The sequence below is a fragment of the Dermacentor silvarum genome, chromosome 3 (assembly GCF_013339745.2).
Source record: "Dermacentor silvarum isolate Dsil-2018 chromosome 3, BIME_Dsil_1.4, whole genome shotgun sequence".
NCBI classification, from domain to species: domain Eukaryota; kingdom Metazoa; phylum Arthropoda; class Arachnida; order Ixodida; family Ixodidae; genus Dermacentor; species Dermacentor silvarum.
In genome coordinates, this window is record NC_051156.1 from 202,620,193 (window position 1) to 202,764,371 (window position 144,179).

At 47.2% G+C, this 144,179-nt stretch overlaps 2 protein-coding genes, 1 long non-coding RNA gene and 1 other non-coding gene across 4 annotated transcripts in view; 2 read left to right on the forward strand and 2 right to left on the reverse strand.

Moving 5' to 3' along the window:
- Window positions 1–4,275, forward strand: part of LOC119445162 (uncharacterized) — an 11,177-nt gene extending 6,902 nt beyond the window's left edge. Inside the window, exons 8-9 of the mRNA XM_037709486.2 lie at window positions 309–368; window positions 2,868–4,275. Coding sequence (XP_037565414.2) covers window positions 309–368; window positions 2,868–3,793 — 986 coding nt within the window. The 3' untranslated portion in view covers window positions 3,794–4,275. The remainder of the gene's footprint in view (window positions 1–308; window positions 369–2,867) is intronic.
- A 1,000-nt stretch (window positions 4,276–5,275) lies between these two features.
- Window positions 5,276–85,928, reverse strand: LOC119444178 (neprilysin-1-like). The gene is made up of 24 exons (XM_037708625.2): window positions 85,883–85,928; window positions 62,536–62,724; window positions 55,319–55,443; window positions 54,354–54,475; window positions 50,668–50,712; window positions 49,096–49,203; window positions 48,830–48,910; window positions 47,348–47,395; window positions 45,886–46,059; window positions 33,662–33,757; window positions 32,093–32,298; window positions 30,399–30,569; window positions 27,203–27,286; window positions 26,607–26,734; window positions 19,015–19,345; window positions 18,188–18,265; window positions 12,503–12,609; window positions 11,579–11,637; window positions 11,328–11,379; window positions 10,460–10,661; window positions 9,688–9,753; window positions 9,471–9,575; window positions 8,486–8,562; window positions 5,276–5,408 (listed from the first exon to the last, which is right to left on the reverse strand). The coding sequence occupies exons 2-24, from the start codon at window positions 62,722–62,724 to the stop codon at window positions 5,300–5,302; spliced, it is 2,763 nt and encodes a 920-aa protein (XP_037564553.2). The 5' UTR covers window positions 85,883–85,928; the 3' UTR covers window positions 5,276–5,299.
- Trnar-ucg (transfer RNA arginine (anticodon UCG)) lies at window positions 48,979–49,051 on the reverse strand. Its single transcript has one exon. It is a non-coding gene; the product is annotated as a tRNA-Arg (tRNA).
- An 8,257-nt stretch (window positions 85,929–94,185) lies between the features above and the next one.
- LOC119444179 (uncharacterized) lies at window positions 94,186–107,838 on the forward strand. The gene is made up of 4 exons (XR_005190499.2): window positions 94,186–94,328; window positions 99,664–99,744; window positions 106,336–106,470; window positions 107,561–107,838. It is a non-coding gene; the product is annotated as an uncharacterized LOC119444179 (long non-coding RNA).
- Window positions 107,839–144,179: the final 36,341 nt, after the last annotated feature.

Here is a 144,179-nt window from a genome sequence, read left to right on the forward strand (position 1 = left end):
CATCATACCTTGCTATAATTTGTACCAACCTTAATCCACCCTAATCCACTTTAATCCACGTTCATTCATCTTCACTCACTTTGCTTCACCTTAATTCACTTTACTCCACCTTAAGTCACCTTACTATTAACTTGTTCTAACTTTAATTCTGTATTGCTACTAACGTCATACAAGACGCTGATGACGTCAGTTATGATGATGATGATGATATTTCGTACCATTCGTTGCCTACAACGCCAGCTTTTCTGCCTCATGGGACACATAACGCATTCGCATTAATAAAGTCCACCATGTGTCCTCTCTTTCAGCTAGCCCTCAGGAAGAAGTCTTGAGAGACCTCGACGACTCGGACTACGCTGTCCCCAACTGTAAGCAAACCCACGCAGCTGAGCGTCCGTACAGTCCGAAAAAAAAAAAAAAAGCTTGGACCCTTTGGGGCTTATCTTGTCCTACATACGATAATCGTCATCTGCCTTGCTTACGCTTCCTTTCTCGAAAACTCTGCTCTCGCTACTTTCCTGTCGAGATTGCGATGTCACGCTGATAACACGGATGCCGTTCGTGATCTGGAAGCATCGGGCGCTTATCGGTAAAGAAAGGAAATGCGGGCAAGATAACGGTTATTGTTGTGCAACAAGATAAGCCCCAAAAGCTGCAAAGTGTAGAGTGTATGCGCCAACCCATACATTTTACTATGTCATGAGCGTGGACAAGGCAGATCTTTCCTAAACTCATTCTAATCGAATTCTGGGTTATTACGTGCCAAACTCACGATTTGATTATGAGGCACGACGTAGTGGGAAACTCTGGACTCCGAGTCTTTAACGTGCCCGCGATGCACGGGACACGGGCGTTTTTGCCTTTCGCCCCAACTCATTTTGTTAACTTGCCTCTATAGGTATATACGCAGGCGACGGCATGCCTGGATATTCACGCAGAGTTAGTGTCAGCATACAAACATTCAGGTACAGACTTTACATAGATATAGCTAGCAGCTTTAAAAATGATTTTTTTTTCTCTTCTACTTTTTTCAGACCAAAGCTTTCTTTGTCTATCCCCCGTGGTTTGGCGTGGGTATATTCTTCTCGCCGTTTAGACGACGGAGTGGCCGAGCTAGCCGAGACCTACCTTGCGCCGGTGACCATCTCTATTTTAACGCGACAGCGTTTAGGGCCCCCTGTCGCAGAAAATCCGGCGTCGGCGTGGATGTCGGCGTCCGAGGCGGAGAAAATCATCCCCAACCACCCCTACCGCGCAGGCCCCCCCGCGTGGCGCAAGGTGTTAGCGAAGGAGAAAATCATTCCGAACCACCCCGATCGCGCAGGCCCTCCAAAAATTGAATTTGTCACAGATAAAATCCGTCAGAAAAATGGTAAAGTACAACTTAACCACAACCTACAGACATGGTGGCGTCGGAGTGTAATTTGAATGTACGAGAAAACAGAATTCTGTTACGAGGAAACTCAAAACACAAACCCCTTTTCCAGCATTTCTACCATACCAACACTGTGCGCTCGGGTAGTTTACTTGCGAAAATGCTATCCAGATGGCGCTCGCATCCACGGCAGGTCAAATTGGGACTTCGTCTGCCTAATGCGTTTTGGACACGCGCCCGCGTCGGGGCAATAGCAAACAATGAAAAAAAAAAAAGGTGCTCAGCTAGGCCTTCACATTTTAATATAAGACGACTTATATTGCCCCTGGAAGAACGCCTTCTCAGCAATGCATTTATGTTTAAAAGTGAAGCCGACTTTAAGAGGATCGGCTTAAGCTTGGACTTTGTAAGCTGGCTTTCCCACGTTCGGTGTTCCGGTGAAGCCCACTGAAAGAAAAATGCGATGCGAACGAGGCCCGACAACGCTATCGCGTTCCATTCTTAAAGGCGAAGCTTAAGCGTCCTCCAATTTTTTTTCTATGAAATGATATAAGGATACAACAAACAGTACCGAAATATTCATTTAACCTATAGGTTACAACGAGTGCGATAGATCTGTCTTGTTATTTGGTGGTAGGCCGCGCCTGGTCGTAATCGGGATTCTTAAATTGTGGTGGCCGTTTCCATGACTACTTTTCATCAATTGATGGTGAAAAGTAAACGCTTCAAAATTAGTGGCGAAAGGTGACATGCTGGCTAAAGACCCTACGTAAGCACTTGCTGAAAAAAAAAAGCGATTACTCACAGGCGACACATAAAGGATGGACACAGGCGTTGAAGTGCTACTTTTAATTGGACCGTCTGTCGATTCTGAACCGCTCAACAAGACGATGTCCCAAACTAAAAAAGAAATTTTTTCTACCAAGCATGTCCTCTCGTCACCACGACAAAATTTTCTGCGCTGAAGGTTGAACCCGTTTTGCTGTAGGAATATGTCAGTATGACGACAGAAGCTGCTGTCGGTGCGACAAAATCAACTCTGCTCTCACGAAGAAACGTTCGATCGCTCTACAGAAAGTAATATTTCGCTACATTTTCTGGCGTACAAAATTTTCTGTTACTACGACAATAATTCCTGTTACGATTACCATCAACGTGTCAGAAATTAAGACAAACTTGTGTTTTTACGACGAAAGAGTTGGCTGCGGGGTTTGTCAGCTGGAATCGTCATTTACGCGCTGTGAGCAGGTTACACGTGGTTCGAGGCAGTTTCCAGCACAGCGTGAGGTACGTTGACAAAATGGCTGCTCCAAATGCTGGACAGCCTATGTGAAACTTAGAATAAGAAAGCGGTAGTTGGTACGGCTTAGTAAGCCGGATACAGAACGAGGGGACCTTGCGTGTGTCCGATCTTATTGCTGACATTTGTAACTGAGAGGGGCAACGCAGTATCGCTGACCTAACTGCGGATCGCATGTTGGCCCACATACAGTGGTGTTCCTCACGGAGCGGTCCAGGCGTCGCCGGCTCCGGACGCCCGTGGTGGTCCTGAGACGACACCCGCCGCCGATAGCGTCGCCGTCGCCTTCGCCGCCGACTCGGCGCTGGAACCGCACGCGATCCTACCGACCTCGGCGGCGCTCCGCGAACACGACCACAACGACGACGCGCCGACGGCGCACCAAGCTCACGCGCAAGCCCGTGTTTCAATGGCGCTCCAAGGTACTCGTGACTCCTGCGTCGACGACCGAGACCGACAGGACCGGGCCGTCGGCGATCGAGGACGAGGCCGCGACGTCGCCGCCTCCTTCACTGGAGGAGGCGACCTCTGGAGAAGGCAGGAATGGAGACGACAATGCCCTCTTTCCGGGCGTTGACGGCGACGTCGAAGACGAGCTTGGTGCCAGCGGCGGCTCACAGGAAACCACCTCCCGCAGGCGAGGCGGACTCTTGGGCACTCACTCGGCCTTGGGAGACGCCGCCGGAAACGACACTTCTTTGGCCGGCAACAACACCGAGGTCGCCGACGTTGCTGGACCCGTAGAGTACAGCACCACGGACAACACTACCACGTGGCTGAACGACTCGGCTGGCGCTGGTGCGGAAGTGTCACAGGATTCGTCGCTCGAATCGTCTGCTGGGGATTACGAGGATGACCACACCGGCGCAGGCGGAGAGGAGACCATTTCTTCAAACGCCTTGTTGAACGATGAGGAGGAGGCAGTAGCAAAGGATGTTGACCACCTGGGTCGAAATGAGTCGTCGTATTCTGTCCTGGTCGACGAAGGGACAAGCAGCGGCGCTCTTACGACGGACACGACGACGACGTTGAGCGGGAGCGTGACAACGCAGAAATCTGACGGCGTGGTGCTGGGAGGAATCGTTAACGGCACCGATACGGGGGACTATTACGACTGACTGTGTTGAGAGAGAGCTTTCTTTATTTCGCGGGCTTCTTGACCATCGTCTGTTGACGTAGTGTGTGCCGTTATGACGAATCATTCATCAGATGTATATTCATGTTACCTTCATTAAACGTTTTTCTTTCCTTGTAATTACGTTCAAGTCTATACACAAGACCCAGCAATTTCATCAGTTTTGTGGAGCTTGCAAACGTGACCTCCATGTATATACCCAAGTGAACTAGATGACCATTCGACTTATGAGCAGTCGCAAGGATTCACGTGAAACGTCTTTCATTTCGCTTCGCGCAGGGGCTCGCTTGCTAAAAACGCACGTAACGCTACATGTACGCAACAATGTAACGAAAACGTATATATTGTCGCTTAAATCTTTGCAACTGTACGTATACACAAGCGCCTTACTTTCGTAACGTTGTGTAGATGAAAGAAGTCATTACTCGATCACGCAAGTGTAGCGTGCACAGATGGCGCCGTTGAGGCGTCACCCATTATGCAATCGGAGCTAAATTTAGCCTCTCGCTTAACGTTCAAAGAGCCGTAGCTCGCAGTAAGTTTGTCTATCCGAGCAGGAGTGGTGGCATTTGAGAGAGCTCACAATGTCATAGCGGGTATAATTTATCGAACCCCTTATGACCCCTCACGAACCTGTACGCGTCAGGACAATGTGCAGTTCATTGCAGGAATTTGATGGTTGATCGGCTACGTCGGCCCTGCGTTCGACACGTAGGGTCGAGAAATGGCGTGAATAGGTTTTGGCAGCGAGACAGAATGATGCCCACAATTGGCGCTGTCACCTTTGATCACGGCTGGCCCGCTTCGAATAGCGCGCGAGCATGGCGGCCCCACTAGCTGTATCAATAGTTAAGCATGTAAACTTTGTAATGAGGGAATAAATGTCACTTGTGTATTTCGTTACGTGATTTCTGTACCCTATAGTGCCCATACAGCCTTTAGCAGCACGCACAAGACATTGTGGCTGCGTCCCCGATACAGCCAATCAGATTTTTTTGACGATGTCTGTTCGCGTGGTGTTCTCGGCAGGCAAAACGTGGCCAAGTATTTAGAAGCTTGATATTTTTGTCTGCACTATGGCCGCTCGTTGACAAACATGCAGCTTGTATGCTGGTGGCGCTGTATGCAGCCGTGCGAGGCCCCCGCATGCATGGAAACAAATGCTAGCTTCTAGAAAAGGCTAAATGAAATGTAGAAGTTGCTGTGCAAGCTGTTTGATATTTGGTGAAGTCATCACGGGCATAAAGGCTTTACGTTCGTTTCATGTCATTTGCTATTGGTCCGACTTCACACCGATAATTCACGAGGTCGTGTCTTGCTCCGTCTAGCATTGGTGCCTTGTTTTGCAGTAACCTGCGTGGTGCAACTGAACTCGGACGATGTCATTCGTACGCTTATTACAAGATACACGATTTATATCGCTATAGTTCTACCGGGCCTTGAAACAGGAGGGCGTGCGTTCTTTTTTTTTTCTTTTATTTCCTTTTTTTTACTGGAACCTCCAGAACTTGCACTTGACGTGCGGGTTCATCGGCGTCCCCCGAAGGCACCGGAAGGCGTCGCCAAAGCCATCGCTGTTCGCCAAAGGGATGTTCACTCTGCAAGAGAACAGTGTGAACGTCTTCAACGTGCTCGCTGCCGAGCAATTACGTGATCATTACCGCTGAAGAAGCCATTGTTATGACTATCATGCTATTCTATAAGACGCTATTTATATAGTGAGCGTAGAGCAGTGCCTCTACTTCTCTGTGCGGGAACGCCCCGACGTGTCCCTATCGCGCCGAACGCTGTATGTGCGAGTGAAAGGGCGCGAGGGGCGCGTCTTTCACGGGGAGTGAACGCACGGCGGAGAACAAACGCGCGTTCTGCGCCGTGCTCGCTTAAGGGCGCAGAAGTAGGCGTCTCTTTTCTCCTTTACAATCACCATATATGTAGAGCAAACGCGCCTTCTTCGGACGCGCGAGAGGCCGTGGGGGAGGGGGAGGGAAGGGAGGCGACGTTTAGCTGCGGCACCAAGTGCCTATTTATATCAGAGGCTCCAGCAACAGTCACCAACGCCGCACGCATTTTGAGCTAACGCGGGCAAAACGCCGATGGCGTCGACAACAGTTCTGCGTGTTGTTGCTACCAAAGCCGCTCACCTTCGTATGACATTGCTGTGTTGCTATCGCATTCATTGCTTCGCCCTTAGGGCGAAACTGTGACATTTTTTTGGTATAGACAGTTCATTGGATTGTAAACTCGTACGCAGTATAGCAAACCATTTTTTTTTTTCGCGAGAGCTACAATTGGCCGCATTCTCACCGTTTCACTGTGGCCGGTGGCCGCACCGTGAGCTGAGCCGTTGCCTAGCAACCGCCGCAGCTGGCAGTGCCGCTCGCCGGGCTGCGTATACGGAAAACATATCCCACGCAGAAGGGGGGGCGCAGACCTGCACACCTATTGGCTCTCGCCGCAGGCCACTTCCGCTAGCATGGCGGCGCCCAGCGCAACGTTGGCTTCCGAGACTTGAGGTTTGGTTTACGCGAAGCGAGCGTCCGCTCTTGCGCAAGCGGATACTGCTCTCGTTTGCGCCCCGGTGCTATAGTGAACTAGTACCACAGTTGTGTTGCAGGCGTTCGCCGCTTGCATCTGGCATGACGTCAGAGGAGGAGCTGGTGAAACCGCGTTGCAACAGAGGAGAAGCCGGCGTTGCATCGTATGTATAGATGGGGCGGCTCGGTGGGATTCGTCGGCAGATATGGAAAATGAATCGGAGAGACTGAAAGAAGCCAGGCTTCGTCGTTGGAACGAAACTAAGAGGAGGCAGCGAGCCGAGGAGACGGACGAAGAACGAGCCGCACGCCTAGAGAAGCGTCGCAAGTACGAAGCGGCCAGTACGAGTGGATTCAGATGATCGAGGATAGCACCCGAAACGTGTTCAAGTCACTGGACGACAACCCCTTATCCTCCCGCCTCACCGACCATCGGGCCGTCTTTGTGACAATTGAGAAACAACAAGATGAAGAATTTCAAAATAAATGCGTTACACTTTAAAAATGTCTAGTCTTTAATGTAAACATAACTTAACGAGAGGTAACAACCAACCCTAAACACTCAGACGTACGAAGCTAAACGATAAAGGTGTAACCGTAGAGAGAACCAAGCTAAACAATAAGATTAACCGTGCCTCTCGCTACGCACACCCATGCATAACTGAGTTAAGCCGCAGCCAATTTTTTTCTGACAAACTGCCGGTCCGATCCCGCTGAAATTTCGGGAAGTGGAATTTCGGGGTGAATTTCGTTTTAGTATAGTATAAATTTTTGGGTGAGTCATATGATACGACAGCTTCAGTGCAACATAGAAGAAAGTTGGTGCTGGTTGAACATCCTGAATGGGCTGCGCCAAAACGACTAGGACAAAAAGCGGGAAAGAAAGCAGCTAGTGCTATCGTGCCTTTCATGCTTTTTGTCCTAGTCGTTTTGGCGCAGCCCATGCAAGACAGAAGAAAGTGTAAGGACAACGCACCGTGCGGTCATCGTATTTATGTTTTTGTCAGTGTTACGCTAACGCTATGATGTCCTACAGCCACGAATTTCGTTTAATGGGATTTTTGGATTCAGCACCTAGCTGATTCGCTCAGAAGAAATCACAGATGTGCATGTCTGCTGCGATGCGGAGCCTAAAAAGCAGTATTATTAGAAAAAGAAGGCGGAGCATTGATTGCGATAGCAAACTATTAGACAGCTATACGCACTCAGTTTAGTACTTTTATCAGCTGTATAAACAGCTGTAAACTTTCGCTTACTAACTAAATTAACAAGCACGGTGTCACGCGCGCACAGGCAAACATGAACACATCTCACTCGATGACCGTTGACACTCGCTGTCAGAACGCACCCGTGAAGGAGAGCGGCAGCAGCGGCGAACTAATTCCCCTTCGTGCTACCTCTCGGTTCAACGTGAACAAGGCGCGCGAGAACACAGCGCACACGAAGGCATCAGCGATATCGGGTCGGCTAGCCTTCTAAACCCACCGGAGATTACCTCCAAGACAGGCCGCGCTTAGCCGCTGCCGGAGTAGAAGCGGTGACGCGTGCTACTTCCTAGCGCGCACACACTTCCCGCCTTCCTCTCTTGCGCGTGCGAGAAGACGCAGGCGCGCGAAGCCACCATCCTTCTCGCTTCACCCTCTCATGCTTTCCCTCGAACCTACAGCACACGGCGCGCGGCCGCGATCTTATAGCAGTTGGACTTTTAACGGAACCTCACGGCGACGCCGACTGCGACGGCGGAAATTCCCCTGGGATGTCCATATAATTGCTATTGCAATAAAATGAGCGCACCATCAGTCATTTACAGCGAAAGACGGTGCCCACTGCGTTTCGCGTTAACAGTTGCAGATGGCGCCACCTTTCTGTTGCTGAGAAAATCTTGTATCACCACAGACGACGCCTACTTTTCATTTATTCTTTAGGGAACAGGGAAGTGCTACGCCAAAGCGTGGTATGGTATGTATGGTATGGTAAAAAAGGTGGCAAAAAAAAGAGAAAGAAATTACGGTGGAATGCTGGCTCAGTGGGTAATTTGAGTGCAGAATATTTGAGGTTTTAGCAATAAGGATCATTTACACGATGTTTCATTATTTACGCGACATGTAACAAATGCTTAGACATCGGTGATGTGTGATTACCGGTGGTGTGTGAGTGCAACGGTTGAGGTCTTCACATGGCGCTGCGCGTAGCCTTCGTTGGAATTCTCGCAGAAGCCCTGCAGACAACAGTAAAAAAAAAATAATAATAAAAAAAACAATTACACAGTATTCACAAGTGCTTACGCTAGAACTATTTTTTATTGCGAATAGGGCGCAGTTGCAAACAACTGCTCGTGTTCCTTTCGTTTATTTCGCATTTAGGTGAGCACTGCCGAGGAAGCGGGTGCTCGCCCTGTTTTCGAAGAAATTAAAATTCTTTCCAGCGAACGAGCAAATAAATCGCGAAATCATCGAGGTGTTTCACGTAAGAAAACTCGGAGACACGCGCGTCAGCCAGCCATCAATGTCACAAAGAAATTGCCTACTTATGAGTGTGCTTGTATAAATGCACGTAATCAGCTTTCATGGTTAATGTAGTTCTCTGCTGTTTGCGTAGCTTTAATAAAAAGTGTGTAGAACAATGCCGTGATTGTCTTTATTTTTATTCGTTTCTGTTACTTATTGTGGTCGATACATGTATAAGACGACCCTTCGGTTTTTTTTTCTCAAGTTCATTTTTTGCATGGATCCGTGACTAGCCACTGGCTAATGATCCAAACATTACTGTCTCTATAATATGTACATCTATAATAGACAATTGATTTCTTCTTCTATTCGCAGCACCTGTCGCACGAGTTATTAACTATATATCGTTCGTCGTTTTACTTTACTGTTACCATCTCCAGCCACGCCGCCGGATTTTCCGCTTCATGAGCCATATAATGCTTTCGCACTAATAAGTATAATCTGCCCAGTCTGCAGCAGCAGCAGCAGTTGCGGACAGAGTGCTCTACGGCAGCAGTCAATAGAATCGCTGTTTGTAGTCGACTGCTTCAAGCAGCGGCCCGTGCCGGATATGGTTTGCCAGAGTACACGTCGGCCCTATAGGCTGCCTTGCATTCCTGGTCGTCGTCGTCGTGCTCACCATGGCGTACGAAGTGTAGAAGAGCTGCTGCGCGGTGACGTTGGGCAGGTTGGCGAGCACGAAGTTCCCCTTGATGCCCCGCTCCTTGAGGTGCCGGGTGTACATCTGGCCGGGGCCGGAGACGTGCGAGCGAGGTTCTTTAGAAAAGTAGCACCGCGCTCTGCGCGTCCCCGTCTCCCCTTCCCTCGTGCCACACTGCGCGGCGGCCTATACTCACATTGCTCAGGAAGGCCACGGCGGCGTTGTCGCGCACGTTGGACTCGGCGGTCAGCGTGCCGTATTGCTGCGGGAGCAGTTTCGAACACAAACGCGTCGTCAGTTTCCGCTGGGCGGTGTGACATATTCAGGGGGCGGCATTCGCAAAGCTTTTCGTTCGTAAGAACTTGCACGTCATTGGCAGGTAGCCTTCGTCAACAACAACAACAACAACAACAACAACAACAACAACAACAACAACAACAACAACAACAACAACAACAACAACAACAACAACAACAACAATAATAATAATAATAATAATAATAATAATAATAATAATAATAATAATAATAATAATAATAATAATAATCACTATAAACGGGGCCGAATTCACAAATGTTTGTTTTCCTGACATCGTTTGATCATTGACCACCCGCTTTCGCTTCTATATTTCGCTCTCCCCATGGGCCGGCGGCTGTTCTTGCGAACTATTTTAGCGTCCTAAATGCCTTCCGAATATGGGCCTGTGCTTCGTGAATATGTACCTGGGATTTCTGTAAGACGCCTTTTGCTCAAGCAGCTTGATTCAACACGTGCCCGTATATTCACCAAGAATTCCGTGCGTCAGAGCGCTTCATATACGAACGGGTGCCCGGCTGATCGTGGTAACCACAGAACATAATCCCGACTGCGACCGGCCATTTCAAGGTGGGCATTTCAGCCTGTGCGCAAGGAGATATGCAGCGACGCGGCGATGGCTGTCCGGCGATGCCGTGCAGAAAGCAACTCACGGAGCTGACGAAGAGCCCGCTGAGCGAGGCGTTGTACTGCTGCGCCAGGCAAAGGCTGAAGTTGGTGTACGAGTCGCGAGTCTCGGAGCCCCACCAGTCGTGCACGGCGCCGCTCTGGACGTCGAAGAGCGAGCCCAGGCCCGTCACTGCCGACATCAGTTGCTGGGCCAGGCCGGCCAGCACGCGCGGGATGTACAGGGGCCTGCAGCACAGTATATACAGCCCACACGCACGGCAGGATGGTTATTGTACAGGCTGTCTGCTATTGTACAGACCCTCTGCACTTACCGGGACAAGCACACCAGCTTCGTGCCGGTAGTTACGATAAATCTGCTGTCGCAAGTCTTTGTTAGCAGCGAGATAAAAAAAAATAATAATAATAAAAAAAAGCGCTGGTCATAACTGGGATTGCTAACGGCGCAAAATTTTGTGAAACTGTCCCGAATTTTACGAGAACCAACCGTGTCCCAGCTTGATCCTGTCTGAACGAAGATTTGCCTCGCATTCAGGTCGGGCAAGACTCGTAGATGAATCTCACCTCATAATTAAGCGCCGTTGTGCTACAAGCAAATTGAACAAGGTGCCGCTTAGAAAAAAAATAGAAAAATTAACTTTGGCGTGATTGTTCTTTTCGTCTATTTAGGCAATGTTCCAGTGGAGAGTGTATTCGTAAAGAGTTTGTCGAGAGACGACCGAATCGATTAAGTGGCGAAAATATAATGGCGGGACTTAAGGTCAAAGTTAACTCGTGAAATATTTTTTTTACTCGTGCGTGAATATGACGAGTTCCACGATCACCTATAAAGATCGCGAAACAACAGTATTGCAGACAACAGAAACAGAAAAATGGCGGTGATTCTCGTCTTACGTCTCGGCGTTGTCAAAGCCCATCGGTTCGGCGAACATGGCCATCGGGATGTCTGCAGGCAACAATGCAGCAGCCTTGTGAGCGAGTAATTATTCCTATAGTAGTACATGCAAATTGACTCTCTTTCAGGGCACGCGTTATATGCAAACACGAGGCGTTCCCGGCGGAGGCTCCTTCATCCTCCTTGCCTTTCCTACTCTTTCATTTGCGTCGCATCGGTGCCTACACGTGTCTACCTCTCTTGTACTTACAAAGCGTGTTGTTCTGCGGGTCATAGGTCACGTGGACATCGAACACCGACCCGAACCATCTGGAAATAAAGAGAGACAAGAAAATGCGTCAGCTGAACCGCAGAGCTACTCCGCTGTAATGACCTGCATAACGTGACGATTGCTTTTGCGAGTTTCTCATCGCTTCTTATCAACCCTCCACCAACGACCTGCCGATCCTGGTGATAACGTAAGCGGAGCGCCGCTTGGGCAACTGATCAAACGATAAAATGAAGAGAAAGCGCTTATTGAACGTTTGCATTATCACGGTCGTATAATCAGTTCAACAGATTAGGTATACAGGGATTTCAGCCATAAGCTGGCAACGAATCTGCACAGTTCCCGCCGGCGCCGTTTTGACGCTAAAGTTCTCACGGCACCTGGGTTGAGTGCTTTACCGGTGTACAGCTTCTGGATACTTATGTGTGGCTAACTTTCTTTTTTTTTCTCCTTCATTATATCTGTGTCTGGGAACAGGTTGGCAGGACAACCGTCCAGAGGCTGATTTCCTTTCACTGCCGTGCTCGAGTCATCCAAGAAACAACAACACAACATCGGCAACCCCAACAACAACATCGGCAACCCCAACAACAACAACAACAACAACAACAACAACAACAACAACAACAACAACAACAACAACAACAACAACAACAACAACAACAACAACAACAACAACAACAACAACAACAACAACAACAACAAAGTGGCATTCCTCAGCCCCATGGTTGTCATTCGAAATCCTAAACGTTGCAGTATCGGAACCCTTTGCTATGTTTCATAGCCTTATGTTTCGTAACCTTAGGTTATGTTTCATAACCTTAGCGCTGTTTCATAATGGAACTTGGTTAAAAACCGGGTCTGCTAATTACGGTGGCTATCGGTATTCGTGTCAAGACCACTCACGCCGCCTGCTTAGGATTGAAGAGCAGGCGCCTGAAGCGCTGGTCGACGTGTGCAGACTTGGCGCTCATCAGGCTGCGTAGCAAGTTTCCCACGGGCACGTCGCGAACCTGTTCGGGCAGACGACAAATACATTGTTCAAGGGACACTATAAAGCAAACACTTAAATCAGTTTCGGACAGATTTCGCGGTAGCATGTTAATTATTAGAAAATAAAGTTAATATCAACGTTGTCAAGAGTTCGACTGAATACGGTCTGGTCATGTAAAATTGTTAAAAATGAAGCAGGTCAGTGAACAAGGTTAACATAAAATAAAATGACGTTTCGGAATCAGTACGGATCTCGAAATGTCATTTTATTGTTATTTTTACCGCGGTCAGTGACCTGTTTCATTCGCAAGAATAACAGCGTTCTGTTGTTTAAATTAAGCGCCGAAACCTTATGTCGAAACGTGAGCGTGACGTCATGAATTTCGAAGTATTTTTCTTTTCCGCATTTCGGTGATTCATGCTCTGTAATTTTTTAACTTGACAGGGTCTGCGTTTGGGTCTCTCTTTTTTAATAGGGTGCAGTCAACATTTACCGGTAAGGAAACTTCGCTAAGCCTAAGCAGACACTGTCGGAATGAATGACGTCACGGTGAGACGGCGCGGGAATTTCGAGTCGGCGTTGCCACCCCATTTCCATTCCTGCGTCCTTTCTGGCTTACGAAGCCTGTATATACTCTCACGTGAACAGTGACTGTTTTGATATTGTTGAAGGGAGATTTAGTGATACATCTCAAATAATGTTTCTCTTTAATGTACCTTTTAGTCGTCAGTTAATTTTCGTTCAGCTAAACTAAGCATGACATACGTATTCGTATAATAGTCAATTGGCACATCTCTGGTCGCTATCAGTGTCATCAAAAACACACTTAGAGGTCACTTATGCGCTCTCTAGCTCATATAGGTGCGCGTACTATACGAGTTGAGACGACGTTACAAGTAAAATTGTGGTGAATGTGCCTGCACAGATCATTTAGCCATAGGTCGACTACCGACTTTCCTATTAAAACACACCAGAAATGCAGAAACAGTCTCATTTGCCAACTGTTCCTAGTTAAATAAATTTATTTTGAATTTAAGACGGAGTTTATACCGGGTGTTCAAAATTGAGCTTTACGAAATTTTTAAAAATCACCCGTGGCAGGTAGCAGAATTCTTACCGTTGAGTTGGGTTATTCGATGAGGAGGACATTAGTAGCACGATAAATCGAAACACATTGTCAACTAATTAACAAAAACGGGCTAATGAAGTTCTTAGTTAATTAATTTACGGCACGTATTGCAATTTACGAATTGTAGGCGTTGAGTTTGCAAGACGCGTCCACTTGAAATGGTTTTCCAGGATGACACCAGTTTCGAGATATTATTTCCCAAAGTGTGGGACGGAATACATTGGCGTTCCAGATACTTTTGTGCTCTAATGTATGAAACAGCATTTTGGTAAAAAAAAAAACTATGTGGAACAACAGTGCATTTTTAGGGCGAGCTTGATGGCGCATATCTCCAAACTGGTGTCATTCTGGAAATTCGTTCCTGACAAGAAAATACGCCTGACAAGCTCACCGGCGACAATTCGTAAATTGCAATATATGTCGTAAAGTAATTGAGTAGGAAGTTCATTAGTGAATTTTGTTAATTAGTTGAATATGTGTTTCGATTTCTCATGTTACTAATGTCTGCCTCATCGAATAACCCAGCTCAATGACGAGAATTATGCTACCTGTCACGAGCGATTTGTAAAAATTCCGTAAAAGTTCAAAATGAACACATTGTATATTCCTACGGCTGGAAGGATAAATTTGGGGCCCTATAACGTAAATCTATCCCAATCTGTTTTTGTTCCAATTTCCTGACGTCAAATTTACGTAACCGCCGACGCAAGCATCACGCAGTCACCCGCAGCCTTGTTTGAACAGTCCAATGAACCACTCTCCTCGTTTATAGGAGGTCAGTTACGTTTGCTTTCAAAGCGAATAGCAATGACTACCTTGACAGATTTTAATGCGAAAGCACTGTATGCCCCATTACGCGAAAATCCGTCGTATAGTCGGCGGCGTGACCGAATGATGGTACCAAAAATGGCCCACGGCGCAAGGAGTAAAAACACAAAAATATGCTCGGGTTGACGTCACATTTCTCAGGGAGGTTCCCGTAAACAAAGTAAACTAATGGCTTTGAAAAGAAAATTGTGCACTCTTTGGTCTGCGTGGGAATCGAAACCGGGCCACCGGGGTCAACCTTCCCCGAAGCCACGGCGGCTCCGCGGTTCTGGTTGACTAAAGGTGTGCCTAGTGGTTTCGTCATTGTACACGTGACGGCGCAGCCAATGGGGAGGAGGTGGCGCCACGTCATGAGAGTATTTGTCCTTACTGAGGCACAGTTAGAACGCAGGCGAGAGCTTCCGCGGAGAAGGCACGCGCGGGGAAAAAAGAGATAAAAAAAAGCATTTCACCAACGGGACTATATTCATTTCGCATTCCCCACACGTAAACAATCTTAAGTGTATCTGGCGAATTTTTTTCTTATACAATGGGCAGAAAAGAGGTGTGAAGAGCACGCAGAAGTAGAGAGGGTTTCGGTGGGTCGAGATAGAGGCAGGGTAAAGTAGATAACCGGATAGGAGGTATAGCGCCGGCGTCGGCGATTGGCCCGCTTCTTCTTGTTTAGATTTCGGTGGCTAGTAAACAATCGCGGCATTGTGCAACGGAAAGGTAAAAATGCAGCTAAAATGGATCATCAGCGAATAAGAGTTGGCAAAGCGATGTCGTGTACCTGGCTCAAAAACGCTCGATAACGTTATAATGCCGCAGGAGAATTTGTATTATACGCAAATCCATTCTCCCTGGCAGATCCGGGTAGCCAGTGCCAGGGCGATCGGCGGGCAGCCATGTTCTATTCATTTCAGAACGGGGGTACTCTCCGGCTATTCCGAGTTTTGTTCGGCATATTAATGCATCTTTAATGCGTAGACGTCCCCTTTGACGTGGTGAGATTTCACGGTTTTGTGACGTCGCGTGACAGACACGCGAAGTGGACTCTAGCCCGGAAACTTTTGACTAATAGCGTAGGGCTGATGGCGGAAAACGCGTAGAATCGGAAATAACCATTTTTCTTTGTTTGATCTCATCATGCATAATCAGTGTGCACACGTCGTATCAGATTAGGAGCTTTCGTGGTTTTCCTGACGCAGTGTGACAACCAAGCGAAGTGGGGACTACACGAATAATTTTTTTGACCAATTGCAAAGGGCTGATTGCAGAAATGGAACAGAAAAGTGTGGAATAGATTTACATTATAACGTTGAATTATCGAACGGTGAAAATATTTAGAAAATTTGCTGAACATGCCATAATTTCCAGGTTCCGGTATTATAAAATCTGATTTCATTGTAGTTAGAGTTGTAAACATATTGCTTTACTTAAGGTTTCTTTTTTAATTTCTCGCAATCTCCGTACAGAATTTATGGCCTAAAATAACGAATAAATATATCACCGTTTCGCCATAAGGACGAATAGATGAATGCGATAGCAACATGTTGGAATATTACACGAAGTGTGAGGCTCGTAGCTGTAGTGGCAGTATGAATTGAACGTAAGCTGACTGCGCAAAAACGAGCTGTCGTGCTAGGGTTCCTCAGTTTGAATCCCGCCATCGGGCAATTTCAGATATTTTTATTAATTAAAGCCAACGCCTTTCTTACCGAGTTTACTATGACTTCTCGGTATCGGGTGTATCAAACCTCTTTCCGGGGCCGATCACTGAGGTTGCGCCAAGGAGGTTTAAAAAAGGTAGCGCATAACCGCGCCAATAAAATTGCATCATTTTCAAGTTTGAGCTCTGTTACTGTTTCGCACTTTTGATATTTATATCCGAGAAGATTTAAGATAAAAGGCATGCGCGCTCTTGGGGTTTTCGTTTCATGGCATTTGTTTGTGGGCTGCCATTCTCAAAATTCTGAGGAACAATTTTGGCAAGAATGTAGGACCTGGTATGACCAACTTTAGTGACAGAATAGTGTGGCAATATACCCCGCATTTACCGCATGTCATCCAGCATGGCATGGCATATAGCATACACTATATAGGAGGCTATGCATACACATACCTAAATACTGTATACGGAACCTCGTGGTGACGCCAACAGCAAATATTGTCTTAGTGTCCATACGATTTTATCGAAAAAAAATAAGGAACGATGAAGATATATTTATTGCACACAGAACTGTTCTACATAAAGGAGGAAGACATATAAAACGTCCACGCTACGTCAGTTTGATTGTGGTTGTAGCCAATCGTTTCGGCAGGGCCACGAGAAGCCACTTTGTGTAACCTACATAGTTTCTCAAGTTACCTACGTAGATTATTTTAAAGGATATTTTTAAAAATCTTAATACCTCGCAAAAAGGCTTACGCAACGTAATGCAATTGTACATTTCGCACGAACCTTTTATCGCATTTACACTTCAGAACGCAGTTTCACGCGAAAGGCGAAGCATCGATTGCGATAGCAAATTTGTAGACATGTAGCTTTACGAAGTAAGGATGGTATTTGTAAGGGCCGTGTAAACTTGTAAACATTCGCTTAAAAATTCGAGAACGCTTAAAGGGGCCAAGACACCAAATTCTTGAGCTTAACTTATGCATGTATGTTAAACCTTAAAGTGCCCCACAGCAAGCTGGCAAAAGTTGAGTGCATTCGGTGCAGAAAATAATTTGTATTTGAATTTTTAAATGTCGCAGTTGAACTGTAAAGCAGTCTGGCGACACACAGTGGCTGACGAAATAGACACCCCCACAAACGGCTCCCTCGGGTAACAGAAGCCGGTATCGAAGTCCATGCTTTTGTATACTGCACGCACCGGAAGTGATTGCAGGAGCTCGAAATACGCCATGGCTGCCATGCGTCGCTTCGTTTTTGCATGTGCGTTTCGGGGCATCTCTGTGGTTTACTACTGCTTTTCATCGCGCAAGTGAAGGAATTGCATGCACAATTAAGCGGCGACGCCGTTCCTACGCCGCTGGGTGCTAGAGCTTGTGGAGAAAGACCTCCGACGTGGTCTCGAACTGTTTCAAAGCAGCTAGACGACACAGAGGTGACCTCCGTGCTGCCTCTCGATTCAACGCGACGACAACGGCAGAAATGCGCCTGGACAGTCCATACAAATGTTATCGCACGCACGCACGCACGCACGCACACATACAAACACACACGCAGACACGCAGACACGCACACACACACACACACACACACACACACACACACACACACACACACACACACACACACACACACACACACACACACACACACACACACACACACACACACACACACACACACACACACACACACACACACACACACACACACACACACACACACACACACACACACACACACACACACACACACACACACACACGCACGCACGCACGCACGCACGCACGCACGCACGCACGCACGCACGCACGCACGCACGCACGCACGCACGCACCACGCACCACACACACACACACACACACACACACACACACACACACGCGCGCACACACGCACACGCACGCAGACACGCAGACACGCACACGCACACGTGCGCGCACACACACACTACTGCTAATAGTCGAGACACAGAATACTTGCCGACTCGTAGAACACGTTTCGCTCCTCCTCACTCATCACCCAGGCAGGGAAGAACTCGACGAAGTCGAGGCGCTTCAACTGCGGGAAAGACAACATTTCCTCAACTGAGAACCGATGTCACGGAGCACCATACAAACAGGCCGTCACCTTCGTATACACAAACAATTTACGGTATGTCCCTTTCAAAGCTTTACGACGTCGGCCTATCTGTTCACTAGGCTCACTCGCTTTCACCTGCACGTGCTATACGCACGTGGGAAGCCGCTAGGAACAAAAATTTACGCTATTTCGTGCTACGCGGAGAAGCTGATATAAATTTATGCTCCGGCTCACCAACAGCGTACAGGGCAGTGAAATATTAATTAGCCAACCAGGAGGAGGGGGAGGGCAGGGCCACCACCACATTGACGGACCATCGCCGATGGCACTTGAGCAAAGTTGTGTGGATACGGGCGCAGGGACCCGCATTCATCGAGTGCGCTTCGTATGCTAGGGAGTTTCGTAGAACAGGCACCGATCAATCGTGAAAGTGACCTCAGTATGAGCGAACGTAACCGGTCGACGACAGCCATTTCTAACAGAATAGGGGCCGAATTTGCTAAGCTTACAGTTCGCCGCAAAATGTGTTTGCGATTGACAGGCCACCTTATCATATTATTTGTCAGATATCACCACTGAGTGGCATCTGCTCTTATACGAACTATTCTAGCGTAGGGAATATATTTTGCGAACACCGGCCTAGATCTAACCGACGGACAGCCTTGCGAGTTCGCCGCAAGGACTCCGTGCCCAGCAAAAAGAAATGTATTCCGTGCATGCACTCAAACCTTGTCCAGCGCCCTGGGCGCGTCCTTGGAGTTGAGCCAGGCAACGTCCTCAAGGGAGGCGGCCAGCAGGTCCTTCATCTTGCTGAGCGAGGCGCGCAGCTGCAGCACGTTGTGTTCCTTGACGAAGACGTCGTGGTACATGCCGAGGAAGGCGAACGGCATCGCGTCCTCGGCGGCGCGCAGGCAGAGGCGCCAGCGCGGAAGCTGGTCCGGTGTGCGGCCAGTCAGCAACCTGCCCAGGAGACCGGCCACCGCACCCTCGCTGTTCGGTGGTAGCAGTGGCGAGAACACCAGCAACGCCTTGAGGCCCAAGTAGTTCACGATGGTGCGCCTGTGCAGACAAGGGGACGCACCACCGTTCCCGTTGGCGAACAACGGTTGTCAACTATCGCGTGCAAAGCGCGCCTATACCGACTAGACAATCGCAGCGGAGAACACAGACTCTGGCATCGCGCTTCACCGCCTGACACGCTGAGACGGCCCTGACACTCCCTACGACGCTTGAACTAAAAGCACAAGGGTACGTTACAGAACTTGGTAGCTCGGATAGTTGGCTCATGATTCACCACGGCGCTCAAAGTCGGGCGACGTGTAGAGATATCAGTAGCCATGGATTAGCCAAGTGAGTTTTGCAGAAACCCGCAAGGTGGATGAAGATTCACGAAAGCCAAGTTGACAATCGCTTGAAAGTAACGCGAAGTTAGAAACCCGGCGTTTGAGTGACCTCTGTAGTCTTCGTCCTTCGTAATGTACGGTCATCGGTCAGGAGAACAATAAAAAACTGTCGTAGTTTCACCCGAAAGGCGAAGCATCAATTGCGATAGCAAATTAGTAGAGAGCTATACGGAGTAAGGATAGTAGTTTTATCAGCTGTATAAACTTGTATATGCAGCAGCACCAGCAACGCGCAGAACTGTTGTCGACGCCGTCGGCGTTTTGGCCGCGTTCGCACCGAACTGCGCGTGGCGTTTTTATATAAATACGCATTTGTGCCGCGCTACTATATAAATACGCATTTGGTGCCGCAGCTAAACGTCGCCTCCCCCTCCCTCTCTCCCTCCCGTCCCCCACAGTCTTTCGCGCGACGGAAAAGTCGCGTTTGCTCTCTATATATGGAAAGGAGGAAAGAGACGCTTAATTCTGCAGCCCTTCAGAGAGCACGGCGCAGAACGTGCGTTTGTTCTCCGCCGTGCGTTCGCTCCCCGTGAAAGCGCGCGTCCCTCGCGCCTTTTCACTCGCACATACAGCGTCCGGAGCGCGGCGAAGATTTCATCGCGTTGACGTCATACGGAACCTCACGGCGACGGCGATGACGACGGCGACGCCGACGGCAGAAATCCGCTTTGGAGTGTCCATATAATTGCTATCGCAATAAAAACGTGGGCAGCTTGCACCAGTGGTGCAAGGCTAGAGTAGACAGCGGAGCTGGTGATCGACCTAGCTTCTTCCGCGTTTTACTAGACTTGGCTAAGTTTTGTCAGGATATGCTAAGTGCTGCTAGGCACGGTATTCCGAATCGGCTCGCCGCCGACGCGCAGATTTTCGCTTGGGCGCGCGACGCGCTTTAAGATGAGCGGCTTCTTCTTCGGGTGTCCGGATGTTCTTTGGTCGTCCCATGCCAAGGGTACGTGTTCGGCGCGAACGCGGAGATACGAGGATACGCGAACGGCGTCGGCAGCAGCTCTGCGCGTTGCCTCGCTGGTGCTGCTACAATTTCTTTCTCTCTCTCTCGCTCTCATTTTCTCTTTCTCTCTCCCGAGCATAGCACGCCACGCGCATGCTCTCCTTCCCTCTCCTTAACGTCCCATGTCAAGGCAACATGTGCAAGGCACGGAGAGGAGGCGATGCACACGCCGCTCCGCGAGGTAGTTGCTAGGCAACCCAGGTAGCTCATCACTCAGCGATGTCCTTTTCGGTCGACGAGCACGGTTTTATGGATAGCATAAACAGCTTCGCTGTTAAAAGCGCTTCGTACTACCTAACGCAAGAATGACAACGTAATAGTGATTGCCGATAGCGGCTGGTTGACCTTTATTTTATTGTATTTTGTATTACCGATAGACGGTACATGTGTTTTTCTCAGCGTAAATTAGATAAAAGTTTTGTTCTAGGTATACAACTGCTTGCACCGCATAATCCGTTTTGCAAAATAGTTAGATTTAAAATATATATATGGAGAATATTCCACGTAGGCAACGTGAGAAACTATCTAGGCTATACAATGTGGTTTCTCGTGGCCCTGCCGAACAATTGGCTCGAATGACGGTATAAATGACGTATGTCCAGAACTGTCTTTCTGCTTTATATAAATGCGTCCATTTACATGAATCATCTTGTTTTAATGCGTACGCATTCTGTGGCGAGTACCCGAGCAAAATCTGTCCATCACGCGAAATGTGTAATGCCTTGTATCTGCACAAAAATGCGTAAATTGCGAAGTTGAGACATTTATTCGTTAGAATAGGATAAATGTACCCGATCCGTAGCTTTATCATCATCATCAGCCTATATTTGTGTCCACTGCAGCACGAAGGGCTCTCCCTGCGATCTCCAATTACCCCTGCCTTGCGCTAGCTGATTCCAACTTGCGCCTGCAAATTTCCTAACTTCATCACCCCACCTAGTTTTCTGCCGTCCACGACTGCGCTTCCGTTCTCTTGGTATCCATTCTGTAACTCTAATGGTACACCGGTTATCCATCCTGCCCAGCTATATTATTGCGATAGCAATTATATGGACACTTCAACCGGATTTCTACCGTCGGCGTCGCTGTCGTCGTAGCCGTGAGGTTCCGTATAGACTCCAAGGGCGATAAAATCGTCGCCGCGCGCCGTATGCGCGAGTGAAAGCGCGTGGGGGACGCGCGCTATCACGGAGAGCCAACGCACGACAGAAAGCAAACGCGACCGTCGCGCGAAAGGACGGGTAGGGAGGCGGGGCGACGCTGTGCTACGGCACCAAATGCGTATCTTGCAACCGAGCGCAAGGGGAACTGGCAACGCAATCTCCCACGCGAAAGCAAAAAAGCGGGAAGGCAGCGCGGGAGGGAGTGGAGGGGGGGAAGCAGCTTTTACTCTGCCAACAAATACGCTTGCACTGGCTGTGGTGGCGGTCGCCCGCACCGTCTCTTATCTCCACATGGCTCTGACCTTTGTATGCGCTGTGCATTCGCCGCTCAGTTTCCGTTGCAGCGATAGACCGCACGATTCTGCGCCCGCTGCAGCAGATGCGCTTGCTGCCAGCGTTTTGACAGTCGTAGTCTGCGGTCATTCAGTGTGATCTATTCATGTTTGCTTGTGCGCGATGACACCACGCTTGTCAACTCAGTTAGAAAGCGAATGTGTCCAAGTTTATGCAGCCGATAAAACTACTATCCCTACTCCGAATAGCTCTCTACCAATTTGCTATCGCAATTGATGCTTCGCCTTTCGGGCGAAACTGCGACATTTTTAGATTGCTTTTTTAAACGCGAAGCATTTCTTGGCGGACATTTGCAACTTTTACAGTATCTATCTATCTATCTATCTATCTATCTATCTATCTATCTATCTATCTATCTATCTATCTATCTATCTATCTATCTATCTATCTATCTATCTATCTATCTATCTATCTATCTATCTATCTATCTATCTATCTATCTATCTATCTATCTATCTATCTATCTATCTATCTATCTATCTATCTATCTATCCAGCCGCCTACGTCTTGGTGTTCTCATGGTCGTATCGTTAACTTGGTATTTACCAAAATTGGCATACTATTACAAGAGTGTATTACGAACATAAATGATAGGTCATGACATGAATATCATGATATGTGTGTCATGTAGGTCATGAAACAGCTGCACACGTCTGTGGCTCTCATGGTCGTTTCGTTAATTTGGTAGGTACCAAAATTGGCATACTATGACAAGAGTGTACGGCGAACATAAGTGATAGGTCATGACATAAATGACCTACATGACTACATGACATGCCTGTCATGTAGGTCATAAAACAGCCGCCTAAAATGACAATGACCCATCGAAAAAATATTAACACTCAAAAATCATTGTAATGGCTTCAGACGTGGGTACTAAGTGAAGGAAACACTAAAGGATGGTGGTAGAAGCCATAGTCATGAGCATGACTCCGCAAAAATGACAGTTACTCAGCAAAAAAGATTAACACTCAAGAACCAATTAAGTGGGTTCTGACGTGGGTACAAAGTGAAGGAAACACTAAAGGATGATGGTAGAAATCGTAGTCATGAGCATGACTCAGCAGAAATGACAATGACTCCACGAAAAAAGATTAACACTCAAAAACCAATGGAATGGGTTCGGATGTGGTACTAAGTGAAAGAAAAGGCTAAATGTCAATGGTTGAAGTCATAATCATGAGAATGGCTAATGCTCTCGCCTTAAGGTCTCCCTAGGCGTTGCTAAATTGACTCCTGAGTCAATTTAGACCGAGTCAATCTAAATTGACTCCTAAATGGACTACTCATGACGTGAATGTCAGGATATGCGTGTCATGTAGATCATGAAGAAGCCGCCTATATATGTCTTGGTGCTCTCGTCGTTTCGTTAACTTGGTAGGCTCCCCGCACACTGCTTCGCATAACATCGATTCCCACAGGGCGTGGGATCTGCCGGCTTTTTTTTTAGCCTAGCTTGGTTATTAAAATTAAATTATGGTGCTTCACATCCAAAATCAACTGACAGTTTATAACAGGGTCCATAGCGAGCGGGCTCCGAGCTAGTTTTTACCAGCTGGGGCTCTTTGCCGCGTACGTAAATCCCGAGTTGACGAGGGTTCTTGCATTGCGACTTTACATAGAAATGAGGTTTCCACGGTACAGAATCGCACCCATCACCCTGTGCTAAACAGCAGGACACCGCGGTTAGTGAAACACCGCGTCGGGTCTTCAATACGACGGCGTAGTGACTTTTGCACGAGTTTGTGAACTACTGATCTCCGCTAGTGCATTACAACAGTTGGTACGTTTTCGTTTCAAAAAAATTGTCGCAGTTTCACCCGAAAGGCGAAGCATCAATTGCGATAGCAAATTAGTAGAGAGCTATACGGAGTAAGGATTGTAGCTTTATCAGCTGTATAAACTTGGACATGCAGCAGCACCAGCAACACGCAGAACTGTTGTCGACGCCGTCGGCGTTTTGCCCGCGTTCGCACTGAACGCGCGCGGCGTTTTTATATAAATACGCATTTGGTGCCGCAGCTAAACGTCGCCTCCCCTCTCTCTCTCCATCCCGTCCCCCCACAGCCTTTTGCGCGACGGAAAAAGTCGCGTTTGCTCTCTATATATGGAAAGGACGAAAGAGACGCTTAATTCTGCAGCCATTCAGGGAGCACGGCCGGATTGGCTGCAGCTGGACGGCAGCACGCAGCCATCGCCTTGGACGAGCGACGTCCCCGGCCTGCGCTTCCTGCGGGGAGCCGGAAACCACGGAGCACCTCCTGCTGGCCTGCCCGGCGTACCTCCAACAGCGGGGCCCACTCCTGCAGGAGTTCCGCCGCCTAGGCCTCCCCTCTGGCGAAGAGGAAGATCTCCTCTTCCCCGGCCGACATCACCTTTCTGCACTTCGAGGCGTCGTGGAGTACCTTGACTCGTCAGGGCTCTCCGCGCGCTCTAAGACCAGATTTCTGCAACAGACGGATGGCCTCGCGGCCTCCCAACCCACCCCAGACCTGACAGGTCCGAAACAACACCCCTGCGGTCTAAGCTGCACTCTAAGGCCTACCATCTCGGACTGATACGTGCCGCGCCACAGCCTGCCGGTTTGCCTCGCCCAGCCATGGTGACGACTTCACCCTATCCCCTTTCTCTCCCACTTTCCCCTCCCTGTTGGCGCTGAGCCGTGCTCCCTCATGGGCTGCAGAAGATAGTGTCAACCTTTCACTTTCCACACGAACCACTTACTACTACACGGCGCAGAACGCGCGTTTGCTCTTCGACGTGCGTTCGCTCCGCGTGAAAGCGCGCGTCCCTCGCACCCTTTCACTCGCACATACAGCGTTCGGAGCGCGGCGACGATTTCATCGCCGTTGACGTCATACGGAACCTCACAGCGATGGCGACGGCGACGACGACGACGACGGCGACGCCGACGGCAGAAATCCGCTTTGGAGTGTCCATATAATTGCTATCGCAATAAAATCTGCATCGACTTCATCCACTTCGCGCTTTATTTGCCCTCCGTGCTGGCCGTACGCATAAAAAAGTCGCAGTTTCGCCCGAAAGGCGACGTATCAATTGCGATAGCAAATTAGTAGAGAGCTATACGGAGTAAGGATAGTAGTTTTATCGGCTGCATAAACTTGGACACAATCGCTTACTAACTGAATTAACAAGCACGCTGCCAGCGCGCACAAGCAAACATGAATAGATGACACTCGATGACCGCAGACAACCGCTGTCAAAACGCTGGCGTGAGCAAGCGCGGCTGCAGCAGCGAGCGAGGGCTCGTGCCGTCTATCGCTGTCATGGAAACTGAGCGGCGAAAGCACAGCGCATACAAAGGTAAGAGCCGTGTTCAGATCGCTTTCAAGATACGGTGCGCGCGACCACCCTCAGCCGCGCAAAGTACGCAGTTGCTGGCAGAATAGAAGCCGCACGCCCTCCCTCCCACGCTGCCTTCCCGCTTTCCTCCTTTCGCGTGTGAGATAGAGTCGCCAATTCCCTTTGCGCCCGGTCGCAAGATACGCAGTTGGGGCCGCAGCACAACGTCGCCCCCTCCCTCCCTCCCATCCCCCCACGGCCTTTCGCGTCGCGTTTGCTCTCCGCCGTGCGTGCGTTCGCTCTCCGTGAAAGCGCGCGTCCCTCGCGCACGGCGACGATTTTATCGCCCTTGGACTTTATACGGAACCTCACGGAGACGGTGACGCCGACGGCAGAAATACGCTTGGAGTATTCATATAGCTTCTATTGCAATAAAACAAATTAACCCAATACAGATGACAGCGACACCACAGGGCATTGCTCTTTATCTGTATTGTCCACTCTGTCGCTGCATTGCTAATTGAAGGCCGTGCAATTAAACATCAGCAAGTCCGAAACGTCTAAGCTTTCGCCACATTACAACACGGTAAACGTCGGTCACTTATGTGTGTGAGCACCAAAGATGCGGATTACTTTTCAGAGGTCACGTGCACATGAAATCCTGTACTGTCGACACACACGGAAGAAAGGTTAATCGAAGTGTCCCTGTCTCGCTTGCGCTGAACCTTTTTTTAATTGATATTTGCGTCAATCTCCATCATCTATTATTTTCTAAATTCTTGATTTCATAATCTAGTCTCCCGCTCCTCACTACCGCCTTCTTGCTCGCACAGTAATACTTTCTGCTCTCATCTATGACCGCGGGATGATTCACGTGTGCTCAATGCAGCGAGGCAGCTAGGCATATGGTGCCCGCGGCCACAACTCTTTTAACTTCTACCATTCCACAGAATCAATCAATCAATCAGTCGATTGATCAATCAATCAATTATTCAATCTATCCTCGTCAAATCATCTATGCATGTGGCTCGGCGTACGAGGGAACGTGAATACATCTCAAATAGCTATAGAGACGCGGAAGACCTTACCTCTGGCGTCCCTCGAGGATTTCGGCGAGCTTCTTGATGAAGGGCATGCTGCGCACGACGATTACTTGGCTGCGGTGCACGGGTCGCACTTTCTCCATGGTGTGGTTCAGGAAGTGCAGCCAGTGGAACTGAGGCGCAAGAAGCGAGTGCGTTCAGAATGCGTGCACTGCCAGCAAGTCGCCCGCAGTCTTAATCTTGCATTATTTTGCAGAGAATTCGCCAAGTGTAACGGTTGATAGCAAAATATCTTTCGTATAGTATATACAATGTGTCACCCCTCAATGTCTTCGAAACTGCCGTCGTCTCAATCACGTTTAGTTGTACACACCAGTCAAGCTCTCAACGAAATAGCTTCATTAGTGAAATGCGAAAGGTGCATGCTTCCCTAAGAAAGAACGAAAGAAAGAAAGAAAGAAAGAAAGGAAGGAAGAAAGAGAGAAGAAAGAAAGAAAGAAAGAAAGAAAGAAAGAAAGAAAGAAAGAAAGAAAGAAAGAAAACTAATTCCTTACCGCGAATGTTGATAGCTACTACGAACACTACGGTTCGCGTTAGTTATTTCTTCCAGCTGAGAATAGTCAACAAAGTGTGGAAGGTACCTTGCTGCAGCGCGGGAGGTCAGCGACGGATATTTTGACGTATTGTCGCACCTTCTCCTCCGTCTGAACGGTCGGTCCCATTGCCTGCAAACGTTCGCAAAATTGAAATTACCAGCAGCGCAGAGCCTGTGCAGAGAAGGGACGAAGCTTCACATTCAACATGGGTTCAATTGTTCCTATTCGCGTATGGTAACCGCCATTTAGATATACTATTTTCTCTCTCTCTCTCTCTTTCCCGTACATAAATACACAGATGAGCGAAGAAATAAAGTTAGAGCGGCGCAATATGCACTGGTGAATTCAATAGCAGCAGGCGATGACCCTAACCGTACCGTTCGTTCAGTTGCGTGTATGTTCTTTCTGGTGTCTTAGGGCCTTAGCAGGTCACTTAAACTGCTTTAATGAGGTAATCGATTTCCGTCAGACATGTTGTGAACGAATATACGTGCTTATGTCCTGTCACCTGGCTACACGAAGTCTAATACAGCTTATAAGTAATTAAAGAAATGAATGTTCTTTGGTCTATATTGTGGTGCACAGGACTTGCGAACCAATTGCTTACGGAAAATCTATAAACACTCGTCGACAAAGACTACATGACCATAAGTCTACAGACCTCTCACGGTCTGTCCAAATATTGTGACGTAGTAGTGACAATATTTCCGATACACGCAGGCGCGTCCTGCGCTGAGCGACAACACTTGTTGGACGGTGAAAAGCGGTCACCCGAGAAAGATAAACAAGTATATATATATATATATATATATATATATATATATATATATATATTTCTGTGAGAGACATCCGATATCGCTATCCACCACGAACCCACTCCCTCTTCGCTCCTCTTGATCACTTGGATATGTCAACAATATAGGCAATAAGGGCGGCTCGCATCGTCACAGGCCAGTAAGAATACAGCACACATAACGATAAGGCGGACCGAGGGGCTCAATTTAAATTTTGGTTAGGCAAAACTGGCATGAAGGCAACAGACAATGAAGCGAACGAAAGCATAGGAGAAATTACCTGTGGTTTTAATTAAAATGTAGAAATGGTATAAGTTAAATGAGTTGAAAGTGGACGAAAAGTCTCGCCCGATGGGCGAAGCATTGACAGCGATTACAAGGTTTAGCATTTCGCTTGTTTTTCGCGGACGGTGTTCGAACTATACGCGGGTGCGCGAATATTTCTGGCACCCTTAAAAGCTTTAACACGCCGTGTGTAGTATATGTAGGGCTTGTAGTGGCATCGCACAGGCGCCACTACGCTGCCCGTAATAGAGCGGCGCCATTACCTTCATTACTTTGAGGCTTTCAGATTTCAGACGCGTGCAATGCTCTACGGAGACCGCTATTCTGCCATTCACTTTCTCAGGTATTTTGGAATATGTAGGAGATTTGACACTTGTTAGCTGTAGCGCCGCTCATGAGCATGGCGGCGGACGTCCTTTTAATCGCGCAGGAGTCACGTATAGTACGCGAACTTGGTACGCTGGAAAACAGGCCAATAAGCCCTGGTATATGCTACCATTAGCTTGCTTTCAGTATTGTATAAAATATTCACCAAGATAATTTCCAATAGAATCAGGGCAACACTTGACTTCAGTCAGCCAAGGGAACAGGCTGGCTTCAGGAAGGGATATTCTACGATAAATCATATCCATGTCATCAATCAGGTAATCGAGAAATATGCGGAGTACAATAAACTGGTAATCAATGCTTTCGTAGATTAAGAAAATGCATTTGATTCAGTAGCGATACCAGCAGTCATAGAGGCATTGCAAAATCAAGGAGTACAGGTATACCTGAATATCTTGGCAAACTTATACAAAGATTCCACAGCTACCTTGATTCTACACAAGAAAAGTAGAAATTTACTTATCAAGAAAGGGGTCAGGCAAGGAGACAATATCTCCAATGCTTAGAAGAAGTATACAAGCTCTTAGACTGGGAAGGCTTACGAGTGAGGATCAACGGCGAATAACTCACTAACCTTCGGTTTGCAGATGACATTGTCCTATTCAGCAACAATGGGGATGAATTACAACAAATGATTGAGGACCTTAACCGAGAAAGTGTAAGAGTGGGATTGAAGATTAATATGCAGAAGACAAAGGTAATGTTCAATAGCCTGGCAAGGAAACAAGAATTCACGATCGCCAGTCAGCCTCTACAGTCCGTAAAGGAGTACATTTATCAAGGTCGATTACTCACAGGGCACCCTGATCCTGAGAAGGAAATTTACAGAAGAATAGAATTGGGTTGGAGTGCATACGGCAGGCATTGCCAAATCCTGACTGGGAGCTTACCACTGTCGTTGAAAAGAAAAGAGTACAATCATTGTGTTCTACCGGTGCTAACATATGGGGCAGAAACTTGGAGGTTAACAAAGAAACTCGAGAACAAGTTAAGGACCGCACAAAGAGCGATGGAACGAAAATTGCTAGGCCTAACGTTAAGAGACAGGAAGAGAGCGGTGTGGATCAGAGAGCAAACGGGGATAGCCGACATTATGATTGACATTAAGAGGGGAAAATGGAGCTGGGCAAGCCATATAATGCGTAGGATGGATAACCGGTGGACCATTAGAGTTACAGAATGGATACCAAGAGCTAGAAGAGAAGCGCAGTCGAGGACGGCAGAAAACTAGGTGAAGTGATGAAGTTAGGAAATTTGCAGGCGCAAGTTGGTATCAGCTAGGGCAAGACAGGGGTAATTGGAGATCGCAAGGTCCCGTCTTCGTCCTGCAGTGGACATAAGTATAGGCTGGTGATGATGATGATGATATGCTACCTAACGGCATCAAGAAGTGGCCCTCGCTCACCGCTTCAGACAAGAAACGCCGCGAGTGCTTGATTTTGTGATCGCAGCATGTGATTTACACCAACAGCGCGAACGTAAAACTTAAACACCAGAGAAGGGAAGGGTCAAACACGGTGTCCCAAGTTTTACGTTCGCGCTGTTAGCCTAAATATGCCCCACCAACCCAAACCTGCACCCAACATGCAATCTTAATTGCGACAGCACTCTGGGCATCTTGCGCCTACGGTCATGCCTTGGCTAATGCATCGCGATTTACCCATTCTACAAGACCAACTAGGCCGAATTATTTCCCTCTTTTAGTGATCGCAGCGCTCGTTCATTCACGGACCACACAGGCTTGCGTAACACACGCGGAAGGAATTCGCGAGCACCTGCGATATCTCGTCCTCGAGGCCCAACACGGCCGAGCCGAGCAGGTCGCTGAGCGCCGGGTTCTGGAGTTTGTCGAAGGCCTTGCGCGTCACCGTCTCGTACTCCATCAGCTCGCGCTCCGAGTGCAGAAAGTAGCCGCGCCGGAACACCTCGCGCGAGGGCTCGTCCAGCTGCGCAAGTGAGACGAAGAGGCTAGTGAGAATGTGCTACTGCAGCACTTATCACTGCAAAATAGATTACAGCCTTAAAAGTGAATAAGAGCGTAAACTTTGTTCATAGCTCACACACTTACAGGTAAAACGTGTGTAAGGGTGTGATTTATAGACAGAATTAAAACCTTTTCACTTTTAAGGGTGTAAATTATTTTACAGTGTATCGTATGCGATATACGATGACTGGAAGATCGCTGCAAGTGCGGAATGACTGTTTGGTGCGCGATGTCTTCTCGCTCGAGCCGCAGGACGACGAGTACGTTGGAAAGGGCGTTGACATGGAGGCCTCACTTAATTTGTGCGCGTTAAACAATTTTGAAGTTAAGCAGAACCGAAAACGCGGTAGCTGCACCGCTGCTTTCGAAGCAACAGTTCCGAGATAACAAAGTCTGCTTGCTCTCAATATGGCAAGCGAAGCCGGCGCTTCCATTGAAAAGCATGTTTCTCGCAAAGAAAAGAAAAATAATAGTTCTAGACGTTGCTCACGTTCAGCAATGGACTGTAAAGGCCTTCGAGCTTGGCAACCAAACTTGTATCAGGACAAGTATCCTCCTCCCCAGGGGGTTTTGTTCTGGGACTACTGCGCTGCAGACCATGTAGTCAGTATACACCTGTCACCTCGCACTTTTGGTATGTGCGAGGTGATTTCTTTGCACTGGCAAGCCCACGCAACGACCTACACAGGCGTACGGTCAGTCGCACCGTTAGCCGCAAGGAGCCACCCAATGGTCAGTAGCAACATGCGTTTTTCACTGTGAGAGGCTGTCCAAATGATCGACAGCATTTGTGATTATTATGGAATGGTGCTGAAATTGTCGAAGGCTAAGACGTGTCCCCAAACCCACGCTTTATTCTAAGTGCGCTGGGGACTCTATACACCCGTCGCCTAAACGTCTTCGTGCGTAAGTGCCTTGTCTTCGTTTTTAACAGCGAAGCTGTTTAAGCCGGCCGTAATTTGTGGTGCGTAGCAAGAAACTACCAAGAAAGAAAAGAAGGTAAACTTTCTTGCCGAGGCGGGATTCGAGCCCGCGTACCCCCGGTCCCAAAGCGAGCGTCGTAACCACTAGGCTATACAGCGACGCCTGCAGAGCATGCATTAATGAGAACCATATGATTGCGTTCGAGCGTCGTCGCCTTCGTGCACAGCTGGCGCGTTCGTACACTCGTGCTCTGCGAGGTGAAGAGGTTTTGCGCGCTATGAGAGCGAGATAGAGAGACATTCATTGAGCGGGTCTCCTGGAACGCGGTGTCGGCATTGGAACGTCGGTGTCGTTGTTGCAAGCTGCGCTGTGCAACGCGCAGTGACGGCTGTAAGTCCGAGGTGCGCGAAAAGAAATTATCATCATCATGAGTAATAAGATGAAAAGTTCGCGCGCACTTCCGGAAAATGCTGGGCTACGATCGCCCAGCTTCGCTGTTTCAAGCGTTGAGCGGCCGAGTGCAAGGTTTTTTTCTTTTCTTTTTTTCTCGTGGTTACGCACCGTGATGATAAACTTGGACGGGTTGTCGGGGTCTCGGTCTACGTCGACCGTGGTGAGTGGGAAGACGCCAAGCCGCGAGCCCAGGGCGGCGGCCACGCGTTCGATGAGCGAGTCGTTGAAGTCGATCTTGACCGTGGGCCACTCTGTCAGGTGCAGCGTCTGCAGCACCTCGCGCAGGGGCCCCAGACCGCGGTCGTTCAGCCGGTCTGCACGTGCGACATCCAGCATGTCGCAGCCATGCCTCTACGGTCAGTTCAGTTTAGTTGCAGTACTGCATTTCTACTTTGAAATCTCCGGCAGCTCCGGGGCTAAGTGCAAACGAGAATGATAGACTAGTTTAGTTCCTGAGCCTTGTGTCGCACTCTACGTTTTATTACGCAAAACGATACAAAGTCGCATAGGTGGGGGCACAAGGCCGAGGCGAAATGGGTGTGTGAAAATGGGTGTATATGCTTTCTTCCGCTTTATGTTTTTACTCTCTAGGTACATAGTGTATGTTGCTAGAGTTGATATAATAACTGCGAAATTAGATGCAATTAAAATTACCCTTTGTAAAGTTTTGAGGGGGGGGGGGGGACGGGTGCCTGAGTTACACTTCTACTGCACGGGCCCAAGACTAGCGATCGATACAGGTAAGGGGCCGGATATATGTGCAGTATTTTTTAAATGTTCTGAAATAAAATAAAACACACAATAAACGTTCAAGGAATAAAACTGAAGGGGGGGGGGGGGGCTCACCTACCCAGAACTACGCACTGGATTGTAAGGGATGCCGTTATGGAGGGCTGCGGATTAATGGGGACCGGTTTGGGTTCTTTAATGTGCACCTAAATCTACACACATGGCCTTTTTTTTTGCATTGGGCTCCCAACAGCCAACCGAGCATCGAAACCACGACCTCGCGCTCAGTAACAAAACGTCATAGCCACTAAGGTACAGCGACGGGTGGCTCAAAGAATGTGCACGACACGCTGCCACAGAACGAACACCTGCTAGCGGATTCGTCAATCTAAGGGACCTAACTGGTCGCGTATAGTGACCTAGAGCACTGCACGGGCCTATTTTTTCAGCCCGGGCCCGGCCCGGGCCCGTTTTTACGTTGGGCGGCCCGCCCGAGCCCGATCAAAACTTTTATGGCGAGACCCGGGCCCGGCCCGGGCCCGGAAATAATCTACGTTACCCGCCCGGCCTGGCCCGTCACCCCTTTACCTTAGGCCCGAGCCCGGCCCGAGCCCGACTCGAAACCGGCCTGAACCCGGCCCGAGACCGAAAAATAATGTTTTTCAGAGTTGAGACGCCGAGAATAACCCGCTGCACGTTACATGCACACCACCAGAAAGCCCGAGCCCGGCCCGGGACCGCGTCAAAAAGCACACGCCGTGCCCGAGCCCGGCCCGAGCCCGTGAAAAAACTGTTCTACCCGGCCCGGCCCGACCCACGGGCCGGGCTGGGCCCGGGCTATCGGGTAAGCCCGAGCCCGTGCAGTGCTCTATAGTGACCTGCCCAAAGACATCTGGCGCAATGCCTCCCATGACAGTCACGTGGTATACCGCGGGGGTCTGTGCTTACCTACTTCCATGCAGGCGTTCCTCAGCAGGATGGCCTTCACGTGGCTGGAAAGGAAGTTGAAGGCCAACGGCATGGACAGCACCTTCCGCAATTCGGCTGGAATGGAGGGCACGAGGCGCGAACAACGATCCTCTTTAGGACGCCTCGAGAGGTCCCAATCGGTGTGAGCAGACACGGTAGACATTCTCGCATAAAATGAAAATGTCGCCAAGATACCCATTGCAAGCTTTCCTCGCACACTTTTTGATTGCGCATGACCAACATAAGGTGCCTCGGCGTTGACCAAAACCGGAATATAGGCACGCGCTAATCTATTCCGAAATGGCTTAACGAATCCTTAATGTGGTCACTATGTATCGAGCACGAAGCAAAGAAAGACGGACGTTGCATGATCGCCTTTATCGAGGAGCAGAGACTTATTGGCTCGTGTGTAGCGGAAGTCAAGCGTCTTCCAGAATTAAACCCCTCCGGTCTCCGAAATCCGTAAATGCTTCCTTCTTTATAAAAGCTCACTTGTTAATAACAAAAATCATAGATGTAGTATATAAACACGTATTTTCTTTAGGCGTATGTACACTGCCGGAAGCTGGTAGTCTGCTAAGTAGCGACCATGGCGACGCAGAAGGAAAAAAGAAGAGTGAATAATGAATCTGACTTTATTGAGCGAACTTGAACCTATAAAGAAAAAATACCAGTTTCGCCATAAGGGCAAAGCAATGAATCCGATAGCAACATCTTAGAATATTACACGAAGTGTAAGACTCGTAGCTGCAGTGGCAGTATAAATTGAAGTAAACGTAAGCTGACAAGAAAAATTATAACAGAAATTCTGAGAATTGTTGACTAATGCGCAAGCATTCTTTGGCTCGGCTGTTGCCTAGCTTTTGCTTTTGTTTCCCAAATTTCAGTTGGCCCACACCCAAACTTCAAGTTGCCCCACGCACAAATTTCTGTTGGCTCACCCCATATTTAAAATTGACCCACTCCAAAATTCCAAGTTGGCCCACCCCAAGTTTAACTTGGCCAACCTCGAATTTCAGTTGACCCACCACCAAATTTCAAATTGGCCTACCCCGAAATTTCGAGTTGGCCCACCTCCAAATTTTAGTTGGCCCACCCCTACTATAAGCTTCCCCACTCATTTTCTATGGAGTCCTATGTATTTCTATGGGTAACGTGTCACCCTCTTCCGGTTACGGACACGATTTTGCGAACCAAATTGCCAGGGTATTCGCCAAAGAAAGCTTATGCATTAATTTTTTTGTTTCATTTGTTTCTTATCGCCTATAAAGCTACCAATGCCCTACAGTCACACTATTATAACGATGAAATATATTCCCAAATTACGCGTTTTTGTCCACATACAAGGCATTACGAGTGCGCGTAATGCCTTGTTTTGTCCACATAAAAGGCATTACGAGATCGACGGTGGAGCGCGGTGCGATCCCGTCGAGCAGCGCGCGGCAGCAGACAACGAAAAGCGAGCCGTTCAGTTCAGGCACCATTTTGTAGCAGGCGGTTACGATAAGAATAAAATTGGGTTAGAGTGCATACGGCAGGCATTGCCAAATCCTGACTGGGAGCTTACTACTGACGTTGAAAAGAAAAGCTGTACAATCATTGCATTCTAGCGGTGCTAACATATGGGGCAGAAACTTGGAGGGTAACAAAGGAGCTCGAGAACAAGTTAAGGACCGCACAAAGAGCGATGGAACGAAAAATGTTAGGACTAACGTTAAGAGAGAGGAAGAGATTGGTGTGGATCAGAGAACATAGGGGATAGCCGATATTCTAGTTGACATTAAGCGGAAGAAATGGAGCTGGGCAGTCCATGTAATGCGTAGGATGGATGACCGATGGTCCATTCAAGTTACAGAATGGATACCAAGAGAAGGAAAGCGCAGTCGAGGTCGGCAGCAAACCAGATGGGATGATGAAGTTAGGAAATACGCTAGCGCAAGACAGGGGTAATTGGAGATCGCAGAGAGAGGCCTTCGTCCTAGAGTGGACATAAAATATAGGCTGATGATGATGATGACGACGACTCACGCTTGGGCTGTCGCAGATTGCATCGCTGCTCTGTCCTCGCCCGGCCTCACGATCACGAGACCAACCCGGTACGTCCATAGCGCACACAGAACCCATAGCAACTGCCAGAGATGGTCAACCCAGTGCGCCTCCGCCTACCCTCGTCCTCCGCGACGCTTCGCTCCCTTTCTACTTTCCCGTAGGGAGCCTACATGCAACGCCGTTTTAGGGTGGTGACAACACCAAAATTTTGACTGCTATTTACCGCCAAATTTGGTGGGAAGCCATTTTTGTCCCGTCTTTCTGCCTTTTTTTTGTCACGCACTGATGTACTCATGTTGGCACGTGATCTATTAATTTCTTTTAGTTTTCCGCCAGCGTGCACAAGAAACCTGCATACATCTTTAATATACTAGTTGCCTTTTCCTTTCATTTGAACACATCAAACTTATTTTTCTATTGCATGTCGTGTGACACATATAAAGCAAGTAGTTACAAGGCACGATGGCGTGCTCGTGGTAGGATTATCTCACGCCAAGAAAGTGAGCTGCATTAAGCATTGTCGTTGCCTTCCAGTTGCACATAATATATAAAGGGTGCTTTTCGAAGTGTGCTGTAATAAAGACTGTCCTTACTAATCTGTTTAACTAAAACGTAGACGTGCCATGTACGGCGCTCAGAGGCGCCGTTTGTCTCTGGCTGCTGAGGCCAAAGTTTATTAAAAGAAGTTAATTAATTTCACGTCACCAAGGGTTGCGGGAAGTGCGGTCTGTCGGCTGATCTTTCGCCATTTTTGTCCCCACAAATAACCCGCCAATTTAGCTGGCGGCGGCAAGTACCCTTACAAAGGCTGTTACCACCCTAAAACGGCGTTGCATGTAGGCACCCTACTTTCCCGCTTGGCTCAACGCCACCTAGACTTTCCTCAAGGTGGCATTGCTTTACCGAGCGCATATTGCTACACATGAAAAAAGCGACGCCGCGAACATGCACAGCGAACACCGCAGCGTCGAAGCACAAACGGAAAGGGCGTGAACGCTACATTGCTCTCGACGGTGAGACGCCTGGGGGGTATTCTGTAAGAATCCACGTAGTGGAGTATTCACTACGGCTGTCCCCAGTGGCTGCCGCTTCACGAGCGCGAAGGACACTGGCTGGCACCTTCGCGCTCGTGAGACCTGCGCCAATGGCGACAGCCAAAGTGGGCAGTCCACTAGGTGAACTCTTACAAAATACCCCCCCCCCCCTCCTTGTGTGGCACAGGGGGCGGGGGGCTATTAAAGAATGAGAAATATATAATATATGATCCGGTGGTTTCATTTATTTAGTGACCACAGGGACTATGGCCTTATGGTCACTACTGTACACCGCCATAGGCTGTACGGCAAAGGTTGGCACGATCTTCATAAACAGTCACCAACGCCGCGCGCGTTCGGCGCGAACGCGGGCAAAACGCCGACGGCGTCGACAACAGTTCTGCGCGTTGCTGGTGCTGCTGCATGTCCAAGGCTGAGCTCTCTACTAATTTGCTATCGCAGATGCTTCGCCTTTCGGGTGAAACTGCGACAATGTAGCAAATATATGGACACTCAAAAGCCTAGGTTCCGCGTCAATGGAGATGAATCGTCGATGATAAGTGGTTCTTGAGGAAAGGGAAAGGTTGGCATCTTCTGCAGTTTAGCGCCAATGAAATCAACGCTGTATGTGCGAATGAAAGGGCGCGAGGGACGCGCGCTTTCACGGGGAGTGAACGCACGGCGGAGAACAAACGCGCGTCTGCGCTGTGCTCCCTTAAGGGCTGCAGAAGTAGGCTTCTTTCCTCCTCTACAATCACCATATATGCAGAGCAAACGTGCCTTCTTCCGACTAATTTAGCTGCGGCACCAAGTGCCTATTTATATCAGCTCCGGCAACAGTCATCGTAATTCTGCGTGTTGCCGGTGCTGCTGCATGTCCAAGTGGATAACTTGATAAAGCTGCTATCATTACTCCGTATAGCTCTCTTCAAATTTGCTATCGCAATTGATGCTTCGCCTTTCAGGTGAAACTGCGACAACTTTTTTTCTATTGCCGGACGCGACCATCGAAGAGTGAGCCCTTAGCAGTTTCGCTGGAACTTCGCTGTAACAAATTATATTTCCAAACGAACTATTACGCTTTCGCATTCCCACACTTATGCAGTCAGAAGTGCTGTATCTACCGAGTGTGACCTGAACCTATCTTTGGAGCCAATCGGTGCGGCAAGGCCGCTGCATACCACTCTGTATAACGCACATAGTTTCTCAAGGTACCCATGTAGATTATTTTTCTATACATTTTTAAATGTTAGTAGTTTGCAAATAAAGCTTATGCGGCGCACTGCAGTTGCACACCGAAGATAAACCTTTTATCTAATTTATGCTTGAAGAAAACATGTATCGTCTATCGGTAATACAAAAAAGTCGCAGTTTCGCCCGAAAGGCGAATCATCAAATGCGATAGCAAATTAGTAGACAGCTATACGAGCTGTATGCTTATAAGAAGTATTCAAGCTCTTAGACTGGGAAGGCTTAGGACAGAGGATCAATGGCGAATATCTCAGCAACCTTCTGTTTGTCGTATTCAGTAACAATGGGGACGAATTACAACAAATGATTGAGGACCTTAAGTGAGAAAGTGTAAGAGTGGGGTTGAAGGTTAATATGCAGAAGACAAAGATAATGTTCAATAGCCTGGCAAGGGAACAAGAATTCAGGATAGCCAGTCAGCCTCTAGAGTCTGTAAGGGAGTACGTTTATCTAGGTCAATTACTCACAGGGGACCCCGATCATGAGAATTAATTTTACAGAAGAATAAAATTGGGTTGAAGTGCATAGGGCAGGCATTGACAAATCTGACTGGGAGCTTAACATTGTCATTGAAGTGAAAAGTGCACAATCATTGCATTCTACCGGTGCTAACATATGGGGCAGGAGGTTAATACAGCAGCTCCAGAACAAGTTAATGACCTCACAAGGCGATGGAACAGAAAAATGTCACAGTTCCGCCCTAAGGGCGAAGCAATGAATGCGATAGCAACACAGCAATGTCATACGAAGTAAGGTGAGCGGCTTTGGTAGCAATATGAATTGTAGTAAACATGAGCTGATTAAGTAAGCAGGTGTGCTGCGGCGTAAGTAGACCGACATGAAGAGAGACTCGATGACCACGAGAAGGCGCGTGTGAAACGGTGGTGTTGATGAGAAGCGCTTCCCGTGGGCAGCGCGTGTGAAGGGACACACCTGTAGTGCTGCACTGCCGATCCGGGCAGCATTGCATGTGTAGCGTGCGTTGGGAAATGTGGCCAGACTATTACTAACTGAATGAACAAGCGTGGTGTGAGCGCGCATAAACAAACATGAATAGATCACACTGAATGACTGCAGACAACGACAGTCAAAACGCTGGCAGCGAGCACATACGCCGCAGCGGGCGAAGGTACGTGCGGTCTATCGCTTCAACGGAAACTGAGCGGCGAATGCACGGCGCATAAAGGTCAGAGCCGTGTGGAGATAAGAGACGGTGCGGACGAGCGACGAGCGCGGTTGTTGGCAGAGTAGAAGTGCGCCCCCCCCCCCCCCCCCCCCGCGCTGCCTCCGGCGCTGGCTTCCCGCTTCCTTGCTTGCGCGTGGGTGATTGAGTGCGTTCGCTCTCCGTGATAGCGCGCGTCCCCGCACGCTTCCGCTAGGGCATACGGCGCGCGGTGAAGATTTTATCTATAGGGAACCTCACGGCGACGGCGACGGCGATGGCAGAAATCCGGTTGAAGTGTCCATATAATTGCTATCGCAATAAAAATGGTAGGCCTAACGTTGAGAGACGGGAAGAGAGCGCTATGGACCAGAGAGCAAACGGGGATAGCCGATATTCTAATTGACATTAAGAAAAAAAATGGAGCTGAGCAGGCCATGTAATGAGCAGTATGGATAACCGGTGGACCATTAGAGTTACAGAATGGATACCAAGAGAAGGCAAGCGCAGTCGAGGGCGGCAGTAAACTAGGTGAGGTGATGAAGTTAGGAAATTTGCAAGCGCAAGTTGGAATCAGCTAGCGCAAGACAGGGGTAATTGGAGATCGAAGGGGGAGGCCTTCGTCCTGCAGTGGACATAAATATAGGCTGATGATGATGATAGGAAGTATAGGATAGTAGCTTTATCGGCCGTATATACTTAAACATTCGCTTACTAACTAAATTAACGAACGTGGAATCACGCTCGCACGGGCAAACATACACACTCGATGGCCTAGGACACACGCTGTCAAAACGCTCGCGTGAGGAAGCGCGGCAGCAGGAGCGAGCGAAGTGACTTTCACGCTGCCTATCGTTTCAATACAAACTGAGCGGCGAGAACACAGCACCCACGCAGCTATGAGCCGTCGGCGCACCTAGAAAGTTCCCATAGCAGATGGCGTTCAAGACCCGCGCAGCCGCGCGCCCGGCCGCACCATACGCACTAGCGGCCGGAGTAGAGCCCACATCCCTCTCCCCCCCCCTGGTACCTTGCGCGCGACAGGAGACGGCGCGCTTCCTCTCCGCTTTCCTCCCTCGCGCGCGCGCCTGACTAAGCCGTCAACGTTGGTTCACCACTGCACGCTTTCACTCGCACATACAGCCTAGGGCGCGCGGCGACGATGTTACCGCCCTTGGACTTTATACGGAACATAACGGCCACGGTGGCGGAAAAATGCGCCTGGAGTGTACATATAATTGATATCGCGATAAAATTTACCGACGGTTACGATACTCCCTAACACGAAATTTGAGCGGAGCTCTGCACGTGTTTTCATTTCGCGATATTCTGGCTAGCGCGGACAACCTGTCTCGTGGGGCACATTGTAAACGGATCGAAGTGTGGCACAATTGCCTCGCTAAACGGGAGATCGCGAGAGGCAGCGCGTGGGCGACGCGTGGGCGCGATTCACAGCAGCCTCCGCAGACAAACCTCCGATCATGCAACGCTTTGTTTCCATAAATTGTATCGGTAGACGCGCTCGCCGCATGTCATTGGTGAACAGACGACGGCGCTAGGGAGCCTACATGCAACGATGCATGTAGGCGCCCTAGACGGTGCGCTGCTCAGGCGCCATCTCGTAGCGGCCGCCGCCGTAGAGCTCGTCTTGTGCGGCACTACGCTTTTCTTTTCATGCTTTCGCCATACCCTCCTCCTCCGTTTTTCTCCTCACGCTGTCTTCGCTATCGCCGTCTTTCATCCCCCGCTGCGCCCCGCGTTCGCTTTTCATTCTTCGCTGTGGTCGTTCGCTCGGTTACGCCGAGAGACGCCAACGCTAAACGCAGGAAAGGACGTTTATAACACTACATGCTGTGAACGATATTGGCGAGCGTAATAGGCTGTTGTTGACTCTAATCTCACTGTTGAAGTTTTCTTCTACAAAAAACAAGTAAGCTGTAGTGACCGGCGTCCGTACCGTTTGACGCGGCCTGTAAATAAGTAAATAAATAAATAAATAAATAAATAAATAAATAAATAAATAAATAAATAAATAAATAAAAGATTACTGGCTCTCCCGTAATCGGGCGTAGATGTAAGTATATTTTCTTATTTTATTTTTGATTTGTCAGATATTGCCGGCTGCCTTTTGGAAGCCATGGCAGGAGTGGGTACATAGATTTCATAAAGAATAAACATACAATACAATCGTTCAAGCCGACGAAATTGATAACAATAGTATTGCATAAAGATACTGAGAAAGCAGCTATGGCTGAATGAGAACAGGAGGCGAGCACAAGAAAAAAAGAAAAGAAGCACACAAACATTAGTACTGCACAAAACTCGTACTCTGATGAAATGGTATTTTTTTTCAGAGAAAATACCACGGCACAATAGCACTGAAAAAAAAAAAAAAGGCGTGAGAACATTTATCTGCTTATAGGCATAAACCATGACGCGGACGAGCTATTCACAATGAAGGTAACAAACAATACCCCCGACGTTAATTGAAATCATCTAAATAAACATAAGGAAAAGGTAAACAAACAATAGCTATTCAGAAACTGATACCATCGGTACAGGGTTAGCTTCACTGAACCTTTCCGCGAACACAAGCAAACTGGATAAGTAACAGAGAAGTGTCTAGAGAATAGACAATAGTGACTCACATACGATGCAGGCTATATGCCAAAAGAAAGAGAGAGAGAGAGTACAATCAAGATCATTGCCGATAAATATTACAAATAAGGTGTTATGGCAGATGTGAAGGCATCGGCTGAAGATAACCCAACTGCGTCACATGGAAGCGCGTTCCATTCTGCTATGGTTCGAGGAAAAAAGGAAAAACGATATGCGTTTGTTTTCACTCGTGGTATTAGAATAGTTTTGCTGTGTTTCCATCTCGTTGGCCTTGCGCTGTTATACTGCATGTAACTGATAATTTCCATCTTTGTTCTACCGTTTACAATGTTAAAGAGCATTGGCAGTCGGTGTAATTTCCTGCGTGATTCTAAAGGTAGACCGCTTAATTGCCTAAGGTTAGTAACCGACACATGCCTACCTTAGGCATTGAAGATGAATATCAGCGCTTTTTTTCTGGACACGTACAATGCAATTTATATCAACTTTGGTGTGCGGATCCCAAACGACGTCTGCGTATTCCAATGACGGTCTAACTAATGTCGTGTATGCCACAAGCTTACTTTTAGGAGTGCAATCTGTTATACGATTTCTTAGCATGCAAAGTTTCTTCAAAGCCAATGAAACTACGTATTTCGCATGATTGCTCCAAGTTAGCGTAGAGTTTATGTATAATCCCAAATATTTAAATTGGTCTACCGCAATTAGTGGAACATTGTTGATAGTATAGGTGCGGACGCGCGGCCTCTTTTGCGTTTAACTCTCATCTGAACACATTTGGAAACGTTTCGTCGGATTTGCCAGATTAAGCACCAGTTGTTAATTGCTGTTAAGAAGTTGTTTAGTATTTATTGGTCATCATCTGACTCAATGTTCATATATACAACACAATCGTCGGCAAATAAACGACCAGGCACTGGAGAGTTAAGTTGTAAATCATTGATTTCAATTAAGAAACGTTGTGGCCCTAGCACCGATCCCTGGGGAACGCCTGAGAGAACGGATACAAATTCCGAGTTCAAGTTGCCTATATGAACAAATTGCTTGCGCTGTGTAAATTACGTGTCGAGCCACTGTACAATTTGATGGTTGTCTAGGATGCATCGAACCTTGAACATGAAATTGGCGTGCGACATACGGTCGAAAGCTTTCTCAAAATCAAGGAAAATCATATTAACTTGTCCACCCTTGTCTAGTATTACCATTAGATAATTTGTAGTGTGAATGAGTTGTGTCGTATTTGATAAGCCGCGCCGAAACCCATGCTGAGAGCTTGAAAAAAAGTTGTCCTCTAAGAAAGAAGAAAGGTGCTTGAAAACAAAGTGCTCCAAGACTTTTTTGCAACTGCACAGCAATGAGACCGGTCTATAGATGATTACCTTCAGTTTGTCACCCAATTTATAAAGTCGCACCACTTTGGCTGTTTTCCATTCCAATGGTATTTCCGCTTTCCTTAAGCTTTCTTTGAAAGTTATATACAGATACTTCGCACACCATTCAGTGTATCTACGCAGAAATACGTTTGGTATACCATCCGGACCGATAGCTTTCTTGGTGTCTAATTCAAGTAGAGCCGAAAAAAATGCCCCTTTCGTTTATGTCGATATCCGGGATAGCAAAACTGGTTTTCTGAAAAGATGTAGGCGGAGTGGTGGCACTTAGACACACAGACGAAAAGTAGTCATTAAATGCATCGGCTATACGGTTACTATCATTAGTGACAGCGTCGTCTAGTTTCAATTTGCTAATAGTATCGTTTTTCCTCGTTAGGTGCAACCAGACCTTTTTCGGGTCGCTCATAATAAAATTGTGCATTTCAACATTAAAAAAATTGAACTTGGATAGCTTTATTTTTGTGCGCAATTCATCGCGCAGCAGCTGCAGTGAAACCGCACCTCGGTTAGCGGCCGCGCGTGATAGGCGTTTGAACACGGCATTTTAATTGTATTATCTCACGCGAGATCCAAGGATTCTGACGGTTGTGCTTTTTTTTTTTTTTTGTCTAGTGGGAACATATTTCCTAATGATTTCATTCACAGTATATTCCTGAAGTGGATCCACAAGTCACGACAGCCGAACTTCCGGCAGCACGCTTATGCTCAAAAATATCAAAGTCTTGTTCCAGAAGGTGAAGTATGCTCTCATCTTGAGCGCAATTAAAGTCGGGAAACTTTTTAATGACTTTTTCGCTCTTAGGCTCGCAAGACCCGCATATGGCCAGTAAAAGAAGACGATGTCGGGATCTGATATTCCAGGGAAATACATGCCATAGCTTACGTCACTAATTTTGTCTGAAACAAACAAAAAGAAAGATAAAGGAGTGTGCTAGAAGTAGCTGTTACTCGTGTGGGCTGATCCACAAGCTGCTTTAGACGAAACGAAAAAGCAATATCAAGCATCAACTCAGAATGCTGACAAGACGACGAAGCATTCAATAGATCCCAGTTTAATTTTTGGCAGGTTGAAATCACCGCACAGTATGAGATTAGCATGGCGTTTACAGTGTTCATGCATGAAGTCATGCAGTGCTTCCAGGACTGAAATGGGTACCATACGGCGTCTCTTGCTGCCTGTGGTGCCGCCGCCTTCAACCGCGTTTCTTCTTGTAAACAGTCCAACGCGTTCAGCGTCTGGCGCCACTTTTTCTTCTTGTCGCATCGAAGTGGTCGGCTGCAAATTGGCGGCCGGAGCTTCGCCCACTCATCATCATTCACCCCGTGGATATGCTGTGATTTTTTGTAACAAGTTTGGGGAGTAACTAGGCGTATGTAATGCGGCCCTGTACAAAGCGTTGGGGGTCAAAGACCGCATTTTGTTCAGTTTTGACTGGTTGCCCGGATGATCTCGTTTTGTTCTCACAACTTGCCGGTACGGCGGCTAGCCGCCGTATTGCCGGCGTGTGCTCGTTTTGAGTGCTGTTGCGAAGTGCGATGGTCCGAGTGGCCACGAAGGTTCCATGTCTGATGACATGCCAGGTACCGGGAGACGGAGAGGTCCCCCAGAGGGATCAGAAAATCATTTTATATACAAATGTACATTATTTTACGCGAAGGGCTCCATCATTCTTGGAGCCGTCTACATGGTAACGCCTTTACATGTTCGAGCGTTTACATCTCCGAGCGTCTACACAACACTCAAACGGCGCTTTTTACCAGTTCACTTCCTCCTCTTACTCGTCGAGGGATTTCACTGTGGTTCTTCTCGGCCATCCGCAGTCGTCGACGAATCGCAAAATCCCGCCCATCATATGGCGCCGTTCCACCGGGCTCCGCCTCCAATCTTGCTCGATCGCCCCCGCATACCAAGCAGCGGGTGGCACCTTGGGAACCAAACGTCAAAGCTGTTCCCACGAAAATGCTTGACGTTGGCACCTTAGAAGAATTAGTTATGTCTCCGTGACGGTCAGCTTGTCAATCAGGAGAGTGGCTTTTGCGGAAGCTACCGCCGAGCCCCGTCGTAGTACGGGCGGGTGCCGGTTCTTCACAGGAACTTGCATGTAGGCTCCCTAACAGGAACACACCAAGAGCGACATTGCCGTTTTAGCGACGCAAGAGGTCGATCGCAGGCTGGTGTCTAAATGCTCGTCCATTAGTATCACGTGACGGCGACGCTCCCCGGCCTCGAGAAACGATGAAGCGTGAGCAGCGCTCAACAGCTTCACGCCTGTCGGTGAGGCATCCTTTGTCGCGAAGAACCGCCAGGCACAACAGTGCCCGGATAACGGCTCTGGATTTTGGATCAAGGTCACTCGAAGGTCGACGACAATGGGAGCTAAAAGCATTTCATGCTTAGTAGTGTGGTTTATTCCGGAACTGCACAGCGGGTTAGGAGGGAGGTCGTATATAGGGAGGATTCTCGATTAACTTTGACCACCTGGATTTTTTTTTTTTTTTTACTATGCTCGCAATGCACCGCACACGAGCATTTTTGCAATCCGCCCCCGCCGGAATGGGGCTGCCGCGTCCCGGACTGACTGTAAAAATGGCATTGACAGCTACACTACATCACAAGTTGGACGCGATTTTCCGCGTGCTCGAATCAGCGTGCACTACCGTGCACGGGAGTACTGTCTCGCGGTCAATGCGTACCACGCACGATGTCGTCGAGCTTTTTCTCGACGTAGTCGATGATGCTGGACTGGTAGGAGACTTTCTGGGCGCCCCGAGGCACAGGGTGTTCCTCGGCCCAGGTGGCGCACGTGTACTCGTAGAAGTTGTCGCACGGGCTCAGCACCGGGTCCACCAGGCCCGCCAGCCTCTCCCCTGCTCGCGTTGACGTCACAGGGACAAGAGCGCTACGTCAGACCACTAACTGTGTGCCTTCTGAGCGAGTGCGCATCAAGAACGACCACTTCACTCCTACACTTGTCGTTTTTTATTGCCGGAAAGGATAATCAATCAATCAATCAATCAATCAATCAATCAAATCGATTTTATGTCCTTTTCAGTGAGAAATAATGACACGCATTACTTAATCTGGCTTAAGTACTCGTTTAAAACACCCTCTCACCTAGCGGAAAACATGACTTAAGAAAGGAATAAAAATCTCCTTTTGACGTCCACTGCATTGCGCCATAGATATGATGTAACCTGTTGCGAATTTAGGTTGTCTTTGTGCAAAAGTGGTTTACAGGTTGGGTTAAATGCGATGGAGTCCTTTTTTAGTAACCGATAACAGTTAACATGGTCCAAACGTTGAAGTGTATCACGTCACGGCGAGCTGCTTGGGAATGTTAACATCGTCATTCTTTCAGCAGCCACGGATAGTTTGAATCGGGCGAAATGGAAATTTACATTGCAGGTTTCACGCGTTTTGCGTTTTGTTACGACAAATGTTTTCAGGGTGCAATTTTTGTTAATATATTCTTAATATATTTGAATACGTACAATACAAAGTCCCAAATAATCAGACTCGTTCAATATGAATTTTTCCGTAAAACGCAACTTCATTATTGAGATGGGGTCAGTAATTAAATGATGATGTAGTAATTAATGATGATGCAGCTATGCATTTCATGTCTGCTTCGTGGTCGAATTTTTTTTACCCCTGTTCAGCTGCAGCAGTACAAGTATAACCAGAGTCCTTTGGTAAGTATCAAAAGACTCTGGTATAACGTTGCAACAATTGCAACCAGTGACCGAAAAAGTGTCAGTGCATCACTTAGGGAAAAACGATCCCGCAATTTTATTGCCACGTTAACAACAGGCATCTCGTTCATCAGCTTATTCTTTCTCCTCCGTATCAGTGCTGCCAATGAGGGCTGTTTGTATCGGACAACCGGAAGCCATGTCTAGAGCCATTCATTGGGAAGGGTTATCTTATTAAGCGAGGACTGGTGTTCCGCTGTAAAACAGCTGCGTGTCGCGAGGAACAAGGATCCAGTATTGAATTAAGGCGTCAGTGTACTACATGAACAGTACCATATTTATGATAGAAAGATTATTTACTTTTTGTTTTTGCCTGAATACTGTATGCATGTGTTGCACAAAAAAAAAAAAGGGGGGGGGGGGGAAGTTTAATGCATGACGCTCAAGTGGAGAAACACTTTACCTTCTTTGATGCAGCTATCCGTGGTGCAGACATAGTCCCTGCTAAATCCTGCAGGCCGTCGGAAGAATGTAACAAGAAGGAATAAGACACAATACGCTTAATTGGTACCTTCCTAGGCAAAGGTATCGCGACACTCATTATCTAATTTTTTAATGCCGCGCGGATTGTTTGGTGAAAAGAAGAGTACGTAACACAGCGACACAAGATCAAGCACGAGTTAAGGTCGTGGGCTTACGCACAGTTAGAAGCTCAATAGATGGCGCGACGTCTCTCGTTGCTTGCTGCGCTCTAGTGGACCGGGAATCAACAGCCGTGATGCTGCTAAAATTTCCTCATCAAATTGTTGTTACTGCAACTTAAAACCGGTTTGCGAGTAAACTACGTGTAGACCTTACATAAACAGCAAAAGAAAATACGGATTTATGCACTCTAGCTGAGTCTTCCCAAGATGTCGTGCCAATCAAAGAGGCCTTTTTTTTTTTGTTTTGTTTTGTTTAGTAAAGGGGCTGGAGTGGAGATGAGAGCTACAAAGTGAAGACGGACCGCCGCCACCTTACCATAGGCACGAGCACCGCGGGCAGGAGGCAACGTTAGCAAATAGCGGAGAATATACGAAGCGCTCACTTTACTCCCCGTGCTATCTAAGATGGTTAATTTTGATATACAGGTATTGTTTGACGTCTTTCCTTCTGTTACTGGTTTGAGAAGAAAGCCTAATCTAAAACTTTAAGACATAATAGTACACAGCCAAAGGAAATATTTTAGCCAGTAAATACGAGCCTTAATTTTCCAATTAGCCTATCATTTATAATAGGTGACCAAAAGCAAGTGAGCTGTGAGCGGATTTCAGCTGTCGCGGCTCTCTATCAGAGCAGAAGCATAGGCAAACTCTGACTTCACCTGTTCTGGTAAGAAAAAGCGGGGTCTGCCCCTCCAGCAACATTTCTTTTTAAGACTTCCTTGGTGCCAATCGTTTATGCAGAAATGTCAGAGCGAGACATCAAGATGTCTTGGTGGCGTTGCGATCACACTATTCCTTGCGAAGAAATGAACTGTCAAGATAGCCGACTGCTGTCTTGATTTCGTCTGAATAATTATCCCTTGTTCACAAATATGCAGCTTGTCTACATATGAAAAGTGACAAACATATACTACGGTGCTTAATATAAATGGAAAGAAACGAGTAATATACTGCGCCGCAGGGCCCAGCGGAAATTAAAAAGCGCGCCCCTTGTGTAGTTATAAAGCGCTTGTGTAGATGGCGCCACGTGCCTGTTAGAATTCCTTTTCAGATGGTTTGGGAGGTTGCCCGTGCTTGAAACCCTTGCCGAGCTTCAATACTGGCATTTAAAGTCAAATTACAAGCAATGTGCAAATGAATGTAGCAATACGGTTAGGAATTAGGGTGACCTTTGTAAAACGTCCGCTTCGACAGCAGCGAGATCAAAATCAAGCATGAAAGTTCATGCAGGTCTTACTTACCCCGAGGAGCGATACTGTTGTTGAAATACGCAGCTCCGAGCACTCCGTGAGACTTCTGCGCGTGTGGCTGGTTAACAACCGCTGAAAAAAAAATTAATTAGAACTAAAAAAAAAAAGAAAAAGAAATCTGAAAAAAAAAAAAAAATAAACGTCCGCGACAGGACTCGAACCTGCAATCTTCTGATCCGAAGTCAGACGCCTTATCCATTAGGCCACGCGGACAGACATTCATGAGCTTTCTAATTGAGATATATAAACAGTGATACCTATTGGCACGCCTTGCGATGGTTCAGCGATGTTTTCAATCGCTTCCGTTGCCCGTTGCGTCATGCCAGAGCCCGGCATCCGGGTCGAGTGTGCTGACGTCGGGTGCACTAGAAGGGTATTAAAGAAAGAATACACGCTTAGGCGCAGCTTGCGGGCAGATTTGCATGGCGAGGCAGAGGTAAAACATCACTGCAGAAATGTCAGCCAAAATTTGGAGTATTCCATGCTTTGCCTGTAGAACCATTAAGTTAATTGGTGAACTGAGTAACTTGTTCCGCTGGTTACGCGTTGGTTGAAACGCAATGGGACACTACGGCTGTTGCGATATGAATGACGTTACACTTGTCTGCAGCGCATCACGCAGCGGACCCGAATGTTGGCGAGCAGCTCATGAGGGACAAGCGTGGTGTATACCTGTGAGAGAATTAAACTATGACCAGGTATAAAAGAAAACAAAGCATATTACTGCTGCTCAATGAAAACTCGCAAACATCGAGTGACATATTCCCAAATGAGTCGCACCGCCCTGGCTCTGTAATGAAAACTGTGCTCTCATACGTTATGTATAAGCACGTGAAATGAGGAAAAAAAAAAAAAGGATAAAGAAAAGCAAACTACTCGCACTTTGCAGTGGTATTGGACGAATAAGCTTGTTCGTACACAAAGAGGTTAGGTGGCAAATCGCGCCGCCTACGTTGAAGGCAGCACGCAGGCACTTGGGAGCAAGGCGCGCACGTGATACGAAGGCGCGGCATTTTGAATTTGTATACTAGCGGCAGTGGCTTTTCATGTGTACTTACCGTGTTTTTCCGAGAATTAGAAGGTCGCGCGTTTACGTGAGTGACCGATCCTGACTATCTTTATTTCTTTTTTGATGGAAGAAAGACATTTGAAGCTTGAACTGCACCCAGAAATACTTTCTGAGAGGTTTGAACATCCATAAATTTGCTACATCTGCATTAATTTTTATTGGGCTCGCCTCGAAAACCTGGAATGAGCGACTAGCACGAAAGCATGCCTTTATAGCACCACATTTTTGCACTGTTGAAAAAAACACCTCTGAATTAGCATGCTAACCATGTGGAATTATATGACAGCCTGAAAGACAGTCACTAATACAGAGCTGACGACTGCAATTATTGCAGCTGATTGGATGCAGCCGCGTGAGTTTCTTGAAGTGTTCACACCTTTTTGGAAACTTCCGTCTACAGAGCGCTGCCGCCCGAGTCATAGATGGCGACTCGCCGACACGTTTTTTTTTTTTTTTTTTCCGGACGTTTTCATATGACGTCAAAATGAGGCATTCTCTTGATTACACGTTAGAATTTTGGAACTTGGAATTGGTATGCCACGAAATCAGGACAGCAGGCTACAAAAGAAGTTTGAGAGAACACGTGTTAAACAACTAGGTTATTTCTACGCGTAAAACTGTGGCGGCAAATTCATCGCAGTCATGAACATGCAACGTATACGGCGTATGCAAAAGCGGACTGGGTCGTGTAGGGCATCCAATAATCAATTAGTGTACAATTTTTTTCGATTATAAGCGTGTTAGCGAGGTGCATTCTTACCCGCCATCGTCGCGTTCTTTTGCATGAACTTGCTCAAGCTGGATGCTATAAAACAAAGCAGAAAAAGCACACAAGACACAAATTATATGCGTCACTGTCGATGCAGCTGTGGGCTAACAAAATTTTACGTGTAGACACGTACACTTTTCGGGGCGAAAACTCTTCATTCAAGGCAAAGATACGGCGCGTTAAAACAGGGGAAATGACTTTTTCTGCAAATATGGCAAACACCCTTTTTTTTTGTCAGTGATGGCAAGTGTGATCGCTACGTTACGTGCCACTGTATAGCTGAAGAAAAGGCTTAGCCATGCGCATGCGCCTATAGACGTTAAAGAAGACGTGCTAACTCCTAATGTCCGTGCCAGCCTTCGAGACGCTATATACTTCGAGGTTTCGCACACACTTAGCACTGAGTGACGGTTGTGAGTGCCGCTGGCTTTCATTTCCATTTTCGTTATTATTTATATATTTCAATTAAATGTAATAATTAACTTCCCCTATGCTATCTCCGGATTGATTGTTTATTACTTCTTATGGGTGACGCAGGTGTCACAGAGAAGCGGACACTATGGTCTTATTTATTACGCAGGCACAGCCGTAACGTTTAATGCTGTCAGCGTCCGTCTTATACTGTTTCTCAGAACTGCGCTGTGTTTGGACTGGTAGCCGAGAACACCAGTATAAGATTTGATTGATTCTGGGGTTTTACGTGCCAAAACCAGTTCTGATTATGAGGCACGCCGTAGTGGAGGGCTCCGGATTAATTTTGACCACCTGGGATTCTTTAACGTGCACTGCAACGCAAGCACAAGGCGTTTTTGCATTTCGCCTCCATCGAAATGCTGCCGCCGCGGCCGAGATTCGATCCCACGACCTCGTGCTCTGCAGCGCAACGCCTTAGCTGACTGAGCCACCATGGCGGGTACACCAGTATAAGCCAGCCAGTCCTTGGTCCAGCGTATTTCAGTATTTTACGAAATATTCTGCTCCAAAGATATCTCCCGCTATAAATTATTCATTATTTCTCTTCGTCTTTCTTTTCTCCTCGTGCAGAACAGGCGGAAAAAAAAAAAATCTTCAATCTGAAGCGTCCTGACGCTGACAAAGATACCAGCCACTAATAAGTACGCAACTGTCCCGTCCCGTCGCACCAGCAGCGTCCCTCACACCCAACGTCAGTAACCAACGAGAACAAAAGGTTGCGGAACAGGACGAGGCTTCAGCGAGCCCCATGCAAGTGCCGAGTGCCGCGTCAAACAACAACCGCGCCATGATATAGCAGACGACGCTCGCACGCTTTGCGCGAAGGTAGGGTGCCCTACGCGTAGGCCGCGAAGGTAGACCGCAGCGCTGCGATACCATGGAATCAGAGATTGACGCGCGCACGAATCCAGCCGGCGCGCGCCAATCTCGGAGACTATGCGTCTGCTCACAGGCGAGGCCTCCGAGATTTTGAGACTGCTCAACGTCTTTTTTTTTTTTCGGTTAAGCTTTAGTTCAGCGCAGCCCCGCGAACAACAAATAGGGCGTCGCAACAACTATGCACCGAGGTTGAGAAAGTCGCACCACGAGAACGACGTGCAAAAAGAGGCAGCGATGCGACAAGGCTGCGAGAAGAGAAGCTTTCGTTCTCAGAGGCCAGAGGTACACCACCATACCAGGGGCGAAAGAACAGCCAGCGCCCCTACATAGATTTGTGCTTGACATTTTTTCCTACAGCCGTATCTGTTTGCGCCATTATAAAGATTACAGCAAACAAAAATGAAATCGATTCTTAAGTTATTACGTTTTTGATACAATGCAGCGGTTATACGCAGCTTAGTTTTTACACCTCACGGAGAAGGGAGTTGTAACGTAGATGATGGTTAAACAGTGCGTCATGGTTGGTCTATTAACGCACTAATCCATATTTCCCAGAAAGTCCAGGAATATACCAGAGAGGTGAATGATATATGGTAATAGTATATTTGTTATGTGTGACATAGGCCTTATGTGTGACATAGCTTTAATGTAGCTAAATGCGTTTATCAAACGGAATAAGGGGTTCGTTAATTTCTAATTGAGAGATCTGGAGGAAGTAGTGTTCGGCATCTGTAACATAACACCAAGGATATTTGGTACTTATGATAGGGATGAATACGTGTAGAATTGTTAGTTGCTCTTGACATAGTGTAAATATGGGGCTGTCTGTTCATTCAGTAACCGTTAGCCGTACTTTATTTAAGTCAGCTAAGCTGTCTTAACATTCAATCACCGCAGGGCGAGCATAATCAGGGGAAGCGAGAGTCTCGCTTTATTGTTAGAAACATACAAATGATGTCAACTAATACTGAAGTCACGGAAAGCGTAGGGTTGTTTAATTGCATCACAGAGTTCCACTTAAAAATATACTAGAAGGAGGCGCTGGTGCCCATGAGAGATACAAACATGGTGGTGCAGCCAGCGGGGAAACAATGGTTATAGCACATGTATTTGCCTAAACTTCGTCTTTCTAATTTCAATCGGCTTTGTGGCTTTGCAAATTTGTTATTTCCACGGAGGAAGGAAACCCAGGAGAGGCCCCGGCCAGCACGGACGTATTGGAGAAAGTGCGGCGGAAGTCACGGGCTGTTTTTCGCAAAGGAGCACTGGGACGGGTACCCCAAATGTCAACGTTGCCATAGCAACCACGCTCCTGAAGCTTTCGCTGCTGCTCTCGGTCTCTGAAAAGTATGATAAGATTTGTCCGCCGGTGTCTTTCTCGCAGCGCGTTTTGTTCGCGAGGAAAGTTGACTTTGGAGTGTGGTGTGTAAGCTTGAAAGTTGTGTTTAAGGTATGTGAGTGTGAGTATCAGCCAGCAACAGATATACTCAAGCAATCACGGCGCAGGTCTTCGTCGTCTTCTTCAACGTGCCACGGAAAAACAAAGGAGCACGTCTGCTTCACTAAAACTGCTACAGAAGTTTCGTAGGCTTTGTCTTGACGTGCGTCAGCAGCCCACACTTCCGGCGGCTCGTAACCATGCAAGTTCAAAGTTCGCGCCCATCTGCTCTGGCGAGCTGCAGAACCCCTGATTGCAGGCGCAGAGGGAGATGGCACATCAACATGGCTGCACTTCCGGCTTCAAAAACGTGACATCAGGGCCTCTCCTGTTTTGTTTCTTTCCTCCATGGTTATAGTTCCAACAAAATATTGGTTTATAAATGCGACAATTCGCAGTAATTATGCGTATGTGTAGGGTATATTACTGTCTTCCGTGCTTATGGAAGCAGCCCTGCTTCGAAATTTAGTGCAATAAAGACAGATGAAGCCCCAAGAACTTGCGAAGCCACTAGCACGAAGACAAATCCATGTACTAACCATCTTTCCCCAAGATGACTGAACGATCCCAGTGCCAGAGTTCATAGCTTTTTCTAGAAAGCTATGACCTGTATGCTTTACAAGCACCCCTCTGTTTTCCTTGACATCGTTGCCTGTTGGCTTAATTTCCACTCATCGTAACCTTACACACGCTAAATGCGGGGTAAGTTATTCGGGGCGTACGTAGTTGGTATCTGATTAAAGTCATATTTGCCGCAAATAGGACAAGCTCAAAAGGGAGGACACGTGCCGCCCGTGTCGTCGTCTACGGGTCTTCCATATTGCGTGCGTCTTAATTGCGGCAAATGTTATGGCGTTCTAAATGCAGGGTCCGGGGTTGCACTCACTTCTGTTGGCGATGATGACGCAGGCGACGCCGAGCAGCGCGAGGAAGGCCACCGAGAGCACCACGACGCTCGACTTGATCATCACCTGCTGAAGGCCCGTCTGGTGGGCCAGGTTGTGGGTGCTGCGACGATCGTCGACACGACGAGCGTCGACACAACGAATCGTTAAATAATGCTCCGACGTAGCAGACCACGGCGTGAGTGACTGAGGCTGTATAGCAGTCAAGCAGGGCACCCGAGGTGCTGTGCACCATTCGGTATACTGGCGGGCCAAATACTGCGACAGCTGCCATCGCTACGCAGTAAACAGACACTAAATAGTATTATCATAGCTCTGGAATGCCAAATTGGACCGTCTTGCCGCGAGCTCCTGCTTGGTAAGCCAGCAAAAAGACGCAAAACCAAGAGGCGGATGGCGACGCGGCCTTGAAGTTCTCGCACAATCTAGCTTACCATGATGCTATGTAGTTTAACGACGTTTGCTGGTGCCCAATTCAATATTGATTGCTAAATATGGACTATATGTTGCATTCTAAAAGAGCCATAGACTGAACACAGTAATTTTCGCTTACTTCTTGCTGCGCCAAGGGTGCCCAAGTACGAAGAAATTCTTCGAAATGCATGACCTCACATTGACGTACCAGCGTAGCGGTTTCGCTACGCTGGTACTTTGCCAGTCGAGACTAAATTATTCTTTCTCTCTAATGCCCCTTTTAAACGAGCGTGTACTTATGAACACACTGCTGTACCATGCCCAAAGGAAAGCTTCAGAGCAAAAATTAAAAAAAAATATATAAGCAAGTGAAGTACCTCAATCGCGCCTCATTCATTGTCGTCGTTTGAGCCCACTTATGCCTGCAGTAAAGGTTTATTGCTGCCTTGCGTGATCTTCGAAGCGCTATAAGAACCGACCAATCAAAGGGCGCTTGCAATCAAAGGGCGCTTGCGTGTGCAACGGCGCTCACCTCGCGTTCGAGACGGTGGTCTCGTGCGTGACGGTGGCGCCTTCGCTGCTGCTTGGAGGCCCGTACACCGGAACTCTCTGGAAGACTGGAGGCTGGACCTGTGGCGCCGCGCCGCTGTAGGGCACCTGAGCGCAAAACGGTATAGAAGTACGTGAAAACATTTGGAGGACGCTTAAGCTTCGCCATTAGGAGTGGAACGTGACAGCATTCAAAGATCCCCGACTGCTTGTCAGGCTTCCCGGCCAACTGCAGCTTTCTTTTTTCTCCACCTTCGCTTCCGCGCGCCGCTGCAGAGGAGGCGAGCGCCATCTGGATGGTGTTTTTGCTAGGAACGGATCCGGGTGCACCGCTGGATGAATGGTAGAAATGCTAGAAAAGGGGTTTGTGTTCGAGTTTCCGCATAATAGAATGATGTTTTCTCGTATATTCAAACTACAGTCCGACATTACCATGTCTGTATAGGTTATGGTTAAGTCGTACTTTACGATTTTTCTGACGCACTTTACTTTGATAAATTCAATTAGTTCACTAACGCCTCTGCGCGACGCGGAGGGCCTGCGTGGTCGGGTGGTTCGGGATTATTTTCTCGGCCGCGGACGCCGATGCCGACACCGATGCCGACGCCGGATTTTCGGCGACACAGGCCCCCTAACGCTATCGGGTTAAGGTATGTCACCACCTTTGAAAAGGCGTTTTTCAAGAAAAATATACATTTTCTCTTTTTTAGATTTCGAGAATTCCCAAACATTCAAAAATGTTCTGCCGAAAGAATTATGTTTTTATCTTATTTAGTTCAAAAGTTATAGCCAACTTACTAACAGCTGGTGAACGGTTCTGAAACCGAAACGAATGTGGTGTGGCAACAGAAACTGATAACTCAGCGGAAATCAGAGGCGTATATTGAGATTTTTCTGTTATGTTTCAGTTTGATACGTAAAAGATTATTCAAAGACAATTTCTAAGGCTTCCTTTTTTTAAAAGCATCGCTTTAAATTTCCGTAAGGGGGATGCCTGACGCTATATACAAGCGTTAAAAGTGCGTCTCTGTTGTTCACGTTGCGCGCGCTTTTGCTGCTGCTCTGAATGCTACCGGGATCGTCGTTTTTATAGCTATTATTTTTAGTAGCAACAGTAATAACATAGGCTGAACATTTTTATAGGACGGCATGGCCAAGGTCAAGATAAAGGCGATTGAAACAAAAGTTTCAATCAAAACTTTCGAAAAAATAGAAAACATTCGAAAAAAGATTCAAACGATAGTGATGTCGGTTTATGCTGACCTTTGTACGCATTTAAAGAAGTGCCTGCACGGAAAATCCCAAAATGTAACGAGAGTTTCAACGCTATGATTTGGCAACGGGTTCTCAAAGACGCCCGCGTGAGCCTGCCCATCCTCCTTTTTGGTTTATATGATGCTGTGTGCCACTTAAACGATGGCAACAGAAGCACAACAAATATTTTGAGGGAAGCAGGCATTGAACCTGGTCATCACACGTTTGTAGCATGTTGAACTAGTGACCAGTACTGTGTGAAGAAGGCCCAGCATCAATCAACGGGTGAGGCAAAATATATCCGCAAGAAAATATGGGCTGCAATAAAAGCCAAAACAGAGCTCGTGGCAGCTAAGAAGGGTCCTTGCTATGAACCTAGTGGATTTTAACTTTCTAGGGCGTGATGATCTTGTTGGTGCAAGGATTGGAAAACTCAGAACTTGTTTTTCTCAAAACTTGATTTCTTGCACTTTCCTGTTGCGCAAACAGTTGTAACTTCAAAATCATTAAATAGTTTTAAACGAAACTTTGTACGCTCGTTCCTTTATTACTAGCCTGTGCAATCAACTAGGATTAATGAAAACGAATGATAAGTTTTGATGTAATCATGTTTTATTCCACGCAATGCGGACAAAAATGACACACTTTTTTGTTTTCTTTGGTATTTTTACTATATCTTGATTCCCAATCATCGGATGGCAAAGATCCTAGTTAGTTGCACAGTCTGGTTAATTGGCTACCTCTGTGCCAAAAAGTTTACAATACCTGCACTCCATTCGCTAGTTATGAATGTTCGCGTAACAGCCAAGTTTTGGCAATATTTTGTCAATAACAAATGCCAGTATAATTTTTTTCACTCTTTTGTGCTTTTGAATATCCTTTAAAATGGTCCTTTATACGGTCAATGTGAAATAAAAATTTAATGGCCAAAACTAAAAAAAAATTTGAAAAAGGTGGTGACATAGCTGCATCGTGCACTGGCGCTGCGTCGCCGATCGCGAATGTCGATAACCAACTGGCGGATCGAAAACGTCATGTTCTCAAACCACGATCGCACTGACACAGTAGCTATAGTCGGAGAAAATGCATACCAAACACACCACTACCTAACTCAGAGGTAATTCGTAGAAATGCGTCAACGAATTAGGTTCGCTCATTTCTGTGACGTTGCGGCGTACGCGACCTTATTTCAATATCGGCGTCCCTCGGGAACTATGTTCTGACACGCAGGAGGCCCGGAGTGTAAAAGGTGCAGTGCGGTTTTGCGAGCAGAGCTTGTACTGAATTAATAGGCTGTCACCCGATAAACCGAGCATTGGGTTGCTTGAAAATTTGAGTCTTCAGCCATGGCCTCTGACGCCGTGACCAGATAACGCACCCAAAGGCAGCATTCCGAAGGTATCCTTACACAAACAGAGAGGGACAAAGAGGACGAGAAGATAAAGAAGGGAAATCCAGAGTATGTACTTACCTCTCGCTAAACAGTGGTGGAAGCAAAACAGAACTGGGCTTTAAAATCAGGTTACAAGAGCGACCCACTAGTTCTAGAACGTTCCTACATTCGAGACTCTCCGTATCGGCTCAGGAAAATAAAGCGGGATTAAAGGGCTTTACAGGAGAATGCACGGTAACGGCTGCCTCTCGGCTTAACTGATCATCCCGTTTCACTCATCATTGTCATCAAGGATATTTGCATGCCTACTGCATGACGAAGGCTCACCCAACGATCTGTCGTTACACTTGTATTCCGTCAATATATTCCATCCCATCCCTGCAAAATTTCAAACTTTAATCACACTGCTATAGTTCCTTCTGAATATATATCCCAGTGCGTGTATTTTAATTAAAAAAAAAGAATCTTTCTCTCTCTCTGATGTCCTCGACTGCGTTTCCGCTTTCTTTGGCACCCATTATGTGCCATTGTAGACCACCGGCTACCTGCCGTACGCATTAGATAGCTTGCCCAGCTCCATTCCTTCCTCTTACATTGTGCTAGGATATCGGCTACCCCAGTTTGTTCTTGATCATTTTTTTTTCGTTCGTCGACTTCGTTGAATACTCCTTGAAATTTCTTGAACGACCTCGTATTACATGTAATTAGTCCGAGAAATACGTAGCACATCCTCTCACCGGAGGATGCTGCTGCGATTGTGTTTAGTATAGCACATGCCTCCGGGCCCTTGTGTTTCAAGGGCTCTGCTTAGGCAGTAGTGTCTTGTGTCAATTTTAGCATCCGACGCGTTTTATATATTGGAACATTTATTCGCAATGCATATTTAATGTTCATAGCAGACTGTCATTAGTGATTGCCATAAGTCGTATTACATGTAAATTTTACGCACTTTACAGCGACTATTTTTAGGCCCCTTACAGCCACGTCGTATCCACCATTCGTAATTCATCGCTCCAATTCGAACTAGTAAACGCTGGCTTGGCGCTCTTTGGCCATATTTGGCCCTTGCGGCACAAAACACTACATTCATCATCACATTTCTTGAGCGAAAACTTTGTGACCAGGCAGATTCAACGCCGACGAGGTGTGTATAGTGGTGCTTGTCAATCAAGTCATCGTCGTAGAAACCTCTGAAGGACGACGGCTTATCCCAGCGATATCAAAAAGCGGTTACCGAGCGTCAGCAGATTCCATATCATATATGCCTGCAAGTTTCCTAATTTTAACCCATGGCGCCACCAAAATGTTGACCGTTTTCGAGTGCCTTTCCAAGTTGTCTTGGCACCCAATCTGTAACGTTAAAGGGACACTAACGAAAAATGTTAAGTCGAGCTAGATGGAAAGATTACGCTTCCATAATAACAAATTCGTCATTCGTAACGAAAACGGAGCTTTTGTAAGCGAAATAATGGCGAAAGTGGGAAATCGCAATGGCGCCACCTGCTGTGGACTATGGTACCTCTCAGATGTGACGCCAGCGCTATAGCTGATTCACAGAGAGAGGCTGCTATGTCCAGTCACTGCTGGCCGCAAGGCGTTCTCCGTTTACAACTGCCGAGGCGGAGACAACGCTCGCCCTCTCCGGCCACAGAAGGCTCAAGTGACCGCATCCAGTAACCTGAATCCAAGCAGAGCCGCACAGCGACTCGTACAAGCAGAACGCCAGCAGCAGCCAAGGTGTCGCTCTATATCGTGTACTTATAGCTGATAAAATGTTTCCAGAAGACGTAACAGTGGCATAGAGGGAGGTCATGAGGAGATTACGTCAGATCCTGAGTTCTGGCGCGAGCGGTTAAAATTGAGTAACAGCAGCGGGTCTTCGGCGGCAATTTTCTATGCACCAAAATGATATATACCCGCGCGCCTTGGTGGCGTAGTGGAATTGGCGTTGCGCGTCTAAGCCCGAGGACGTGGGATCAAATCCCGGCCGGCGGGGCGGCCGCATATCGATGGGGGCGAAATGCAAAATTCCCCTGCAGCTTGCATTGGGTGCACGTTAAAGGGTGTGGTCGAAATTAATCTGGAGTCCCCCACTAAGGCGTGCCTCATAATCGTTTTCGCACGCAAAGCCCAAGAAATCATTTTAATTAAAATTCCATATTTTATTTTATTTATTTTTCAATACTGTTAGCCCTTCCGGGCTGTTACAGGGTGGGAAGGGTACATTCAATATTGGAACAAATATTGGGTACTTCGAATATTGGAACAAAGAAGGCGATTATTGACTTCTAGACTAATACTCTGTCGATCTAGATCGTCTAAACATTTTCCTTTAGTGTCCCTTTAATATAGTACCGGTCATCGGCTCTACGAATTTCACGACCGGCTCACCTACACTTTTTGACCTCAAGTAGAGCATCGGCTACGAGCGCTTAACGTTCTCTAATCCATGCTACCACGTATTGTCGCTTAACGTTATGCAGATGTTCTTCTGTTCCATCGCTCGTTGAGCGGTTCTTATATAGCTTATTCTTAATATTTGTTAACCTCCATGTGTAACCTTTAGTCTATGAGTATACGCGCAGGCACTTGAGGGTGGTTTGCTAAACTCATCTGCCCAGCTCGATCTTTAGCTTTTGAGAAGAATTGAGAATCCCGAGCTGGAGAAGCCTGAGCGAGCCTCACCTTTGTTTCTTTGTTGTCTTCCAAGCTTCGACCCGTCCGTATACGTGTACAAAACAATAACTCGCAGATTTCCGTATTGATGCATTTGCCATAGTTAAGGCGACAGATGTATGCGACATGCTATGCAAGATGTATGCGACATCCTAGCGACGGCAACATGCGACAGCGGCGAGCGTGAAGTTTGACCGTTGCTTGTAACGTTGCCAGTCTTAGACCGACCGGAAATTTTCGCTCGTCGCCCGGAAGGGCACGCGGCATGCTATACCGCTGGTTACCGTGACTGCGTACCAACCTGGCAACGCCGAGGTCGCCCGCACTCCGCTGCTTCGTAAATAAATGGCAAAGACAGCCCTCCATTTAGTCCATTTTTGTTATATTCCATTTTACTTTTACAATTTGGCACTAATACTGTATAATGCTGCACGTTTCATTATTCTTTTCTTTATTTATATATTGTCACCCACTCCCCTCTGCAATGCCCCGCGATTGAGGGTATCGAACATAAAAAAATAAATAAGTCTCATCTTACGCTGAGAACAACGTATAAGCGATGTTTTGTCGTCGTTGGCCAGACTAATTGCTTTTTTTGACGCTGTTAGGCCTAACCAAACCAGCGACCAAGCCACGAAAAAACGCTTTCATTTCGAGCTATACCAAGTGGCACCGCAGCGTTGGAAATGCTATGGGAGCCTTTATAAGCACACACGCTTGCTATAGCGCCACCCTGCATGGAGTGGCGTGCACCCTAGGAATTACTCATTGCATGTTAATTACAGGGAGATCATTTTTAAGCTTTATAATGTTTTAAATAGCCTGTTGCAGATCACATAGTTCTAGTCCTTGAGCTGCATTATTCAGAGGCAGACATTACTACTTGCATGATAAATCGAAACCCATATGTAACGAATTAACAACTATCCACTAATTGTCTTTTGAATTAATGATTTTACGGCAGATACTGCAATTTGCGAATTGTAGCCGGTGAGTTTACAAGGCGCATCTACTTGGAATGAATTTCCAGAATGACGTCAGTTTAGAGATATGGGCCATAAAACTTGCCGTAAAAATGCACTGTTGTTCCACTTCTTTACAATACGCTCTTTTATGCATTGAAGCACAAAAGTAACTGGAACGCCCATGTATTTCGTTCCCCACTTTGGGAGATAATATCGCGAAACTGGTGCCATCCTGTAAATTAATTTCAAGCGAATACATCTTGCAACTCACGAGCGACAATTCGTAAATTGCAATATGTGCCGTAATGTAATTAATTAGGAAGTTAATTAGTGATTGTTTGTCGATTAGTTAAATGTGTTTCGATTTCTCGTGCTAGTATTGTCCGCTTCTTCGAATAATCCGGTTCAAGGACAAGAATTATGCTATCTCCCACAGGCGATAAAAAAAAAATTCCATAAAACGTAAAACTTATCACACTGCACGTTTCAGTCTAAGTCGGCAATGATGGAGGTATAGTGCATGCCATGCAACATTGATTGACCTTTGCAAATAAAGTCGAACCTCGGAATAACGAAGTTAACTGTACTTGCAGAGAAAAACTTCGTTATATCGCGAATTTCGTTAATTCAATGGCACTAAGAACGGGAAATAAAAATAATTCGTTACATCGCGAATTTCGTTAAATCGAGGTTCGTTATATCGAGGTTTCACTGTATTGACGGGAGTACGCGTTTATTCGGACAACAATGGAAGTCACGATGTCGCCTGCATGCGACGCGGCAGCGCGACAGGGTCCGCAAGCGGCCGCGTCGCTTGGATATCGCGTGCCATATCGCGTGTTGACATATTTGGTACTCGATTTACTCGTGGATGGCCTTTCGGGTTACCGCGCGAGCAGCGCATGCGCTTACCTGGTCGGGGATCTTCTGGGGGACGTGCTCTGGTGCGGGAGAGGTGCTGCCGCGGCGGCAGGGCGCGATGCTGGCCGTAGACGCGGAGCTGCTGCCGCCGGCACCTCGCACCATGCGGCGCTGGCCGTGCTTGCTCTCCTTGCTCGTGCTAGGCCGGGCCCCCGGGGCACCGGGCCTCACCGGGGGCATCTGCGGCGAAAAAACAAAAAAAAAACCGATAGCTGTGAAAAGCACGCGGCACTCCTGACTTAGTGTACTCAGCAAAGGAGTGACTCCGCTTTTACGAAGTCTGCAAATTAATACAGTTTAAGTTCATTCGTACCGGAAACGTGGACGTGGACGCATAATCGGACGCTTTATCCAACCACAACGCGTTTAGACACGTTTTAATGTTGTATATGTTGTCGATGAAAAAAAAAAAAGCTGCATGAGAATGACTGCGTTGCTGGCGACATTTCACACCAGTGACTAAATAGCACATGGTTAGCTCCTGCAATATTAGGTAGCGTCCGCTCTTGTTAAACTCTAGACCGTCAGGTTGCGCCACCGAACCAGTCGCTCGGTGACTATTTGTCATCACCCCATTTCAAAGGGGATGCAACAAGTCATCATCATCGTCATCATCATCTCGAAGGTCAATGGAAAAACTACGACTCCGGTAAAACTCCCCAAGTTTAGCATACGGAACAGCCTTGCGTATACGCAAGTCAGTTGTACATGGATGGTGCGCATGCGTAGAACGTTACTTCAACGTTACTAGTGGCGTGCGCACGCAAGTGACACAACTTTCAGTGCAGGAGAGATACCGCTGCCGTAGAGCGCGACAGAGCATTTGAAAATGTTCTAATCTTCGTTGGCGACACGGATGATGGCGACGACTCCACATGGTAATTAAAGAGGGATAACACATCGGCCTCCGGTTCAAACAGGATAATTAGTATATCATGGAAGAGATAGTCTGTCCTTATGAGTGGTATCGATCTGTATATTACTGTACCCTCTGGGCGAAAGCCGAGAGAGTCGCAACCTGCGCGACGGTTGTGTCGACCACTCGCCGGACGAATTCACTACACGCAGCTGGTCGTCACTTCCTGCCGAAAATGTCTGATTGCATGTCATATCGGAGGCCTCACAATCCCAAGCGAGGTGCTTCGCGGTTGGTCTCTCCACCTTTTAAAGATGGATTTAGATTTTCTACAGATTGTCGAGAGACTACTTGTATACACATCTGCCTTAGTATAGCCTTGTGCTTTCTTTGGCTGCAATAGAGTCTACTCATGGTCTACAGACAGACTATTTCCTCCTTCAGATTTGCGAACAGCTTGTTTGTATAGAATGTTCATTGACACTAGTGAACAAAATGTTTGAGGCAGTAAGCCAGCAGATTTTCTATAGACAATATATAGACTCCACAAAAATTAAGCAGATCCCACGCACTCTAGAAATCGGTGGAGGTGAAGCTTGTTTCTTTTTGTAGATGCTTGTATTAATGCTAAATGTGGAGACGTCTTGGGATGTTACACATTAGTGCAATACTACGTTTCGTTGACTCTATGTCGATGACATGCATGCGATGACATTGCTTCCGTGGAAACAACACACGAGAATTAATTAGGTTGATTTCTTCATTCCTTGAACGAAGGTAATGATTGTCACTGCTTCACATTACAGCATATCCATACACGCCACAGCTTCAATCGCACTATCAGTACCGAGGCGCTGTTAGACTCGCAGTGCAGATAGTATTGCACTGTTAGACTCGCAGTGCAGATAGTATTGCATTGTTTTTTGCACAGATCAGCGATTTCAATACTTCGACATTTCTGTTATGCATGGCCATTATTGAAGCTCTACACATGCTGAACATCCATTCGTCTCCTTCTTTAATAAACGCCCTTTCTTTTTCAGAAGGTGCGTGGAAAATGCTTTTGGCATTCTTGCCTAAAGGTGGCCCATCTATCAAAAGACGATAGACCGGAGTCCAAAAAACGTTGACAATGTGATTAAGGCCACACGCGTGCAGCACAATTTCTTGTTCCTTGAATGCAACGGATGCGATCACTACTGCCCTCCTGAATGTGCTGACTCTGAGGACACCTTTGGGAATCTTCGTGAAGGAGTATGGAGGCAAGACAACGCAGCCACTGGGATGCTTCCGATACAAGGCGCAAGGGCGCGTAAGAGCTCGCAAAGAGCAGCTGTTGTGCGCTCTGTCTTTATTGATTTCTTTTTCGATGAAGGACAGGTACCATGGCAGTGGAACCAGCCAGGAATTCAGTGAGATTTTTGCCACTAAGTGCCTATTCCTTCATTTCATTTTACTTTTTACTGGCCTAAATCGTGAAACGCTAACCATGTGCTTTATTTTTATGCAGTTTCTAGTAACCCTAGCATTTGTCATTTGTGCAAGTTCGTGCACAAGTTTCCTTTACGCATCCCCTCCGTCTTTCTTTTTTTATTCTTTTATTGGCCTATTGCTGTACATTTTATCTACCTAATAAAATCATGCATAGTTATTTGCACCTAGGAAATGAAGTGAACTTGATGTGCTGCCTTTTTCCTACCCGACATGTTTTTCACACATTTTATGTACAACTGGACCTCGGGTAGCATAGGCTGTGTTCGTTCTTGTTGAGTGGTTGTGGCGCACACCCACAGGGGGGATTGGACATGAATCGGGTAGTTATAATCGGTGTATAAAAACAAGGGAATTATTTGTTAAGACAGCACAAGAAAACGTTGTGACTGTGCTCTTCCTTTTTTTTTTTAATTCTGGAGTTTAACGTGCTGACACCACTTTCATTATGAGGCACGTCGTAGTAAGGAACTGTAGAATACTTTTAAACACCTGAAGTTCTTCAAAGTGCACCCAGTGCACTGTTTACAGGCGTTTTTCCATTTGAAGCCCATCGAAATGCAGCAGCTGCTGCCCTCTTCCTTTCGCATTGCAATCCGAGAATGAGACTGCCACCGTTTCTTTCACATTTGTAACTGCAGATATTTGTACACATGCTTTGTGTTTGTTCTCCTGTTGTGTTTTTTCCTCTCTTTTATGCATGCCATTTGTGTAAGCAGTACATGCTGTGGACATCTTTGACTATTTGTTTTGCTCTTACCACATAGTTCATTGAACTGCACATAGGGAAACTGCGTTGTCAATCTGTTCCTAAGCAGCTTTTACGTGACTATCCTTTTTCTTCTGTGGAGATGAAATAAGGATTGATATAAATTGCACTCAGTTGTGCGAAAGCGTGGTTAATATAAACATGAGGGAACTGCTTCATTGAAGCAGTTTGCATTCATGGAAAGACAACCAGTACAGTAAAGTATTTAAATTTATTATTTTGATCAAGAAATGTGTGCAATTGCATAGAGAATGTTGTGCTTAGACATGGCGCACCAACCATCCTCATAACAGACGAAGGCACCATATTCACAGCTGCGCTTTTAAATAATGCCCTGATGCTCAGTGGCACAACTCATCGAAAGACAACAGCCCACCATCCACAAACAAATGGACTAACAGAGCGCCTGAACAAAACACTCGACATGCTTTCCATGTACGTGAATATAGAGCACAAAGATTGGGACGAGATTCTGCCTTTATCACTTTTGCTTATAACACGGCTAAACAAGAAGCTGCACGGATGACTCCATTAAGCCTTGTCCACGGACGCGAAGTAAGCACGATGCTCGATGCAATGCTACCACAGGACCCTGACGACACTGACACGGATGCCGATGACACGGACTCTGTTCAGTGTTCACGTATAATATATTAAAGGCCAACTGGAAAGAAACTTTGGGCCGCGTAATATTCCTAGTAAAATTCCAGTTATGCAAGGAGAACCCTGCAATATTTGATGTTTGAAATACGAGCGAAAGCGTCATGAAAAGCTATAGCTAAAATATCAGTTTTTGACACTGAAACAGAAAAAAAAAAAGGACGAAAGCTTGCACTCTGCCGTGCAAGGCTTAAGACACAGCAAAGCTGGCCGATTTGAGGGCGTTTTCTTGGCTGTAGCAATTATGCCACTCTCGTACAACGGCAAGCTTCGCTTCTCGAATCGCCGCTTCTTCTTCGGGAGTACGTACTATCTTTTGTACGTCCCATGGATGCATCTGCCACACACCGGCTTACAAAGCCGTTGCTCGCTGTTAGCGCATGCGCAGTACGCAGGCGGTAGGTTGCGCCAGGTGTTCTAGCAGCCGCGGCGTTGCTGGTTGCCATGGCTACTGCATGACTGGCTTTCTGTGAATCACCATACTTTTTACGGCTAGCTTAAACAGCTTCGCTGTTAATACTTGGAAGGGGATCCAACCTCCAGTTGAAGTTGATTAAAGACTGCCTTCCTGGGCGAGTTGGGGGTGAATAGGGGCGCAGTCACTCATCGCATGAGGGGAGTAGAAAGAGAGTTGGACTGAATTTTTTTTTTACTGTACAATCTTGCATCAAATAAATGCATTAAAAGGAAAATAAAAATCTGAATTTCTTGAGTAATTATTGACGACAGCGAATTGCTATATGAACACGGAGTGTTCATATAGCAAATTGCATTAGAACGCGCCAAGTGCCTCAACGCGAGGAAATGCTTAACCATGTTATATTTCAGATGCGGTGTGCTGGGACTTGCATCATAGCGACACCACCAGGTGCATCTGCTTAGGTGCTGTTTAAAGGCTGCTATAAAAAACTAAGCAGTTGCACACTCTGCAGTAGTATATACTAGTAATTTATAATATGTTTAGTCAAAGTGAATTTTATTGTCCTCCAATTTAAAGATTCTACATGCTGCCATCGCGTGTCAGCTTAATCATCTTAAGTCCTTTCGTGAAGATATTTGGCTGCTGTTTTTAGCAGGACTAGCTCCATGGCTTCTCGCAGACGTTCTGGGCATCGCCTCAACTTACACGCTATAATCTGGCCAAAACATTCGGCCTCGTCAGGTTGTTTTGTGACTATTGATGGTAGTGAATCAATTTCATTTTCGTATGGTTTCCTGCGCTTTCGGGTACTGCCCTCGGGCTGCCTAATTTTCCTAGGTATACTACGTTTTCCATGTGCGCCTACTTCTCGAGCTCGTGCTGGCCTCTTTGTTCGGTTCGTCCGCCTCAAGCTCAGACGATGAGCTTGTCTCTGTCATCATCTCTGCAAAAACGCTTTCCGCCGTAACTCCAGGAGTGGCCTCTTGGTCAGTGCTGGAGCTATCTTCGGAAGGGAACTGCTCAAGGCTTCCAGAGGTTCTGCAGAGAACAGAAGCAGCGAGATGAGAGAACTTAGTAGAAAATATATCAACAATAAGATTGCTGGAGTTTTGCTGCATGGAGGTAAAATTACATGCACATTAATATCCAAAAGGGAACGGGAGCCTACACTAAAGCACACAAGATTCTAAGAATACTAATAAACAGATGTGGTCACCAGATGAAGTGAAAACATGTCTAAAAGAGTTCTGCGCTTGGAACGGACAGAATTAGTAAACTCAAGCCTGACAACCAGTCTGCAGTTGCAGCCTCTGGACAGTTACTGTCCAGGCAAATAAAAGGGAAGCAACAAGTTACAGCTGTGAGGTATAATGCAGATGACAAACACAGAACAGGAAGACGCACTTCTAGAGCACTCTTCGATGCACGAACAAACTTGCCTTCTTTTCTTGCTTTTGTTGTGCAGCTAATGTCTTATGTTGCATTTTTTTCGCCCATAAAAGCAAAATTTGATGTATTCATCCACGACTCATGCTAAATATGTAAACGATTAGCAAACTACTATACAGGGTCTAGTGCACATAGTGAAAGCCACATTTGCCACCAGTTTCTTTTGATATTTCAGTGCGCCTCATAATTGTTGCTTTCTTCTGTCACTGAGCAACTGCAAACACCCGCATACATATTAATTTGTGCCAAGAGTGCCACTGTACTCTTGGTACATAGATATGTTTAACATTGTGGCCGTTATCAATTGCTGCAGACTTGTTTGGCAATGAAATCGACTATAACGGATGCTGGGACAAAGTTGTGGTGCTGCTACTGAATGCACACAAATTGCATGTGCCTCGAAGACATTATTTTGCACCTGTACATGTGCCCACATAAAGAATTCGTGTGATTCAGCTCGCTCTGTCGGCGCACAACAATTTTCATACAGCGTGTAGTTGCACACAAATGTTACATATTCAGCTTAAATCAAAGGTATTTGCGTTTCATGCCAATTGGAAAGCAAATGACAGAATATGTGGCAAAATTAACGGTTTCATTGCAAAACAAAAAAATTAAGAGTGGGACAAGAAATGTCAAGAACAGGTGGGATTTTTTCGTTTTTTTTTTTTCAAGCTCGTACTTCCCATGCACACATGATGTAACATGTTTGCTTTTGTGATGCAGCACGGGAGCAACACATTCACGCGGCTGGTAAGCACATAACATAGATACCACCGAGGCCGGAATGAAACGGGAACTAGAAGTTTTCTTTTCACTCGATATCGACTATGACAAATGTGAATACGTATGCATACGGACTCTTAAATTGCATGCGATACATTGCAGCATTCACGCTCAATGCCGTGAAAGCGGTACTCACGGCCGGCCGACAATGGTGTCCTTGAGAAACAGCAGGCGGTCGTAGAACAGCTAAGTCTTGGCCGAATCATCAATTTCGCTGTTTTCGGCACCAGCACCACTCTTCGGTATGGGATTGCGCGCTTTAAAGACCCGACGGAAAGACTCTCTGAGATTCTTCCATCGGGTCTTCACTTCACCCACTGCAGTAATGATGGCGCGTTTGTTATTCACAGCATGAAATACGCACGTATCAAGAGGGGTAAGTTGTTAGTCTTTGGGCAATCATGGGTTGGTTAATAAAAGCTAGAGGGAACCTGTGCACGCCATTTCAAAACACCCCCTACTGTGAATGTCGATTCACTTGATGTCAATCGTACGAAAACAGTGCGGCACTTACCGACAGCCTCCTGACGTAGTTTTGCTTTAGCGCCAATTAAAACAGGTTACGCACACACAACATAGTAAGCATGCTTTTATCTGTGTTAATTTGAACTAACCGCTGCATCGCATTGCAGTTGCGACGCGACGCCACGCCACTTCTTTCAAATGGGTGGCCTTGTACAACTGGCTGGCCATGTCCCACAGCACTCTTTCTTTCTCAATTTCATCAATGAGACGGTCGCTGAATGCGTGCTTTTCCATATTTGTCATCGCACAGCACGACGTTTGCGTGGCAGCAAGCACACGACGCAGTTGGGTTCTGCTGGTAAGCCTAAGTACCAAAACAAACAAGCGATATCAATAAAAAACGAACAAATATCAACCCTGACTTTGTCTTCAGCGTGAGATTTCACTATGCGAAGGCTGATCTTACCTTTTAGTTCTTGACGTGAAGGCGGAGATCAATCGCAGAAAGCAATGTCAGTACGAAGCGAGCGGCGTGGATGCTGCCATTTTCTAAAGAACCGCCGGAAGTAGCTGTGCGCATTTCCGGTCGACACGCGATCTTTTCTTACTGGCCAGAAACCGGCGACGCGACAAGCGACAGCGACAGAGGACCCTCTGCGACAACGAAACTTGTTGCTCGTCGCTGTCGCTCGAAAATCACGTGCATGCGGTTGGGCTTTTAAAGCGATCTGCAACACGGATCCTACCTTTGTATGCGCTTTGCTTTCGACGCTCAGTTTCCGTTGAAGCGATAGACCGCACGAACCTTCGCTCGCTGCTGCTGGCGCGCTCGCTCACGCCAGCGTTTTGACAGCGGTTGAGTGTGGTCATCGAGTGGGATCTATTCATGTTTGCTTGTGCGCGCTGACACCATGCTTGTTAATTCAGTTAGTAAGCGAATGCGTCCAAGTTTATACCGCCGATAAAACTACTATCCTTACTCCGTATAGCTGTCTACTAATTTGCTATCGCAATTCATGCTTCGCCTTTCGGGTGAAACTGCTACATTTTTTTCCATCGTGATAGCTTGCTCTTTGAGACGCTGTGTACGAAGCCTTCGGGATCGGCCCATATTAAGACACTGTAATATGGTGCCCTGCCTACGAAGATGGCCCACATTTTTCCTGCGAGCAATACCTACCTAGTGGACAAATCAATAAAAACAACAACTAAGCGCGTTATACGACCTAACGCAAAAACGAAAACGTAATGGTTCGACGGTGGCTGCTGATAGCGGCTGGCTGACCTTTATTTTATTTCGTATTAGTGATAAACGGCACACGTTTTTTTTTCAAGCGTAAATAATATTAAAGGTTTATGCTAGGGGTGCAATTGCATTTCGCCACATAATCATTTTTGCAAAATATTAGATATAAAGAAAATATTGGAAAATAATATACGTTGATAGCTTGAAAAACTACCTAGGTTATACAAAATAGTATCTCTTGGCACTGCCGTTACAATTGGCTCCAAACACAATCCGCCGTACTCCGTTTCTGCGCAAGAATTCCCCTTACGTAGAACTGTTCCACGTACAATAAATGCTGATCTTGTTATACGTATTGCGATAACATTTCTGCGGAACACTCCAAGCGAATATGTGCCATGGGTGTGAGGTTCCGTATGTATTTAGGTATATGTGTGCTATTTTAGTTGCGAAGCATCTTATGCTCGGGGCTATGTCACTCCCTCCCTCCCTCCGCCGTGCGGTGTCCACTTCCGCTTCCACTTCCGGTTCCGCTTCCGGTTCCGGAAGCCAGCTACCGGCTTCCGGAGAACGCTTCCGGCGTTTTGCCCGAATGATCCCCAGGTGCTTCGCCCACTCATCATCATTCACTTCGTCCTCTCATTCTCCTTCCGCAACGCCGCGAGGAGTGCCACGGACAGCGCCAGCGTCAACGCCAGTGTCAGCGCCGTGGACAGCGTCGCGGAGAAGAGGGCTCGAGCCGCTGCCACGAAACGGCAGTGGCGACAGGCCGATCTGAAAACTAATGGGAACTTGAGTCGACCCCATCGCTGCTTCGCATACTACTCAGGGTTCCCCCACGGGAAGATGGCGTAATTGTTTTTGCTATGCGATGCTATATGACATGCGGTATATGCATTGTTACACCGTTATACCAATAGTTACTTATACCAGATCTTACATATTTGGCAAAAATTATTACAGCGAAGCTGCTAAAGGCTCACCTTTCGATCGTCGCGTCCTGCAATAGAAAAAATGTGGTTGATCCCTCTTATATAGGAATCGGTATAGAACACGAAAGTGAAACGTGTCTTCACAGAAGTAGTGTAATGTTTATTGCACATTGATATATAATGTCTATTGGTGTTTTGTGGCTAAAGCGCCCTTAGGCGTTGATGCATCCACGCTGACGCCTGGTGGCACGTCTCCTCCATCACGACTACCAACGTCGATGACCATGAGCAACCGTCGTGCATATGGAAGCTGCACTACGCTGCACACGCTAGCACAACGCGAAAGACGAAGCACGTAACTGACACACTAATACAACGCGCAAGACAAAGCACGTAACTGAATCGTCACCGAGTCAAATCAGCGCGTCGTAATTGCAGCCTCCGCGATCAACTTCAGAAACATTTTCAGAGCTAATTGCGGAGGCCACGCTCCGCTGTGCTGAGTACGGTGAACGCCAGTGGCGTTGGTAGTGCTTCTTGATGCCAGCGTCCCTTCGAATGCTGGCATCGAGGCGTCGTAGTGCTGAGACCACCGAAGCGTTCACTGTCGGTGCGCGTTAGTGCCATAATGCAGTACTTCTCTTTTCTGCTCGTAGGCGGCGGCACCGCCCCGAGCAAGAGCGCGGGTACACGGAGGAGTGTTAGATATATAAGGCGCGTCTGTGTAGCTCTGCAAATGTGTTTGTGGCGCAATGGGTTAAACGTTCGGCGATCTATCGTCGCGGACCGAGAGGTCATGGGTTCGATTTCCAAATTTTGCATGTTTGTGGAACTTTTTCTTCTGGTTTCTTTCTTTGTATTATGTTCTATGACGTATTTCCGTGACGGAAATACGTCCGTGAAGTCTTGGTGGACCCCGGCATAAAACACTTTCGTGTTAAAAAAAAATACGCCATCTTCCCGTAGGGGAACCCTGAGTAGTATGCGAAGCAGCCATGGGGTCGACTCAAGTTCCCATTAGTTTTCAGATCGGTCTGTCGCCGCTGCCGTTTCGTGGCAGCGGCTCGAGCCCTCTTCTCCGCTTCGCTGTCCACGGCGCTGACACTGGCGTTGACGCTGGCGCTGTCCGTGGCACTCATCGCGGCGTTGCGGGAGGAGAATGAGCGGACGAAGTGAATGATGATGAGTGGGCGAAGCACCTGGGGATCATTCGGGCAAAACGCCGGAAGCGTTCTCAGGAACCGGAAGCGGAACCGGAAGTGGAACCGGAAGTGGACGCCGCACGGCGGAGGGAGGGAGTGGCATAGCCCCGAGCATAAGATGCTTCGCATCTAAAAACTCTCATTGGCCGTATGCTGGTGCGAGTGAAAGCGCGCGAGGGCGAGGGACGCGCGCTTTCACGGGGAGCGATCGCACGGCGGAGAGCAAACGCGACTTCTCACTGGAAGGGGAGTGGTGGGCGAGGAGAGCATCGAGGCACCCTAGACTGTGCGTGCCCGCTCTCCCACTGCGGCGCATGCGCGCAGCCCTGCCGGCCTGTGCCGCCGACTCTCTGTGGGCTCTCGCCCACCTCTCCCCTAACAGTGTCGACAACGGCGTTTAGCCGTTCGTCACGTAGCCAGCGTTATGACAGCGGTTGTGTGCTATCACACAAACAACGCGCACAACTGTTGTCGACGACGGCGGCGTTTTGCCCGCGTTCGCACCGAACGCGCGCGGCGTTGGTGACGTGTTTATAAAGAACGTGTCAACCTTTGCCGGACACCCTATGGCGGTGTGCCGTAGCGACCATAAGGCCATGGTCCCTGTGGTCACTAAATAAATGAAGACCACCGGATCATATATATATTTCTAATTCCTTATTAATTCAAATAACCAATTACACCATCACATCTTAATAGTCACAATTGGAAATACATAATTCCCACCATAGTTCAGCTTCGCTGGTCTTCCATCTCCACCCCAGTGGAAGGGCTAACATTTTTTGCTTAGACTTTTGAGAATGGCAGCCCACAAACAAATGTCATGAAGCAAAACACCGACAGAGAATGCCTTTTATCTTAAATCTTCTCAGACTTAAATATTAAAAGTGCGAAACAACAACAGAGCTCAAACCTGAAAATGATGCAATTTCATTGGCATGGCTGTGCACAGACTGCGTGATCGTCCGAGGAAAGAGGTTTCAAGCATACGATACGCAAATGTGGTAGTAAAGCCGCTAGGAAAGGCGCTGGCTTTAATTAATAAACATGAACGAAATTGTCAGGTGACAGAATTCAAAAAGAAGACCCCTAGCACAACAGCTTACGTTTACTTCAATTCATAGTGCCACTACAGCTACGAGTGTAACACTTCGTGTAATATTCTAACATGCTGCTATCGCATTCATTGCTTCGCCCATACGGTGAAACTGTGATATTTTTTTGAAAGTGTTCGATCAAACACTGGGTATTTTGTTTCCTTCGGCGCAATCAACCGCAGCGTGCGGCCGCCGTGAACAGAGAATACCGTTGCTTCATCATGGCCACAGAGGCTACGCGCAATATAAAGCCTACGAAGCCCGCCTACCCGCTCTTCTGAATAATATATACATTGCGTACTATAAATCAATTTTAGAAGCAACTTTCTGAGCTTAGAAGTTGCTAATATGTTGCAAATTTCGCTGTCACGTCTCTAAAACTTCGCCAGTCACTCAATATGATCAATTCAGCAGCCCTTCATCTGTCCTTCATCCCTTCAACTTGGGGTCAAGTGAAGCTTCTCGTTTGTGTACCTGACCAGTGACATGACCTACTACTTTTCCTTCCCTTTCCTACTACTTGTCCTTCCCTTTCCTTCTACTTTTCATTTCTTTTAGTGCAACTTTTTTTTCCGTTGTGTTGTACAATGTCTTGAGTTTGCTCGGCGGCGTGGTTTACAGCATCCGCAGCCATTGCCGCTTGCGATTCCTTGAAAATTAATTGCTTCAAAATTAAATATGTCCGTCACGTAAGGCAATGAATGGCTCATAACCCCTTAAGCAATGATTGATACCGCCGTAAACACGGTCTCCGCATTACTACGACGGAAGAGACGTGAAATTCTACGTTGGGATGACGAGCGGCAACGGAGCCAGCTGTGGAAGAAGACGACGACGAACGCGGGAGCAGTGGCACGAGCGCGTGCCGAGCACGAGCACGAGTGCAACCCGAGGGGCGCCAACAAGCCAGCGGCGGAAGATGACGACGCTCGAGTCAATGCTGATGATGATAGTTTTCCGCGTACACCGCCCCCGACACAAGTGAGCCCATACAAGCTTCGCTTGAAAACGGGGCTGGTGCATACCCTGGGCTGGTGCTGCCGACCATTGCCGCCAAATCCCACGTCGCGCCTTCCTCTCCATCGGGACTTCCGCTAGTTGAACGGCACCCATAGTCTGGTTTTACTTACTGATATATTACAAACCATAGGTTAATGAGGTCTAGGATTTCTCTCAATTTGGAGAGAGAAAGAATAAAATTAGTCAAGAAGAAACAGGCCAACCTAGACGCAGTAAGGGTAAAATCAGACCAATACAAGCTGATGCTCGCAAAGAAATATGCAGCTTTAGAACAAGAAGATGACGAAAACATAGAGGTAATGAATGAAACCGTAATATAGGCTCATCTCAGAAGCAGCAACTGAAGTTGGAGGTAAGGCACCAAGGCAATCAGTAGGTAATCTCTCCCAAATACCAAAGGACCTAATAGAGAAACGACAAAGCATGAAAGTGTCAAACTCAAGAGATCAGAGACAGAATTCGATGAACTGTCAAAACTGATCAACAAGAAGAAAGTAAGGGATATTCGAAATTATGAAGTGGAAAAGATTGAGGAAGCCGTAAAATATGGACGCAGCATGAAATCAGCGAGAAGAAAACTTGGCATAAGACATAACAAGATGTATGCACTGAAAGATAAGCAGGGTAATATCAGCAACTTCGATGACATAGTAAAAGCAGCGGAAGAATTCTATACTGACCTGTACAGTGCCCAAAACAGCCAAGCTACTTTCATTTGAAATAGTGATGAACCGGATTCAGAGGCTCCTTCTTTAACTAGCGTGAAATTAGAAGGGCCTTGCAAGGGGAACATGACGGGGGAAAGCTGCTAGAGAAGATGGAATAACAGTCGATTTAATCAAAGATGGAGGAGATCTCGTGCTTGAAAAGCTTGCAGCCCTTTATACGCAATAGCTCACGACTTCAAGTGTGCCAGAAAGCTGGAAGAACACCAACATTATATTAATCCATAAAAAGGAGACGTTAAAGAATTGAAGAATTATAGACCCATTAGCTTGCCCTCAGTATTGTATAAAATATTCACCAAGATAATTTCCAATAGAATCAGGGCAACACTTGACTTCAGTCACCCAAGAGAACAGGCTGGCTTCAGGAAAGGATATTTTACGATGGATCAAATCCATGTCATCAACCAGGTAATCGAGAAATCTGCGGAGTACAATCAACCTATCTATATGGCTTTCATAGATTATGAAAAGGCATTCAATTCAGTTGAGATACCAGCAGTCATAGAGGCATTGAGTTAACAAGGAGTACATGAGGCATAACGTGAATATCTTGGTTCCACAGCTACATTGGTTCTCCAAAAGAAGAGTAGAATGCTGCCTATCAAGAAAAGAGTCAGGAAAGGAGACACATTCTCTCCAATGCTATTCACTGGATGCATGAAAGAAATATAGGCACCGGGTGCGGGATGAATTTGGACCGGTGGCGCCTTCATGCGGCGGCGCCGCGAATGTAATGCCATGTGGCGACCGGGCCGCGCGCAGCAGGCGCTGCCGTGAAACTAAGTCTGATCAAACATGTTGCGTTTTATTGCGATAGCAATTATATGGACACTTCAACCGGATTTCTGCCGTCGCCGTCGCCGTGAGGTTCCGTATAGATAAAATCTTCACCGCGCGCCGTATGCCCGAGCGGAAGCGTGCGGGGACGCGCGCTAGCACGGAGAGCGAACGCACTCAATCTCCCACGCGCAAGCAACGAAGCGGGAAGCGAGCGCCGGAGGGAGCGGGGGGGGGGGGGCACTTCTACTGTGCCAACAACCGCGCTCGTCGCTCGACCGCACGGTCTCTTATCTCTCCCACGCGCAAGCAAGGAAGCGGGCAGCCAGCGCCGGAGGGAGCGGGGGGGGGGGGGGGGGGGGCACTTTTCCTCTGCCAGCAACCGCGCTCGTCGCACCGTCTCTTATCTCCACACGGCTCTGACCTTTATGCACGCTCAGTTTCCGTTGAAGCGATAGACCGCACGTACCTTCGCCCGCTGCTTGCTGCCACCGTTTTGACAGTCGTTGTCTGCAGTCATTCAGTGTGATCTATTCATGTTTGTTTGTGCGCGCTCACACCACGCTTGTTCATTCAGTTAGTAATAGTCGGGCCACATTTTCCAACGCACGCTACACATGTAATGCTGCCCAGATCGGCAGTGCAGCGCTACAGGTGTGTCCCTTCGCACGCGCGCTGCCCACGGGAAGCGCTTCTCATCAACACCACCGTTTCACACGCGCCTTCTCGTGGTCATCGAGTCTCTCTTCATGTCGGTCTACTTACGCCGCAGCACACCTGCTTACTTAATCAGCTCATGTTTACTACATTTCATATTGCTACCAAAGCCACTCACCTTACATCGTATGACATTTCTGTGTTGCTATCGCATTCATTGCTTCGCCCTTAGTGCGAAACTGTGACATTTTTTAGGTGCACCAACAGTTACTGAAACATGACTGAAGCTGGTTAGGCCATTAAATTCAATCGTTGTTCATCGTGGCATCGCGTTTTTCAGGCGGAAAGTCTGTATATGTGCGGTGTGTAGGCAACAGTGCGTACAGCGCTCAGCAATTGAAACGCGATACTCGAATCGCATGGTCGCCAGCGCTTTTTGCACTGACTGTAAGCGCCGGGGACGCCAAACTGATGCATTGTAGTGTATATTGAAGGCGAGAACCTTCGTAACGCATTATGACTGCATTTGGTCCCACGGCGCTCACCTGTGGCACGAAAAAAAAAAAAAAACGGCAGGCAGCTTCAATCGCTGGGCACTGTACATTTCCGACCCTGATTTGCTATGGTCTAGTTGTTCTAACGTTAATAAAAGAGCCGTTCATACGCAAGAGCTTCGCGTCCCACTTGCCTGTCTTCGCCTCCGCAGTGTAACGGCTCCGGAGTGTGGGCACCGAAGGCGAACACTCAGATTTGTAGTCATTTTGCCGTCTTATCGGTGTATCAGTCTTTCTTTTAATGTACATTTTCCTTTCTAGCAATTCCCAACTCTGGTATCGTCCGACACATGACTGTGCTGTGCATCGACGGCGAACGCCAACGCAGTGGCGTGTTCACACTCACCGCCACCGACGGCTCCCGTCGCGCTAAGCTATATAAAATGAGGCGTGACTGAAGATTGGGCTAGTTTATAAGCAATTAAGAAAGGGGAATCATTGCAAAGATAAAAGAAGTACAACGGACAGAGAACGGGAACTTACTGACACTTGTGCGATCGGCGAAGCAGCTCAAGAAACAGAATAAGGAAGACGTATGTCTCCTTTTTTTTCTGTCCATAATTTTTGTGTCCTTCGCCTATTTACATGATTAAATACGCTAGAATGTTAACGCGCACAGCAAAATAACATCTGCAATATAACTGCTGGAGTTCCACGTCTTAGCTTGCCGCGGAGCTCCGTTCGCGTGGTGCATTTGCATCACAATTTGCGCTCGTTTTCTGCTTTATATACTACTTGATGCCACGAATGGGATATGCTTCGTACAAGTGACGACCTTTCTCAAAAGCAGACACACGAAAATGCGTTTTCCGGTGCGTCAGCCCTGAAAACCCGCAGTGCCAAATCACTGGAAGCACCGAGCGCCTTCGTCCCGTCGTCTGCTTCACATGCCAGTGCTCCGACAGCTGCCGCTCGCGGCGCTGTTCCCCAGCATATCGCCGGCGCGCCGCTGGCGCCTTACAACGGCCGCCCGGTGCCTATTGAAGCCCTTAGACTGGGAATGCTTAGGAGTGATGATCAAAGGCGAATATATAAGCAACATTTCGTTTGCAGATGTGTCCTATTCAGCAACAATGGGGATGCATTGCAGCAAATGATTGAGGACCTTAACCGAGAAAGTGTAAGAGTGGGGTTGAACATTAATATGCAGAAGACAAAAATAATGTTCAATATCCTGGCAAGGGAACAAGAATTCAGGATCACCAGTCAGCCTCTACGATCTGCTGCCTACGATATTCAAATTCGTATAATATATGTAGGTCGATGTGAGTTTTAAATTGCTCCTTTTATTTCCTCAGGATTATCCGACACTATATTTTAATTAAAGAATCATAAAATGCAACGTTAATGTAACGACGCGTTCCAATGTTCGAAGCGTAACTGGAACGCGTTCCTTTCACATTAAATGAACTTGTAACGGAAACACGTTTCAAGATTGGGATGGAACAAGGAACGAGTTTTCGTTCCTGTTTTAGAGGAACGTGTACAACACTGTAGACAACACACTTTTTTTCAAGCGGCAATTTGATAAAAGGTTTATGCTAGGTGCACAAATGCATTTCACCACATAATCGTTTTTTATGAAATGTTAGCATTTCCAAAGAAACTGAAAAATAATATGCGCAGGTAACCGGAGAAACTATTGAGGTTATACAAAATGGTATGTCGTACCCTGCCGCAAGTATTGGCTCCGTACACCGTGGCAGGCAGGTTCGTGCCCAATAAATGCGCCCTGTGGATTTTAAGTACCATACTTATGAGTATTTCAATGTTTTCTTGAAGCCGTTTTAATAAGGAGAAGAACGTTTTGTCGAACTAAACTTTAAAAAAAATTACACCAACTTCCCGTAGGGGAACCCTGAGTAGTATGCGAAGCAGCCATGGGGTCGACTCAAGGTAGTTTTATCAGCTGTATAAACTTGGACATGCAGCAGCACCAGCAACGCGCAGAACTGTTGTCGACGCCGTCGGCGTTTGGCCCGCGTTCGCACCGAACGCGCGCGGCGTTGGTGACTGTTGCCGGCGCCTCTAGGGCGCCTACCGTCGCGCCTCTAACCTAAGCTGCTTGGCATTATCGCGCGCGGAGCCGCAGGTGTTGCCGTTCGTTGCGCAATCCGGAGAGGAGAGGAGCGTCGGAGAGGAGAGGAGGAATGCCAAGAGGAGAGGAGATGAGACAAGGAGAGGAGAGGAGGAGGATGCGCATGCCCAGTAGGGGTGTGGAAGCACGGCGGTTGGATGGATGGAGGGAGGTAGGGAAGGAGGGAGTGACATAGCCCCAAGCATAAGATGCCTCGCATCTAAAAAAAAACAAAAACAAAAAAAAAAACACCGCATATCCACGAAGTGAATGATGATGAGTCTTTCTTTCTTTTTCTTTATTGATGTATTTAGGACAATACAAGAATTGTCCTAGGGGGCACAGCTAAAGGCAATACATTGCCCGACTTGGCCATGTCACCCATACAGCAGCAGCAGCAGTATGACAGTACAGAACATTTTAAAGAAACATGTGAAAATCAATTATACTTATAATAAACAGATTGATCGCACAATTCAAAAAAGGAAAAGAAAAAAAATGAAAGGCAAGTACTACTTTATACATGCATCTTATAAGCATTTGAAGCGAAAAATAAAATGAGAAGAATGATACACAGCAGTAAACCAAGATCAAGCAAAAAGTTAGGTAAGCAAAACAATATTACGTAATCTGCAACCACTTGTAGCCCAGAACAAAAAAAAAAAAAAAAGGGTTTCGAATGAATATACATGATAGCCTAACTTTGGTTTTCTTCTTCTGCAAATAATAATTTTCTTATCACTTTTCTGAAAGTCTGCTTGGAGGTTCCCGAATTTAAAAGATCTGTGGCCAGAGGATAGAGACGAGGAATTTGCACGGCGAGTTTTTGTTCACCATAGTTGGTTGTACTGCGTGGTGTAACTACCAGACTATTTCTGAAATTATATCCTGTTGTTTTGACGTGGTATTTTCTTTTTTGGAAAGAGGATTTGTCTATCTGAAATTGCCGGAAATTTTCGAGGAATAGTTTATATGTGCAAAGTTTTGATGTTGGCAATATTTTGTATTTGCTATCGAATGGTTTGGTGTTTTCCATACGTCCTAAGTTTCCTATTGCACGTAGTGCACGGTTTTGCAGTGTTTGAAGTGACGATTATATTTAGTAGTGGTTGACCAAACTAAGAGACAATATGTTAATCGAGAATGTATGACGGCATTGTAAATGTTGAGTTTCACGCTTGTTGGTAACAGTGGGCGAAGCACCGGCCGGGCAAAACGCCGGTAGGGTGGCTGGAATGGGGAGGTGTGAATGCCGGTGGCGCTTTCCATCAGGCGCGCGTGACCCCCTTGCGCACCGATGCAACCAGGGGAAATGTGGCGCTGCCGCTCGCGGCGCGGTAAGCTTAGCCGCGCCGGCCTGCCGGCCTCGCCTCCGTGCCTTCGCCGTCTCGTTGCCTGTTTTGGGGGTGTTCCCTGGTGCTTCCTCGCGCTTACATACCGTTTAACCGCGCTCCTCTACCTGCACAGCATCGTCGCGGGATAGTGCCGTGCGCAGCCACGCCGCGGCAGCCAGCCGCCGTGTATTGACCCATTTGGTTGCGCAGACTCCGCTTTGTGCCATTTCTTTTGTATTCTGTTTTCTGCGATGAGCGGCGAGAATGCGGCTCGCGATATTTATCCCAAGCAATTATATGGTTTCTTCGACACTTCAACCGTGCGCCGTTGATTCCGGCATATGCAGGAGTATCGGAACACTCGGTGGAGTTTCGTCGCCGTCGCCGGCAGAGCTCAACTGCATTGTAAAACTGACAACAGAGGAGCGCCGCCACCTGCTCTGTTTAGATTCCGTGCGTTTTTACGGAACGGGTAGATTCCACGTGTGTGTACCCAACCCTCTATATGGGCGAGAGAAGACACAGCTAAACGTCTGTATCGTCGCCGCCAAACCCCAGCGCCGTATGCGCGAGGAGGATTCGCGTGGGATGCGCGCTATCACGGAGGGGCGAACTCCCCGCGCGCTATCACGGAGAGTGAACGCACGGTGGAAAGCAAACGCGACCGTCGCGCGAAAGGCCGTGGGGGTATGGGAGGGAGGGAGGCGGGGCGGCGCTGCGCTCCGGCACCAAAGGCGTATCTTGCCACTCAATCTCCCACGCGAAAGCAAGAAACGGGAAGAGGGGGGGGAGGGGGGCAGCTTCTCCTCTGCCCTTTGCCCGGCGGTGCCGTTCGCCCGCACCGTCTCTTATCTCCACACGGCTCTGATCTTAGTATGCGCTGTGCATTCGCCGCTCAGTTTCCGTTGAAGCGATAGACCGCGCGAACCTGAGCTTGCTGCAAGCGTTTTGACAGTCGTTGGCTGCGGTCATTCAGTGTGATCTATTATTCACGACGCCTTTCACGCTAGCTGAATCTGATCACCACCGCCTGTTTTTCTCTTGCCTCTAGGTTTATCGCTCGCGACTTTACTAATGGAACTGCAGTCTTGATACGACGTCGCATTCCTGCCCTCTCAGAAAACACCATGCTCACAGTATTTCCGAACTTGCCAAAATACATTAGCAGGACTCTGACGAAAGAAAGAGCACGGGTCCCAGGTTCGGCACGCAAACCACTGCGATATGGGCAGTTCCGCCTTCTGTGACCGTGTATGCCCGGACTAGATATTCGACTCTCTGATTACAAATAAAGCATTATTATTATAACTATTATTATTATTATTATTATTATTATTATATTATTATTATTATTATTATTATTATTATTATTATTATTATTATTATTATTATTATTACCTTCCAAGAGAAGCGGCGCTTGTCTATTGGCAAGATGGGGGAATGCATGCCCACCGGTAGACGTGGAGGCTGCAAATATACAGCGGGATGGAATGCCCAATCAAGTCGCAGAAGAATTGTTCATTTTCGAGCTTAAGCGACCTTCGGAACTGTGGTCACTGCAGAAATTTAAAGAAAACAACATTGCTCGTTACCGGTCTGCAGAGTTTGCAATGAACGAAATGCCGTGCTTGTTGACGTGTTAACCAAAATGGTAGTGTTCTTCATTGGAGAAGAACTTGCCAGCTGTAGCATTTACTTGGCTGGGCAGCTTCACAAGGAAACTGTTGTGGAATATAATCAACAAACAGAAGCGACCTTGGGGGCCTTTTGTATCCATCAGAATCATTCTACAAGCTGGTCAATGCCCTTGAAAACAAACTCACTCGTGCATTCAGTCTAACACGTTCGCATGACAAATTTAAGCTGTGGCAGATATTATGCAGTCGATAAATTGGTGATGTGCCACAAATTGGTTGCCGATAGCATTCTGCTGCCCTGACAGCATCAGTTATACGTTTTTATTGTATCACAAGGATTCATTTATTGCTTAAAGGTGTCAATCAGCAGGGTAGTGAGAATACACTAAAAAACACTATACATGTGTGTACACATGTATGTGTACATACACACTATACATGTGTACAGTATATACAGCACTTATATAGCCTTGTGCACCGCAGCGCCCCTAGCTATGGACGAGAGAGAGAGAGCACGCGTCGGGAACGAGAGAGAAAGAGAAAAAGGGTACAGCTGCGCCTCTAGCGGGAGCGGCGAGTACTACCGTGGCTACGACGGCGCGACAAGGGACAAGGCTCGACCCTAAGGAGCTTCGCCCCTAAAAGCCGGCGAAGCAGTGTGCGGAAAGCCTACCATGTTAAGAAAACGACCATGAGAGCACCAAGAGCTCTGTCATGACCTACATGACATGCATGTTATGAGTCCTCAGGAGTCCATTTAGCTATACTGCAGCGCTGTTAAGGCGAAAGCCTTAGGCTCATGGCGATGACTTCGGATATCAACGATTAGCATTTTCCTTCACTTAGTACCACATCCGCACCTATTCAATTGTATTTTATTGCGATAGAAATTACATGGACACTCCAAAGCGGACACTCCAAGCGGACACTCCAAAGTGGACACTCCGTCGCCGTGAGGTTCCGTATGACGTCAATGGCGATGAAATCGTCGCCGCGCGCCGGATGCTGCATGTGCGAGTGAAAGGACGCGAGGGACGCGCGCTTTCACAGGGAGCGAACTTACGGCAGAGAGTGAACGCGCGTTCTGCGCCGTGCTCCATGAAGGGCTGTAGAATTAAGCATCTCATTCCTCTTTTACAATCAATATATATATATATATATATATATATATATATATATAGGGTGTTTCAGCGAACACTTTCACAATTTATTTAAGGTTGCCTGTGGCAGATAGCCCAATTATAGTTCATGAGCTGGTCTACTCGAAGACGCGGACATTACTTGCACAAGAAATTGAAATGCATAATCGAATGATTAACACAAATTCACTAATTAAGTTTTAACTAATTACCTGATGGCCCATATTGCAATTTACAAATTGTAGCCGTGGAGTTCGAAAGGCGGATCCACGTGAAATTAATTCTCAGGTTGACACCAGCTTCGAGATATTAATTTCCGAACTTTGCGGAAAATTGCATTGACGTTCCAGTTAAGTTGGTGCTTCAATGCAGAAAGCGACGTTTTGTTAAGAAACTAACTGGAACACCAATGCATTTCTCCGCAAAGTTCGGGAATTAATATCTCGAATCTGGTGTCATCCCGAGAATTCGTTCCAAGTGGATCCGCCTTGCTAACTCCACGGCTAAAATATGTGAATTGCAATATGGGTCATCTGGTAATTAGTTAAAAACTGAATTAGTGAATTTTTGTTAATCATTCGATTATGCATTTCAATTTCTTGTGCAAGTAATGTCCGCGTCTTCGAGTAGACAGCAGCTCATGAACTAGAAGTGGGCTATCTGCCATAGGCAACCTTTAAGAATTTTTGAAAGTGTTCGCTGAAGCACCCTGTATATATATATATATATATATATATATATATATATATATATATATATATATATATATATAGAGAGAGAGAGAGAGAGAGCAAATGCGACTTCTTCCGACGCGCTAAAGGCCGTGGAGGGGGAGGGAGGGGAGGCGATGTTTAGCTGGAGCACCAAATACCTATTTATATAAAAAACCATCGCATATCCACGACGTGAATGATGATGAGTGGGCGAAGCACCGGCGGATCATTCGGGTAAACCAGAGCTACAGTGTACTAGAATCCTTATTCTAGTACGCTGTACCACAGCTACGGGCGTGAGAGAAAGAGAGCGCGCGTCGGGAACGAACGCTCTTGTGCACCGCAGTGCCCTTAGCTACGGACGAGAGAGAGAGAGAGAGAGAGCACACGTCGGGAATGAACGCCCTTGTAGGGTGCCTCGATCCGCTCTACTAGGCGGCGCTGACATCGAGGCACCCTACGCCCTTGTGCCCCGCAGTGCCCCTGGATACGGACGAGAAAGAGAGAGAGAGCGCGCGTCGGGAACGAGAGAGAAAGAGAAAGAGGGCACAGCTCTAGCGGGAGCGGCGAGTACCAGCGTGGCTACAACGGCGCGACGGCGGACAAGGCTCAACCCTAAGGAGCTTCGCCCCTAAAACGTTGTGAGACGAGAAGGTGGTAAAGACTTCCGACGCTGCTCGACGTCCCGTTCTGATGTCGTCGAAAACCTCCGAGCCGCCCCCAGAGGCACCGGCAACAGTCACCAACGCCGCGCGCGTTTGATGCAAACGCGGGCAAAACGCCGACGGACGTCGACAACAGTTCTGTGTGTTGCCGGTGCTGCTGCATGTCCAAGTTTATACAGCTCATAAAACTACTATCCTTACTCCGTATAGCTCTGTACTAATTTGCTATCGCAATTGACGCTTCGCCTGTCGGGTGAAACTGCGACAACTTTTTTTTTTTTTTGCTTTCATGGTATTCATTACAAGAAGGATACAGGAACATTCGTAGAAAACTGAATGGGAAGATTGACATCCTCCTGTATTGTAGCACGAGACTACAAAAATGGGCACGAGACACTTAAAAAAATGAAAGCGATAAACAATTAATCAATAGTGTATCTTCGGCTGACGGTAATCTTGACCAATGTGTCCTTTCGAGCGCGTAATCTTCAATGAAGTGCAGCTACGACTTATCGCGCGAACGGGGTGGGCTGCTTGCCTAACCGCGAGCAGCATAACGCCAGACGCCGTCTACATCGCATGGCGGAGTACTCGTCGAATCGACTACGCACGGAACATGCGAAAACAGACGCGGCCGTGGCGGTGACGGGGCGTCCGACTTACGTTTTCTGGGCGGTTCAGCCGGACAGCAGCATGAGCCTGCGCCTCCTTCTCGATGACCGCTTCTTCTTCTTCTCACTCGCGCACCGCGCGCGGCGCCTGCCCCCACATTGGTCTTTTGGGTGGGGCACGGGTGGGCCTATATAACGGGCAGATAAAACCATCGCCCCCTCCATTTTGCCGCTCTCTGTCCGCTTCTTGGCTTCCGCATAGTGTACGATGAAGGATAGTTGACTTGGTTCTAGGCATGCACCATAAACGGTGACGAATTAGTGGGGAAGTGGCGCTCTCTTAGTGACCCCCGCTTTCGACGTCACTGGGTTGGAGGAGGAGGAGGAGGAACAAACTTTTATTTAAACCAGCAGTTTAGTTGGCTGGGCCTAGGCCTCCCACGTGGGGACATCGAGGTCTTGCCTCTTCGCCGCCTCGCAGGCTTGCTGTGTAGCCCAGAGTTGGTCGTCGAGGTGGGAGCTGCGCAAGGCGGCGTGCCATCTCGACGAGAGGGTTGGCATTGAAAAAAATTCGGAGCTCTTCCACTACTGTGACGATGGACGCCAGAGAAGCAGAGGCACAGCAGAGCAGAGGCAGAGCAGAGCAGGGCCTGTTATAGTGTATATTGCTATCGCGAACGGACATATTATCATTATTACTATCTTGAGCGCCTTCGGAATGTTCGTAAAGGAGCAGGGACACCGGCTTCTTGTTTTCGCCCGGCGCGATGGCCAAGTAGTGCGTTTGCTGCGCCAAGTTCGCCCCATCGTCATAGACTACCGTATGAGCCACAGCGTTCTTAGCCGTGGCACACTGCATGGCATCATCAGGATCCTGTCTTCAGGATCCTGGAAGATATCGTTAAAGAAGCGTCCATCCCATAGCGAGTCCGAAAGGGCAATAGCTAATAAGAGAGCTATCGAGATCTCTGCGTAACGAGACAAAGGGGCACAACGATTGGTTGGTCATGCCGCCGAGTATCGCGACACTTGTGAAAGAGGCATCGGCGGTGACGAGGGATATAACCAGATCAGTGGGTACAAGAATGGGCCATCCATCATCCCCTTGTTCTCGTTCGAACGTGTCGGTTCCATCTCTCCTTGGCTTGCGCTCTGGGCCGGGTTGGTTAAGTATCGGAAAGTTCTCGTTAGTTTTGTTGATAACTGTGTTTATTCTTTCTTTTGCATGTTCCGATCAAGACAGTTATTGCCACTGACGCTTCCCAAAATGAAGAAAAGTGCGGATTTGGAATATTTTCTCCTATTCTTGCTTCGTCGTTCTCTCTTCACCTCCTAGACTTCGTACCTATCTTTCTAGCCGAATATTTAGCTGTAGTTCTAGCCCTCCGTAAACTCAATACATCAACACGCTCCACAGTGGTCGTGACGGATTCTTAATCTCTGCGCTCCTCCCTCACGGCTTCCGGTAATTCCCCGGTTTTGCGAGCTTTCAGATCGTTAGTGCCCCCTCACTTAGCTTCCTTCTTCTTCTTCTTCTTTCTGGGGTTTTACGTGCCAAAACCAGTTATGATCATGAGGCACGCCGTAGTAGAGGGCTCCGCATTAATTTTGACCACCTGGGGTTCTTTAACGTGCACTACAACGCAATCACACGGGCGTTTTTGCATTTCGCCTCCATCGAAATGCGGCTGCCGGGGTCGGGATTCGATCCCGCGACCTCGTGCTCAGCAGCGCAACGCCTTAGCTGACTGAGCCAACCCGGCGGGTCTCACTTAGCTTTGATTAGATTGGTTTGGGTACCAGGGCATAAGGACCTATTTGTAAACTAAATGGCAGATTCGTTGGCTAAAGCGTCCCTGAATGGCCCGGTCATTCAAATCCTACCGGTTTCAGCTTCCATCATAGGCGCTAGATATCAGAGACAGATGACGCTGCATGAATTTCACGCCCCTTCTTTAGCAAAGTCCTCACATTTTCAGCACTTCTCGCATTATTGGAATAGTAAACTCTGTCAAACGCGATCACTTGAAGTCGCAATCACTACTACGCGTCAGAATTTCATTTCTAAAGTTTTACCTACACTAAGCTGGTCTGGTTCCATCACCGAACAGTCCCTACTGCGGACAACATGAAACATTAGATCATTTTCTCATTGTCTGTCAAAGATATACTGAATTGCGAAAAAGAATCTTAGAAACACCGTTCCGCCTTCTTAGATAAGACTTAAATGTTCCAAATTTATTATCTTTGGGGGCCTCGAGCCTTGGGAACAGCGACAGGTAGGTTGTAGATGCCATAAAGGACTTCATCGCTGAGTCAGAAAGAGTTAGACGATAAAATCAGAGCTTAAGGTTCCGTTATATTTTCACAAAATCGATAACTAGCTGTTCATTTTTCTAGTTTTCATTTATTCCTTTATTCTATTAAAATCATGTGATATATCTACCTATTGATTCTCATATAGGTTCCTATACCCAAATTTATGTTTGCAGTATTTCATAATTCTCCTTTCTTATTGTCATATCGAACTACCCGGTTCTTGGCTTATTGTAAATATTGGAAAAGCTTATTGGAAATAGGTATATGGGTATTTTTTGTCTGAGCATGTGTGCGCTTTCGCTGCCCAAAGTACGAAAAAAAAATGAGCATTTAGGTTACCATGCTTGGTATACACAAAACTCCTGAGCGAGTCATCTTGAATGCGAAGAGATTCTTACGGAGTCAGCGCACGACTGCATAGGAAACAACGTAAGAAAATTCGCAGACGTATGTAAGAGCAAGAGTAGATGCATTTTTGAGTGACACATTCAATTATTTGCTCCTATCTTCGCTGTATGCTCGTTCTTTATTTACAGCTTACCTCAGCAGCCGACATACGCGCTTGCCTTCTACCGGCAGTTCTGCCATATTTCAACCAGACGAACAAGAAAGAAAGAACCTTTATGACGGTATAGAAGAAAGGCGAGTCGTGACTCGCTTGCGACTGCCACCTGCCGGGATAGGGTCGAAACAGCCTTCTGAGAAGCGCCGAAGCAGGCACTTGGCAACTCGGAAGCAGACGCGTCGCTGCTGGTTCGATATGTCGGTGATTGCGCTTTTATAACATCGCCTGGCGTTGGGTGCGTAAACAGTGTGAATGAGGGCGAAGACGAGCAACTGACAGATACACCTTGTTCTATTAGAACCGCGAGGAACTGTGTCAACTAGCGAAGTGTTCAGCTTTAAAATCGTTCAAATTCGCACGTGACGGAGGTTTTCAAATGGCCGCGAGACCTTGCCTGTCACGTCCGATTGCTGTCTGAAGCAATCGGCTGGCGATGCCCGAATGTGCGTTGGCCCGTCATCATCCCATTGTCGAACTATCGTCGGTCCCTTATGGAGTCATTGCCGAGCCGCTGCTGAAACGTTGCCAGTCGGGGGCCGAATTCACGAACCCCCCCTTTTTTTTTTTCGTAAGAACTTGTTCTGAGTAGTCAGGCGCCTTCGCTATTGATATGTTCGCTGGCACAAATGGCTGTTTTCTATTTTTGATTCTTACGAGCTTAACTAGCGTAAGATCCTTTTTTGAATACAAGCCCAGTTGTCCAACCGTTTTTCACGCGGACAGTTTTGATACACAGTCCGCGATTATGGCACATGACGTGGCTTCCAGGACACCAAATGCGTGAAGCGCACGATTGCTGGTGTATTGGGTCATCGGCCTTCGTGATTGGTCAAAACGCTAGCGCCGTATAGTATCACGAGCCGTTTGCATAATTGCGAACAACCTTGCGAATTTGACTCTTGACCGGCTGATGCGAGCTGATTAAGCCGATCAGGAGCCACTCAAGAGCCAATCAATATCCACAGACAGTTACCGCCAGGGTGCACAGTTTTATAGTGAGAGTGGTTTCCCGGTTGGACTCGATGAAGAAAAGGCAGGCATAAAACACCACCCTCGATCACTCGAGTCATAAGATATATGCACAAATGAAGATCGCGCACTGTGTTCGAGGCCCAACACTACCGCATTTTCTCATAAGTAAGCCCCGCCGCCCTACCCTATCCTAAGCATCCATTGCAAAACGAATAAGCTGCTGCTGGTGGTGGTAAAATTTATATAGGTCCGGAAGAATCTTCACCCCATTTTTATACGGGCAAGACTGCGGGCCGCTCCCACGTTGGGACGGGAAGACCAAGCCTCACCGCCGCATCGTGGGCCTTCTGGACAGCCCGGAGTTGATTAATCCATTCGTGGCTCTTGACCAATGACTGAATGCTTCCGCCATCAATACGTGGTCCGTGTGAACAAGCTCGATATTAAAAATAAATAAAAAAGTTGTACACTATTAACATAAAAACGACAGGATACAGCGCCCTGTTTTTACTAACTTATTCAGTTTACCCCTTTTCTCATTGCACACAAGTTTAATCAATCTCGTCTTGTTTCTTTAATACCCTTACAAATATGATTATAAAAATGGTTGTGTGGTTTATTGGCTTTTTGTTAGCCTCAATAGAATGTCTTTTGAGATGTTATTGAATATCATGCGCAACTTCTGCGAAACTGTAGCTGTCAATGGCACTCCTGCCTCTCCCTCTACCCATTCTATACATATGCATGTGTATAGAAACATACCCCTTTGCTTCTTCTTCTTTTTTTAATGTGGGCGGTCAGACGGTCGTGTTGTGATGCTTGAGTCTTGATGAGGCATTTTAAGCACTGCGGCATCGGTCAAACGAAAAATATCGAGAGAGCAGCAGGAAGAGGGCGTGGACTCAAATGTCAGCATGGACTCCTCGTGAAAAGACAGCTCGGCTCAATGAATATAAGTTAGTTGGCTGATGGCTTGAAATAATTCATCTATCATTGAACATAGTTTTTCTTTGATTAGACATGGCCTCGAACTGTTTAGGTATGAATTGACTAACAATAACTCGGATTTTGTTACAGTGTTTCATTTGAATACCCTTTCTTCTGTTTCCTTTCTGTCGGCGGTATGCAAGCTTGTCGAAGAAAACTTTGGCGCACGGCATAAGGCACAGCTTTGATCTTCAGCTGCCGTGATTGCAAGGTGCAGGCAACATGAGAGATCAAGGTCACTAGGAAACATAGTGACCTTGAGGCAGTTAGAAGAAAAAAAAACTCACCGCCTAAGCACTTCGTACGGATGGCTAACCAGCGAAGCGTGCCGCCCTTTGTTTATCACTGGGTCAATCCCGACGGTTAAATAAAGTCTCTCTGAATTATTGGTTACGTCTTTGTGTTTCTTAGTGAGGTTACAGACACGTTCGGCTGCGACGGAGAAAACGACTGTCACTGATGACGTATGCCAGCAGTCCGCCGTTGTCGCATTGCCGCTTGCGGTCCTCCAAAATGAAATTGCTTCAAAATTAAATCTGTCCGTCACGTAAGACAATGATTGGCTCATACCCCCTTAAGCAATGGCTCATACCCCGTAAACGCTGCCTCCCCATTACGACGACAGAGAAGTGAAATTCTACGCTGGAATGATGAGCGGCAACGGAGCCAGCTGTTGAAGAAGACGACGACGAACGCGTGAGCAGTGGCACGAGCGCGTTCGTGCGGTTACGTCGAGGGGCGCCAACGAGCCAGCTGTAGAAGAAGGCGACGACGCTCGAGCCATTGCTGATGATGATAGTTTCTTCGTACATCGTACGGACAGATTTTAATGGCACGAGCAGCGAGTGACACTCTTTGTTTCTTGGGCAGCAACTTCCGGTTAGGGACCGACTACCGGTTTGTCACAGAGGTTGGATGGATGGATGTAAAACTTTACTGAGTGGGGACGAAATTAAAAATCGATCAGAGAAAGATAAAAACAGGTAGATATCAATGGTTCTACTTATGATTGATGATAGATATGACGTCAGAGCACTCAGTACAGTAAAGAGCTAATTAAGTGTCAGAAATAATCAGAAACAATTAAGCAGAGTCTAATTGCCGTACACCAAAGAACACAATCGTACACTTTAGATACCCACCGCATTAGTACAGGTTCCCGTGAAACTCCAAGACCAGAAGTGACGTCATCAGCGACGTCACATTTAAACCAGGGGTACCCGCTCATTTCTAATTAAAATACAAGCTAATTAGAGCTACACACTACCTGACACAGAGTGAACGCCTGTCCTAACACAGTGGAGGGGTGACATCTCTCCCTCCTCTCTCACGTCTCCTCTCCCGGCGCGCACCTACTCCGTCGCTCGCTCGCGCGCGCCAGCTGCGCGCCGGCGCTCGTTGCATGCTCTCACGTCAGCGGCGGAGGGGAGCGTAAGTGCGCTTCGTGCGCCGTCCGCTAGGGGGCTACGCGTCAGCGCCCTCCTCGCCCTCCTTCACTCCCTAGCCCGCTCCTCTGTGCGTGGCAGTTTCCCGCCAGTTCCGTTTGCTCGCTCCTCCGAGTTCGGTTTCCCGCTCGTTCCGTTCGCCATGGAAGTAGACGACGAGGACGCCGGCCACGTACTGTGTACCGTCGAGTTTCCGATGACGAGGACGCCCTGCCTAGTGAAGTGTAGTGTAGTGTAGTTCACATCAGTTACCTCAAGAATTCACCAGCATTCTCTGTGTCTGTGTCATACTTCACTTTAAAACCACAAAGTTGACACAAGGAAAACACAAAGTAAGCCCAAACAATGCACAATGGTACAGCAACGCCGAGGTGCGAGTGTCATTAGCAGACACCTAAGTGTAGCATACGCCTAGCCATATACAGCTTCACTGTAAAACAAACTGCATTTTCTAGAATGTGTACGCACGTTAACCTGTCTATAAGAGTGCGTGTGTGAGCAGGCATGTAGTCTCGCTGAGTTCACATCTGGCTCACATTTGGTGTGGTTCACGAATCTACTGTCGTTCTACAATATTTTATCATATGCTTTCTCGCTCTTTGGGCTCTATTTAAAGCGATGGCTCTTCTCACCACATGGCGGTTGGTTTGTTTCTTGCCGTTTATGGCAAACTTGGGACATTAGATGCCATTAGTTGCCTCTAGAGGTAAATTGGGAAGTAAATAAAAATGTTAGATGGTTGGTTTGAAACCCTGGCTCACCAGCAAAGAAGCAAGAAAAATAAATCAAGCAAGAAAAAGCTCGGACTCTTTTTTTTCAGCTTTTTTTGCCTATTCAGCAATATAAACTATAACAAACAACTCCACCATCATGGTGGATCACACTTTAAGGTGTTTCGAGTTGACATGGTTATCCAAGACAGGCATCCAATCATTCTTCTAAAAATCTTCTTTGTTTGAATATTGAACCGGTGACATGCTAAAAATAAATGTTGCGGAAGTTGATTCTCATTGCACAAAGGACATAAAGGTGATGTAGCCAAACCAGAACTGTGTAGGTAGATGTTCAGTGGGTCGACTCGGCACCGTAGTCTCCTAATCGTTACTTCAAGTTTTCTAGTTGAGCACCATTTGTTGTTCCACGGAAAATTGATATGCGGGTAATCGGATATGGACAACTACGATTTGGAGAAGTTATTTTTAGTAGCAAGTGTTCTGAATCACGTCGCAGCGACGAAAGCCGACGTTGGTAAAATGGGAATTACAGGGCCATTGTGGGATGCTAATGCGAGTGCATCTGGATATTCTGTTAAGGCTAAACCTTTGTGGCCTGCCACCCACACTAAACGAACGAGAGGTAAATGTATTGGGCCGAGAGAACAGGCTGCATGCTTCTAGGGAATTGGACAAATTAGGCGTGATTAGTGAAGAACAGGCAGACAGCCAATCGGTTAAAATGAGTTGACAGCGCTTGTGTTCATCCCTCGCTTCGCTCGTTCTTGTTTCCTTGCTCGCGCTGCACACACCTGTCGCTTATATTGGGGTAAATACGGTAGTTCACTAATGACGACGCGCCAACAAGCAAATGTCGACGTCGACGTCCTCTGCCGGAGAACGGCGCAAGCCTCTCGACTCACGGCCTCTCTCGCTTTGGCGTCGTCTCACGTCACGTGAAATCGGAAGCCTGCGCTGGACCGCAAACAGATGGCTTATTATTTTTTTGTGCATATTTTAGTGATGCTCATGGCTCCCGGTAATATAAGAGGCGCACGGTTAGAAAATATAAAGCACATGTCTTTTAGCTTTCAGAATAAATGAACGCACCGAACAGAGTAGCATTTCAGACTGTGACGGTCCCAGTATACTCATTACAACCCAAGGAGCGCAAGAAAGGCGCCCCACTGAAGGACAGAGAAAAAGAAACGAAAGAGAAGACAAGTCACAATTGTGATAACGATTTAGTGTAGGCAACCATCCTCGGTGTCATCTAAAATATTGTGCAGCAGTTAAGCGCCCGACAGCGCGTATAAAGCGGCATAGCAACGTGGCAGAATGGGGATTGTGGAAATAGAAGGCATGGCGCGCGTCGCTTGTTCTTGAGGCCCGCGACTGAGCAGTGCAGGCGAGCCTGAAGAGAATAACTTAACAAGCTGTGCTCGTACGTGCTTCAGGATCAGTTAATGCCTCGAACATAAAGAGTGGGTGCGTAAGGTAGGTGCCTGTTTGTTGCATCTAGTTTCAGCGTGTGAGATGACGTCACATTGGATTATTTAACGTACCCGGGACTTGCACTGGAGGAGCGCGCATCCTTCGCGTGCCTTAGAGAGAGAGAGAGAAAAAAAAAAGAAAAAACAAGTAATTATTAGCGACAGGAATAGAGACCGGTGACCCTGAGAAGCGCCTGTGCGTCTCTTGTAGCGACAGTAGCTACAATCATTCGAAATGGCTTTGTAGTTGTTGTCCATCGGTGGCATAGGGCGGGTCCCGTAAACGTATTACGGGAAACGCGCAAACAGATAAAAAGGCGCACGTTGCCGGTATGCCTCTTTTCATGTAAAGGGTTCAACCTCGCGCGTCTCCTCTTTTGTCCTCGTTTTAAAACGACACCTTACACCTTGTTGTGTTCCCCCTATACCGTACGCTTCTCGCCTGGTTCCTTGTAATGGACATGCTATGTTGTGGAGGAGCAACGGGAGCGACAGCTGCACGGACCGGCGTCAGAAGAAGTGGAGAAGCAAAGCTGCACTTGCCGCTGCAACAAGTGAACGTCGTGTTCGTTAAACGGAACAGCAACTCGCCTCGTTCGCCAAGAGAACGGTGATGTTGGTGCCTGATGACTGCGAGACCAAGTGCTTTGGCCGACAGGACACCGCGAAGTGTGGACTTGGAAACCGACACGCCCTGAAGAGAACGCAACGCGTCAGTGGGACAGCGAAGACCAGTGAATTCGCGCCGTGCTCATCTGCGGAAAAAAGTGCGCGCTTAATTACCCATCGACGATTACGGTTACACGCCTACTCGGAGTACGAAATAAGACCTCTGGACGATGCCTTTGGCACTGTGTGCAACGAGTACGGCCTTCTGCGATTGAAGAGTGTCGTCAAGATTCTGTGCGCCGGCCCTCTGTTTGGACTATGGGCTTATGAACCACAGAGTGACCACCCCAGCCAGTGAAACTAGCCCAGCCAGGACAGCTGGGCTATAGTTTCGGTATCTGGTAAATAGCGTCGCCATGCTTTTGGTGGCCAAAGGAAAATTGAATGCATTTGGCGTATTTGGCTCTATATTGGAACCTACGAATAATTAAAGTAATATGACAGAATTGCGTGTAGAAAAAAAAGTATTTCGTCATATTTTTTAGCGTGCTTTTTCGTTTTTGGTCGTTTCGTTCGTTGCGCCGACGGGCAGCGCTGTCGCGGTTATCGCTTCGGCTGCCATTCTGTTCGTGTGCTCCTGGCGCTCTCTGCGCACGTGCACGCCTTTGCCTTCTGCCGTGCCCTGCAAGATTTTGTTTCTGTATCGGCCAGTGCTCCAGCGATGTATAAAACACAGAAGAAAGACCACAAGACGTTCTGCGCGGCTCTGTGGTGGGCCAACATGGGGAGGGACAGAGGACCACCTTTTTCCGTTACCAACAGAATGAAAGGTAAGCCCGCTTTTTATGCAGTCGTTGAATAGCCGCTAACCTGATCGAAATGGATATAAGACGAAAGGAAGGGTATTGCGTACGCGGTACAATTGTATGTGGTGTGTAAATACATTGAAGCTACCTATCGACCGCAGCTCCTCAGTGCTAGCTAACCCGCTGATAGATATTGCCTTTCGTTGTATCTTGGCGACTGCTGTTCGCTTTATGGAAGAAAGAAAAAAAACGATAATTCATCTTTGTTGAAGATGTTTGAATGCTTGTTGCACGGACGAGGGGGTTAAGTCAGATAACATTGTGCTTACCTGTACTTAGACATTGCAAGTCGCCTTGAGCTTCACAATGTGCGAAAGCCGATTGGAGGAGCACTGCGCTAGTGCAGAAAGCACGGCAAGCGCTGTTTTCTTCGCGTTGTCTGCTACGGCGCCGGGCGCATATTACGTAACGTAGCGAAATGCGTGTCGAAAAAAAACGAAAAAAAAAACGAAAAAAAACACCGGCTTGTCTGTTCTTCTTGATGGGATATTCATATGCGATGTGCAATGCTCGCGATTGTTAACCGAGAACTAAGCAGACGAGCAGATTTTGCTGAGAACAAGCGAATTTGCATTCGTGTCAAGCCGCATCAATGCGTACAAAGGCGCTTACGTCCACGTTTAGTGACCCACGCGATCCGGTGTTCTCGCAAAGTTTCTTTCCTCCTGTGCAACACAAATTCTTCTAGACTAGGAAATGCTCATAGATCGTTCACCAGTGGCTTACAACTTTTGGAAGCTAGTCTTCCTGTAATAGGCATTCTGCAGAACGAGGAAGACAGATAGTAAATAAAAGGGTTGAAGAAACCAATCCGCCAGTGCCGTATTCACAAGTGAATAAGAAATTCGTGGGTCAAGATAATTTAGGTGTAAGAAACTGATAAGTATTTTCAGACAGCTGTTGAGAAAGCAGCATTACCAAACCTGTTACTTCAGCGCAGTCGCAGTTTCAGTTTCAGTTTCAGTTTATTCTTAATTCTGGATGCATAGTTGGTTGTTAGTAGTATACAGTTAAAATAAAAATTCGGATTGTTAAATTTCTGTGCCATATTTTTTAGCATAAATCCTACAACAAAATATAATAAGAGATGACGTACATGAATTGAAATCATTGTTCTGCGGAAACAGTGCGGAAACTTGTTCCAGCAATTGCGTTGTGTGTAAGCATATAACTTATTACCTCCATTTTTTTCCAGACCACAGCCCCAGCATGGACAACTCCGCCTCGCCTGAATCTTTGTCTTGTCTGTGTTTGGGTATGCGAAATGTGTGGTCTTCAGCCTTTCAACTGGTCACGCCTAATGATATCTTTTTATGCATGAATAATCACAAATAACTCTTTCGACAAACGATTTGCGCTGGTAGGATTGTCACATGCAAAGCAAAAAACCATGGCATTTGCTATAGTCAGAAATTGTAAGAAACATTTTAATGTATATGCGCCTATAGAATGCGAAGTTTGTGCTGTAGATACGGAGATACTCAGTTCTGCAATATTCTTTTGTGCATTGTATATCTTGCTGTACAAAAGTTGCTAATAAAATTGCGAAATAAAGCACACTTCACTGCCTGTCATTCTCCTGCCGAAATGCAATATCCACGCGCTATGGCATGCTGGCTCACGTATCATTACGGAATAGGGTAAAATTTTAGCTCACACAGAAGCGCTGCTGGCACTTATTCAATACATGTACGACCACGAACATGAATGGCAAAAAGAAATTGCCATTACAAATAGAAAGAGGCTGAAAATGACGGCTATTAGAACGAAGCAGACTGTAGCAGCAAACGCAACTCGTGCTAGTTTCCTCTCGCGTCTGCCGTAAAAATCGCATACTCGTCGAGCGCATTGCAGCCTCGCGCATCAACAAAGCCGTTGCTATAACAGCAGGCTTTTTAAATTGTTTTTCGGAAGCGTGGGCTACCAAGCACTAGAGGAGAAAGTGGCGCTCCTAACGCAATTCCCGTTTACTTGGGGGGAGGCATACGCACTGACATAACCGTGGCACCAGTACAAAGTGCGCCCCACTCTCGAGGCACGCCAGGAACAGCCAAGCGTCCGTACGTTCCCGCAAAAATTTTCAGCACAGCTTCGTTGCCGCAATGGTTTCGCAAGCTCCACATTGCTAAATCGCCAGGTCATAGCAAGGGCACCACAAGTTTACTACAAGATACATAATGATCCGTAAGAATTCAGGAAGTTTTTGCTGCGCATGCGCCCTTGATAGGGGGCTCTTAATGCGACAGCAGCTGGAAATACGGTTTGCTGTGTCCGTCCGTCCTTTCCCTTTAATTGTCGTCGTCATGGCATCTCCTTAATTTCAGCTTCACCATCACCACATGGCGAAGAAAAAAAATTCGGCACGCATATTAACAAAAATGGTCTTACGCTATAGAATGGTTCGTGATAGCGAAATCCTGCCAATTCTCATGCTAGACGTATTATTAGCGGATGAGGCCAGCCATTGGCAAATATCACTTGCGAAGAAAAATCTTTGTGAATTGAGCGCCTGGTGCTTGTCGTATCGGTTACGCCGAGTTAGGCTTCTGTGGAAGCACTGTCGGCTACACTCGGCTACGTGCTTGCCACACTCACACGGCGTCAGAACTTCCAGACGCTCAGATGGTTACTGCCAGCAGCGTATCTAGAAATATTTTTCGAGATAGTTCGCATTTATCACTCTACAAAGTGTGTATACTGTCTATAAACAAAAGTCAAGATGGTGGGCGAGACGTGGAAACACATTGCGGGATAACATTTGTAAAAACAGAGTAAAGTGTTGGCCGACGTTTGGATAGTTGGACTTAAGTTTGTCTAAGGCGGACTTGTCATGCATGGCTTGTTAGTTTTAGCAGGCTATTCGAGTGACGTCACGTGGTGTCGATGTCACTAGCGGCTTGACGTTACTCCACTAACCTGTTAAAACTAGCACGCCAAGGATGACATGACACTTTTGACAAATATAGGTTCACGTATCCAAACGTCGGCCAGTCTGTGTGAGACACTTTACCCCTCTATATAATATGTTTATCCGACTATATACAAGCCAACTAAATCTATTTCTTTTAATCTAAATTGTTGTCCATAAACTTACTATGGTGGTTTGAAGAAAGTGTATAGACATCAGTGTACAAAAGCGTTAAAAGACACTTTAAATAGGAGTATTAGGGTGAGCAAAACGGCCGTTCATACCGCGAGAGGAGGCTTGGCGAGCCTAAAGAGACGCAAGAACGAAAATCAGATGGCTGTGCCAGCCTCAGGAATGCCGTAGTAGCTTACCATGAACAGCTACTGATAGCATGTGCTTGGGTTTAGAGCACAGCATCACACTCTGAAGGAAGCTAATAGGTTTCATAAAGTTTTCTTGCGCCAAGACGGCTCAAATACGAGACACATACTTCAATATCTTCGTCGTCACATTGAGTCTGAGACGCTGACATCACACCGAGCCGCCGAAGCCCGAGCATGCCGGTGCTCAGATTTCGGCGCGAAATTCAAGAAAAGGAAAGTTTGGCGTTCTTGGCTCTCCACTAATAACCAACTTTTTCCCGCCAAACGAAACGAAAATTGAGTTTCGAAGGAATGCTTTACCGCGTTTATTAAATTGATTTGCGTAGCCTTTTAGTGTTTCTCTAAAGTCACAATCCTGCTTGTTATCTCATTACAATCTCAGCTATATACGTGTGTCCGGTCTGTATAAATTTTATCACAATTGTACAAGACGTTACGACAGTTTTTCTGACGCGCACGGTGGCTTCGAAACTTTGCCATTTGGCAAAAACTGTACCTTGCGAAATTGTTGGTGATTGAATTGGCCATGATTAACTTACCTGTATTCACATCCAATCTGTCTTTTTATTTCAGGACAACAGATGATAAAGAAAATGTTGCGTACAACCTTGCCCGTCTTACTTCTCACGGCGGTTTGCTCAGAAGCTGGTTCAGGTTTGTCCCAAGTGCTCCTCGTTGTCGTTAGTTACGACAACGTTAGGTTGTCGTAACTAACGAGAGGAATCGAAATCTAATTAGAGGAATCAGAAATCTTCCAGGCTGTTTTGTTTTTATCGCCAGGCAAGCGGTGCCTTTGATATGCTTGCACAAACAGCTTTGCTGGAAATTACATCGCGATTTTGCAATGTCACCGATATGTGCAACTGGTGATAGCAAGATGAAAGTGTAGTGGTTCCAGCAGGTACAGACGCGAGCACAAGAAAAAGAGACGCACAGGACAACGCAGAACAGTTGTAAGTCCGGCGTTGCCCTGCACGTTTATTTTTCTTGTGCTCGCGTCTGTAGCTACTGGAACCCCCACATTTTCATCATCCACCAACTGGCCCAGCAGACCACACTATACTAAGATGATAGCAACATATATAGGGCCATTATACATGCATATCTGACCATGTTGACCATCGCTTTAAGGTTGGTATCGAGTCATGTCATAGTAAGACCTTGTTTTACTCTTTTTTATTGCGATAGCAATTATATGGACACTCAAAAGCAGATGTCTGCCGTCGGCGTCGCCGTCGGCGTCGCCGTCGCCGTCGCCGTAACCGTCGCCGTCGCCGTGAGGTTCCGTATGACGTCAATGGAGATGAAATCGTCGCCGCGTGCCGAACGCTGCATGTGCGAGTGAAATGGCGCGAGAGGCGCGCACTTTCACGGGGAGTGAACGCACGGCGGAGAACAAACGCGCGTTCTGCGCCGTGCTCGCTTAAGGGCTGCAGAAGTAAGCGTCTCTTTCCTCCTTTACAATCACCATATATGTAGAGCAAACGCGCCTTCTTCCGACGCGCGAGAGGCCGTGGGGGAGGGGGAGGGGGTGGGGGAGGGAAGGGAGGCGACGTTTAGCTGTGGCACCAAGTGCCTATTTATATCAGAGGCTCCGGCAACAGTCACCAACGCCGCAAGCATTTTGAGCGAACGCGGGCAAAACGCCGACGGCGTCGACAATAGTTCTGCGTGTTGCCGGTGCTGCTGCATGTCCAAGTTTATACAGCTGATAAAGCTAATATCATTACTCCGTATAGCTCTCTACAAATTTGCTATCGCAATTGATGCTTCGCCTTTCAGGTGAAACTGCGACAACTTTTTTGTTCAGTAAAATTTTATTTCACTTTTCTCAACATTGACTCACAATAATGAAGGTGTGAGTACGAGCACTGTTGTACGGGTGTGCATACCGAATCGATAATGAAGGACGGTATTGAAATTGACATGCTGCTACAATTTCAAATCACGTAAGATTTCGCCTCCAGCCTGGTTTAAGAAGTGATGATTTTGGACCGAGTTCGTTGTGCACTGCGCAAGGGTTTTTGCGTTAGAAGACGCGGCCAAAGAGAGGGCAGTACAAAGGCGCTATAACGTAAAATGATTCCAAACTGTTTTGATTCCAAACTACTGACGTCAAATTTACGTAACCACCGACGCAAGCATCGGGCGGTGACCCGCAGCGTTGTCTGAACAGCCCATTCAAACACTCTCCTCGTTGATAGGAGGTCACCTTTGTTCGCTTTCAAAAGCAATAACATTGTCTACACTCAGCGGTTTTTCTTATCTAATTGGCTGACAAGAGGCGAGGAGCACGGTTTATAGTGGAGAGGGTTCCGATGTGGCCGAGCCAGCACAGTGAAAATAGATAACCGCATGACGAGGTTGGTGCCGGCTTCTCCGATTGGTCCGCTTCGCCTTGCTTAGCTTGCGGTGGCTGGTCGAAAATCGCGGCGGCATGCAACGGAAGAATAAGAATGCCGCTAAAACGGATCCTCAGCAAGGAACAGTTGGCAGAGCGATGTCGTATGCATGCCGAAAGGGCTCGATAACGTTTTACTGCCACGGAAAAACGTTTATCATGCGCAAATAAATACATTCTCACTGGCAGGTGCGAGTAGCGAGGGCCCAAGCGATCAGCGGGCAGCCTTCTTCTATTCCTTTCGGAACGGGGCAGTCTGTGGCTATTCAGAAAAATTTTCACTTTTGTCAGCATATTAATGCATTTTTTCGCGTACACGTCACTTTGACGTGGTGAGTTTTCGCGGTTTTGTGAACAAGGTCGCGTGACAGACAAGCGAAGTGGGCGTAACCAGAAAACATTGGACCAATAGCAGAGGGCTAATGGTGAAAAGGCGTCGAATCAGGAATGATTATTTTTCTTTTGTGCGGTTTAGTCATGCATAATCAGTGTGTACTCGTTAAATAAAATGGGGAACTATCGCGGTTTTCGTGACGTCGCGTGACAGACAGGCGAAATTGGGAGTGGCCCGAAATTGTTTTGACCAATCGAGGAGGCTGATTGTAGAAATTGGAACCAAAACAGTTTGGAATCATTTTACGTTATAGCGCCCTTGGTCTTTGTAACCTGGCTTTCCCACGTTCATTGTTGCAGTGAATGAAGCCTACTTGCCAGATGCGAATGACGCGCTGCGAACGGATCCCGATAACGCTATCGCGTTCTACTCTTAAAGGCGAAGCTTAAGCGTCCTCCAAATTTTCTCATTGGCATACTTCTGCGAAAGAGTTTTGTCTATAGTCATATCCTGGTTCACTAACTACCGTGTAGCACAAACACGGGAGAATGCGAGCATGTACGTAACTCGTGCATTTTGTCATATAAACAAGGAGGTTAAAAAATTAAATTATGGGGTTTTACGTGCTAAAACCACGATCTCATTATGAGGCACGCCGTAGTGGGGGACTCCGGAAATTTCGACCACCTGGGGTTCTTTAACGTGCACCTAAATCGAAGTACACGGGTGTTTTCGCATTTCGCCCCCATGGAAATGTGGCCGCCGTGGCCGGGATTCGATCCCGCGACCTCGTTCATGCTCAGCAGCCCAACACCATAGCCACTGAGCAACCACGGCGGGTAAGGAGGTTGCATACCAGATATGCAAAAGGATGCTTATTGCTAAAAATGATGTATCCACAGAATTCGGGACTCGTCACGATCATCCTCAATCAAGCTCATATGTCATTATCAATAGAGCCGATTATGTACGGACTGATCACATACGATATCTTACAAAAACCCCGGACTTGCTCTGGCTAGTCCATTAATTTCGTCTTCACATCTTATTTGCCTTATAAACAACACTAATGTAAGAATTTACAGAAAATTATTTTTAAGATTCCGTCCTATCCTTTAACATAACAACTCCACTCGCAAGGCAAATATGCCTGAAACTACCGTAAAAACCGGACTATAAGTCGAACCGGAATATAGGTCGACCCCCCAACTAACCAATTATAAAAATGAAAAAAAAAGTTGTCGCATTTTCACCTGAAAGGCGAAGCATCAATTGCGATAGCAAATTTGTAGAGAGGTATACGGAGTAATGATATTAGCTTTATCAGCTGTATAAACTTGGACATGCAGCAGCACCGGCAACACGCAGAACTATTGTCGACGTCTTCGGCGTTTTGCCCGCGTTCGCTCAAAATGCGTGCGGCGTTGGTGACTGTTGCCGGAGCCTCTGATATAAATAGGCACTTGGTGCCGCAGCTAAACGTCGCCTCCCTTCCCTCCCCCTCCCCCCCTGCCCCTCCCCCTCGGCCTCTCGCGCGTCGGAAGAAGGCGCGTTTGCTCCACATATATGGTGATTGTAAAGGAGGAAAGAGACGCTTACTTCTGCAGCCCTTAAGCGAGCACGGCGCAGAACGCGCGTTTGTTCTCCGTCGTGCGTTCACTCCCCGTGAAAGCGCGCGTCCCTCGCGCCCTTTCACTCGCACATACAGCGTTCGGCGCACGTTGGCGCTGAGCCGTGCTCCCTCAAGGGCTGCAGAAGATAGCGCCAACCTTTCCCTTTCCCTCAAGAACCACTTACCGGCGACGATTTCATCTCCATTGACGTCATACGGAACCTCACGGCGACGGCGACGGCTACGGCGACGCCGACGGCAGAAATCTGCTTTTGAGTGTCCATATAATTGCTATCGCAATAAAAAATCTTTTTCAATTGCAAAAGTACCGAAAGACACCCTTACTTTTAAACAAATGCGACTCAGCCGCTTGCACGATGGTGACAGTATTTATTTAAATGCTGCCACGTGCCGTGATGATAAGGTGCTGACAAACACGCGGGTAGATGGTCGCACGATACGAAGCCCACGGCCACCCGCCAGGTTGCCGTGGGCTTGCGAGCACTCAATCGCCTTTTATTGCGATAGCAATTATATGGACACTCAAAAGCAGATTTCTGCCGTCGCCGTCGCCGTGAGGTTCCGTATGACGTCAATGGAGATTAAATCGTCGCCGCGCGCCGAACGCTGTATGTGCGAGTGAAAGGGCACGAGGGGCGCACGCTTCCACGGGGAGTGAACGCACGGCGGAGAACAAACGCGCGTTCTGCGCTGTGCTCCCTTAAGGGCTGCAGAAGTAGGCGTCTCTTTGCTCCTTTACAATCACCATATATGTAGCGCAAACGTGCCTTCTTCCGATGCGCGAGAGGCCGTGGGGGAGGGGGGGAGGGGGAGGGAAGGGAGGCGACGTTTAGCTGCGGCACCAAGTGCCTATTTATATCACAGGCTCCGGCAACAGTCACCAACGCCGCACGCATTTTGAGCGAACGCGGGCAAAACGCCGACGGCGTCGACAACAGTTCTGCGTGTTGCCGGTGCTGCTGCATGTCCAAGTTTATACAGCTGATAAAGCTAATATCACTACTCCGTATAGCTCTCTACCATTTTGCTATCGCAATTGATGCTTCGCCTTTCAGGTGAAACTGCGACAACTTTTTTACTTCGAACTTCACAGGATTGGAATTGCCTTCCTTCCGACATTGTTTTCCTTTATGATAACACCCGATATAAATCTGCCTTATAGCTAACATTGTATAATTAGGCGTTACCATGCCTTACCACGCTTTGTTATATTATTGTGCACTATGCTTATTGTCTACCCACTCCATTCTGTAATGATTCGGTTCAGAGGGTAAATAAATAAATAAATAAATAAATAAATAAATAAATAAATAAATAAATAAATAAATAAATATCTGCAAAGTCGCCGGTCGCCAACAGGAATGTGAGGAGTACATATGTCGATGAAAATTATCGATTTGCCGGACAATCAGGACTATATATATATCGCAGCGACGTTTGCAAAATGTACTATTCATGTTGAAGCTATAGACAAGACGTCTTTAACAAATGCTATCGAACATGCGGCGTTATGCGAACATGGGTAAATTATATTTGCCTATTCGTTGCAACTATAGACCACATGAAAAACCGGCAAGTATGCTTCTCCACGCACCTTGTTTGACCTAATCGAGATCGCGGACCACGGGCTAGGATCATAATTCGTAAGGAAAATGTATAAATCGTAAGTGCAATCTCGTGACACCACTCCTGCCGCTGCCCGCTCCCCTAAACGCCCCAGTTTTTAAAACGTATGATTCAGCCTTTAACAGTGCTAATAGCGGGAATGCGGCTGTCTTGGCTCGGGCAAGTCAGATGTGTGGGTATGCACAGTCACGGGATTACGCACATGGTGCTGTGGTACAATAAGTGGGATAAAATTTACTTGGATAGTTGACAGGTTTTTCAAACTCCGCTTCATATCACCGCGGTACACTTACTGCTTTATATTTCCTACCGCGCCCGCCAGGGGAACTGCGCCCTGTGGCGCAGCTCACCTGTAGGAAAACTCTCGGCATTGCCTCCGGGATCTCCTAGTGACCGTTGTGCCTCGATATAGCCAACCATAGTCTCGGACGCCGTGCTATAGCGACTTGGCATCCGAGGCATGGCTTTGCCCTGTTGGCCGCAGCATAGCGGCGTGTGCTAGAGACCTTCCTGGAGAGCGTGGAAGGCAGTAAAGACGGAGCACGCGTGACGTGGCTGCTCAGAAACTGACCAAGAAATCTAGAACCGTTGAGCAGGATAATCTTTTCTCTCATGTCCTGCGTTTGTTTACATCAGGTGTGCCCCCTATTATGGCGTCCCGTCTTGCTTTTCAAAAACGACGACGAAAAGTCGGTGTCAAGCCATCTGCCGTGTAACCGTTATCTCGGTTATTTCTTACGCACGTCTAAGAAAAAATGTGTAACAGGTCTAAGAAAATAAGAAGACAGCAGAGGACGTAGGGGTCTCGGATGGTCGATTTCGACGATATAACTTTCAGTTAGCGTTTATTGGCTAGTTGGGTACTAGGTCACGCGAAGGCGACAGCATAGCCGAAAGTGATCGTCCGAGAATACGTCCTCTGTATACATAAGAAAGCAGACAGATGTAGCTGACATTATGGTTAGCATTAAGAGAAAGAAATGGAGTTGGGAAGGTCGCGTAATGCGTAGAACGTCTGCCAGAGCAACAGAATCTGTGACATGCGAAAGAATGCATGTTTGAGAACGGCAGAAGATTCGGTGGTTTGGTGAGATTATAAAACCAGCAGGAACAGGACGGAGTCAACTGACTAAATACGGGAGTAACTGGAGATCATTGGGCGATGCCTTAGCCCCGCACGAGATATCGAACTGGATGATAATGATGATGATGAGCACGTGACTGTCCTCGTCTGTGCCTTGACTTTCGCAGGGCAACACCACTCCCAGCACAAGGCAAGGTTCAGCTTGACGGAAGCGAATTACTTCTGCCTTCCTTCGCTGCCGTGCCGGTGCCCGTGCCAGTACGGCCTCGAGCATCCCAGCAGGTGTGGCATATGCGTTTGCCGTGAGTACAAGCAAATAGTTCGACGAAATTAGTAGCGTATATACGTTCTGTTGGACACACGAGCGCCCGGTGCCCTAACGGTAGACTATGAGGATACGCTCTTGCGTGAGACAAGTTCGGTGAGATAACTGTGGCGAATTGGAAACAATATGTATCAACGGTAGATGATGCGATTATTCGGTGAAATCCGCCACAAACTTGTGCATTGGCCGCTTCCACGTAAGGGTGTAATCTGAAGTCGGGGCACGTCGCTCGCAGGGGGCAAGTTTTGTCAAGAAAGATAGTCATTCAGGCCGTCTTTGGTCACTATAACATACTCAACGGATTTTGCATTTCTCTATATGACCCCTATATACATACACACACACACACACATATAATATATATATATATATATATATATATATATATATATATATATATATATATATATATATATATATATAGTGAAATTGACGGCGGTCTGCTCCGGACCACAGAAAGTCGCATTGCACTGCTCGAAGAGGCCGGACGTGCGTCGAGTGGGCTCTTGAACAAATTTGCACTGTGATGAACCAGGTTTAAATCATGGATCATGGGACCTCAAAGGAGTGCGACGTAATGTTAACGCAATTCCCTCGCATTTAACGCTAAATACCCCACGGAATTCTTAGTCCTTATTTTACACGTAGGAGTTATGCAGAGAGGGGCATTTATTGGACTAAGTCAGGGCGGAACTCTTCTGAGGGAAGAACCCTTAGTCCAGGTCACCTTCGAGTCACACGATACGAGTTACATGATGCACGAGGTCCGGGTACGACTAAGATAGCGCATGTTCCCAAGAGAAATCACTGGCTGAGGGTATAACAGAGTGATTGAGAGAGTCAGGGCAGGCCCAGACAGAGTGTTACTGAGCCGCGTAAGCGACGCGAAAAAAGGTTATGTGGGAGCGTAGTGTACAAAGCGATCTACGTACACTCAGGACGAGCACTCAATTTTGCTTATGATGTAAACGACGAATTTACCACATCCGTATTATTGTTGACTGCTGTACATATCCTCAGGCTGTTTACATGCTTCCGTGGATAACCAAGTATGCTTCGGTCCGCAGCATCGTGCGGCGGGTGCCTGTCGGCATGCTACTTCAAGGTGCGACCAGGAGAGCTTTGCCCACGGTGCGCACCAGCCGAATATTGCTACGGTTCGCACCGAAATTGGCAAGAGGGGCCAAAGCATCCGGTAAATCCAAGTGAACCAGAAAAGCCGAATCACCCGGAAAGGCCCAAGGATCCGGAGAAGCCGAAGCATCCGGAAAGTCCAAAGGATCCGGAGAAGCCGAAGCATCCGGAAAGTCCGAAGGATCCGGAGAAGCCGAAGCATCCGGAAAATCCAAAGGATCCGGAGAAGCCGAATCATCCGGAAAGGCCCAAGGATCCGGAGAAGCCGAAGAATCCGGGAAGTCCGAAGGACCCGGAGAAGCCGAACCATCCGGGAAATCCAGAGGATCCCGAGAAGCCGAAGAATCCCGAAAATCCAGAGGATGCCGAGAAGCCGAAGAATCCGGGAAGTCCAAAGGATCCGGAGAAGCCGAAGAATCCGGGAAGTCCAAAGGATCCGAAGAAGCCGAAGAATCCGGAAAGTCCAAAAGATCCGGAAAAGCCGAAGAATCCAGGAAGTCCAAAGGATCCGGAGAAGCCGAAGAATCCGGGAAGTCCAAAGGATCCAGAGAAGCCGAAGCATCCAGAAAATCCAAAGGATCCGAAGAAGCCGAGTGGGCTGGAAAAACCCAAGAAAACAGAAAACCCCAAGCAACCAGAAAAGGAGAAAGAGCCGGAAAAGCCCAAGAAATCAGACAAGCCGAAGCCATCTTGAGGACGACGTCTTTGCGGTACAGCTATCAGGGGCGATTATTTTCACGACGAATAAATGCGTACGAGACAAAGTCGATCGATTGGGCAATACGTGTACTAATGGCGGCGACAGTCTGCCGTGTCCAAATCGCTTCTCTTCGGAGGAGACATTTCAACAGCTTTTTATAGCCGGGCAAGAAACGTACAGTGCTCCTGAAAGCGGTGGGATCGAAAAAGGTGCTCAGGTAGTCCAGTTGTGAGGTCGCTCCCGCATTGTGATGAAAGCGGAGCTCCAGTATGTGGAGCGGCAAAGAGTACGTGTGCCTAGTTTTAAGCTGCACATAGAACTTTGGCATAAAAATACAAGCGCCAAAGAAAGCGGTTGCAACTAAACTATTAATCTGAGAAAGTTTTTCTTATATTTTTATTTGTATCATTCATTCATTCTTTTACGGCGACAACTGTCATGAGTGAAATACTAAGAGTCAAGGGAGTGCTTTAAGTGAGTTTTAAGAACTTCTCAAGATTGCATGGTCCTCGAAGTTTTCTTTCTTTTTTTTTTAGTGGCGGTGATGCAAGTGGTCTTCCCAGCTCTGTCGCATCACTCAGTCTTTCACACATGCCCGTATCGACGAGGAGAACAGAGAAGCGCGCCGAAACTGGTGGAGGTGTTGATACGGCATGTGCACGTCGAGGTGCCAAAAACAAGCATAATATTGACGAACGCAAGCGCATCTGCTCAACTCTTTCACTACATCAATCAATCGATCAGTCAAACGATCTAAAATATGGGGTGTAGCTTTTTTATTCTCATCGTGTATGTTATAGATGACGTGCACTGACGTCATTCTAGGTGCCATGTTGGTGAACCAGCATGGTGAGCAGAGTCTGCGTCACTTGGCGTCTCACGTGGCTTCAATACTCTCCAACACAGCCAGTAGGGCAGGCGCTCCCCCTAAGCTTTCCTTCTTCCATGGAGGCAGTTTACCCACAGCAGTGAATACGACACACTTACGTCATCCTAGGCGCCATATTTGAGAACCATGACGGTGAGAAGCCGTGAGGTCACGTGAAAGCTATATACTCATGAGGCCGAAAGCTTTCAACGTTGACGCCATTTCAGCAAAAACAAAGACCCTGTTAAAGAGAAGCGATGACGTACTGTAGAAATAGGAACAGCCTTTGCCGCGAAAGCAAAATAAAATCAAGAAATGCTCGTAAAGCCGTGCATGAGAAATGACGCGGGAAGAGAACCCGGTTACGCGCCTAAACGAAGGCAATAATGCATGCTAACCCGGGCAGAGCCGGAGCCCGGGCATTCGGAACGAAGCGCTCCCACATTATTCGTCCTTCGGTCGAAGATGGAGCAATCAGCTTGCTTGCCCGGCCCCGATGCCACAATGCTCTCTCCCCGTGTACCTCCGTTGCCGCCTCGCCCCGTCGACGCGCAATCCGAAATCGAGTTATCCCCGGCTGTTTTCCTTCGTGCTGCCAGATCCGGATTGTGTCGTCGGCCCCCGAAACGCTAGATCTACTATACATTCCTACCTTCCACTCAATCAGTCGAGCACGCGCATTCTGCTGAGAATGATGTAAAAAACAAACGAGACAGAGAGATAAGGCGTTATAGGGAGCTGGGCGAACGAAGCCGGCGGAGCCGGTAATGAAGTGGTCGGCCACTGGCGCATTGTTGTTCCAGCTTGCCGCAACGCCGATGAAGGGCAAACAAGGCCGTAGGGACAGTAGTGCCGGGTCTGATTAAGCATACCGTGTCTTTGCTTAGACCAGCTCGCTAGCGCGCGCGTTTGCATTTGCCTGGAAAACACACATGGCGTCGCAAGTCCTACAGGTTCGTATAGAAATGGCTTGCATTCGGGCAACTTCATGCAAGAGCCTACAGGAGCAAAAGGAAAAAAGAAAAAAGACAAGTTTGTGTAGTGGTGAGCAACGTTAAGCAGTGACACTTCTGACACGGAAGCCACATTGGGCAGTCAACAGAAGAGGTGACACCTGCCAGTATTGCTAGCTTCCTTCACCGACTGTAAACTTGATGTGCAGCTCCTCAGGCGAACGCAGATTACTCTCTTTCTTTCTCCTTTAGTTTTTTTTTTACATGCCTTTATATTCACTTAATTTCGAGTGCGTCCACGTTCACTTTTTGAAGAGAGTGTCTCCATTTCTGACTTCACACATGTTCGGCGTATGTGGGATCTGGGTATCTTGTAACCACTTCCAGAAAAGAATGGCCCTTTCGCGCGACTACATGAGGGTCGTAGCGAGTCGCAAAAGGTAGCAAAAGATGGTTCACAGGGAGGAAAGAAGTGAGAATAATTCACACAGTATGTAAAATTAACGGCATGGACGAAATTAGCACCAATCATGTCGATAAATAACCAAATTGCAGCATAGACTGTATACTATCTCCGGGAGTGGCCCACTAGGCCTCTTGGTCAATAAAGATAGGGTCAACCAAGTGTCGGTACTTGGCCGACGTAACTGCGTGTAAAACACGGTACCAATAACATACGAAATGAGCAACTAATGAACATGTAAAAGCGACAGAATAGGATATATAATCACCATTTCATCATCGAATCATTTTATCCACCATGTATGTCGACGCCTTCTTAAGTGTGGACACTTGGTTGATCCTCCTTCTCTGCCTTGTCTTCGTAATATGGTTGCACGTTTGTGTCGGAACGTATGCGCCCACCCACACATACAGGCACACACACACACGCACCGAGAAGCGCTCTAGTAACGACAGTTTGTTCACCGACTAGTGGCATCGGGTGAGCTGCAGAAATGAGAAGAAAGGAATGTAGTTCATTCATAAGGAAGGAAGAAGAAAACTTACAATTAGATTGATTGGTTTTACGTGCCAAAGCCACGATATGATTATGACGCACGCCGTAGTGGAGGACTCCGAATTAATTTGGACCACTTGGAGTTCTTGCATCTAAATCTAAGTATACCAGCATTTTGCATTTCGCCTCAATGAACACTATAAAAACGTTTACACCCATAAGGGGGCCTTCTTATGACACAGGTAATGCCCCTATCATTAGGGTCTTACAAAAAATTATAGAGGACGACAACGGAGCTCAAACTAGACGTGCGATGACAAAAGACGTAGTAGAACTCTACGTAATCATTCTGACAGCTGGAGGAATATCCTCCAGGAGAATTTCACAGGGATAGATATGAAACTTTATTTAATGTACTTTTTATGTGGCCTGTCATGGCTGTTATCATGTTTGATTGCAAAAAAAAATTCGGCAAACAATATTCCATCATCGGTTCCCACCAACAATTTGATCTTACCCCTTAAACGTGAGGGTGTTAGCCATGCGAAAACTGAACTCCCTTTATACCCCCACTGAAGGTGTAAAATGTTTAGAGTGTTTAAATGTTCCAGCCGCGACCTCGAACTCAGCAGCGCAACGCCATGGCCACGGGTCTACCATGGCGGGTAGGAAGAAAGAAAAGCGAAAAGAACAGTTCGTAAAATAACTTTGCTGAAATAAAATTTGAAATAACAAGCAAACATTGATTTGAAGCGAAATAATCACGCGAAACATCATCGAGAAATTCAGTTAATGGGTTAGAATTGTGCTATCTGCCACGGGCAATTATTAATAACTTGGTGCAGCTAAAAAATAATCCGAGGACACCTAAGCAATTCTTATGATTTGTGAATGCGAAAGCATTAATGTTCAATGGAACGCCACTGAGCGGTCCTCCGAGTTACGAACTCTTTGAGGGCAAGCGAGCGCGTTCAGACGCTTGGCGCGTTTTGATTTGGACTTACCGAGGCGCAGTTCGAACGCGGGGGAGAGCTTGCGCGGACAAGGAACGCGCGGATAACACAGGCGTCCGTGAGCGAGAGCGAGGGTGAGGTGGCGTCGCGGCGATGCCCTCTCCCCTCACGCAACACCTGGCGCTATCGCGGCAGCAGGTGTGGCCTTTCAGCCGCTCTGCTAGCTCTGCTCCGTCGAGGAGCGCTCGTGACGTGGTGACGCAGCCAAAGGGAATTTAGGTGCCCTTTCGCTGCTACAGACGCGGGACGCCGGCATTTTTCGCTCAATGAGCCATTTGACGCTCTCGCATGAATATGTATCACAGTAGTCAGCTTCGCATAAACAAGAAAGAATAAAGAACTCCTGATAGTAACGAAGGTAGATTCAAATTAAGGTTTGAGGTAAAGCATGCAAGATATTTCGAATTATGTTTTTTTTTTTGGTTCGGGGCATTTCGGAACATTCATGAATGCTCCACTGAAACCGACACACGATGAGCGCAGACTTTCTTGTGCTTAATGCCAGATGGAGAAACGCAGGTGGCACTCCTAAGGTTGGACATAATTGTGCATCCTATTACGAGTGCTTATGCGTTTAAAAGAAATTCTTATATAACAAAACTAATAAATAATAAATCGCTTTAACAGAATCACCAAAGCAGGGGGTGGAATGGCTGCAAAATAAAGTTGAATCTATATTTTTTTCTCTTTTTCTGGTTGACTCGCCAAGAAGCACGACATTCTGAAGCTTCCTCATCTCGCGAAGCCCCCAGCAACAGCAACAGTAGTCTAGGCGTTCGCACATAGAAAGAGCACTGCAGCACCACCATTCCCTCTATACGTAATTGTAAGAAACCTTGTACTGTGTCCAGTTCTATTAGGCAAAAGAAAAAGCATTTCTAATAAAATTTAATGTATCGATGAAACAATGCAACAGAAACAGAAGTGGTATTAGCCGCGAGCAGATGACCTGGCCTTGAACGGTGATCTAGTTATTTTCATTTTTTTTGCTCGTCTTGGCCTCTTGGAGTCTGCACGGCACTCGCACATAAAGTTGGAGATGCCGAAGAGGAAGTTCCGCTCCAATTTTCGTCCTTCGCCTGTCATAGTGCTTTCCTTGTGACGAGGGTTTCTAAGCAGATTTTAACAAGCGGATATTGCAGGAGGGGGTCTCGGGACGTTCGATGATGACAGAACGGCCTTCGTACACGGTTCACAGAGAAATTCGCCGAGTTCCGGCGCTTTTCATCTCGTATACGATTCGATGAACACATATTGAACCGGTAGTCAAAGTGGCTGTACCGCGCGGATAGGAGAGGAGCTCTTTCTTGAAGCCTCTATTACAAATTACTTCGCAAAGTTCAACGTACGAAAGCGAGGTGAAATGTCTGCGTGGCTCAGAACCCGTATTCAGCATTAACCCACTATCTTCCCGAAAGCGATGAAAAGATTTTGAAATAATACTTCAAGCAGCAGTAGCACTCTCAGCCGGCACGTAAGGCAGGATCCGGGGAAGAACTGAAATGAGCGAGATATGTACTTACTTGATTTACGTTTTGCTACGGAAGTAAAATAAACCATCTAGTACGATGACACTTCGAGAAGGAGAGGAGAACAGACTGGACTGACGAAAGTTCCGGCTTGCAAGTGTAAGCAGCCCCGGTTGCAGGTACTTATCCGTACCTTGTCTAGTCGACAGGCAGTGATGATAGTTGGCTTCTTCTTATTTTAAAACTGCATTTATTTTAAGTGCCTGCAAGATAAAAATTTGACCCACCGTGGTTGCTTAGTGGTTCTGGCGTCACGCTGCCAACCACAAGGTCGCCGGATCAAATTCCTGCCGCGGCGGTCGCATTTCTACGGGCTAGCAATGCAAGAACGCTCGTGTACCATGCATTGGATGCACGTCAAAGAACCCCAGGCAGCCAAAATTCACCCGGAGTACCAAACTACGGCGTGCGTCATAATTAAATTGTGGTTTTGGCACGTAAAACCTCAGAATTTTTACAACATTTAGAAGAAATGACAGCGTCAATTATAAGGCTACATGAGAGCTTTCACGTCGTGGATCCTGTACATCGTCGTCATTATCGTGATAATGATTAGTATCATAATAGTAATAATTTATGTCCACTTCCAGAACAAATGCTTCTCAAACAGATCCTGACTGAGGATTCCTGATTATACCCGGAGATTACGTGGCTTCATCGCACCACGCTCTTTTTCTGCCATCCTCGGCAGTACGTACGGGATCGTGGGAAGGGACGAATAGTGTTTATTGCGATAGCAATTATATGGACACTTAAACCGGATTTCTGCCGTCGGCGTCTCCGTCGCCGTGAGGTTCCCTATAAATAAAATCTTCGCCGCGTGCCGTATGCCCGAGCGGAAGCGTGCTTGGACGCGCGCTATCACGGAGAGCGAACGCACTCAATCTCCCACGCGCAAGCAAGGAAGCAGGAAGCCAGCGCCGGAGGGAGCGGGGGGGGGGGGGGGCGCACTTCCACTCTGCCAACAAGCGCGCTCGTCGCTCCCTTATGGGCTGCAGAATTAAGCGTCTCTTCCTTATGTATAATAAACACCTCCTCCTCGCTCGCACCGTCTCTTATCTCCACACGGCTCTGGCCTTTATGCGCTGTGCATTCGGCGCTCAGTTTCCGTTGAAGCGATAGACCGCACGTACCTTCGCCCGCTGCGGCGTATATGCGCTTGCTGCCAGAGTTTTGACGGTCGTTGTCTGCAGTCATTCAGTGTGATCTATTCATGTTTGTTTGTGCGCGCTCACACCACGCTTGTTCATTCAGTTAGTAATAGTCGGGCCACATTTTCCAACGCACGCTACACATGCAATGCTGCCCGGATCGGCAGTGCAGCGCTACAGGTGTGTCCCTTCGCATGCGCTGCCCACGGGAAGCGCTTCTCATCAACACCACCGTTTAACACGCGCCTTCTCGTGGTCATCGAGTCTCTCTTCATGTCGGTCTACTTACGTCGCAGCACACCTGCTTACTTTCGCCCTTAGGGCGAAACTGTGACTTTTTTTTTTTGCCTGCGCCGACTTCTGCCCGGAAAGCACAATGCTGGGAGCTGCGGCAAGGCACACCACACAGACTGGCTATAGTACACCTGACTGCCATCTTTATTAAAGTCACGCTCCTGGTATTCTTATTGATTCTTTGCCACTCACTCTTGTAGCCCACTGAGAATGGTCGCCATGGTTTCAGCATTAATGTACCGATCCCTTCCCTTCCCACCCCTTCGTATTCGGAGGCAGCGAATAGATAGCGCCTACTCCAGTACAGCGAGAAAAGCAAGCAAAGTGGGCATAATGAGAGAGTGAGACGCACGAGGACACTTTCGCTTCCGAAGTCTTAAGTGTCGCCATGGAATACTTGTTTTGTACCCGACATCTCGCACACTCACGTACTCGACTTCGTCGGCAACGAATCTCTTCACACCGAAACACGATATTTCCCACTAGAGCGCGGATGCGTTTATTATATGCAGCAAGGAGAAGTAGAAAAAAAAATGAATGACGAAAGCGGACGTGATAAATCGACGTACGCGCACAGGCCTAAAGAGGCCTGAATACATGGAACGCCGTGAATGTGAGCCTTTGCTTCTGCAAACTGGAGTGAGGGTCTGTCAACCCCAAAGTGAGAGTATACGTTATGCTGCCCTCTAGGGTCCATGACGTTACTTAATCAGCTCCGAGGACGCACACTTTGGGGTTGAATGAAGAAATGCGACGTCTCGATTAATCACGGCACGACGAGCGCAGTGAATGTCGAGAAAAATGAACCCGCATAAGTGACTCGAGCCTCTGAATTCAGGCCATCCTCTCGTTTTGCGAGTCGGCCATCCTTGTCGGTCTTTCTCAGCGCCCGTTAGCTGCTTTGGTTTGCTGTAGGACTCTACTGGCAGCCCTACAATGCTCGCGCATCGCTCGCATGTGCTGAAAATGCTGTACCTTGTTGAATGCAACCGCACAGTGTGATTGTGGTCGTGCGGACGAAGATGCCATACGCGAGCTTCGTCTTGAACGCTGTCACAACGATACGCCAAGAAACCGACTGATACCGACAGCTAATGGCGTGAGACCGCGCTGCCTTTCAATCTGAAGAGGCTGCTGTGCCCATGGTCAAGAAGCGCCACGCAAAAGACCGATTTCGCGAAGAGTTTCGCTGTACGTCGCTTCTGCCACAAAGCATGCCGGTAGTAGACGTCGTAAGTAGTCTGAAGGGCAGTTATGGTAAGAAGCGCGTTGCGTTTGTTTCATGACAAACTCGTTTATTCCTAGAGATCGAAAGGCAGGGAGATGAATATAAAAATATTTTACAATAGGAGTGGGGCTGAGCAGACGCATGTCGCCATGTTCCCCCGAAATTTCAGTGGAGAGAGAGGGAGAGAGAGAGAGAGATAAATGAGATGCCAAAATTCACAACGGCATTGCTCTCGGCATTCCGCTCTATTTATAATAGCAGTGCATGGTAAACGACGACGCAGAAACAGATAGACGGTACAAGCAGTGCCTTACAGGAGACACATTATTTTAGGCAAAATGTGACACATATAAGCATAAAAAAAGAAACCTCCCACACACAGTGACACATTGGGGCGGGTCACTTTTACAAAATATTATAAAGACACGTTTCCAGCTGTCAAATCATGCTATTTTCTCCTTTGTTACAGCTGTCGAAATCTGTTAACACATATGCGTTGCTGTTTGGCGATCCAAAACGCTTCCATATTTTTCCGCTTGCGTTGGTTACTTGTGCCTTAATCTGATATACTCGGCTCATACAACACGGTTGCTCGAGGGCGCACTCCCTTTGCACCGGCGCCTTTGCGTCAGCGGTGAAAGTCCGGCCACCAACAAACAAGCACAAAAACTGGCAAAGAGCAAAAGAAAACTATTTCCTTTAAGAACATCCCCCTCCAAGTTTTCTGCTGTGCAGTTTAGCGGACCGGAAACTCTCATCTGACAAACATCACTCCATTTCCTCCATCTCTTGAAAACAACTATACCCTGTGGCAACCAGTTAATTCAGTACAAGCTCCGCACACGAAAATTCAGTGCACGTGCCCTGAGCACTACGCGCCTCCTCACTTCGCCCCTGAAGAGAGCCGCGCCAGCTCGAGCCAGCTCGAGCCAGCTCGCGGCCTAAGCGCGGCTATTGCTTTGCTAATGTGAATGCTAGGTTAATTGTAAAATAAACGTTCGTTGTTCCTTGCTAAAATATTGCCTCTGGCTGAGTACTCATATCGTGTACAGGTTTCATGCCAGTTTCACGCCTAAAACGGTCACACAAATATGAATCTGTACGGTGAACTTGTCCGTCTAAGGCACGCAGGTAAACAGAAAGTGCCGGACGTCAGGTAAATGTGCGAACGCCAATTGGCTGCCGCTTCTATACACATTCTCTTTGAGTTGGCCAGCGGTACTCGTGCCACTGCATTCTTGAGTTGTCGCTGGCTAGCGACTAAACGAATGCCTGTTACTACGTGAGCCATCTGTAGGGCTCCACTACGAATGCATGCAGACTGACTGGCCCTTTCTTCTTGTCCTTCGCCTCATTTAGCCTTCTCCAAGTGTAGGGTAGCCAACCGGACGTGACCGCGGTTATCCTCCCTGCCTTTCCTTTTCAGAGCTTCTCTCTCCTACCGTACAACTTCTGCACCAACTCGCCAAACAAAAGCCACCGCCGTTCTTTTTTTTCTCCCTAGAGATCGAAAAAAGTACCGGAATCAAGGATGGCGGGCGCTGGTTTTTGTCCCTGAACGAATCCGGGCTCATCGCCACTGTTTCCCGGACATCTTCTGTTGAAGCAAACTTTGCGTTCAGCTTCGTACTTGCTCGAAGGCTCGAACATGAAGAGGAAACTTTGGAAAAGGGAAGAAAAGAGAAATTAGACGCGGAAACACGTGACCGGGGTATCGACAGCAGCTTCACGTTCCAGCGGTACGACCGTGAGAGTAGTGGCAGAATGGCGAGTAGGTGCAGCTCCCAAAATTAAATTAGACCCCGCTCCTCCTCAACAACGCTTCCCGTGTGCCGGCAAATCACAAAAGTCTTTTATTCCTGTGGCCTTGGCGTAACCTATCCTTTGCCGAACGTTTTATTTGTGCTTTTTTTTTTATTCGGTGGCGCTGTCAACATTTTGCCTATTGTACTTTTGTTTTACGTCTATTTAGGTCATCTTATCTACGCATATCCCGAACCGGTACTTCAAACAATACTCTAGCCCACAAAGCGGATTCTATATACCTTCCGGAATTCTATATAACTCGCCCATTTCGCCGTATATTGCTGAACACGAATTCTATTGGAGGAAAAGCCAGATAAAAACGAGTGAGCAGCTTCGACTTAGATATCAGGTTACCTCGGGACGAGAACAAAGAAAAAGAAAAGAAAGCACCGAAGTATATGCCTGCGAGGAGTTGTAAAACCAGAGGAATGAAGATTGGCAAGAAAGGACAGACGGAATCAACAAAATGAAACCTGAACCGATATTCCGTTCGGCTGAACAACATGTCCGCACCTAACACCGGGACATCTGCGAGGATCGAATAAGAAGGTTACGAGAGCGAAAACTGGCTTACAAGGAGCTGGGGGCCAAGCCATGTATAGCACTGTGGCTGCGATGTTCTTATCTCTTGCGGCTTGGTGGATTCCCCGTCCGCTCGTGCCGGCTACAGAAGCGAATTTCCTCCCGAAAATCTCGTCTTTCCTCGGCGACAGCGGGAGAAGATGATCAAGAAGAAAGTCTCTTAGTGAAAAAGCGGCGGGATTCGAGACCATATTACGTGTGCTGTCTGCAACCACGTCTGCCTCTTCTAGAGGAAATGCCCGATTTTGTCACTTTAAAGTTGTTTTTCATCCTGCGAAAGTTCCATTTCCTTCAAATAGGATAGGTAAGCCCCGCTTCGTTTTCGGTTCGGCTCATGTAACGCAGTCTTGCACGCCTTGTCGTCTTACAGCAGACGACTACTTGGTGTCTGGAAAGTACGTTAAATTTCTCGTAACTCCGAAAATTGCGCCACTTCTTTTGACTACAACGAACTTTCTCGTGAAGAAGAGGAGGCGAAACTTTTTTTTTTCTCTGTGCAGACGGCGGCCAAATTTCAGGCCAGACGGAAAGCTCTTCGAACTTCTCAACGGCTTTTCCTGAGCGAACGCGAGCTTTGGTAGCCTCCATCTACCAAGTGTTGCAGCCACGATTGAACATTGTGCGACTTCAATTCTAGCAGCACTGTTCGGAGGAACATGTTTATCGCAGCACACGGCAGAACCTGCGTCAAATGAATTCGAGAATCCGATCGTCACGGGCGTTTGGCATATTCCGCGAACGTTGTACGCACTAGCGTTCGCACAAGAAAGGCTAACGAGGAGAACTGGTAGACTGCTGATAACATGACGGCATAATCTCTTTTCGATGTGATAGTTAACACAAGCTCCATCTAAATTACTTACAATATTGCTCTTGAATAGAATTTGAAGTAGTGACAGTAGTTTTGGATGCCGTTTTTATACAGGCATGAATTGCTGCGGTTTATCAGAGCCCATGCTATAGTATGACACAGGACATTGGGGCTTCTTAATTTGTATAGAGCTTAATGCTTTCTTTTTTTTCGGCCTGTGAGATGTACAGATGAAGTTCAACATAAAGCAAGAGATCCCTTGGTGAAACCCTATAATAGAACATGTCATTATAACACAAGTAAAATTAAATTAAAGAAAAGAAGCACCTGCGAAATATACGGAATGTACATCTGTCGCTTAGAGGTAGTTCGATAAAATATTCTAGGATGGGCATAATTCGAAAAGAAAAAAATGTATGGGTGATAAAGTGTCTATGTCATTTTCGAAAGAAACACTTCATTGTAACGCTCATTTTATGCACGCGCCAAAAATCTTACATGAATGTAAATGAAATACGGAAGAGCAAAGAAATGGAACTCATGACTTTAGGGTTTATACGTATACTCTCGACTAACACTTTCGGGGATTTTTTCACATTTGGGTGACGGTGAGCCCGACATGGACTGACAGGCGTTCTGCCCAGTGGCTTACAGCCTGACCACGCACGATGAATCTGATGTACTCTAAAGTGATCGACGCGGAATACAATCACCAGTTTGACACGAGGACTTGTCGGAACGTTTTTAAGCGAAGCTTTATATGCTCACAAGTGTCGGCGGTGGTGGTGGGGATGTCACGCTGAAAAGTGAACCGATCCTGTTGATAGTGCAGAATAATGGTGATAGTGTTCCGGGTATGTGCTCAATGGCACATACCAGGGACAAAAAAGAAAGAGATAAAGAGAGAGTGAGAGAAAGAGAAAGGAGAGAGAAAGAAAGATAAATAGAGAGAGATAGATAGAGAGAGAGAATAGAGAAAGAAGAGAGAGAGACAAAGAAAGAAAATCACCACGAAGGTCAGATACACACACGACATGCTTCGCTTACCCCCATTTTTTCGACAGGGGAAGAGCTGGTGATTTTTTTCACGAACCGTAGGTACCGAACTGAAGCGTCATCATTTCTTCATTTCTGATAATTGTTTGCATAAGATTCCACCTTTTAAGTATCACTTCTAAATACATATTGCTAATATCTACGCGGGATATGCCCTCGAGCGGGATAATCGACAGCTCAGAAATGTGTAGGAGCTCAACAACTGCAGCGGGGGAAGCAAGATACGGAGAGAGAGAGAGAGAGAAAAAAAACAGCATAAAAATGAGAGGACAGTCAGGAAAGTCAACCAGACGAGCTGCCGGTTTCTTTAGTCCCAAAGGTGACGAGATAAGGAAGCCATTTTAATTCGATTATTCAGGAGTCTATAGATTCTTCAATAATCGAACGAAGACGCCTCGTTCATGTATACTTTTGCGCGAATACGTTCGTTCTCAGTGGTCGATTGTAGGCGTGAAGTTATCCACAACCGCACTTGTTTTAATTGATAGTACCCTCTTTCCCCCTCTCCTTTTTTTCTTTTCATCCCTTAAGCCCTATTCGTCCCGCGAAGGGTAGCAAACCGGACGCGCGTCTGGCTGACTTCCCTGTCTTTCCTTCCTCCATGTCGTCCTCCTTCTCCTTTGATGCATGATTTTAAAAAATTTTTGTTTTTGTAAAATTTCCCGACTTGCTGTGTATTCGCGATTTAAACATTTGTGCGACACGCAAAAAAACAAAATGGGATCAATACAAAAGTTTGTTGTATTGACAGTAGCCCATTTGTGGTGCGAAGTGTATTTATTCTGTTGACTAAGAATTCTCCAATAATTTTTTTTGTTCTGTTCTCAGGATTAAATAACGGCCGCGATGGGAGAAATGCCGATCAGGACTTAATTCAGTCGTTCCATTATTAGTGTCTCCAAAGCTACTTTCCTGTTTTACTCGCCCCTTCTTGCGAAATTTGTAGGCGTGATAGACCTGCAAGCCGGCCTATGCTTCACCGCTATAGTCTATATCGACCAACGGACGAAAAACCGTAATGATCTGGCGATTCGTACAAAAGATAAATTCCACGAAACAAAGTTCTTCTTTTTAACACGAAAGTGTTTTATGCCGGGGTCCACCAAGACTTCACTGACGTATTTCCGTCACGGAAATACGTCAGCTTACAATGTACACGAACATAATACAAGGAAAGAAACCAGAAGAAAAAGTTCCACAAACATGCAAAATTTGGAAATCGAACCCACGACCTCTCGGTCCGCGACGATAGATCGCCGAGCGTTTAACCCATTGCGCCACAAACGCATTTGCAGAGAGCTACACAGACGCGCCTTATATATCTAACACTCCTCCGTGTACCCGCGCTCTTGCTCGGGGCGGTGCCGCCGCCTACGAGCAGAAAAGAGAAGTACTGCATTATGACACTAACGCGCACCGACAGTGAACGCTTCGGTGGTCTCAGCACTACGACGCCTCGATGCCAGCATTCGAAGGGACGCTGGCATCAAGAAGCACTACCAACGCCACCTAGGTGGCGTTCACCGTACTCAGCACAGCGGAGCGTGGCCTCCGCAATTAGCTCTGAAAATGTTTCTGAAGTTGATCGCGGAGGCTGCAATTACGACGCGCTATACGCGCTGATTTGACTCGGTGACGATTCAGTTACGTGCTTTGTCTTGCGCGTTGTATTAGTGTGTCAGTTACGTGCTTCGTCTTTCGCGTTGTGCTAGCGTGTGCAGCGTAGTGCAGCTTCCATATGCACGACGGTTGCTCATGGTCATCGACGTTGGTAGTCGTGATGGAGGAGACGTGCCACCAGGCGTCAGCGTGGGTGCATCAACGCCTAAGGGCGCTTTAGCCACAAAACACCAATAGACATTATATATCAATGTGCAATAAACATTACACTACTTCTGTGAAGACACGTTTCACTTTCGTGTTCTATACCGATTCCTATATAAGAGGGATCAACCACATTTTTTTTGCTTGAAGAACCTAACAGGGGAGATTTAATAGTTGTCTCAATAAATATGTTATTAAATTCGTCTGAAACACCGATGGTAACCAGAAAACAAGAACAAATGACGCTCTCCCGCGAGACAAAAATAATAAAGACGCCTTTTCTTGGACTCTATACCGCTATATTGCGACACAAAAAGCGCAGTTTAAATAGAGATAAAGTGGCAGAGATGTTTACGAAGACATATTTGCAATTTCTTCTGCTCGCGGCGCCACTCCTGGGTACTGCGACGACCCTGACGTTAAAGACGTGCGGTTTGTCACAAGCCGCAATAGCTTTAAAGCTAAGGTCCCACGGAGCAAGCGAAGCTGAGACCGCAACAAATGTGCCCGCCAAGCGAAGCTTTATTAGAACGAATTGCCCCTCTGCGAAAACTGAAACCGGAGCACGCAGACATAGCTGCTTATATAGTCGTCTTCTCTGCTTCGCCCGCACCTGTAATTTTTCTGCGCCTTGACACTCGTTTCTGCCGCTTGAATCGGCCTGCCAACTCGCCGAATCCCGCGTGGTAGAAAATGAAAAGCATTAACTTCTCTTTTATAAACGTGCAGTCGTAGAGTTTCTCACTAGATTACCTAGAGGGAAAGCTGGCGCTGCGTCGCTGTTGCATGCATGGACAAGCTGGGATGTGGTTGCTTCGGAGCGGTATCGTTCTCACAGAGCAAGGACACTTCGAAGCAATGATTGCCGTCGGTCACAATGGTCCATCCTCTACTAAAATAGTACGCAAAGAGCTGCTTATAGTTTCCGTAACATTACACGCAAGCATTTTTTATTTAATAATGAGTACTTGGGCTTGCTTGGACATTTATATGAAGCGTGGAAAGTTCCAGTGGGCAGCTAAACTTTGCGAGCAGACGACAATATCTGCGCTTGCTTTGCGACCATTTGCCGTCTCTTCTCATTTGTCAGTGCTTGCTTATGCACTAGAGGCGAGAAAATTTGACTGAAGGATGCATTTTGGATGGATGAAATCTTCATTTGCAGAGTTAATTTTAATAATGCTCTATCTGTGCAGCCGTTGACCACGTTCTAGGCCAAGCTACGTTCGAGACAACGCCTCGGGCACCCATATCCCGGCATTCCCAAGACCCGTTAGGAACGTCACATAGACAGTGGCGCCATATTTTCCCCTAGGTAATATTGCGAGAAACTCCATGCGTGCAGCACCTACCGCAGTGACAGTGGCTATGGCGTTTTGCGGCTGTGCGCGATGTCGCGGGTTGGATACCGAGCCGCGGCGGCCGCACACCGATGGGGGCGGAAACGCTCGTGAACCGTGCTCTTGTTGAACGTTCAAGAAGCGCAGGTGGTCAAAATATACTCGGAGCACTCTTCTACGTGGCGTCTCACGACACGCGCAGTGCAGTTATGGAAAGTTAAGTAATCAAACAATCAAGAGGTGATGCGTTGAAGGCTGAGCACACGAAACCCGGATCCGAATACACATGCGACACAGATGACATGTTGACAGTCTGGTCATCGCTTAAAGGGAGAAAGTAATTGGTATCCGAAACAATGATTACGCCTTAGATTTGACCTGAACACCTGGAGCCTGATTTTTTTTTTCAACCAGGACGCTCGCCTAACAGCCTAAGACGCTATGCGCGATACTTTCTCCGCATATATTTCAAAGTATTTGGTAGTCGAATACTGGCTTGAAGATTAATCAGCTGTTTTCCTTAACTAGATACCGTGCACCCGATTTGGACGACACCACTCGTATGTGATACCCTTCGCGGCTGCCACTAGGTGTGACAGTGTCAGCACTACCGATCATAGTTAGGATAAAGTGGAGACAAATGCGCAGACTTAGCAAAGTTCCGGAAGCAGCCCCATGAACGGCGTGTATATATATGAGCACTCATACTGCGCATAAGCTGACACGCGACTTCTCTTTATCGCGAGTATTCGAGGCTCTCCAGAGACCCGCGAAACGCTGTTCTCGCTTAACTCGGCCATTTGTATAAATTTCCTCGCGCGCCGTCTTTCTGCGACGCGCTTGTGGAAGCCTGAAGACAGCGATATCACTCAGCCTGCGAGCGTTGTTCGCGGCGGATGAACCCTGGGCGAGCGTTGTTGATTTCAGGTTTATATACATACTCGGTGCTTGCTGACTGATTCATTCATAGTGCTTAACGTCCTACAAAAATTTGCGCAGGGGCATGAGAGCGAACAGAACGGGAAAGCAGGGAAAGAAAGCGAGAGAAAGGTCAAGACTGTGCTAAAGGTAGGACGCTGGACATACAACTGACTTTATTTCAGTAAAAAGTTGTCCTCAACAGACCGAACGGAGCCCGTGTAACGTCAGCCATATACACAGGGTTTCTACCTAATAATCACGTATCGCAATCACACTCCTACGTATTAATCACATATGATCATGCTTATTATATATCTAACGAACGAGAAGAAGGGATGCAGAGGCGCCTGATTTTTGTTAGCCACCACTCACATGAAGACAATGGATCATGAAGCCAAATGAAGCATAGGGAGGGTTATTTGTAGTTTTTAATGCAAGTCTAGAAGTGGTTAGATAAAGGGAAATGAAAGTGGACACAAAAACAACTTGCTGCCGGTGGGGACCGAACCTACCAGCGGCAAGTTGTTTTTTCGTCTACTATCACTTCCGCTTATCTTATCACTTCTACACTTCAATTAAAAGCAACGAATAGCGATCCTTATGATTTCCTTGGCTTCATTATCTGTGGGCTTCATATGGTCATGCCTATATCAAAGCTTGAGCCCTTTGCTTGTCAGCTACAGCGACGGCGCGCTCACACGTCTGTCACGTACCCAGGCTTCTGATATGAAAATCTGCGTGAATCTTGCCAGAAAAAGAGAGGAAAGGCAGTTTAGTGCTATCCTTGAAAGTAATATCTGGGACACCCTGTATATATATATATATATATATATATATATATATATATAACGAGAAAAAAGGGAACCGAGGGGCCCGATTTTTTATTAATCATATCAAAAGAAGCCAACAAACATTAACACCAAGGACAACTTAGGGGACATTGGACTTTACTAATTGAAATTAAAGAAATGATAAATTAATGGAAATGAAAATGGATGAAAAAAAATGTCACAGTTTCGCCCTAAGGGCGAAGCAATGAATGCGATAGCAACACAGCAATGTCATACGAAGTAAGGTGAGCGGCTTTGGTAGCAATATGAATTGTAGTAAACATGAGCTGATTAAGTAAGCAGGTGTGCTGCGGCGTAAGTAGACCGACATGAAGAGAGACTCGATGACCACGAGAAGGCGCGTGTGAAACGGTGGTGTTGATGAGAAGCGCTGCCCGTGGGCAGCGCGTGCGAAGGGACACACCTGTAGCGCTGCACTGCCGATCCGGGCAGCATTGCATGTGTAGCGTGCGTTGGAAAATGTGGCCCGGCTATTACTAACTGTGGTGTGAGCGCGCACAAACATGAAAAGATCACACTGAATGACTGCAGACAACGACTGTCAAAACGCTGGCAGCAAGCGCATATACGCCGCAGCGGGCGAAGGTACGTGCGGTCTATCGCTTCAACGGAAACTGAGCGGCGAATGCACAGCGCATAAAGGTCAGAGCCGTGTGGAGATAAGAGACGGTGCGAGCGAGCGACGAGCGCGGTTGTTGGCAGAGTAGAAGTGCGCCCCCCCCCCCCCCCCCCCGCTCCCTCCGGCGCTCGCTTCCCGCTTCCTTGCTTGCGCGTGGAAGATTGAGTGCGTTCGCTCTCCGTGACAGCGTGCGTCCCCGCACGCTTCCGCTCGGGCATACGGCGCGCGGCGAAGATTTTATCTATACGGAACCTCACGGCGACGGCGACGGCGACGACGACGGCAGAAATCCGGTGGAAGTGTCCATATAATTGCAATCGCAATAAAACAACTGTCCGCAGGTGGGGAACGAACCAACGTCTTCGCATTACGCGTGCGATGCTCTCACCATTGAGCTAAGACGTGGGTTCGTTCCTCACCTGCGGACAGTTGTTTTTTCATCCATTTTCATTTCCATTAATTTATAATTTCTGTAATTTCAATGAGTAAAGTCCAATGTCCCCTATGTTGTCCTTGGTGTTAATGTTTGTTGGCTTCCTATGATATATATATATATATATATATATATATATATATATATATATATATACAGGGTGTCCCAGCTATCACGCGGCACGATTAAAAAAAAAGGGGAAGGGCGTTACGCGAAGCAAACCTAGTGCATATTGTATCCAGTACAGTGGAGTAGCCGCCAGTAATTTTTTCGTTACTGAGATTTATTTTGCTAATTCTAATTAATTATCTAACGCGAAAAGTACTGTCCTAATTGTCAAAGTGTCAATGAGAAACTTGTAGAGCAACATAAAAAACTCCCGATACAGCTTTCTGTTGCTCAGTACGTGCTACATAAAAGTGTTTTTTCGAGCGCGAAAGAAGCCCGTGAATACACGCAAAGTGCCTCGAGCGACCAGTCCCGTGGCAATTTGCGTGTATTCGCGGGCTCCTTTCAACTCCGGAATAACACATTCATGTAGCATGTATTGAGCAACAGAAAGCTGTATCGGGAGTTTTTTGTGTGGCGCGACAATTTTCTCATTGACACTTTGGTAATTAGAACAGTACTTTTTGAGTTAGATAATTATTTACAATAAGCTAATTAAATCGCAGTAACGAAAAAAATTACTGGCGGGTACTCCACTGTACTGGATACAATATGCACTAGGTTTGCTTCGCGTAGCTCCGCTCCTCTTTTTTTAAATCGCGCGGCGTGATAGCTGGGACACCCTATATATATATATATATATATATATATATATATATATATAATCAGTGCGTTCTATGAGTATACTAGCCTGTATGGCTGAAAGTTGGTTGTTGACAGAGAAAGGTGAGGAGAAACGGGACCCACTCAATGAAAGGTAGAACGAGAAATGGCTAGTACAAAGCTAATTGACTAAGAGAGCGCCGCATGGATTAGGTAGCAAACGGGGGTTGCCAAGGAGGAAGGAAGGAAGGAGAAATAGACGGAAAGACAGGTAGGTTAGCCACTTCTCAGACCTGCTGGGTACCCTGTACTGGGGAAAGGGTGTGAGGGGAATAAAAAATAATAGAAAAGAGATGTTCAAAAAAAAAAGAAAAAGAAAGAAACGAATAGCAAAAAAAGAAAGAGGGAAAGTAAAGGAGAATATGACACTGCTTAAGACCAGTTCTCCGCAAGAAGCGGAACAACGCTTTCAAAGCCTTCTATGCTGAGAATGTTAAGACATCAACGGGAAGAAAAATAATTGCGCTGGTCGTGCAACGCGCAGAGCAGCTAAGCGTTCGTCTTTTGGGGCAACCAGATGGACGTCAGGGGAACGGAAAGCTTAGTCGTGGACAGAAGAGCATTAGGTGGTTTGTCGAAGTGAGATAAGTTGCAAGCATAAAAATAGAGTCAACCGAATTCGCAAGGCAGATGTAATTGAACATCGCGTGGTATGGTCTTCACCCTGAAGTTGACGTGATATAAGTGGCGTGTACATGAATGCTACAAGTCCGGCATCACATCGCCTTTCTAACGAATCGCATCGATGTACACGTCGCTAATGCAAGCGCTAGGAATGCGAATCGCGCTGATTTGCCGGGAGGCGGCAGTTCAAGACGGGGTAAGTCGTCCAAAGCGATAAACGTCGGCGTGTCGCACTGAGGCAGAGAACAAAAGTGAGATGACTGTCGTTCACTTAGCATAAACCGGGAAACGCAAATCATTGGAAATATGTTCCGGCTTGTTTCGGAGGAAGAGGAACGGGCCACATATAAACACTGCCGCATAAGTAGCAGCGCGATGCGCTGCGAAATGCGATACGCTACTGCCGCATTCATGCAAATGTGGCTACATAGGCTAAAGAAGAAGAAAATGACGATGACCCACCTTCAACCTCACCCTCTTCATCTTGCGTCTCCGTCGCTGCAGCTGGCTTTATTTATTATTATTATTTTTTTGGTCACGCACTACCTCGACCGGTCACCCACCTAGTTAATGTGCACAGGGAAACTTTTGTAAAGTGAATATTACAGGTATCCGCAAGCCACACGCACGAAAATGCTACTTCAGACGCATGCTCGAGCGTGGAAGAAACAATCTACTGGCCGATAATAACGAGATGTGTGGCTCCACGGTTTTAAAGAAAACGTACTGAGGATGCGCAAACTAATGCGATAGACATAAAAGCGATACACATCATAATTTCTGGCTCATACCTATAGCTAGCATCATATAAGCCGCATAGGAGACATAGTTTTCTTATGTCACTCTCGGGAAAGTCACTATCGGCGCCGTATTGATTGAAATATAAGGCCTCCTACGAGGATTCCCGCTTGGCTTCTTCTGGCGAAAAAATGAAAGTATTCCTGAACGTCTTCGAAAGGGAAAACGAAAATGCTAGCATCTTCAATATAAAGTCAACGTCAACGTGCGAGACATCGACGTCCACCCCCCCTCCTTCCCGCCCCCCCCCCTTTTTTTCCCCCTAACACTGTGCATGATGGTGCGTCGACACAATAGGGTGGTGCCAAAAAAAAAAAGAAAGAAAGAAAAACAAGAGGAAACTACAATATAACCCGACAAGGATAAAGGCGTCTTCGACAGCCATATTGCCTTCCCCCGTGTACGTGGCTGTACACACTTCCTGCTGTTGTGTTGCTGGTGTTCGTCTGCAGACAAGCTCAGCCTCTCTACCTTGCCATTGAATCGTTTCGTTTGTGTTTCTCGCGTCTTTTGTTTTTGTTGTAGCAAGGACCGGGACCACGCGCGGCAGTGCACTTTCACGTGGTTTCCGAGCTATACGCATGTGGAAAATCATGAAAAAGGGGCTTTACCGGAACAAGACCGTCGGAGGGAAAAAGAATATAATAGGACAACATCTTCCCCTTTAACGGCCGCCAGTCGCTCAGTAGAACAAATAAGGCTAGAAAACAGAAAAAAAAGAAAACAAGAAAAAAGAAAAGAAAGCAAAAAGAACGGAAACACTAGAAGAGCAGAGATATCCCCAGTGTCTCTGAGTAAACAGACTTTACGTTCCCTATAGATTTCCCGAGTTTATGGCCTTTTCCCCGTTTATAAAGACAGCGCTGTGCACAGTGAGCTGCCTTTATAGGCAACGCTGCTTCTCAAGAGGAGCAAGCAAGCACCGGCCTTTGTTGGCTGGTGTTGTGATGGGGGTGATACAATAATCTGGTGCTATACTTGCTGGTCGCCTATAACATTTCATATAGGTCAGCAAAGGCGTGTTATACGGATGCAGCAGCGTTGACAATTTCTTCCTGGCTAAGCTAGGACACCAAGACGCCTATAGTTTAAATCTGGTGTCATGGTGTCATGGAAGCATGGTGTCATTAAAGGCAGTAGAAAGCAGACCATTAAGTCTAAAGAAATTATTAAGAGTGCCATATCTGTAATACATTGCGCACTTGTACGCCTTATAGCTCCTGATGAGCGAAGGTTTCAGTTTGATGCATATTATACTCAATTTGCCTTAGTGAGCGCTCTAAAATGCGACCACTCCCGCTCGGATCGACAAACGTGCTGTCGAGCTGTGCCTCTCTGAACCCGGAGCGAGAGGCTAAATTTAGCTCCGTTTGCGTCATGCGTGACGCGACAACACCGCCATCTGTGCAGGTGATGCATGCATGATCGAGTAATGGCGTTTCTTCTCGACAGAACGTCACCAAGGTAATACGCGTGCGTAGTAAGGCTGCAAACAATATTGTTACGTGCGGAGAGACACAAACAAAGTTTCTAATTACAATGTATTTTTAAGAGCTGAGCAGCCAGAGTCCAAGATGGAAACCAGCTCGTGCCAAACCCAGATGTCCGTCTTCGTCTTCCTTTGCGCCATGTCTCTTAAGCGTCTGTTGTATCGCAACAATATCACAGTTTCGCCATAAGGGCGGCACAATGAATGCGATAGCAACATGTTAGAATATTACACGAAGTGTGAGGCTCGCAGCTGTAGTGACAGTATGAATTGAAGTAAACGTAAGCTGGGGGGAATAAGTAAGAACGAGCTGTCGTGCTAGGGGCCCTCTGTTTGAATCCTGCCATCGGGCAATTTCAGGTATATTTATCATTTAAAGCCAACGCCCTTTTTTAGCGACTTCACTATCGCTTCTCCATATTGGGTGGTTCGAACCATTTTCCGGGGCCGATCACTGAGGTAGCGCACAGCCGCGCCAATAAAATTACGTAGTTTTCAGGTTTGAGCTGTGTTATTCTTTCGCACTTTTCATATTTCAGTCCGAGAAGATTTAAGACAAACGGCATGCGCTGTCGGTGTTTTGTTTCATGACATCTGTTTGTGGGCTGCCATTCTCGAAATTCCGAGGAAAAATTTTGGCAGGAATGTAAGACTTGGTACGACCAAGTTTAATGACAAAACGGTGTGGAAATATAACCCGCATTTACCGCATGTCATATAGCATGGCATGGATTATAGCATACATATATCTAAATATACGGGGCCTCACAGGCGACGCCGACGGCAAAAACTCGCGTAGTGTCCACATAATGCTATCGCAATGAAACGAAATGAAGATACGTTGTACACGGAATTCTTCTACATAGAATGGACAGGCATTTTTATACACCAAGAGAAGTTTATTGTCACGTATACACTTTCGCTATGCACTGGTACAACACAATTCTTTTTTCTTGATACACTGGCATCTGTTTACATACTATTACACACACAGTTATTACATACTATACTTTTGTAACAGTACATGCAATTTGCTCAGTTTTGAACCGTTATACAATGTTAAGGCTGTTACACTATACTTTTGTTCAGCCTTGCACAGTTATACAATGTTTAGTCTGTCACGCAATGCACATTGTATACAATGTTTAGTCTGTCACGCAATGCATGCTGAGCACGAGGTCGCGGGATCGAATCCCGGCCACGGCGGCCGCATTTCGATGGAGGCGAAATGCGAAAATGCCCGTGTGCTTGCGTTGCAGTGCACGTTAAAGAACCCCCAGGTGGTCAAAATTATTCCGGAGCCCTCCACTACAGCGTGCCTCATAATCAGAACTGGTTTTGGCACGTAAAACCCCAGAAAGAAGAAGAAGAAGTCACGCAATTGAATTGTTTCAGCCTCGTACCTTTATACAATGCGCAGCTATACAATGTTTAGTTTGTCACACATACCTGCAATTGAACCAGTCTTGCAGCTTTATAGAATGTTTTATCTTTCACGTTTTTCTCGCAATATTGTTATCTTTTAAATGTTGCTGGTGTTCAGTGGTTGGGTTACCATAATTCCAGTTTTCTTCCAAAGTTCAAAGACTTGAAGGAATGTTAATATAGAATAACGGGGATTTACACTGTACAACTTTCCGCACACATGGACCAAACTGTGGTTGGAGCCAATTATTACGGCAGGGACGCGAGATACCAGTTAGTGTAACCTAGTCTGACAAATTACCTACGTAGAATATTTTTTTTATATTTTTCAAAACTCTTAATATCTTGCGATAAGGCTTGCGCGATGCAATGCAGCTGTACACTTAGCACAAACCTTTTATCTCACTTTAACATCCGAAATGTAATGGAAAAACTTTAATGAAGTCCCTCGGAACGTGGACTAGCACGTAGCGGGCCGCTCCCACGTCGGGACAGAAAGGCCTAGCCTCCCCGCCACGTCGTGGGCCCGTTGAACTGCCCATAGTTGTGCTTCAAAATCAGAAATGCCACTGTTTTACCAGGAAGGCGAACCATTGATTGCAATAGCAAATTAGTAGACAGCTTTACGAAGAACGCACACTAGCTTTAACGGCGGCAAAAACTTGTAAATAGACAGTTTTAGAATAGCGTTTGTCAGCTTACGTACGTTAAACGTAAACACGTTTGCGGGACGTTACTATGCGCGTTCTTTCAAGACATTTAGTTTACCTACAGTGCCTAGAATATACTGTAGTTTACCGTACGGGAACGCAGACGTAAGGAAGAGGTCATAAAACAAGGCGCCGTCTGGTGCCTCGTGCCAGACGTATCCAAGCCAAGAAAATCCATTAGCAGTCATCCTGTTGCAATGCTCCTTTGCCTGTTGTTGCTATGCGGACGCGTCTCGTTAGGCCTACGGGCGCCGGAATCGCCTAACGTTCTCGGAAATTGGACGCGCTATTCGCTCATAACTAACGTTTCAGGTGAGCTTAAAGAAAGCCCATTTCAATAGTTAGTGGCCCTGAACATAAGTGAGAGCGTAGCCATCACGCGAATTGACGTTGAAGCGGGAGCCGTTGGTGCGGTGCCGCCATGTTCGACAACGATATTCCTAAAGGGCCCCTAAACTACCTCAGATATTTTTTGAACATTTCAAGTAAACACGTACATCTAGGGAGCCTACATGCAAGCGCTGTTACGTGCATAGAGTTCAGAATGCCGTCACGATCAACAATGCCAAAAGCTGCAGAGCTGCCACAAAAAAAAAAAAAAAAAAAAAGAGAGAGAGAGAGAGAGAGAAAGAAAGAAACCAATGCCATCCTCCTCTCCTGGCCTTTCCGGTATCCCCAGCGGTAGTCACGATGTCACCAGGGTGCATCTGGTGATATCAGCCGGGTCGACGATGTCGATTGGTCGAGCACTTACGACTTCCGGTTAGTCTGCCAGCAGGTATACGCGCGCTCCTTGCCCTTTCTCGCCATGTTGCTCGCTTGTGCGCGCTTGCGAATGGCCTGCAACGCAAGTACGCGTTCGCGTTCGTAAATCGCTCGCGTTCCAACACAGTCGTGCATAGCGGTCTGATTAGCTGCGCGAACAGAGTGAGTCCGACAGTGTTGGCCTTTCCAGACGTGCGCGCAACACAGGGTCTATAGCGGCACGCTTCGCATGAGCACGGGCGGGCACGGACGCAACATCGGGTATAGCCGAGAAGCGCTGAGTCGCGGCTAAGGCCCGTCCACGTTACCGGCATGGTAACTCGCCGCACACCGTTTGCCATCCGTGGGCCGCCGTTCGACAGTGGTTTTGCTCGCGAACGGCGAGATTTCCTTGCCGTATACGTAGAGAGGATGAGACCGAGACTCATTTGTGCTGCAGCCTCACCGCCGCTGATCGCTCGACGGCGCCGATATCGTCGCTAGGCCTTTTCCGGTTCCCTTCAAAGCTAACGCGGATGGCGCTTCGGAATGAATTACCGACGCTCACGATCCGCAATATTTTCTTAACGTTGTTGTCACTGTTCGCAATAATTGTACACAAAGAAGAAAAATACGCTGATATTAGGAGCGCCTTGCGCTGCGATGCGAGCACAGCCGAGCCGGTCGTCTCCTGTCGGTATAGCCGCGCACTGCAGTACCGCTCGACAAGTATCGGAGCTCTCGTTCATGTTAAACGGTTGACAGCGGATATACTGTTTTTCGTAAAATGTAAATTAATGCATCGCTTTATCTAGCGGAAATAATTTTGCTTGGAACAGAAGCTGCAGCCGATGTCTTCGTCACCGGCGGCGAAGGCGCGCAGCTGCGCGCGGTGCGCCGGCCGAACTGCCGTCGATTTTGGTTACCTCTCGCGTGGCAGACGTTCTACGGCACTGGAGGCCGGTTCGCCGTCGGTATATTTGCCGCTAGCGTGGACGTGCCTTAACCAGAAGTGGGCAGTGTGTTGAGAAGCGCGTTGGCAATGACGTACGTCACGTGACATTTGGAGGAGCACTCGGTGAGGAAGAGACACCAGCCGACGAGGAGAGTCGTGAAGGAAAGAGCGAAACGAGCGAGGGCCGTGTTTCGACCATCAAACACGTGTAACTCCGCTATTACGGCACCATTTCGAAAAATTCTCGCGGCTACGTGTTTGTTGTAGACTCGTGCACAACTGCAACACCACAACTAAATTTCGACCTCTGGGTGGTTTAGGGGCCCTTTAACGTCCGTATACATTACGAACATTAAACGGGCCAAATAACGTACGTTATCATAGCGCACGTAAACCAGGGCAACCTAATAACGTTCGGAGCATGCGCAGTGAGGACGACGCTATTTCTTTACGTACGTAATGCGTTTACGTCTGGTTGCAAACGCTAAAATAAAACTGTCTATTATTTGCTTAAAAAAACTAAATTAACAAGCATGGTGTCATGCGCGCACAAGGAAACATGAACACATCTCACTCGTTGACCGCGGTAACACGCTGACAAATGCTGGAGTGAGGAAGCGCGGTTGCAGCAGCGAGCGAATTGACGTTGATGCTGCCCTCTCGCTTCCATGCGAACTATAAGCTGCGAAAACACAGCGGTAGCAGACTCGGTGCACTGCCCCCTTCGCAGATCTATTTAAAAGAGAGGGCCCGCGGGGCCGCCCGCGGCCACGCTATTGACCCTTTTCGCACGGCCGCCTAAATCGGACCCCGCCGCGCACACCGATCTAGGCGGCCGCGCTTTTCGCGGAGTAGTTTGCTCTAGAGGAACGAGATGGCGCTTTCGGCGGCGCGGCATACGTTGCCTCAGCGAATGCGCACGAATACGAAAGCATTACTGCTTCTGCCCAGCTACTGTGCTATTAGCTGTCGGGAAAACAACTGGGTGTTCACTAAAGCACTATGCCTAATTCATGCTGCAAAATGTGTAACGATAAAGGGAAGACGTGTGCGGTAGTTAGCTGCAAAAATAGTGATTCGCATATGAAGAATGCGAATATAAGGAATATATAAGGAACGGAATCAACCTGTGTCGCCGCTGCTTACTGCCTGTGTTGCCGGCCCTACGCCATGCACGGCTTTCCTCGAGGATAAAAAAAAAAAAAGGTAATTCATCCGCCAGCACTGTATAGCTAACCTCCAAAGAAAGGATTTCAAATCTGGAATGTCGGCACCGCTCGTCACAAAAGGTAGTAGCGCCACTTACTGGCACAGTAAGTTTCTCGCACGTTATCTACACACATCCACCCCTACTCGGACGCAAACTTACGCCCACCCTATCACCAACGTTTCAATAATAAGTGAATGGGCGCTCGCTTGAATGAATGTGCTGAATAATGAGTGACAGCGACTACACTGAGAAGACACGAATGTTGGAAGCTGAACGTTCCGTGGCGGTCCACAGAGTAAAGGGCAAGGTATAGTCCGGCGTAACGCGCGCGCGCGGCCACGCGCGGCGCGGTTAAGCAACGCTGGTGAAAAGTGCACAATCTACAGTCTGGCGTCACGGCGTAGCCGGCTTGCCCAGCTGCGTCGGGCGCGCTCAACGCCGCCGGCGCGGAGATAGAACATGTTCTATTTCACGCGGCTGCCGCTAGACCAGAATGCACTGCGCGCTGTAGGGGCAGCGGGCGGAAGGCAAAATGGCGGCTTGCGGCGCTCGAAGTGAAAGCGCGGCTGTGGCTTTCTCAACGTCCGTGGACGATGACAGCGCAAGTGAGGATGTATGTACACACGGTCCTCTTCCGCTTTTGACGTAGCCGACGCACAAGGTGTGCGTTCTTCTGGCTGTCAGAACAAGTTAACGCCATGCCGTGAAGGCACTCAAACAACACGGAGCGAGAGCTGAGTATAATGTATTTTTTTTGTATGTGTTTGCGTATGTAAAAAATCACGATGTGCTTTCTTTTCGAACTTATGTTCGTATTTTATGCATGACTGGTTATTCATGTGTGTGTAAGCGGATTCGCGCCGCTCTGTCAGGCTTTATGTGCCTTTACGCCGATCCCCTAGGCAACTATGTACGTTGGTTGTCTGAAATAAAGTGGTTTGTCTTGTCAAAAAAAAAAAGCGCGCACAACTCTGACGGCGCGGGCACATGCTGTCAGAAAGCGAGACTGTGCGTGCGCCATGGAAATAGCTGTTCGCGCGGTGGTGAAGTTGCCCTCCCACACACAGAGATGGCGCCAGCCTCGCGCGGCGTGCGCGCCGAACTGTAGAGGAGGCAAATTTCTTCCACAGGCTGGCGTGGCTGGCGTAGCGTATCCGACTTCGCCTGCCGTGGCCTGGCGCGCCGAAAACGCTGGACTATATCTTGGCCTTAAGCGAGGGACTAGCGATAATACGTCTTTGCTACAATCTACCACAAAGTACAGAACATTTGCATTCCAAGCTTTGTGCGCAGCAATAACCAATCTATCGTAGCAGAGCCCACCCGCGAGCGATTAGGCTGAAAATAAACAATCACTTAGTAGCCTCACCGAGGAACTTTAATAGGTTAGAAACATGGCAAGCCGCTGCTTTAAAATGTTTGCCAACTAAAGAAGGAAGAGCACACTGATCTTGATTTAATTCATAAGCAGAATGTTTGGACAGCTTGGAATACACTTCTAGCATCGCTTTTAGTACAAGCACCGTATACTCTGGTCACGACGTTTGGTCAAGGCATAATGAATTCTGAAAGCGCTTACATGTCCTATAAAGCTGAGGCCAAAGCTTCGTGTCATCCAAACAGACACCGTCTACGATAAGCGTCGAAACGGAGGTTTGCTGCGCCGCACCGGCGTCACACGCTTGCATTGTAAACGCGGAGGCAACGGGGTCAGCTGAGGCAAGCAATGGACGCGTCACCACGTCATCAAACATGGCAGCGCCCACGGGAGCGCCGGGAAGAGGATCAGTACGCAGCAGCCTTTCTTTTTTTCTTTTTTTCCGCGTGATATGAAGCCGATAGACACACAGAACAGCCATCTTGCTCTTGCACATAAAATTGGCAGTGCCGGCGTGATTCTTGTCTCTTTCAGCTTCCGTGCCTGTAAAAAAAAAAAAAAAAAAAAAAAAAAAACTCACCGACGATTACGATAATGCCTAATGCAAAAATTGAGCACAGCTCTACACCTCTTCATTTCGCGATATATCGAGGCAATGAAATTGAGACACATGTCGCAGAGTCGGCAATCGTCGTAGATCTGATCTGTGCGTCAACCGCGTCGGCTTCTATACATGACTCGTCGAAGGTTCAAATCTAATCGCTGGTGCCCCTTGGCTTCCAGAAAGTGTACTACACAATTCCCGTCGCGCATACAATCAGATTACAAAACAATCGCAAACCATGACAATTGAAACAAGCGCGAACGAGACCAATCCAAGCAAACCAAACAAGCGCGAGCGAGAGTTTCCGCGAGCAGACGATAGTACGAAACTAGCGCTCCGGCTGAGACTAGATACGAGTACGCATCGAGCTCTCGGGCTGTTCCGCATGAAACGAGTTTCCCGCAGAAGCGTCAATGACGGGGCCGCTCTCATTGGTCTCCGCCGTTCGCGGCTCGCGTCGAATTCTTTCATCTTTCGCTGTTGTGCTCGTTCGCTCGGTTACGCCGCCGACGACGTCCGTCGCAGGAACGCGCCATTAAGAGCTGCATAAAGGACGATCGACTAAATATGCGAAAAGGGTGAATATCCTGTTACTAAGGCCAAAAGCGCCAGAGTTCTGCGACTAGCGCTTTAGAGAAGTAATTCGAGTTGTAAAAAATAAAAAATAAACACGGAAACGACAATAACAAAGGCTAGAACTTTCTTTCCCGCAATGAACAAGGAGCCGAAGAAATGGAAGAAAAAGGGATGAGAAAACACAAAAGTAGAAATAAATTGCCAGAAAAGAAGAAACAAGGAGAAAGTACATAGGAAAGGCGAAAGTATCACCTTTACAAAAAAAACACAAAAAAAACACAAAAAACACAAGAAAAACAGACAAAAAAATAAACAAGCAAGCAAACAGACAAACGAAGAGAGAATGTACGTAGGCCCGTGGCATCGACGAGCGCGAAAGACCTGTTTCACGTTGGCCCGACAAGAACGCTCATCTACAATTCACCGCTTTCATGCTCGGCGAAAAACTGCGCGCCACCAGTGCGGAGAAACAAACTTCCGAAAATGTGTAAATTTCTTGTCGTGCTTCTTCCTTTCTTCTTCTTCATGTGCATATACCAACTTCCCTGTCGTTCCGATTTTTCGTTTGCTTCATCCCCTCTCGCTTTCTTCATCCCATCTGCTTAGAACGATGTTCCTTATTTTCTTTTCACGGAGGCTACGCTTTTTTTTGTTTTCTACCTGCTCCGCACCCCCCTCCCCAATAGGACTGTCACATAGCTCGGAGATTGGGATTTGCATAGGCATTACGTATGCGCCCCCTAGCCTTCCTCGCATATTGCGACAAACACGAGTGGCGCATTTGCCGCCTTTCGGCAATCTGCTCTTGATCTTTGCGTATACCACGTCCAGTTCATTTTTTTTTTTCATAAAAAAAAACCAAGAAAAAGAGAATTCGTCCGTGGTATACGGAAGGAAAACAAAAAAAGAATGCAACGAAGAACGAGCTGTGAACTGAATATGAACTCGCTCAATGCCTCACCCACATTCACTACCCTTCCCTTACACTATACGAGCAGCAAGGTGTGCAACTGCGCGAGAAAACGAAAGTGGCGCCATCTAGGTTCATTCCATCGTCACTTTGTGATTTCTTTATTCTGACCTTTTTTTTTTTTAAAAAAAATCTATTCGTCAGCAGAGGCAGACAAGCCAAGGCAGTTGGTGCTTCACTTTGTGCCACGCATGCTTTCGGAGTTTATTGACAACTAGTAGTATCGTTTTATTTTATTTCGCAAACACTTTCTTTGTTCTCAAAAAGCATTGAAATTCAAGAGGAACTATACCGAAAAATAGCCAATGAGACCACAAGGAGGCGTTACTGAAGAGGGAATAAAGTTGCAATAGCGCCTGGAGAAAAAAAAAAAAAAAAAAGATCATAATAGGCCAGTGGACGGCAATGCATGTCAGTAATTATGCGAGCGCACTTAAGCTTATACAGCTGGTCAGCTTCAATAAGAACACACAGACAAAAAAAAAAAACCTGCAGATTTTATGCCCTGCGGGAATAGGTGTACGAGAATTAAGCTTTTTATGAAAACGCTACAGATTTCATATCGCCCTACCCCTTCCCCTCGTGCAGGGTAGCCAACCGGAACTACATCTGGTTAACCTCCCTGCCTTTCTATGCATCCTTTCTCTCTCTCTCTCTCTACAGAATCCTTCAGCCACCATTGTCAACCTTGCAGAGTAACATTCCACTTTCATGCGGCAAAAAATATTATGGGAAGACGGGGCGCTGCATCAACATTCGCCTCAGGGAGCCCCAAGCCGCTATCAGAAATTCAACCAGTTCAAATCTGGCCGCGCATTATAGAAATTGCCCATGGAAACGCGCATTTGAAAAAGCTGAAATACTGTATAAAAATAGAAACCAAACCAACCGCGAGATTGTAGAAGCCTACTACAGGCATGTTAACTCGGACGCATGTGTCAGCCAAACCTCTATCTCTTTGCATGCTAAAGAAACAAAATTTTTGGATGGCAAGATAGGCTGAGAACCTGTCACCACTTGTACGCGTCACGTGTTCGTATTTTGTGTATACACATTCAGTTGTTCGAAAATAATAAATCAGTTGTCAGTCAGCGCTCGTATCGCCTCCTCCTCTGTCCTTCGTCCGGGTAGCGCTGCCCACCCCTAAGAAACATAAACAAAGAAGCCTCGATATTTTACTTCTTGAAAGTGTGCTCTTGCAGTGCTCGCTCATGAGGAGTCGCGCTCTAGATTATTAGATTATTCGTCATTGCTGAAACAGTGCCACATTCAGTACAATAATTACATCCATTTCCATGTGCTTACCACGACCACCTTCAGCAATTTTCATCTGGTCATGAAACTTCCCCGCAAGTTTCACATTGGGACAGAAGGTGGCATCGGAGGAGCTGGCTTAAATGGAAGGTGAATAACCTGCCGCGCCAGATGACCGGGCTGCCCGATCATGCAAATTTTTTCACCAGAAAAGCGGCCTCTAACAGATTTATTTCCGCATGTCTGTAGACTGGTCTTGCAACAGGAACCTTTGGCAAAGTAATTTAATGTGCGATGCGTTTGTGTTTAAGTTATACGCGGCACCGTTTTATGATTGACGTCGCCCTCCTCCCCCCTATAGTGGCCTTCCTTGCACGAACTGTTTCGTGCGGCTGTCTCTACTTGCACTTCATCTAGTTAGTTAGTTAGATAAGTCAGTTATATTTGGTTAGTTAGTTGAGTGTGTTAGTTATTAGTTGAATAGTTAGTAACGTAATTGTATTTATTTGGTTATCATAACTAGGTAGCTTATTAGTGAATAATTTTGTTATTTCATTTCGACAACTTAGTTAATTAGTTGGTTAGCTTTGTTAGTTTATTAGTTGATTAGTTCATTAAAGGCAGATTGTTGAATAGAACACAGAAAGCAGTTATTGTGTGCCCACGTACTATAGTCTGGGACCTTTGTCGGAAGAGGAAATCCTTCGACGTAGACATGACCTTATCAGAAGTTTGGTAAAGCATCGTTGCGCTTTTTTGCGATCAACAGGATGCAGTACCCGCCGTGCTGGCGTACTGGCTTTGGCGTAGCGCTGCTTAGCCGGAAGACGCGGGATCAAATCCCGGCCACGGCCGGCGGCCCCACATCGATGGGGGCGAAGCGCAATTTATTGAACCTACCTACGTTTATATAGATCACGTACTAACGACACTATTAAAAAAATGAAAAAAGAAAAAGTGGAAAGAAAAGGAAACGAAATAAAACGAGAGGGGGAAAAATGTAATGTGGTCTGTATCGTAGACGCAGCCGCAGGGGATTCGTGAAACGTCTTGTGTGTGCTGCAGAGTGTGTATGGGCACTAAGGTACACAACGACACAAACAAATACGCAAGTTACATTTATTCCCGCATTAGAAAGCTTACACGCCTGACTTATGTTACAACTAGTGGGGTCTCACGGTCTAGAATTGTTCAATTTTGATCGCTCCCGATTCGTAGCGTGCCCATTTATTTTGCGGATTGGAATTGGGCAGTGTAGGGCAAAGAAATGACCCCCCCCCCCCCACCGGTCGCACCCGGGACTTCCCTGCGCCGCTCGCGAGCTCACTTCCCTCTTAGATGGTTGGGGTGCCTGCGCTTGCCTCAATCTCCTGTGCTTGCGCTCCCGATGGAGACGAACGCGTTCCGCCTTTGTATTGCTACCCGACTCTTTTCACGCCATTTCCGGACCGTACGAGTCGAACGCGGCGGCGCCATAGCCGAGCAAGAGTGACATATCTGTAAAACATTGCGCATTCGTACGCCTTATAACTCTCTGATGAACGAAGGTTTGAGTTGGATGGATTATCCTCACAATGGCTTAGTGAGTTCTCTCAAATGCGACCACTCTCACTCGGATCGACAAACGTACTGACGAGCTGTGCCTTTCTGAACCCGGAGCGAGAGGCTAAATTTAGCTCCGTTTGAGTCATGCGTGGCGCGACAACAGCGCCATCTGTACACGCTGCACATGCATAATCGAGCAATGGCTTTTCTTCTCTAGAAAAGGTTACCATGGTAAATGGCGAGGGTGGTAAGGTTGCAAAGAATATTGCTACGTGCGGAGAGACACAAACAAAGTAACTAATTTCAATGTATTTACAAGAGTAGCGCAGCTAGAGACCAAGATTGAAACCAGCTCGTGCCAAACCTATAGATGCTCATCTTCGTCTTCATTTGCGCCATGTATCTTAAGCGTCTGTTGTATCGCCACCCAACCCCCCGGCGGCAAAAGCGCCGTCCCGGTGCCGTCAGATATCTGCGGCAAGCAGAGAGTTCTAGGCCTGGAGCCTGGCGACGCGGACGATATCAATGGTGGTCGGAGCGGATGACGTTGCGAGGCTGGCTGGAACGATTTCGTATATAGGCGACGTACATCAGTGACTTGACGAACCACGCGATATGGGCCTTTGTAACAAGGCAGGAGTTCCTCGCAAATGCCTACTCGACGGGAAAGTGACCAAAGCAGCGCTCCATACGGCGGCCGGCGAAAAGTGCACCTCACGGTGACAGAGGTCATAGCGACGCTTCTGGTTCTCTTGAGGACATTGATTGGCGAGCGTGCGCTATTTGTCGAGCGTGGTCAGCACTGGTCGAGGTCGTAATCGATGGTAGCAGGGTGTCTGCCGGTAGCGTGGGTTCACGGCCATACAAAAGGATGAACGTATTCCGGAATAGCCGGCATTGTCAAGGCGAGAACACTTTTAGGCGAAGGTAATGAAAAGTAGAGCTGGGCCCCCATTGCGGTGATCGGTTGAAACGTATTTCGCCAGCAAATCTGTAAGGGTCCGGCTCAACACGCGTGGTGTGCCGCTCAGGTAAAAAACGACGTTAGCGAGCATGATCGTTGGATCCCACCTGTTATTAGTGCTGACGCATTCATAAAGGTTGATCCACTATTCGACATAAGTGCCATTCAAGCCGGAAAACAGCCCAGGGTCGCGAGCCTGGGAAAGCGTCACGACTGGAGCTGTCTGACGAGTCATAGCCTACGCTGATGAGGTCTCATCTCCGGGAGACAGTAGCGAGCTCGATGTAGCCACCGCTTAGAAGCTCCGTGATAAGGATCGGGATCGCTAACCTCCACCAAAATGCTACGTGTGGAGAGACACAAATAAAGTAACTAATGTCAATGTATGTATTTACAAGAGCAGAGCAGCCAGAGACTGAAATAATAATAATAATAATAATAATAATAATAATAATAATAATAATAATAATAATAATAATAATAATAATAATAATAATAATAATAATAATAATAATAATAATAATAATAATAAGAGTAATAATCATCATCAGCCTATTCATGTCCACTGCAGGACGAAGGCCTCAGCCTGTGATCTCCACTTACCCCTGTCTTGCGCTGCAAATTTCCTAACCATCACCCCACCTACTTTTCTGCCGTCCTTGACTGCGCTTCCCTTCTCTTGGTATCCATTCTGTCACTCTAATGGTCCACCGGTTATCCATCCTACGCATTACATGACCTGCCCAGCTCCATTTCTTTCGCCTAATGTCAACTAAAATATCGGGTATCCCCGTTTGTCCTCTGATCCACACCGCTCTTTTCCTGTCTCTTAACGTTAGGCCTAACATTTTCCAACAGATGGAGATCAGCTCGTGCTAAACCTAGATGCCCGTCTTCGTCTTCCTTTGCGCAATGTCCCTTAAGCGTCTGTTGTATCGCAACAATGTCACATTTTAACCATAAGGGTGAACCAACGAATACAATAGCAACATGTATGTTAGAATATTACACGAAGTCTGAGTCTCGTAGATGTAGCGGCAGTATGAAATGAAGTAAATGTTAGCTGAATAAGTAAGAACGACCTGTTGTGCTGTGGCTCCTCAGTTTGAATCCTACCTTCGGGCAATTTCAGGTATCTTTAATAATTAAAGCCAACGCCCTTCTTGGCGACATAACTATTACTTCTCCGTATCGGGAGTTTCAAACCTCTTTGCGGGGCCGATCACTGAGGTAGCGCACAGCCGAGCCAATAAAAAAATGAGAGCCCCTTTCTTAAAGAAAGATGGTTAAACGCGAAGCTTTCTCCCATGCAAACTGAATCAAAGTCCAAAACCGATGATCATGCAACAAACCCAAGAAATGCTGAGCGACCCGATGCGATGCCTATGTGATTTGATTGCTTGTTTAGGATTGTATTTTTTGAACGTTGAAGTTGAATGAAGACACATTTCGTTATGTTGCGCTGGCCTTCATTCTAGATCAAGTATATAGCCATTCATTACACGCACACACACACTTTCACGGATGACTCTACACTC

What these genes read in the sequence shown, in the direction of transcription:
- LOC119444178 (XM_037708625.2), bottom strand. Translation starts at nt 62,724, where the DNA reads ATGCCCCCGGTGAGGCCCGGTGCCCCGGGGGCCCGGCCTAGCACGAGC. An exon ending in ACCACCGTCTCGAACGCGAG is followed by an intron (nt 54,476 to 55,318) that starts GTGAGCGCCGTT and finishes CGATCGTCGCAG; the next exon opens with CACCCACAACCTGGCCCACC. An exon ending in CGTCCAAGTTTATCATCACG is followed by an intron (nt 30,570 to 32,092) that starts GTGCGTAACCAC and finishes TCACTTGCGCAG; the next exon opens with CTGGACGAGCCCTCGCGCGA.